The 144,179-nt window shown below is 42.5% G+C and overlaps 1 non-coding gene across 1 annotated transcript; it reads right to left on the reverse strand.

The window, feature by feature from the left end:
* Window positions 1-38,116: 38,116 nt before the first annotated feature.
* LOC145409703 (5S ribosomal RNA) lies at window positions 38,117-38,235 on the reverse strand. Its single transcript, XR_013899151.1, has one exon. It is a non-coding gene; the product is annotated as a 5S ribosomal RNA (ribosomal RNA).
* Window positions 38,236-144,179: the final 105,944 nt, after the last annotated feature.

Consider the following 144,179-nt stretch of genomic DNA (forward strand, 5'->3'; position numbering starts at 1 on the left):
CCGTGATTTATGAATTTGTGATTTATGAACACGCGATTTACGAGGATTGAGTGTAGTTGTACTAGTAATAGCAGTAGCAGTATTTGCACTAGTTGTTGTAATACCCAGACTACTAGCGGCAAAGCAGTGCTAGAATCGAGTGACAGTGCAAGCCAAGCATACATTATCATGTCTGTGTTTTACCTAACTGTTTTTTTAGACAAATAAGTCAAGCTTTTGACACATACAGCATTCACTGTGTGTGTGTGTGTATTTATCTAGTTGTGATACACAGGAAATGAGCTATGCTCGTGGGGTCCCGTCTCTCTTTCTTAACCCCTTAACCGCGGGGCGTCACTTTTGTGATGCTTGGGAGCAAGGGATCATACCGCGGGGCGTCGCTTTTGTGATTCTGTGTTATTTTGAATTCACCCGGGCTTCCAAGTGGGGGCTTGTATCATCTATCAGTACTGCCAATGTCCAACACTAGTCAGCACTCCTAATCTCATCTGTACTCCCATCCATTGTTGACAATTTAGCCATTTCTCCCCGTTCTTGACTCCCCTCCCTACCCCCCCTCCATTACACTATCCTCTCGCCTGCCCGGCCGTGCTGCGCTAAGTAAATCTTCCCTGGAATTTTTCACTGATTTCATCCATTGAAATAAGCCCTATGCCCTATTCTTATACCAAATAATATATACAAGAAAGAAATAAGGTAAGTGAGAGTGCCATACACCTGGAATTGGCTAATTATCACCTGACAACACCTCACGTGCACTCGTTCGCTAATTTTCGCTGTTTTTTTCCCCTTGAAATATGCCATATAATCTATTTTCGTAATAAATATACATATAAGGAGGGAAGGGAGAAGCCTAAGTGATATTTACATTCACCTGGAACTACCTAATTTATAATGTATTGTCTAGATTTCCTGCCAATCATTTCAGTGAAATACATAGCTGTTTCAAGAGCTACGTTGGTAGTGCTGAATAACCCTCAAGTAGGCCTCAACCCGGGCCGGCCCTCCTATCAGTTCTCTCTCAGATTCCGAAGAGGAGGTACGGCTCATCCTCTTGCTGACTTCAGGGCCTTTTTTCACCCCCATGCAAGGGCCCTGTGACCTTTACCCCCTACTAAACCTCGTGTGGAAAGAGGTAAAGGGCTGACAATTGATAAAAGAGTGATTACGATCTTTCTATTGAGTAAAACAGTGCAAGTGGAATTGTAAATAATGTGTAAATAATGTGTAAACAGCAAGTGAAAGTAATGAATGTAAATATACGTGAACAATGGAAAATAGTTTTATAAGTTACTTCAAGTGACAGTGCATAACACAGTGTAAATAAAATAGAAATGTAAATAACGTAAATAAAATAGAGAACGTAAATAGAAATGTAAATGAGTAGTATTATAAGAATATGAGTATATACCCTAGGAGTAATGAAAGTGAAAGTTTCACTATAGCATGTCTGAATACTATGAGTTATGAGAGTGAAGATGAAAGTGACATTCACTCTCAATGCCAGTATATAGGACGAGAAAGTGAATGCTACGTATTTTACTGAAAGAAATTGCATCCCTACAGTGGCAATAAACTAATACTACTGAAGGAAACTTATGGATAAAGACTGTAGATGTATATAAGTGTTATGTAGTTATAGAAATATAAAGTGTGAGGGGTTTTATGAATAATAAATGACAAGTACCAAGAACGAACTAGCGGAAGTGCGGCGGTCAGACGCGCTCATAATTTTCATTGCTTTCACAGTGGTTTATTTTTTGGAGTATGGATCCCAAACTACTTGAAAATCATAGAGTAGTATTTATAGTGTTAATATCTGGCTGTGGTAATCATATTACGGGTTGTCGGGAACTGTAAAGTGGAGACTTCGTTACCCAACTTCAGAGGTCTCCACAAGTCCTACGGTCACTGACGAAGGCTCAACAAACATTCCAGGAGAAAGCTGAAGGTATGTGCCATAAGCATATATAATTTTAATATTCTAGGACTAATAACTGATTTTTGGCAAATATTTTTTGAGAGTCTGTCGGAGCCCGAATAACCCCGCGGCACACGCAAAACATCGGTAAACATGCCCGCGGTGTAGGGGTTAATAAGTCAAATTTTGCTTAGAACTTGTTTAAGTTTTTAGACTGGACGATCTCTTCGTCCAGGAAATTCCACAGGTCTATGAATCTATATGGAAAACTATATTTCTTGATATCCTTCAAGCAACATTCCATGTCCTCTTGTTACTCTCCCATCCCATACAAACAGATCTTCTCTGTCAATTATTTCTACTCCCATCATGGCCATGAACACTGCAATCATGTCACCCCTCTCTCTCCTTTCTTCTAAGGAGGGCAGATCCAGCTTTTCCAGCCCCTCTCTGTACAACAGATCTGCAAGGCTAGGAACCATCTTGGCTGTTGTTCTTTGTATTCTCGCGATCTTGCTTATATCTTTCTTTTTGTGTGGGGACCACAATCCTGCCACATATTCCAATCTGAGGTGAGTCATGGCAACTATCAATTTTTTCATCGTCCCCTCATCCATGCAATGAAATGCAACTCTTATGTTAGTCAAGAGATAATATGTCTCTATATTGTTAGTGTGTTTTTCAGGTGACAAACTACCCGGGACCAGCACTCCCAAATCTCTCTTCTCTCGCTTTTGTGACTGGTTCATTACCCATCAAATAGTTCAGTGATGGCCTCTTGGTACTTTTACTCATTTCCAATATATTATATTTTTTTTCATTGAATTTCATTTACCACATCCGGTTCCAATCATGATTCTTATCCAGGTCCTCCTGCAGCACTTTACAGACTTCCTCAACTTCTACTCTCCTTAAGATCTTTACATCATCAGGAAACAGACTTGCATAACAGTTCATTCCATCTACCATATCATTTACGTAAACCAGGAACATCACTGGTGCTAACACTAAGCCCTGTGAGACTCCACTTGTTACATCCCTCCAACCAGACATCCTGTCCTTTATTACAGTCCTCATTTGTCTATCTCTCAAAAAGTCTCTCATTCACTCCAGGAGGTTTCCCCTCAGACCTTTTATGTGTTCTAATTTCTACATTAGTCACTTGCGGAGTACCTTGTCAAAGGCGTTCTCCAAATCTAAATACACAAAATCCACCCAACTCTCTCTCTCCTGTAGCACGTCAATTACTCAAGCAAAAGCGCAACAAGTTGGAAACATACAACCTTCCACTTCTGCATCCAAACTGACTCTCAGCCAAAATGTTCTCTTCCTGATATTTTATCCATCTGTCTTTCAGGATTCTCTCGCACAATTTTGCGACTATGCTGTTCTGGGAAACTGGTCTATAATTCAAGGGTTTATCCTTTCCACTCTTATAAATTGTTATCCCACTGGACCTTTTCCTTTCCCGAGGTACTTTCCCTTCATCCAGAAAACACACAATTAAACCATGAATCTTATCCACCTGTTGTTTTCTGCATTCCTTCAGTACCCAATAAAAGATTCCGTTCGGTCCTGGGGCTTTCCTTACATTTCCAGTCATTTATACACTTCCTGCACTTCCACTTTTATATCTTTTATCACTGCATTTCTAGTCACTCCCTTCCCCTCCACAAAATCTCATTCATTAGTGAAAACTGATTGGAAACATTTGTTCATTATTTTATCTTCCATTGCGTCATCTTTATAGACCTCTCCTTCTACTTTCAGTTTGGTGATTCCTTCCTTTTGTTTCAATCTGCCATTAACGAATCTATCTATCTATCTACTGCCGGACACATTAATCCCGTAAAGGGTGGCCACAAACAAATCGCCTCCATGTCGCCCTGCACCCGCCATTTCACTGCCCTGCTCCCAGCTCACAACCCCTCCTCTCATATACCTCTCCACTCCATCCCTCCATCTAACCTTGGCCACAACCTCCCTTTCTCCCCCTCCATGTCACTCACATACACTCTCCTTGTCAGTCTCTCACTCTCCATCCTCCCCACATGGCCAATACACCTCAGTGTGTTTCTCCCAATGCTTCCTATCACATCCACATCCGTACCACAATGCTCCTTCATTTCCTTATTTGTCAGTCTGTCTCTCCATGTGACTCTACATGCTCCTCTCACATAACTCATTTCTACTGCTCTCACTCTTGACTTCTGTCCCTCCAACAGGGTGCGAGCTTCACCTTCATACTTTACAGTTAGTATCACAATACTGTCATGCAGTAACATTTTCATTTCCATGCTCACTTCCCTGTTTCTTATTACTGCTTTCAAGGAGCCAGCAACCTTTCTTCCTTGTTGTACCCTTTCAAGCATATCACCCTCTAAACTTCCATCCTTACTCATCACACTACCCAAATACTTAAATTTACTCACATTTTCTATTTCCTCCTCATCCAACCTTACTGTACATTCACCGACTTTACTTCTCTCGAAGACAACAACTTTATTTTTCCCTACATTCACCTTTAGATTCCGTTTCTTACACACACACCCAAACTCACCCACTAAGCCTTGCAGCTCCCCTTCATCTTCACTTAATAATACAATATCATCTGCAAACAACAGTATAGGGAGTTTCCAAATACTGCCCTCTCCTGAGGGCTGCTCCAACATCCACTGCCCTACCTTGTATCTCTTTTATAACCCCATCCATATAGATTTTGAACAACCATGGAGACATGACACATCCCTGTTTCAATCCAACCTTCAAACAGAAAAATTCACTAAGTTCACTATCCACACGCACTGCAGCCTTAGCACCCTCATTCATACTCTTCATGGCATTCAGCAACTTCCCATCTACTCCATATATTCTTAATACTTTCCACAAACTTTGTCTATCCACCCTGTCATATGCTTTCCCCAAATCCACGAAGGCCGCATACAACTTCTTTCCCTTCTCGATAAACTTTTCCACTAAAGATCTAGGAATGAATATCAGATGTACACAACCTCTTCCCTTCCTAAAACCTCCCTGTTCTTCTCCAACTAATTCCTCTGTTATTTCCCTAACTCTATCAATATGTATCCTACCATACACTTTTATTACATTAAGAAGACAAATGCCCTGTGATTACCATATACTTCTTTCTCCCCTTTTCCTTTGTACAGGGGAATAATTACACCTGACTTCCAATCCTCTAGGCTCTACCTTCCTCCCAGGCCAATCTGGACATCTTGCACATCCATTCTACCACTATTTCTGCCCTATACCTCAGCATTTCACCACACCCTCCATCAGTTCCTGGGGCTTTTCCCATTTTAACTTTCTTTATTGATTCCACAACTTCCATCCTACTGATTTCTTCCTCTCTTCTCACATCCCTCTGTCTCCCAGCCATTCCCCAGCCACTTACACTCACATTACTTTCATTCTCTAAGTACAGCAATTCCTTAAAGTGTTCTCTCCATCTGCTCACTTTTCTCCCTTCTCCACAAGTAATCTACCATTTTTATCTTTCAGTCACTGATTAACTTTACTGCCACCCTGTCTAACTCTCTTTACCTCTTTCCAGAACATTTTCTTACAGTCCCTCCAGTTTACACTCAAATTCCTTTGTAATTCTTCATCCACCCTCTTCTTAGTCTTTTCTTACTAATCTTTTCATCACTCTCTTCCTCTCCGAATATAACTCTCTTCTGTCTTTCAACTTCTTCCAATCCCCCATTTCTCATCCACTCACTATATGCTTTCTTATTTTGTGCCACAGCCTGTCTCACCTCTTCAATCCACCATGCTGCTCCCTGCACCCCCTTTTGTCTTCTCTTCACCACACACACCACGTTACATGCTGGACACAGATTCTTCTGTGAATATCTCGCACACACCTTTCACATTCCCCATCTGCTCCAATCCATATTTACCCAATCGCTCCTCCACTTCGTTCTTATATTAACGAATCTATAAAATAATTTCGGTTCTTCCTTGCCTATGTCAATTATACCTTTTTCAAAGTTCCTCTCTTCCTCTCTATGTATTCTTGTACATTCATTTCTAGTTCTATATTCTTGCTCTGTTCTATTATTACCTCTCTTACTCCTGTTGTTCCATGCCATGTCCCTCTCTTTTTTGGTTATCATACATCTTCTGTTAAACCAATCTTTTTCCTCTTCTCTTTCCCACTTACTCTTGGCACATATTTTTCCACTCCCAAATTACAGAGGTCTAGAAAGATATCCCACTTCCTCCGCATCTCCCTTGTTCCTCTGAATTAACTCCAATCTGCCTTTTCAAAAAATTTCCTGAATCCTGTAAAGTTTGCTTTGCCAAAGTTGTATCTTCCCTGCTTATAAAGCTTATCTCATAGCAATCTGGAACTCTATGACATGATCCCTTTTTCCTATAGGACACATATTTCAAAGAGTCAGTTATGTCAGGTTCTTTGGTGAGCAGTAAATCTAGTCTTGCTGGTGTGTAATAACCTCTGAATCTTGACTCTTCTTTGACCCACCGAGTCATTACGTTATTTCATTGCTACATTTAACAATATAGTGTCCCTAGAATCTTCATTGCCTCTTGAGTCCCATTCCTCCCAGTTCACCTCTTTACAATTAAAATCACCCATCAAAATTATGTCGCTGCTTTTCTCAATCACTTTCTGTAGATATCTAACCATGTCTGACAACATCTGGTATTCATCGTCATTCCATGCCCATGTCTTGGAGGAACATGTACTACTGCAATGTCTCTCTTGCCATTTCTAATTTCATACTTATCACTTCAGCAGTAACCTCTCCCAGTTCCACATTTATGCTGTTCTTAACTCCTATCATCACTCCTCCTCCCATTTTTGTCTTTTCTGTCTCTTCTCCACAGTTTGTATTTACCATCTACCATATGGATATTAATATCCTCTCTTAACTTGGTCTCTACAAAGCACATAATGTCTGGTTCATGTACCCTCATGAATTCGCTGATTTCTGACCTTAAGTGAGTTTTACGCCAGGTACCCCTTTTTGGATAAGAGCTAAGGCGTTGCCCCTGGGTAGAGGACTTTGGTTTGGAGCGTGTAGCATTTTATGACCGGATGCCCTTCCTGATGTCTACCAGTGACCCTTGGGTGGAATTGATCTTCCGACCCTTCGGTCAGAGCGGAGCGCTCTAACCCACTGAGCAACGGCTGCTACCATCAATATTAGTATATGCCACTTTCCAACTTTTTTTGTTGTTCTTTATTCCCCCTTCTCTCCCTCTCTCCATCGGTACCACTTCCTCAATTTCTGATCCATAACTCTCCAATAGAACACAGTCTTCTCTTCCTCCGTTCTCTGTTCGTTTTCTGCCTTCGCTTCCTTTACTAGCTCCTTTACTTTAGCTCTTTCTTCCTCATTTGCATCTCTCCTTATCCAAACATTCTTGAACTCTTCTTTGTCTGATAATTTCCACGTTCTGTTAATGATTTCGTTTACTATTACCTGAGACTTGAACTTAAAGTGGCCTCGCCCCTCCTTCTTCATACTTTCCTAGCCTAAGCACTTCTTCAATTTCTTCTTGTGCTTCATTGTTATCCTCGATAACTGCTGATACTATCTCTTTAGCCTTACTCAGTTCTTCTCATTTCCCATCATATGTTTTTCTTTTACTCCTGAGATTATCACGCATTTTCTCTTGTCTGCTACATCCCTGACTAAAGATTCTCTACTTCTTCGTACCCTAACCACTTCCATCTCCACCTTTTCCTTGCTTTGTTGTTCTATAATCTCTTTCAAATTTATATTCCCTTCCTCTTGAACTTTCTTCCACCCCTTGTGTTGTTCCATGATTTCCTTAACCCAACAGCTGCTACGTACATCATATGAAGAATAACGTGTGACTGCTACGTACATCATATGATCATGCTCTCCCCCTCCCCCCCAAAAAAAGGTACGGTACATTTTTCACCCAAATGTCCATAAATAGCGTACCACGGCCAAATGAAGGTAAATAATGAACTCATATTTGGTTATCCCATTCTTTTCCATGCACTCTTTCATTTAGCCTGTAAGAGCAAAAATTATTTTGAGGAAAAAAAATCCTGTTTTTTTGTGCATGGGGGAATCGACCACAAAACCTAATGCCACAGTTAACAGGTTAACGTATTCATCTTGCATCCTTGATTTTGATTCATGCTTATCTAGCTTACTTTTCATCCTGTCCATTTCTTCTTCCAACCTCTTATATTCCTTCTTGAGCTGTTTTATTTCATTTGAGGCAGGTTCGTTACTCACTTTTATTTCTGTAACTTGTCATTCTTGTTCAGCACTGCATGTGCATATGCTTTGCAAGTTGCTCTGCATTATCTTAATCTCTTTCTCCTGTTCTAAGGTCTGTTCCTGCAACTCTCTAATTACAGACCATACCTTTATTGACTCCTGGACATTCCTCTCCGCCATTTTCTGCACTCCTGCTACTCTTGTTTGGTTAAGTTTAGTACTTCCTTTACCCATATCTTCATCGGAGAAGCCTGCAAATTCACCGCCACTAGATGTAAACAATGAACTATCCCTTTCTGCCATAATGCAACCTACAAAAACTTTAATATTCCACTGTGTCTTGTGCTCTTGTATGACTGACACCTGCATTTTTTTCACTAATATCAGACGGGACCACAACTCACATATTCATTCATATAACCACAACAGGCTGGTCTCCGTTTTGCCACTGATTTGGCGATTATTTCCACTCAATCCACAAAGAGCTCCGTATCTGTCGGCAACTTGTGTGTATTTACCTAATTTACCTAATTGTAATATACAGGAAATGAGCTACGCTCGTGGGGTCCCGTCTCTGTTTCTCAATAAGTCAAATCTAGCTATAAACTCATTTAAGTTTTTAGACTGGACGATCTCTTTGTCCAAGCTATTCCACAGGTCTATACATCTATAAAGAAAACTATATTTCTTGATATCCCTCAAGCAGCTTGGCTTCTTCAATTTCATTCTGTGTCCTCTTGTTACTCTCTTATCCCATAAAAACAGATCTTCTTTGTCAATTTTATCTACTCCCATCATGGTCGTGAACACTGCAATCATGTCGCCTCCCTTTCTCCTTTCTTCTAAGGAAGGCAAATCCAGCTTTTCCAACCTCTCTCTGTACGACAGATCTGCCAGACTTGGGACCATTTTGGCTGCTGTTCTTTGTACTCTCTCAATCTTGTTTATAACTTTCTCTTTGTGTGGGGAACACACTACTGCCACATATTCTAAACTGGGGCAAATCATGGCCACTATCAATTTTTTCATCATCTCCTCATCCATATAATGAAAAGCTACTCTTACATTAGTCAGGAGTTTATCCGTCTATCTGTCTTAATGTGTTTTTCAGGTGACAAACTGTCCAGGACCAGCACTCCCAAATCTTTCTCTTCTCTTGCTTTTTTGATAGGTTCATTACCCATCCAATAATTCAGTGATGGTCTCCTGGTACTTTTACCCATTTCCAATATTTTACATTTTTTTACATTGAATTTCATTTCCCACATCTGGCTCCATTTGTGTATCCTATCCAGATCCTCCTGCAGCATTTTACAAGCCTCCTCAACCTCTACCTTCCTCAAGATCTTTGCATCATCAGCAAACAGACTTGCATAACCGTTCACTCGATCTACCATATCATTTATGTAAATTAAGAACATTACTGGCACCAACACCAAGCCCTGTGGGACTCCACTTGTTACTTTCCTCCATCCAGACATCCTATCCTTTATTACTGTTCTCATTTGTCTGTCTCTCAAAAAGTCTCTCATTCATTCCAGGAGGTTCCCCTTCAGTCCTTCTATATGCTCTAGTTTCCACATTAGTTTCTTATGGGTACTTTGTTGAAGGCCTTCTCCAAATCTAAATACACACAATCCACCCAACCACCTCTCTCCTGAAGCACGTCAATCACTCTTGAGTAAAAACTCAACAAATTGGAAACACACGACCTTCCACTTCTGAATCCAAACTGACTATCAGTCAAAATATTCATCTCTTCCAGATATTTTATCCATCTATCTTTCAGAATTCTCTCGCACAATTTTGTGACAATGCTGGTTAGCGACACTGATCTATAATTCAGGGGTTCTTCCCTGTTTCCTCCCTTATAAATTGGTACCACATTTCCCCTCTTCCATTCTTGAGGCCCTTTCCCCTCTTCCAGAGAACACACAATTAAACTGTGAATCTTATCCGCCAATTGTTCTCTGCATTCCTTCAGTACCCAGTTAGAGATTGCATCTGGTCCTGGGGCTTTCCTTACATCTTGAGTTTCCAGTAATTTATATACTTCCTGTACTTCCACTTTTATATCTTTTATCACTTCATTTCTAGTCACTCCCTCTCCTTCCACAAACTCCTTTTCATTAGTGAAAACTAATTGGAAACTTTTGTTCATTATTTCTGCTTGCATTGCTGCATCTTTATAGACTTCTCCTTCTACTTTCAGCTTGGTGATTCCTTCCTTTTGTTTCAATTTGCCATTCACAAATCTATAAAACGGTTTGGGTTCATCCTTACATTTGTGTATTATACCTTTTTCAAAATTCCTTTCTTCCTCTCTATGTATTCTTGTGTATTCATTTCTAGTTCTTTTATATTCTTCCTTTGTTTTGTTGTTGCCTCTCTTTCTCCAATTGTTCCACGCTGTGTCTCTCTCTTTTTTTTGCTATGATACACCTTCTATTAAACCACTCCTTTTTCCTGTTTTCTTTCCCCCTTACTCTTGGCACAAATTTTTCCACTCCCGAATTATACAGGCCTAGAAAAAAAATCCCAGTTCCTGTGTGTGTGTGTGTGTGTGTGTGTGTGTGTAAGGCGGTAGTGGTGAAGTGGTGGTGAGGCGAGGAAGCAAACGTGCCTGTGCCTGAGGCAGCCCGCCTCAATAACGTTGCTATGGTTACCAGACTCACAGCAGCACTCACACTACATTTTTGAAAAATGTACATGGAAAAGGTGTTTGTGGTGGATTGAGGTCTTTTGGAAGTGTTATCATTGTGAAGGCCTAGTATAAGCCTTAGTTGTGTCACTGCATATCTACCACGTAAAAGGACATGGGCAAAAAACGAAAAAAAAGTGCCCCCTTTCCCCACTCACTCTCTCTGACTACACACCCTTCACGGACAATTTGGGGCCATTAGCTTGAAGTTGAAGGATTGTTGAGTATTACGACACATAGTTTATTATTTTTGGTTTAGTATTTGCTGAGGTATGGAGGTTTAAAAGTACAGTACCCTCTCATCCATGACAGTAATATTGTCACCCAAGGGTCCCATCTAGGAAGAAAAATGTCTTGGGCCAACACAAGACCTTAGGGAAAAAATATTGTCACAAAATCTTTGAAAAGTGCACCTAAAAACATCAACTTGACCTATTTTGGCACCAAACAAATTTCCTCACCTTGAAAGTGTGTGTTTCTGAGCTTACTGCCAGCTTAGTAGCTCAATTATCTCCAGCTTAGTATCCTGAGGTACATGGCGGCGCTTCAAGGGGTCAGCAGACGGTTTCCTAGGCATGGTTACATAAGGAAAGACAGTAACCTAGGAGCAAAAGCTGAGTGCAACACGCGGTAAGTGTGTCCACGATGCTCTGGTGAGATACAAAAACATGCCCTGCTTGTTCATCACGAAACCAGATGCCAATATTATATTGGACAACATCTCAACCACATCACTCTCCCAGGCGCGGGAACCATGATGGACTGGGTGAGACCGTCATAGCTGTATTCTCCTCAGATCTGGGGCGTTATGAATCGTTGGTTCCATATTGGACATATGCAACTGTATTACAGCAATATAATGAATTATTATTTATTATCTTCGTCTTGGACACGAAATGTCTTGGATAAACCCGTCTTGGACGCGAGGGTACTGTAGATGATTTTCTTGGGAATGCAAAGTTGGGAGAAGGGTTGGTGGGAATATATGCCGAATGTGATGGGTTAAACATAGTCGGGTTTCATTCTCTCACGATTTATCTTGGAAAGAACAGTTACCTCGCTTGTAAAATCTGCTTCCAAGAGATTGGGTGCACTAGGCCAACTCCGTACCTTCTTTATCCCTGCACAGTTGCTGACTTTACACACGGGTTTTATTCGCCCCTGTATAGAGTACAGCTCTCATGTGTGAGGAGGCTCCCCACACACAGCTCTTCTCAACAGGGCGGAATAAAAGGCTTTTCATCTCATTAACTCTCCTCCTCTTACTGGCTTCCTTCATCCTCTGTCTCTTTGTCACACTGTTACATCTTTAGCTCTTTTCTATCGCAACTTCAATGGTCACTACTCCTCTGAACTGTCTGCTTGCATCCCTCCATCACTACGGCAGGCGACTAGCACCCGTCTAGCAACAAACTCTCATCCCTTTTCTGTCCAACTCTCATATGCATGAGTTAACTGTTACCCACCAGTCCTTCATGTATGCAAAAGGCCAACTCTGCAACTGTCTCTCTCTGTCTAATTATCCTGCTATGTATAATCTCCAGTCTTTCAAACGCAGTGTGGCCAGGCATCTGGAAATGAATGGATCTTGAATTTGGCTCTCTGTTATCTTGTTTTTGTTTTTTCTTGGAGAGAGGAATTTGCCAGCCCCTGGCCTCTGGTTCCTTCTTCCTTGCATTAAAAAAGATAAATAATAAAAAACTAAAAATAAAAAATAAGGTACTGAGTGGGTAGGTAATATTCCATACCATATTGGCAGTCCCAGAAGTGTTATCTGTGACTTGTAGACTTACTGTGTTATTACACTTGTATAGTTTCACTAACTTTTATATTTTTCAGATTCATGTATAGTGTTGTATTGATTACAGTATTACACAGTATCATACAGTACACAGTACTCTCTCCAAACACATTTGTAATAATATAAGTAGTGATGACAGTGTTCACTAATACATATAAGGTATTGAGCGGGTAGGTTTTTTGATTACTCAGCAAATCCGATTACACTCAATCCTCGTAAATCGCACGTTCATAAATCACGGATTCGTAAATCACAGGTATGTGGCCGTCAGACTGCCGCCAACCTTAAATCACTGTTAAGTCACGAAAATCACGGACCTAGGCACCGAAGTTGGCCTGTTCCGAGGAGAACCGTAAACCGCGGCATTCAAACTGAAAATCGCAACCCAACAACCAATCACTGCACGTCCCTTGTGGCAAGTATGCATACTAATGCCGTCATGTTGTTGTTTTTGTCCTGCCAGTCCGCACACTACCGACCGTTACCGTGGAGTACGAGAGCTACCTGCCTTTTTTGTGCAACTTCCCCCCACCTCCTACCTGCCATGGCCCCTCCCGACACCCCGATGAACTGTTCTAAGCAGCATGGCACCAAGAAGCTGCCGTCGTTGTTGTACAGTCAACATTTGGAGCTCATTCGTCGTGCTGAGAAGGGGAGAGAAGTTTTCAAAGCTGGCGAAAGAGTTTTGAAAGAACGAGTGCTGAGAGGTTCTAAGTTCTCCCCAACATCATCCCACTCCACTTAAGCAATTTGGTCATAGGATTAAGGTGAGATCCCTTAACATTGCTTATTTCTATTTAATACATGCACTGAATATTCCTAAATTTGTATGTTTGTGTTTGATGGTGCCTAGATACGTGTAGGTAGGGTGCTGTGGGGGGTGGTTGGCCAAAGTCCAGACCCAAATTAATTTTTCACATAAGAGTTATTATTCATACATCACGGATTTCGCAAATCACAGCAGTGGTCCAGACCCAAATTGCCGCGATTTACGAGGATTGAGTGTACTTGGCATTGGCCCAGTCTCGCAGATGACGAATAATTGGACTTTTACTGTAAGTATGCTATCTTTTGAAACAAACTGGTAGCTAAGAGGTGCTGGGGGGCCTCCTTAGCAGACAAGAAAACAACCTGAAGATAAATTAGCCAACCTTCAAGTATGGTGACAAAGATGTGCGTGTTTGCAGTGAGGTGAAGCACTCTGAGCGCAGCCACTGCTAAATCCTGACTCCCAGATCTGCTATCAATTCCCACCTGTGGGAGAGTTAGGTTATCTGTCAAGTATAGATATACTTACTATCATCCTGGCCAGAAACAAGAAAGGAGAAAGCATAAAAATGAGAGAACTATCAAAAGCATGCTACATGAAGTGCATCACATAATTAATCAAACATCAATAAGGCTTAGGAATCCTGGTTCTACCACACAAGCTGAATCATCTGCACATACTGTACATTACAGTAAGACCTGACTTTAACCTTATCAAATTTCTGGGCCGGGCAAATTATGTCTGTGCTTGAGTCTGCCGCTCTTGCGCTGAACCACATCTTTGCGCCGGAGTAGTAGTAGTAGTTGTTCCCTAGTCAGTCTAGCCGAAAGGCCCAGAGTCCCTAAAGAAGGCCATGGACGAGACCGGACTGTCCCACAGAGGTCTCAAGGAGTGTATGTTGTGTTGTTGGCACAGGCGATTGCGTGCAATGTAGTCTTCCATAATGTGCTTAATAGTATGGGGTGCTGTGTTGCATCCTGGACAGGCATCAGCCATGGAGTCATCCTGCCTCTTTTGGTAACTTATGAGGGCTGGATGATGCCCACATCTCAGCCTGGCCAGGTGAACCCTGTCTTCACGAGAGAGATAGGAGTCAGAAGGGTGGATACCTGGAGGTCGTGCATGCAGCTGTGTATTGTCTTTGAGTGACTGAATGGAGCTGCAAGTGATCTGAGCATGGATATGCTTCTGGAAGCTGATTTGAGGTGGGCAAGGGGGGACAGATGGAAAAATTTGTTCTTACCTAATTGTATCTTTACAGGAATGAGTCAAGCTCGTACTGTCCCGTGTCTTAAACCATATTTATCGTACATATCCTTAAATTTGTGAATTGTTTTGGCACACACTATTTCATTCGGTAGTGCATTCCATTGATCAATTGCTCTGTTTGGGAAACTTAATTTCCTTACGTCTTTATCACCTCTCTTCTTATGCAGTTTTTTGCAGTGTCCTCTTGCTGATGCTTCTCCATATGTTAAGTAATCATTAATGTCTATTTTCTCCTTTCCTGATATGCACTTATATAGCATTATCATGTCACCTCTTTTCCTTCTCTCCTGTAGTGTTGGTAGATTCAGTTTATTTAGTCTTTCTTCGCAGCTTGGGTCCCTTAAGCTTGGTATCCATCTTGTAGCAGCCCTTTGAACTTTTTCAATCTTGTCTATATGCTTTTTGAGATGAGGACTCCAGACTACTGATGCATATTCCAGGGTTGGTCTAATGAATGATGTTATTATCCTTCTTAGCATGTCTTCATTTATGTATGTGAATGCTGTTCTCATATTTGCAAGCAGTGTATACATGTTACGTACCTTCTCGCTGATGTGGTCAGCCGGAGATAGTCCGTTATTGATAATCACACCTAGGTCTTTCTCTCTTTCTGATGTGTATAGGGTTTTATTTCCTAACTTATAATCCCAATCAGGTCTTTTTCCACTTTTACCAAACTTGATTACATGACACTTGTCCACATTGAATTACATTTGCCATGTACTACTCCATTCATCAAGTTTATTTAATTCTTCTTGTAGCTCTTTACAAGAGTCTGTTAGTAATTCTCCTTTGTATTTTTGCATCATCTGCAAACATATTCAGATAGCTCTCATTTCCAGTGTGACTGTTTATATCATTTATATACACTAAAAACATGATTGGTGCCAGCACTGAACCCTGTGGTACTCCACTTGTCACTTCTTTCCATGATGAGTAGTTTCCTCTTAGTACTGTCCTCATTTCTATTTTTATGAGAAAGTCTTGCATCCAACAAAACAGTTTGCCTCGAATTCCTCCTTGATGGTACAGTTTCCATAAAAGTCTTTGGTGTGGTACTGTGTCAAAAGCTTTCTTGAAATCTAAATAGATACTGTCCACCCATCCTTCCCTTTCCTGTATTGTGTTTGTTACTCTGTGATAGTAGCTCAACAGATTAGTAACACATGATTTTCCTTTTCTGAAACCAAACTGTCTTTCTGTTATCATACTGTGTTCTAGATGATTTACCCAAGCTTTTCTTATAAGTTTTTCTAATACCTTGCTTACAACACTGGTCAGTGATACTGGTCAGTAGTTGAGTGGATTTTGTCTATTTCCTTTCTTGAATAAGGGGACAATATTTGCTTTTTTCCAAATATCAGGTAGTTTACCTTGACTGAAGGATTTCTTGAAAATTAAAAATAATGGTTTACTTAACTCCTTTGCACATTCTCGTAATACTCAACATGAAATTCCATCAGGACCACTTGCTTTTCCTCTGTCTAATCTACTTAACTCCTCCTGTATTACTTTTTCTGCTATTTGTATATCTGGTAGTATGTGTGGACATGCGTGTTCCACATAGTCCCTCTCAAAATTTTTTTCTTTTGTAAAAACTAATTGGAAATTCCTATTTAGTGCTTCACAGATATCTTTCTCTTGTGTATAAGTGATTCCCTTGTCCGTAATGGATTGTATTATATCTTTTACTTTGGTTTTGCTTCTGATATAGCTGTAAAACAGCTTTGGTTGATCACTATTTTTATTTATTATATCCTCCTCAAACTGTTTTTGGGCTTCCCTCCTTATTCTTGTATAGTCGTTTCTTGCCTGTTTGTAATTATTATACGCCCTTTCACTATTGAGTCTTCTGTATCTATTCCACAACAAATCTCTTCTTTCTTTTGATTTTTTACATTCTGTATTGAACCATTTCTGTATTTTCTTATCTGCTTCTTTGTGCTGTGAGATGTACTTCTAGACTCCTATTTCATAAAATTCCCAAAAATTTTTATATACAGCATTTAAATCTTGTCCTCTAAGCTCATTTTCCCAATCAACTTCTAAGAAATACTTCTTTAGGTCTTGATAATTTCCCTTTTTATAGTTTAGGCTCTTTTTGTAACTGTCACTGCTGTTTACTATGTCATATGCTATCCTGAAGTTATAATTTAGTACTACATGATCGCTTTTGCCGAGTGGAGGGTGATATATTAAACTGTCAATATCATTTTCTTGCCCAGTAAATATTAGATCTAGCACTGAAAGTACATCAAGTCCTCTTTTTCTGGTGGTTTCCCTCACATGTTGCGTTATGAAAAACTCTTGTACGAGATCCAGGAGCTTTTGGTCCCAACAGCTTTCTTGGCTATTTATATCTAGAGTATTCCAATTTATATTTGTATTGAAGTTCCCAGTTAGTATAATTCTTTCCGATTTCTCTTCCATTTTATGTAGCAATGATCTTATACTCTCAATTGCACTCTCTGCCAGGTCCTCATATTCGTCTCTTTCCCATGTGTTTGATCTGGGTGGCATGTACAAATTGGCTACAATTACTTTACCTTCAGATGTGTCGATCTCTACTGCAATCAGTTCTACTTGTGATGGTATATCTAGCTTTATTTCCTTGACTTTTAGATTTTTCTTAGTTACTATTATAATTCCTCCTCCTTTTTTTAAATTTCTGTCTCTTCTCCATATATTGTATTCCTTTAAGTTTAGTATGTCATTGGATATCCTTGGTGTTAATTTTGTTTCAGTTAGGCATATTATTTGTGTTTCATTTTCTCTGACATAATCATTCATCTCTAGTAATTTAGATACCATTCCATCCACATTTGAGTACATCAACTTTATCTATCTATCTATCTACTGCCAGACGCCTCAATCCCGTTTGGGGTGGCCACAAACAAATTGCCTCCAAGTCGCCCTGTCCCCCGCCATTTCACAGCCCTGCTCCCAACTCACACCCCCCTCCCTCATATACCTCTCCACCCCATCCCTCCATCTCATCCTTGGCCTCCCCCTCCCTCTTCCCCCTTCCACCTCACTCACATACACTCTCTTCGTCAGTCTTTCACCCTCCATCCTCTCCACATGGCCAAACCACCTCAGTGTGTTCCTCATAACGCTTCCTATCACATCCACATCCACACCACAACGCTCCTTTATATCCTCATTCGTCAGCCTGTCTCTCCATGTGACTCCACAGGCTCCTCTTTAATAACTCATTTCCACTGCTCTCACTCTTGACTTGTGTCCTTCCAACAATGTCCAAGCTTCACTTCCGTACGTTAGAGTTGGTATCACAATACTGTCATGTAGTAACTTTTTCACTTCTATGCTCACTTCCCTGTTTCTTATCACTGCTTTCAAAGAACCAGCAACCTTTCTTCCCTGCTGTACCCTTTCAAGCACTTCACCCTCCAAACCTCCATCCTTACTCATCACACTACCCAAGTACTTAAACGTACTCACATTTTCCAATTCCTCACCATCCAACCTCGCTGTACATTCACTAACTTCACCCCTCTCAAAGACCATCACTTTACTCTTCCCTACATTCACCTTTAGATTCCGTTTCTTACACACTCTCTCAAACTCGTCACCAAGCCTTGCAGCTCCCCTTCGTCTTCACTTAACAACACAGTATCATCTGCAAACAACAGTACAGGGAGTTTCCAAACACTATCCTCTCTCACCAGGGCCACTCCAACATCCACTACCCTACCTTGTACCTCTTTTATTACCCCATCCATGTACAGATTGAACAACCATGGAGACATGACACATCCCTGTTTCAAACCAACTTTCAAAGAGAAAAATTCACTTAGTTCACCATCCACACGCGCTGCAGCCTTTGCACCATCGTACATACTCTTCACAGCATTCAACAACTTCCCATCTACTCCATATATTCTTAACACTTTCCACAATCCTTGTCTATCCACCCTGTCATATGCTTTCTCCAAATCCATGAAAGCCGCATACAACTTCTTTCCCTTCTCTAGAAACTTTTCCACTAAAGATCTAAGAATGAATATCTGATCTACACAATCTCTTCCCTTCCTAAAGCCTCCCTGTTCTTCTCCAACTAATTTCTCTAACTCTGTCTATAAGTATCCTACCATACACTTTTCCTATTATACTAAGAAGACAAATGCCCCTGTGATTACCAAACACTTCTTTTTCCCCCTTTTCCTTTGTACAAGGGAATAATTATACCTGACTTCCAATCATCCGGGACTCTACCTTCCTCCCAGGCCAATCTGCACATCTTCCACATCCATTCTACTACTATCTCTCCCCCATGCTTCAGCATTTCACGACACACTCCATCAATTCCTGGGGGTTTCCCCGATTTAATTTTCTTCATTGCTTCCACAACTTCTATCCTACTGATTTCTTCCTGTTTTCTCACCTCCCTCCTTCTCCCAGCCATTCCCCAGCCACTTATACTCGCATTACTTCCATCCTGTTTGTTCAACAATTCCTTAAAGTGTTCTCTCCATCTGTTCACTTTTTCTCCCTTCTCCACTAGTAATCTACCATTTTTATATTTCACTCCCCTGCTAACTTCACTTCCACCCTGTCTTACTTTTTTCACTTCTCTCCAGAACATTTTTTTACAGTCCCTCCACTTTACACTCAAATTCCTTCCAAATTCCTCATCCACTCTCTTCTTACTCTCTCTTACTAATCTTTTCACCTCTTTCTTTCTACATATAACTCTCTCTTCCGCCTCTCAACTTCTTCCACGCCCCTATTTCTCATCCATTCATTGTATGCTTTCTTCTTTTGTGCCACAGCCTGTTTCACCTCTTCAGTCCACCACGCTGTTCCTTGCACCCCCCTCCTTCTTCTCTTCCTTCCACACACCACATCACATGCTGCACATATTTCTTCTGTAAATATCTTACACACACCTTCCACGTCTCCCATCTGCTCCAATTCATATTTGCCCAATCGTTCCTCCACTTCTCTCTTATACTCTGCCTCTTTCTCATCCTCTTGTAACCTTTCCACTCTCCTTGCAACTACTCCTTCCTCTCATCTTTCCCTTCTTCTATTCCTCCATCTTACTTGCATTCTAATTCCGGCCACCACCAAGTAGTGGTCAGAAAGTCCACTTCCCCAACCTCTATACTCTTGCATCCTTTACACATCTTCGCATCCTTTATCATCTTGTTTATATACTTGTCATGACATGGTTCTACTACCTTCCTCCTTTTTCTTCCATCCTGTTTGTGTACCACTTTCGTACCTGCAATCCTATTACTTTGTAAAAAAATTTCTTCTTCTCCTCTTCTGATCTTCCCTCATTTTTTGTTTTTGCTTCCTCCCTTTTCTCTTTCAGTAATTCCTGTTCCTCTTGTGTTAGGCATCTTTTTATCCATACATTTTTTAACTCTTTTTTCCATAAGATTCTTTGCATTTTTTAGTATCTCTTCCACAGTGTTTACACTCTGGAAAGTCACCCATGGGGGTAGGGTTTTTTTTCAAGAATACTCCCCCAGTATCCCTGCTTGTCGTAAAAGGCGACTAAAAGGGTTGGCGGAGGGTTAGTGCCCCTCCCCGGAAAACAACTAACTAAAAAAACAAACAATAAGCCTCGGACAAGGACTGACCAAACGTTGACAACCAAGGACCGGACAAAGGACATTGCAATTGGAACGTGGAATGTAAGGGGAGCGAATGATGAGGTGAAAGAGAGAGAGATTGTCCAGGTGCTTGAGGATGCGAAAGTGGATGTATGTGGAATAACTGAAACAAAATGGAGAGGAGAAAGTGTGAGAGAATGGGAGTATGGATGGGGTATATGTGCAGGAGTAGGTGAGAATAAGAGGGCAAAGGAAGGAGTTTGTATAGTTGTGAGTAAAAGATGGAAGAGGAGCATAAGACAGTATGGATCAGTTGGATCAAGGATTGTGTGGGTAAAGTTGAAAGTTGGAATACAAATGTGGGCGATTGTGTGTGTGTATCCACCAACGCAAGATCGTGCTAGAAGAGTGAGAGAAGAGTTCTGGACAAATGTAGAAGTGTGCATGGAAAAGTTTGGAAGGAATGAGAGAGTGTTTTTGATTGGTGATATGAATGGTAAAGTTGGGAATGTGAAGGTGGATGGAATAGTTGGTGAGTTGGGTGTGCCTGCTGAGATAGATGAGAATGGCAGTGCGTTAGTGGACATTTGTGCTGGGAGGGGGTTGGTGATAGCCAATACCCTCTTCAGGCATAAAATGATCCACAGGTATACATGGCGAGTGATGAGAAGGGTGGGTGGCGAACTGAATGAAAGGAAGGCAATGATTGATTATGTGTGTGTGGATGAAAGGATGCGAAGATGTATATTGGATGCAAGAGTTTATAGAGGTTGGGGGAGTGGACTTTCTGACCACTACTTGGTGGTGGCCAGAATTAAAGTCCAAGTAAGATGGTGGAACAGAAGAAGGGAAAGACGAGAGGAAGGAGTAGTTGCAAGGAGAGTGGAAAGGTTACAAGAGGATGAGAAAAAGGCAGAGTATAAGAGAGAAGTGAAGGAACGATTGGGCAAATATGAATTGGAGCAGATGGGGGACGTGGAAGGTGTGTGTAGAATATTTACAGAAGAAATATGTGCAGCATGTGATGTGGTGTGTGGAAGGAAGAGAAGACGGAGGGGGGTGCAAGGAACAGCGTGGTGGACTGAAGAGGTGAAACAGGCTGTGGCACAAAAGAGGAAAGCATACAATGAATGGATGAGAAATAGGGGCGTGGAAGAGGTTGAGAGGCGGAAGAGAGAGTTATATGTAGAAAGAAAGAGAGAGGTGAAAAGATTAGTAAGAGAGAGTAAGAAGAGAGTGGATGAGGAATTTGGAAGGAATTTGAGTGTAAAGTGGAGGGACTGTAAGAAAATGTTCTGGAGAGAGGTGAAAAGAGTAAGACAGGGTGGAAGTGAAGTTAGCAGGGGAGTGAAAGATAAAAATGGTAGATTACTAGTGGAAAAGGGAGAAAAAGTGAGCAGATGGAGAGAACACTTTAAGGAATTGTTGAACGTGGAGGATGGAAGTAATGCGAGTATAAGTGGCTGGGGAATGGCTGGGAGAAGGAGGGAGGTGAGAAGACAGGAAGAAATCAGTAGGATAGAACTTGTGGAAGCAATGAAGAAAGTTAAATCAGGGAAAGCCCCAGGAATTGATGGAGTGTGTGGTGAAATGCTGAAGCATGGGGGAGAGATAGTAGTAGAATGGATGTGGAAGATGTGCAGACTGGCCTGGGAGGAAGGTAGAGTCCCGGAGGATTGGAAGTCAGGTATAATTATTCCCTTGTACAAAGGAAAAGGGGAAAAAGAAGTGTGTGGTAATCATAGGGGCATTTGTCTTCTTAGTATAATAGGAAAAGTGTATGGTAGGATACTTATTGACAGAGTTAGAGAAAGAACAGAGAAATTAGTTGGAGAAGAACAGGGAGGCTTTAGGAAGGGAAGAGGTTGTGTAGATCAGATATTCATTCTCAGATCTTTAGTGGAAAAGTTTCTAGAGAAGGGAAAGAAGTTGTATGCGGCTTTCATGGATTTGGAGAAAGCATATGACAGGGTGGATAGACTAGGATTGTGGAAAGTGTTAAGAATATATGGAGTAGATGGGATGTAGTTGAATGCTGTGAAGAGTATGTACGATGGTGTGAAGGCTGCAGCGCATGTGGATGGTGAACTAAGTGAATTTTTCTCTTTGAAAGTTGGGTTGAAACAGGGATGTGTCATGTCTCCATGGTTGTTCAATCTGTACATGGATGGGGTAATAAAAGAGGTACAAGGTAGGGTAGTGGATGTTGGAGTGGCCCTGGTGAGAGAGGATAGTGTTTGGAAACTCCCTGTGCTGTTGTTTGCAGATGATACTGTGTTGTTGAGTGAAGACGAAGGGGAGCTGCAAGGCTTGGTGGATGAGTTTGGGAGTGTGTGTAAGAAACGGAATCTAAAGGTGAATGTAGGGAAGAGTAAAGTGATGGTCTTTGAGAGAGGTGAAGTCAGTGAATGTACAGCGAGGTTGGATGGTGAGGAATTGGAAAATGTGAGTACGTTTAAGTACTTGGGTAGTGTGATGAGTAAGGATGGAGGTTTGGAGGGTGAAGTGCTTGAAAGGGTACAGCAGGGAAGAAAGGTTGCTGGTTCTTTGAAAGCAGTGATAAGAAACAGGGAAGTGAGCATGGAAGTGAAAAAGTTACTACATGACAGTATTGTGATACCAACTCTAACGTACGGAAGTGAAGCTTGGACGTTGTTGGAAGGACACAAGTCAAGAGTCAGAGCAGTGGAAATGAGTTATTTAAGAGGAGCCTGTGGAGTCACATGGAGAGACAGGCTGACGAATGAGGATATAAAGGAGCGTTATGGTGTTGATGTGGATGTGATAGGAAGCGTTATGAGGAACATACTGAGGTGGTTTGGCCATGTGGAGAGGATGGAGGGTGAAAGACTGACGAAGAGAGTGTATGTGAGTGAGGTGGAGGGGGAAAGAGGGAGGGGGAGGCCGAGGATGAGATGGAGGGATGGGGTGGAGAGGTATATGAGAGAGGGGGGTGTGAGTTTGGAGCAGGGCAGTGAAATGGCGGGGGACAGGGCGACTTGGAGGCGATTTGTTTGTGGCCACCCCAAACGGGACTGAGGCGTCTGGCAATAGATAGATAGATAGATAGTCTTGCTTTTCTCGTATTTCCCTAACCTTTTGTGTTCCTCTATGTCTTTACTACAGATTTCCTCTGATACTTCTTTCAGTAAGCTCATTACATTTGCCATCTCCTTTTTGTCTCTTGTGATCTTGTTTTTAACTTCTTCCTCTTCTATACCAGTGATTACTATTGATCTGTTTATCTCTACTGAATCTCTGACTAACTTTGGATTGTTTTGGATTATTCTTTTCACTCCTTTTTAATGCTTTTTTCCTCCACCCTTGTTTCTAAGTCTTTCTTTACTTTCACCATTTCAGCATACATGGTTTCTACATCATTTTTGTAGCTCTGCACAGCTTCATTCACCTGTGTTATCTTCTCCTCAATATCACTGCTCTGGTCCGTAAGACTGCTTGCTTGCCTAATTGTCTCTGTGTCATTTTTGAACTTTTCCATAACACTCTCGTGATTGACTACTGTACTTGCCATTTCACTCACTTTCTTCCTAAGCGTACTCAATTCCACTGTTAGTTCACTGATGGTTGTGTCTTTCTTATTGGCCTCCCTTCCTAGTTTTTCTATCTCTTCCTTTGCAAGTGTATTTGCTTCTTTATTTCATCAATTTCATTTTTGAAAGCCATTTCTAGTTTGTGTACACGTTCAACCAGTCTATTGTGAGTCTCCACTTCAACCAGTTCTTGGTAGAAATCATTATTTTGCTTTTTACTTTTATCCCTTTTCTTTTCCAAATTTGTTTTACTGAAGTATGTATCCATTTTGTAATACTAAATGAACAGAGTATGTACACTTTCCCTGTGTTGCTGTAGTCTAAACAAACCCAGCTGACTCAGCGCATTTTTTCCCTCGTGGTTCTTTGTTCTGTTTGAACCAGTCTTGTTTAAACTTATTTTTTTTTTTCCTTTTAATAATGAAAAATCATTTAGTCTAACCTGGTACAGAGCTTGACTCATTCAAAGATACTAATTTAGGTAATGCCACTGGCCGTGTTGGTTTGGTACGGAGCGCCGATGTCGGACGTCCACCTGTGATGACCCCCTCTGTGTGTGTATGATATCATGTGTTGGGTGTTGTTTTGATGTTCCCTGGTGTGTGTGGATGTGCTCCCATGTAATGTAGTAGATGGTGTGGGTTTGTGGAGGCTGCAGCAAGAATTTGTGTGTCTCTCATGTCTAGATGATTCTTGACTTTGAGGACTTTGATTTCATGGTGTACATGGTCTGTAGGTGTACTGACTTTTACTTGATAACCTAAATCGTGTGGAAGGGAAAAATATGATTTTTAAGATGGCAAATCAGATGAAGAATAGTTGAGCAGTGTGTGAAGAATGATGAAGGATGGGTAGTGATGAACAGTAGGGATATTAAAGATGCACGGAGAGAGCATTACAGACAGTTGTTGATGAGGAGTTTGACTGGGACAGGGAAGGTTTGGAGCCAGCAGATCCATTGTTTGGCCCTTGGGCTTTGATGAACGCTGCTACAGTGAGCGGGGCAATTGGCAGGATGCAGGTGTGGATGGCAGCAGGTGTGTCTGGGTTGACTGCTGAAATGTTGAAAGCCTCAGGAGATACGAGAGTGAGGTTAGTCTCTGACCTGATAAATACGATTATACAGAAGTGTGTTGTCCCACATGACTGGCAGAAGAGTGTAACTGTAAATGTGTTCAAGGGGAAGGGTGATGACCTAGAAAGAGGAAATTATAGAGGCATAAAGCTTTTAAACCAGATAATGAAGGTAATGGAGAGTTCTAGAAGGTACGATTAAAGAAAGAGTGAATATTGATGAGATGCACTTTGGGTTTATGCCAGGCAAAGGGACCACTGATGCCACAGTCAACATTCGACAGCTTCAACAAAAATATATAGGAAAGAAAAAAGAACTGTACTTTGTTTTGTTGATTTGACAGAGTCCCTAGAGAGGTGGTACATGGACAATGAGAAAGCTTGGGATCGAGAAGTGGCTGGTTAGGGTCGTTGTGGCCACATATGTGGGTGCTCACACCCAGGTAAGAGTGAATGGAGATTTGAGTGATGAGTTTTCTGTGAATGTTGGTGTGCATTAGAGGTCAGTCTTGAGCCCCTTGTTGTTTATCATGGTACCTGAAGGCCTCTCACATGACTTCAAAATTGGACCCCCCTGGGAAATGTTGTATGCAGATGATTTGGTGTTGACTGCAGAAAATGAAAGGGAGGCGGAGGAAACATTTAGGAAGTGGAAATATGGTATGGGGAACAAGGCTCTAAGGGTAAATGCAGATAAAACGAAAGTGATGGTATCTAGGGATGGGAGTGATACTGTCAATGAAGAGGGAGACTGGCCATGTGTGATTTGTCACAAAGGTGTGGGAAGTCATTCCATCTCGTGCACTATTTGAGATAAGTGAGTGCAAAAGAGATGTAGTGGTATTAGAGGTGGACTAGGAGATAATACAGATTTAATGTGTGTGGTGTGTTGGGGAGAGCATATGGATATTGCCAGATGTGAAAAGACTGAACTTGTTGCTGGTGAGTCTCTTGAGTAGGTGGAACAGTTTTGTTATTTGGGAGACATGTTATGTGCTGAAGGTGGGGCTGGAGCTACAGTGAGGAGTGGCTGGAAAAAGTTCAGGGAACTGTTGCCTCCCCTGACACTGAGAGGGCTCTCCATCCATGCTAAGAGTGTAATGCTGTATGATAATGTGTCCTGGGCAGTAATGGAAGACGATATATGCAGGCTCAAATATACAGAAATGGCAATGATTAGGTGGATGTTCAGTGCGTCCTTGAGTGTATGGCATGGGGAGGTTAGGTATACGATGGAAGAGCTGAGAGGTAGGATGGGACTGGAGTGTATTGATGTTGTGATGAGGAAAAGTAGATTGAGATGGTTTGGGCATGTGGGGAGGTTGGGGAATGATACTTGGGTGCAGAAAGTGAGCAGTGTTAATGCTGGGGGTAGGGCAGCAAGAGGCAGACCAAAAAAGGCCTGGGAGGAGGCCATTGAGTGTGACCTCAGGGATAAAGGACTAAATAGGGAAGCTACCAGGGACTGAGCAGCATAGAGAACCGCCATTAGGTGATCAAGGCCGACGCATGCAAGCATGTTGGAGCCTTCAAAAACAAAAATGAAAACGAACTGTAGTGGTAGTTTCTTTGTTGTGTCCAAATGTTGTATGGGCCAGTGACCTTAGGGCATTAAGTCTTGGTGTTAATTTATTTCTGATGTTTGTGATTTATAAGAGTACTCCATTTTTGGGTACTTGTACACTGACTGGTTAGCCAAATGATTTCCTGTAAACAAGGAAATAATTTACAACACTGGGTGGTAACCTTTTAACTAACCAACACATGTTCCCTATGTGACAACAAGTGGTGGAGGGTTAGTGCCCTTCCCCGGATAACAATTAACCAAAAATACAAACAAGCAGCCTCGGACCAGGACTGACCAAAAGGTGACAACTAAGGACCGAATAAAGGACATGGCACGGACTGTGACATGGAATGTAAGGGGTGCAAATGATGAGGTGAATGTGAGAGAGATTGTCCTGGTGCTTATGGGTGCAAATGTGGATGTATGTGGATTGACTGAAACAAAATGAAGAAGTGAGAGTGTGAGAGAATGGGAGTATGGATTGGGTATATGTGCAGGAGTGGGTGAGAATGTGAGGGCAAAAGAAGGAGTCAGTATTGTTGTGTGCAAGAGATGGAAGGAATATATAAAAGAGTATGGATCAGTTGGCTCTAGGATTGTGTGGGTAAGACTGAAAGTTGGACTACAAATGTGGCCAATTGTGTCTGTGTTTGCACCAATGCAAGATTGTGCAAGCAGAGCGAAAGAAGAGTTCTGGGCAAATGTGAAAGCGTGCATGGTAAATTCTGAAAAGAATGAGAGAGTTTTTGATTGGAGATATGAATGGAAAAGTAGGGAATGTAAAGACTGATGGAGTAGTTGGTGAGTGGAGTGTGCCTGCAGAAGTGGATGAGAATGGCAGTGCTCTAGTGGACATCTGTGCCAGGAGGGGGTTGGTGATAGCCTATACCCTCTTCAGACACAAAATGATCCACACGTATACGTGGCGAGTGATGAACAGGGTGGGTGGTGAACTGAATAAATGGAAGGCAATGACTGACTATGTGAGTATGGATGATAGAATGAGAAGGTGGGCAATATTTGCAAGGGCATATAGAGGTTGGGGAGTGGACTTTCTGATCACCACTTCGTGGTGGTGAGAGTTAAGGTTCAAATGAAATGGAGGAATAGAAGAAGGGAGGGAAATGAGGAAGTAGTTCATACAAGGAGAGTGGAAAGGTTACAAGAGGATGAGAAAAAGGCAGAATGTAAGAGAGAAGTGGAGAAGCAATTGGGTAAATATGATTTGGAGCACAAGGGGGATCTGGAAGGTGTGCAAGATATTCACAGAAGAAATCTGTGCAGCATGTAAGGTGGTGTGCAGGGTGAAGAGAAGACGAAAAGGGGTGAAAGGAAAAGCATGGTGGAATGAAGAGGTGAGACAGGCTATGGCACAAAAAAAGAAAGCATATAATGAGTGGACGAGAAACAGGGGTAAGGAGGAAGCTGAGAGACAGAAAAGAGAGTTATATTTGGGGAGGAAGACAGAAGTGAAAAGATTAAAAAGAGAAGGAAGAGAGTGGATGAGGAATTTAGAAGGAATGTGAGTGTCCTGTATAGTGGAGGGAATGTAATGTTCTGGAAAGAGGTAAAGAGTGTTAGAGGAGTTAGTCAGGGACTGAAAGATAAAAATGGTAGATTACTAGTGGAGAAGGGAGAAAAAGTGAGCAGATGGAGAGAGCAGTTTAAGGAATTTTGAACACAGCGAATGAAAGCAGTAAGTGGCTGGGGAATGGCTGGAAGAAGGAGGGATGTGAGAAGAGGGGAAGAAATCAGTAGGATTGAAGTTGTGGAAGCAATGAAAAAAGTCAAAATGGGGAAACCCCCAGGAATTGATGGAGTGTGTGGTGAAATGCTGAAAAATAGGGAAGAGATGGTAGTAGAATGGATGTGGAAGACATGCAGATTGGCCTGGGAGGGAGGTATAGTCCTGGAGGATTGGAAGTCAGGTATAATTAGTTCCCTGTACAAAGGAAAAGGGGAAAAAGAAGTGTGCAGTAATCACAAGAGCATTTGCTTTCTTACTATAATAGGAAATGTATATGACAGGATACTTACTGACAGAGTTGGGAAATAACAAAGGAATTAGCAGGAGAAGAACAGGGAGCTTTAAGGAAGGGAAGAGGTTGTGTATATCAGATATTCATTTTTAGGTCTTTAATGGAAAAGTTTCTAGGGAAGGGAAGGAAGATGTATCTGGCCAATGTGGATTTGGAGAAACCATGTGATCGGGTGAAAAGACAAGGATTGTGGAAAGTATTAAGAATATATGGGGAAGTTGCTGAATGTCGTGAAGAGTATGTACAAGGCTCCTAAGGCTGCTGTGCAGGTAAAAAGTGAACTGAGTGAGTTTCTCTATTTGAAAGTTGGATTAAAACAGTGATGTGTCACGTCTCCATGGTTATTCAAAATCTATATGGATGGGGTTATAAAAGAAATGCAAGGTAGGGCAGTGGATGTTGGAGCGGCCCTAATGAGAGAGGGCAGTGTTTGGAAACTACCTGTACTGTTGTTTGCAAATGATACTGTGTTGTTAAGTGAAGACGAAGGGGAGCTGCGAGCTGCAAGACATGGTGAATGAGTCTGGCAGAGTGTGTAAGAAATGGAATCTAAAGGTGAATGTACAGAAGAATAAAGTTATAGTCTTCAAGAGAAATGAAGTCACTGAATATACAGTGAGGCTGGATGAGGAGGAAATGGAAAATGTGAATGTGTTTAAGTACTTGGGTATTGTGATGAGTAAGGACAGAAGTTTAAAGGGTGAAATGCTTAAAAGGGTACAACAAGGAAGAAAGGTTGCTGGTTCCTTGCAAGCAGTGATAAGAAACAGGGAAGTGAGCATGTAAGTGAAAAAGTTACTGCATGACAGTACTGTGATACCAACTCTAATGTATGGAAGTGAAGCTTGGACCTTGTTGGAGGGACACAAGTCATGAGTAAGAGCAATGGAAACGAGTTATTTGAGAGGGGCACGTGGAGTCAATGGAGAGAGAGAGACTGACAAATGAGAAAGTGAAGGAGCGTTGTGGTGCGGATGTGGATGTGATAGAAAGCATTAGGAGAAACACACTGAGGTGGTTTGGCCATGAGGAGAGGATGGAGAGTGAGAGACTGATGAGGAGAGTGTATGTGTGAGGTGGAGGGGGGGAGAGGGAGGGGGAGGCCAAGGATGAGATGGGGGGATGGAGTGGAGAGGTATATGAGAGAGGGGGGTGTGAGCTGGAAGGAGGGCTGTGAAATGGAGGGGGACAGGGCGACACGAAGGCACTTTGTTTGTGGCCACCCCTTACTGGATTAAGGTGCTTGGCAATGGATAGATTGATAGTTTGCGATGTGTAGCTTAAATGATATTGACATATTGTATGTGACACCAAGGATTTTATATGTGTGTGTGTGTGTGTGTGTGTATTCTTAAATTTGTGAATTGTTTTGGCACACACTATTTCATTCGGCAGTGCATTCCATTGATCAATTGCTCTGTTTGTGAAACTGAATTTCCTTCCGTCTTTATCACCTCTCTTCTTATGCAATTTTTTGCAGTGTCCTCTTGCTATCGTTTTGTTTTGTTTTGTTTTTAAAGGCTCCAACATGCTTGCATGTGTCGGCCTTGGTCACCTAATGGCAGCTCTCCACACTGCACGATCCATTGCAGCCTCCCTGTTCAGTCCCTTAACCCTAAGGTCACACTTAATGACCGCGTCCCATGTCTTTCTCGGTCTACCCCTCATAACCCCACCCCCAATATTAACACTTCTCACCTTCCTCACCCAATTATCATCCCCCATCCTCTCCACATGTCCAAACCACCTCAATCTACCTCTCCTCATCACAACACCAATACACTCCAGTCCCATCCTACCTCTCAACTCTTCCATTGTAAACCCAGCCCCTCCAGGCCTTGGATGCAGGGACGCACTGCACATCCACCTAATCATTGTCATTTCTGTATGCCTGAGCCGGCGAATATCTTCCTCCTTCACTGCCCAGGTCTCACTGCCATACAGCATTGCTATATGTTAAGTAATCATTTATGTCTATTTTCTCCTTCCCTGATATGCATTTATATAGCATTATCATGTCACCTCTTTTCCTTCTCTCCTGTAGTGTTGGTAGATTCAGTTTATTTAGTCTTTCTTCGTAGCTTAGGTCCCTTAAGCTTGGTATCCATCTTGTAGCGGCCCTTTGAACTTTTTCAATCTTGTCTACGTGTTTTTTGAGATGAGGACTCCAGACTACTGATGCATACTCCAGGGTTGGTCTAATGTATGATGTTGTTATCCTTCTTAGCATGTCTTCATTTATGTATGTGAATGCTATTCTCATATTTGCAAGCATATTTGGAAGGAATTTGAGTGTAAAGTGGAGGGACTGTAAGAAAATGTTCTGGAGAGAAGTGAAAAGAGTAAGACAGGGTGGAAGTGAAGTTAGCAGGGGAGTGAAAGATAAACATGGTAGATTACTAGTGGAGAAGGGAGAAAAAGTGAGCAGATGGAGAGAACACTTTAAGGAATTGTTGAACGTAGAGGATGGAAGTAATGCGAGTATAAGTGGCTGGGGAATGGCTGGGAGAAGGAGGGAGGTGAGAAGACAGGTAGAAATCAGTAGGATAGAGGTTGTGGAAGCAATGAAGAAAGTTAAATCGGGGAAAGCCCCAGGAATTGATGGAGTGTGTGGTGAGATGCTGAAGCATGGGGGAGAGATAGTAGTAGAATGGATGTGGAAGATGTGCAGATTGGCCTGGGAGGAAGGTAGAGTCCCGGAGGATTGGAAGTCAGGTATAATTATTCCCTTGTACAAAGGAAAAGGGAAAAAGAAGTGTGTGGTAATCATAGGGGCATTTGTCTTCTTAGTATAATAGGAAAAGTGTATGGTAGGATACTTATAGACAGAGTTAGAGAAAGAACAGAGAAATTAGTTGGAGAAGAACAGGGAGGCTTTAGGAAGGGAAGAGGTTGTGTAGATCAGATATTCATTCTTAGATCTTTAGTGGAAAAGTTTCTAGAGAAGGGAAAGAAGTTGTATGCGGCTTTCATGGATTTGGAGAAAGCATATGACAGGGTGGATAGACAAGGATTGTGGAAAGTGTTAAGAATATATGGAGTAGATGGGAAGTTGTTGAATGCTGTGAAGAGTATGTATGATGGTGCTAAGGCTGCAGTGCGTGTGGATGGTGAACTAAGTGAATTTTTCTCTTTGAAAGTTGGTTTGAAACAGGGATGTGTCATGTCTCCATGGTTGTTCAATCTGTACATGGATGGGGTAATAAAAGAGGTACAAGGTAGGGTAGTGGATGTTGGAGTGGCCCTGGTGAGAGAGGATAGTGTTTGGAAACTCCCTGTACTGTTGTTTGCAGATGATACTGTGTTGTTGAGTGAAGATGAAGGGGAGCTGCAAGGCTTGGTGGATGAGTTTGAGAGAGTGTGTAAGAAACGGAACCTAAAGGTGAATGTAGGGAAGAGTAAAGTGATGGTCTTTGAGAGAGGTGAAGTCAGTGAATGTATAGCGAGGTTGGATGGTGAGGAATTGGAAAATGTGAGTACGTTTAAGTATTTGGGTAGTGTGATGAGTAAGGATGGAGGTTTGGAGGGTGAAGTGCTTGAAAGGGTACAGCAGGGAAGAAAGGTTGCTGGTTCCTTGAAAGCAGTGATAAGAAACAGGGAAGTGAGCATGGAAGTAAAAAAGTTACTACATGACAGTATTGTGATACCAACTCTAACGTACGGAAGTGAAGCTTGGACGTTGTTGGAAGGACACAAGTCAAGAGTGAGAGCAGTGGAAATGAGTTATTTAAGAGGAGCTTGTGGAGTTACGTGGAGAGACAGGCTGACGAATGAGGATATAAAGGAGCGTTGTGGTGTTGATGTGGATGTGATAGGAAGCGTTGTGAGGAACACACTGAGGTGGTTTGGCCATGTGGAGAGGATGGAGGGTGAAAGACTGACGAAGAGAGTGTATGTGAGCGAGGTGGAGGGTGGAAGAGGGAGGGGGAGACCGAGGATGAGATGGAGGGATGGGGTGGAGAGGTATATGAGAGAGGGGGGTGTGAGTTGGGAGCAGGGTAGTGAAATGGCGGGGGACAGGGCGACTTGGAGGCGATTTGTTTGTGGCCACCCCAAACGGGATTGAGGCGTCTGGCAATAGATAGATAGTATACATGTTCCGTACCTTCTCACTGATGTGGTCAGCCAGAGATAGTCTGTTACTGATAATCACACCTAGGTCCTTCTCTCTTTTTTATGTGTGTGGGTTTTATTTCCTAACGTATAATCCCAATCAGGTCTTTTTCCACTTTTACCAAACTTGATTACATGACACTTGTCCACATTGAATTCCATTTGCCAAGTATTACTCCATTCATGGAGTTTATTTAATTCTTCTTGTAGCTCTTTACAAGAGTCTGTGTTAGTAATTCTCCTTTGTATTTTTGCATCATCTGCAAACATATTCAGATAGCTCTCATTTCCAGTATTACTGTTTATATCATTTATATACACTAAATACATGATTGGTGCCAGCACTGAACCCTGTGGTACTCCACTAATGTGTGTGTGTGTGTTCATACCTAATTTTTTACCTTACCTAATTGTATCTTTACAGGAATGAGTCAAGCTCGTACTGTCCCGAGTCTTAAACCATATTTATCGTACATATCCTTAAATTTGTGAATTGTTTTGGCACACACTATTTCATTCGGTAGTGTATTCCATTGATCAATTGCTCTGTTTGGGAAACTGAATTTCCTTACGTCTTTATCACCTCTCTTCTTATGCAGTTTTTTGCAGTGTCCTCTTGCTGATGCTTCTCCATATGTTATGTAATCATTTATGTCTATTTTCTCCTTTCCTGATATGCACTTATATAGCATTATCATGTCACCTCTTTTCCTTCTCTCCTGTAGTGTTGGTAGATTCAGTTTATTTAGTCTTTCTTCGTAGCTTAGGTCCCTTAAGCTTGGTATCCATCTTGTAGCGGCCCTTTGAACTTTTTCTATCTTGTCTATATGCTTTTTGAGATGAGGACTCCAGACTACTGATGCATATTCCAGGGTTGGTCTAATGAATGATGTTATTATCCTTCTTAGCATGTCTTCATTTATGTATGTGAATGCTATTCTCATATTTGCAAGCAGTGTATACATGTTCCGTACCTTCTCGCTGATGTGGTCAGCCGGAGATAGTCTGTTATTGATAATCACACCTAGGTCTTTCTCTCTTTCTGATATGTATAGGGTTTTATTTCCTAACTTATAATCCCAACCAGGTCTTTTTCCACTTTTACCAAACTTGATTACATGAAACTTGTCCACATTGAATTCCATTTGCCATGTACTACTTCATTCATGAAGTTTATTTAATTCTTCTTGTGTGTGTGTGTGTGTGTGTGTGTGTGTGTGTGTGTGTTTGTGGTGGGGGAGTGTTGTTTATGGTGTGGTATGGAATGTGAGTATGTACTGGTGTCCAGTATGTGTGAAGGGTCACTGACTGGGACTACTGTGAGTCTGTTTGTGGTGAATCACTCGTGTAGTGTTGAGGTAGGGTTGGAAGACGCTTGTGGCTGTGTTTATATTTTGGTGTGCACATGTGTTATGTTGTCTGCAAAGGAAGCCATGTGTATTTGTGGTGTCTACAGTGTGGGTATGTCATGCATGTATGGGTGAAAGAGAGTAGAGGACAAAACAGATTCTTGGGGGATGTCGTTTGTGACGTTTCTAATGTTCCATGACTGACCGGCAAATGTTACATGTGCACAGCTGCCTGCTAAATAGTTAGCCAACCATCTTTTTCTGTTATTGAGCATGTTTGTATTGAGTATTATGTTTGTGAGGATCTGGAGGGGGATGGCATCAAAAGCTTTGCTAATGTCTAATGTGACTAGGAGTGTTCTGTGTGGTTGAGTAGCTGAATTGATGCCATCAAAAACTCACTGTGTCAGGTCTGTAAGAAGAGTGTTTGTGGACTGTAGCAGCCTAAAACCATGCTCAGATGGGATTAGCATTATGTAAGGTGTAACTAATTGGAGACCAGTCATTCAGTGACTTTGGAGGGGGTGCAGAGGAGTGTGAGGAATGTAATGTAGGGTCATTGTTAGTTATCTTTCTTTGTATCTTTCTTTGATGGCTCTGTATACATTCTTTTTTCATGATAGAATGTTGGTTTGGTGTCATTTTAGAGCTGAATAGTTGTAATTTATTGTAGTATGTTCAAAAATGGAAAACAGAGATAACAAAATGTCACAATGACGAGTTGAACTTAGGCGAACACCAAAACATTTCATATCTTACCTTAGAAATATATTTGGAGAAAAAAAAAATGATATATAAATCTGGTTTAAACCATACTTTTACAATGACATACAGATTATGGTTATTTCAGCATTTTATTGTGCAATAAAGCAAAAGGAAAAAGGAGCACAATTTTCTTTATGATTCTCGGCCACATATTCGCTTCACAATTTTTTTCTTTGATTGGTCACCATAAATACACTTTTTACAACAGGATACTGGTTGTGGTGTTATTCTGAAGCTGAATAGTTGTATTTTATTGCAGTACAGTAATCCCTCCAAGATCCGACGTGATAGAACCAAAGGCATGTCCAGGACTTGAGAAAATGCCCCCTGGACAGGTATTTATGGACCCTAGCCCAACCTAACTTTGAAAACCACCTAACTCACTCCCTACTGGACCTAAACAGCACCTATTTAAGACCCTACTCACATAAATAAGGGACAGAAACCATGAAGTAAATGAAAAGGAACCAGAGAATGAGAAATTAGAAGTATGGAAAATATTTAGTAGTGTACAGGGTACTTACGACACATCCGTGGCTGTCGCGAAGATTAACCTGCCTCCTCTATGGCACTGACAGTGGTGAGGGTGCACCTCAAGCACATACAGTAATCCAGTGTTGCACTGCACTTAATTCTTCGCACTGTCAATTATAATTGTTTAACACTGCACATTCTGTTCTTACTTGTGCCACACCAGTTGCAACATGCCAGTATTGCATTCTGCACTTAATCCTTTGCAGTCTAAAGTCTGATTTCTTAACACTGCACAACACTGTAAATTCCCATGTGGTCTAGTGGCGAGGTATTGCAGTTTATTCACAAATATGTGCCATGGGCAGCCGTGACGATGAGCGTGCAGTCACGACGGTAAGTAGGCGGGAACTGGGGAGGAATGCAGTGCCGCTCTAATGGTCGTCAGAGTAACTACACGCCAAAACACTGCTATTTGTCACCACCCGGCAAATTTAAAGTAAGAATGAACACATCGTTTTTTTTTTTTTTTTTTTTTTTTTTTTTTTTGGCGTCCAAAGACCTGAGCCAAAAATGTTCGGGACTTGGGCATCCAGGTCTGAAAGGGATTACTGTATGTTCAAAAAAGGAAAACAAAGAAAATAAAAAATGAATATGACAGGTTGAAGTTAGACAAAAACCAAAAATTTGTATACCTTGCCACTGAAAAATATTTGGCAAAAAAAAAAAAAAAAAAAAAAAAAAAAAAAAACTACTATAGATATATAAAACTGGTTTAAACCATGCAAAATTACAATGAATTACCTTAATAATAATGTACATTTTATAGCAATTAATGGATGTTCTTGCACAGTAAAGAGAAAGAAAAGCAACGCACAATTCTGTATGATTCTCGGCCACATGTTCGCTTAGCAATCTTTTTCTTTGACCAGTCTGTGTTAATACACTTTTCAAGATACAATGCTGGTTTTCATGTCATTTTAAAGCTGAATAGTTGTACTTTACCACAGTACATTCAAAAATGGAAAACAAAGACAATAAAAAGTCAAAATGATGAAGTAAATTAGTCAAAAACCAAATATTTCATAAACTGCTGTACAAAAATATTTGCCAAGAATAAAGTAATAAAGAGATAAAGCCACAAGTCAGACAAGCTGTGCAGTACCCGCCACGCATAGAGCAACTATTCCATGACGTCACGTGCAAGTCTCTTTGTTCTGACGCATAAACATGATTTATGGTGAATATTTTACAAAAGTACAGTATCTTAAAATGATGCATAAACGTGTCATCGGAATCTCTGAAGTTGAATTTCAAATTTTTCACGCCATCAGAATCTCAAAGGGTTAATAGACCCATTTATACCAAACTCTGGATATAAAAGACCATCTGACCTTACTGGAGAACTTTTGTTTAATATCGAACGAAGGTCTGGTATAGGGAGAGCATCTGGTGACCTAACGAACAAATTTATTAAATACCAGACCCTGGTCAGGTATTTCCTCTTGTTTTCATTATTATTTATTTAAATGAGGGCCAACATTAGTTCTGTAATGCTTATTGATTGCGTATATATTGATGGAATACAGGTCAAACTCATACAATATTAATTTATTGATATAACTTGTTCACCTTAAATGTCAGGACCAACTTGCCTAGCCCCGGGCTCCTACACTCCTCATGGGGCGGCATAGGATTGGATGATGGATGGACTTAGAACCTGTCTTATATGGGGTACCTACCAGACCACTTTTCATATATACTGAGCCTATGTCCAGTATAGCAGATCCCTATCGAATGTCATGCACAACAAACCATCAGATATGCTGTCCATCCTTCCTCCCCATTAGTCCATTATAATGAGGTCTCCCTGTATTTGGGAAAAAAAAATGACCAGTAGTCAAACCTATTAGGTCATGCCAAGATTCTGGGAGCTTGAATTGTGAGTGGATGAGTGTCTGGATCATTTAATTGCCCATGCTCTTGGTAGTTCTCTTTCTATCATGTTTTCTCCATTCTTCTCTCCAGACACTACCTCACCCTATCCTTTGGTGGGTAAAGGATGATTTTTCCCTATGGATGCACTTGATGTATACTTGCCGCTGGACATACTAAAAATGGAAAAGAAAATATATCAAAATAAACGTGAAGCTGTGCTGCTGAAAAGGCAACATTATAGATGTAATTGACATACATCTGCCACTCGATACCTTAAGTAAAAATTAACTAAACAAAAAAAATAAAAGTAAACCTGTGCCACTAGGAAGGGGACATCATGTTGGTGCAGTGTGGATATTACTAATGCAGCCTGATCCAGTACCCCTCTGTCCATACATCCCAGCATCACTCTGGCTCCCACCTCAGCTATTACTTCCTTCACATCCTGGATATCTCTGCTGGTCTTCTGGTCTGAGAGAGATGAGTGACCAAATTTAACCCTTTAGTCCAAAGGATGTCCTATTTACTTGATTCTTACTGCCATCTGACATTTTTATTAAGTTTATGAAAGACCTACTGTATTGACGGAGTTCATAAATGTTATATTTAACCCCTCCAGTTCAAAAAATCTATCATAAGCTGAATAAAGTCATTGGGATATGGGATGTTTATAATGAAAAGACATCCCTGGCCTCAATGGGTTAATAATGTGTCTGAGAGAATGACAACAAAGGGCTGAATAACTACAGAAAATGCCTATCACAGGAAGGCCTTTTTAGCCCTTTTTTGCTACAAAATAAAGTACAAAAAATAAACAAATGAATACAGTAAATAAATTCATCATTCATTGCCAGACGCCATGTATCCCAAACGGGGTGGCCAAGGGCTTAGAGTTAATTGTTTTACAGGGAGGGGCACTAATCCTCCACCAACCCCACTTGACACGTAGGGATGCCAACAGCATCTGGTGTTCCCAGGCGGTCACCCATCCAAGTACTAACCAGACCCAACGTTGCTTAACTTCGCTGATCGGACGGGAAGCGGTGTACTCAACGTGGTATGGCCGTTGGCAGTAAATAAATAAATAAATAAATATATACAGTACTACCCATGGCAAAATTCCAACACTAACTTAAAAACCAATGTCAGTTTCCACAATAAAAGTATCAATTGTAAGGAAAAAGTGATATTTTACAACACATTATGACCTACAATGATAAGTGTTTGCATATAATAAAAACCCAAATACAGAAGAATACCATTTAACCAGCATTCAAACATCCAGCAATCCCAAACAAGTGGCACGTTCAGAGAGGGCATTAGACAGGAAAAAATACATAAAAGAACAGCAAATAAAAAAGAAAAATGCATCTAATCACAGGTTTGAATCTCGTATGCCATCTTCCTACACATTCTGGTTCATATTTCAGCTGAGGCAAGGGGTTGCATTTATGAAGAATTTTAACATGAATAAAAGAAATTTTCATGGTACTTCACTGTTGCAAAAACTGTTGTGTTCAGGAAGCATTTTAATTTTACATTTAACAGTAGTTGCTGTTTGATCAACTTGGTTCTGTCTGGCCAAGTAGACCATCAACTGCAAGCAAGCAAGCACCACTGCAGGGTTGTTGCAAGCAGAGAATCGATGTTCCCTTGCAGCTGACAGTGCCTTACCACAGTTAGGCAAGGGGAATAGTCTCACTGTGAAGTAAATTGCAGCTGTATAAATGATGGCAAAACAAGAAACAAGCAATCCCACTGCACCAAAAAAAATTAAGATTTGTTAATAGCTGTCATGAATTCGCCACATTATGTTTTAATACACATTCATGACACTGTACTGTTCTGGGAACTCAAGATGCATTAGTGAAAAACCCAGAAATATTCACTCAGCTAAACATCCTGACAGTGTTCCAATTGGGACTATTCTCAAAACGCTTGTTATTGTTTCACTAGTGAATGTTTTTATGCACGCCCTTGGTACATTACTGAGTGATACTTTTGTGTATTTATCGCTCCTCTGCCCTGCCTCTTTAGCCGTTAAGCTAAGTCATACCTAGTTCCAGTGATCATGTATTGCTCACTGGATGGTGTGAGAACATTAGTCAGTTGGTGTAGTGCTGCCACAAAAGAAGGATCTCAAGAACAGTGCAGAGCTGTGATGACCTCCTTCTAGTTGCTTATCACCCAGTCTCTAGCAGTTCTTTGAACCCCCCATTTGCCCATCGAATTGGTGACTGGCAACAATGGCGTTGCATGCAGTGTGCAACACAGTGGCCTGAGTAGCAGTGCCGCCCAGTCTCTTTGCAACCATGACTCCATATTCTCCACTAACCAGTATTTTTTTTTCTGTGTTTTTCTAGGCTTAAAAGTGTTAGCTAGTATGTCTGATCTCAGTGAGTGATTAATCGTTTCAGTTATCTTGTAACATAAGAATTCATTTTGTCTGGAATCAACAATTCACAGTTCTTCTCTCTGAACTTGATTAAATGTAAGAACTGTGTTTCATTTCTCCATATTGTGCCTACTTTAGTTTGCTACTCCCAGTTTGCACAAACTTCTTATATTAATCCCGACTGGTAGTTAAGCCAGTTCTTTCATATTAATATGTAAATCCATTTGCACCAGCCAGGAGTTAGCACCAGCAAGAATCTGTCTTTACTAGCATTAATTATCGACTGTCAGGGGTAAAGAGACTTTTTCACAGGCCAAGAGTATCTACAATTCGGCATTCATGAGGGAGTAGTCTCCAGTGTGTACTGTTGAGAAAGTTTATGAAATTTTTGTCTTTAGGGAATTGGCAAAATAAGCCAGAAAAAGTAAAACTTACTACTATATTTCATACGTTGATAGCCCTTGTGTCAGTGGTGACTTTCCTTTTTCCTCCCATAAGTACTGGAGATATATTCAGTATATTTCTTTTCCCACCGTGACAACTGACAACTTATTTGCAATTTATTCATACAGTAATCCCTGTAATGTCCAGACGCCCAATACCAGGACATTTTGGGCCCAGGCCTCCCCCCCCCACCACCACAAAAAAAAAAAAAAAAAAAAAAAAAAAGACTTTTTTCCAACCATAGTCTGAACCTGGCGTGCGGCACCGACCAGCTGTGTTTCGCTGTGTAGTTCTGCCAACGTCCGGCGGGGCGATGCTGCTTCCTCCCCATTTCCCGCTTACTCATTGTCGTGAGTGCATTCTCGTCACCATGGCTGCCCACATGCTCGCTTTTGTGGTGGTGCCCTATCTGCTGCAGGCCCTGTTGTTCCTCTGCTGCCTCTTACTCGTGTGTGTGACGATGGCCCCACCGCCCAAGAAGAGGAAACGAGTGGTTCTGACTCTAGAGAAAAAGAGGGAGATGTTGGACAAGGTGGACATGGGATGGTCGACGTCTTGCATCCTCCGAGAATTCAACTTGGCCCGCTCTACCTTGTTTGATATCAAGAAATCCCGGGACAAACTCACTCAGTACATGGCTGACTTAGCAATGAAGACCAAACGCAACATGCAGAGGAAGGTTATGTACCCTCCCAGGTTTGCAGAAATCAACTGCACCATGCTGATTTGGTATTGACAACAATGTGCTGCTGGTGTGCTGGTGCGTGGTACGGAGTTAAAGGCTGCTGCCAAGAAGTTTGCAAGGTTACACGACACCCCAGACTTCAAGGCATCCGAGGGCTGGCTCTTCGCTTTCAAGTTACGTCATAGACTTACCAACCGTAAGGCCCACGGAGAAGCTCTGGATGCCAATGAGGAGGGAGTACAGGAGTTTCAGCAGATGGTGAAGGGCTTAATCAACAGGGAGGGCCTCACTCTCAATCAAGTCTACAATGATGATGAAAATGGTCTATTCTATTGCTCGCTGCCAACGAACACTCTAGCAGAGGAAACGGAGAAGCGAGTGCCTGGCTGCAAGCTCTTGAAGCAACAGATATCTGCTTTGTGTTGCGCCAATGCTAAAGGCATGCACCGGCTAAAGCCCATTACTGTTGGCCGTGCAAAGCAGCTTTGGTGCCTACGTGAGGTGATGGATGTCCTTCCTGTCATGTGGTTACCATACTGTGAAGGCTTGGTTCACAGCCAAGATCTTCAAAGGCTGGTTTCACTAGTACTTCGTCAAGGAGGTCATCCATTACGAGATGAACATGCTGGGAATCCCATGCGACCAAGTAAAGGCTCTCCTTCTCTTGGACAATGCATCTGCACATTCGTCCGACACGAGTTGGTGGCTGAGAATGGCCGCATTAGGTGCTTGTTTGTGCCACCTAATATGACTGCTCTCATCCAACCAATGGACCAAGAAGTGATCGTGGCAATGAAGAGGCTGTGCCGTTGGAAGTTCCTGGACGAGGTGATGGTTATTCTCGAGGACAAGGATGAGCATAGGGAGGGAAGGGACACGCGAGACCAGCAGACTTGTGGAAAAACTTCGCCACTACAACATCAAGTCAGCCATCTATAACTGGGCCAGTGCATGGAGGGAAGTCTCTGTCAAGACTCTGGAAAGTGGTTAGTCTCATCTTGGTCTTCTTGGAGCCAATGTGGTGCACGACTTTCTAGGTTTTGACGTGGATGACTTCTGTGCACGTCTTCATGTGGCTGGTGATGATGTTGATGTGGACGAAATGCGTGAGTGGCTGGATGACAACGAGGGTGATCAGGGGTATCAGATCATGTCTGATACTGAAAGCGCATCTTCAGTTGCTGGTACAAGTACCTAGCTTGAAGATTCTGATGAGGACAGCGAGGATGATGAGGACTCCTCTCAGCGTGCCACTACTCCAGCCATCTCTAAGCTGAGTGCACTCCGGAGTACATCGAGTTCATTCTTGACTACCAAGAACACCCGTATTGCGACAGGGAGATGGGGCCCCTGGGACTTGCGGAGGAAATCATCACTTGCCAGAATTGCCGTTCCTTAGGTCAATCAACCATTGACAGTTTCTTCAGACCCATGACCCCAGCCGTGCCCAGCCCTGGCTCCACACCACTGCCTCCCCAAGACGCCTTCCACCTCTGAGCCCCAGCCCAGCACATCGACCACAGTGGAGTCGCCACTGGACGTGAGTTTGAGGCCATCTTCAGAGTTGTCTGCAGTGGGTAGTCCATCACCATGTCCCAGCGACACGTCCCTTGGCCACCTGCAACACCTACTCTCAGACTCTGACAATGAATAAACAACAAAAACTCGCCACTAGACCACACGGGTATTTACAGTGCTATGCAGTGTAAAGAACAGAATGTGCAGTGTTAATAAATTAGAATTCAGAGTGCAAAGGCTTAAGTGGAGAGTGCAACATTGGTGAGTTTCAAGTGCAGCACAAGTAGGAAAAGAAGGTACAGTATTAAGAAATTAGAATTCAGAGTGCAAAGGATTAAGTGCAGTGCAACACTGGATTACTGTAGGTGCTTCAGGTGTACGTTCTTACTGTCAGAGTCTGAGAGGAGGCGGGTTATTCTTCGCAACAGCCACAGACGTGTTGTAAGTACCGGTACCCTGCATACTGCTAAATATTTTCCATACTCTCCTCTAAATCCTCATTCTCTGGTTCCTTTTCATTTATTTCATGCTTTCTGTCCCTCATTTGTGTGAATAGGGTCATAAATAGGTGCTATGCATGTCCAGTAGGGAGTTACGGAGCTGGTTTTCTGAGTTAGGCTGGGATAGGGTCTAGAAGTACCTGTCCAGGAGGCATTTTCCCAATTTCCGGATATGCTTTTGGCTCTATTACATCAGATATTGGAGAGATTACTGTATTTCATTTTCCCCCTTGACATCTGGTGACCTCATTCCAGGATATTAACTCCTAGCATTAAAGTTATTAATGTAATAGTATGGGTATACCCTGGTTTATCAATGCAATTGGTCAAGAAAAAAACCATCGTTAGGCGAGGTATTGTATATTGGGGTAGATATAACATGTAGAGTATAGGGATGCATTTTTGAGCCTTGGGTTTCCCCCCAAACCAAGTCCTAAACCCCCCAAATGAGTCCAAAAACACGATTAAAGTCAATCTAAATGGCCTAACAGCTGTAAAAGAAGCTAACCTAAGCCTAACACCTGTAAATAACTCACTAAAACCAACAAATATAATCTGAAAATCATCAATTACAAGTCGGGAAAAAAATCATGCTTGGTAAATTGTACCCCAAAACGACAATGTTTACCCCACCTATAGCTAAAACACATTAATATGTCTAAAACAGTTTCTAAATCAACCTAAACACACAATTTTATTAAAAAATATCATCAAAACTGGTAAGAAGAAAAATCAAAATCCATTGTTAAACCAGGGTTTGACCATTGTTAGGCAGGGTATGGTGGTATTTCTACTCCCATCGCTAAGCTGGGGTACTTCATCTAGGGGCACTGTATATCAAGGTATACCTATAATAAACTCACTCATAGCTTGTTATTAGTTATAATCATTAAAGTTTATGGGCACTAACTTACTGATGGTTACTATTTATGCTTTAATAATATTGTAGAAGTCTTTTCCTTGCCGCTTGTATTTTTTTTCTTTCCTTACCAGTTTAACTATATAAAACTGGTCAGCACCAGCCTATGCCTATATTCTTATTTTTCAATTATTAGTGAAACAGCAGTCAGTACATCAGTCTTCAGTTCACTCAGGCCCAATTTGAGTTATCACCATAGCTACTAATTCATAAATACAGGAAGCCAAAGATATGGGGCTTACCGATCCCCAGGAAATTAAACACTGTGTGCTCTCACAGTATACTTATGAACAGCAACGTGAGAGTGACGCCCATGAAGAGTGTAAAATGCAGTGCGAGCATGAGCAAGAACAATACAAGGAACATGAGAGAGAACGCAAATAAGAGTGAGAACAGGGCGAGGAACATGAAAGAGAACATGAACACAAGCATGCCAAGAACGAGGCACGTGAGAAACACGAGCTTGAGGTTTTGAAGCTCAAGCGAGACTCCCTGGCTTCCGGCACATCAGGTTCCACTGACCCTAGCTCCATGAGTGCTCTCCCAGCACCTGTTTTTGTAACCCCGTGCCTCAAGCTCCCTTCATACAATGAAGGTCAGTGCATAGAGCCATTCATCTCATTTCAAGGACATGGCGCAGCTGTACCAGCTGGATGAGGCAACTAAGCGGCTCCAATTTGTCAGCTTGTTTGAGGGCCCTGCCCTCGATATTCTCCACAAAATTCGTGGAGACAATCTCACGTACGGGATGATAAGAACTACACTCATCAAAGCGTATGGTCTCACAGTTGACAACGTCAGGAATCAGTTCACGAGAGTGCTTCTCCTAGAAAAGGAGACTGCTGTCCAGTTCCTCAACTGTCTCACCGCTTACTTAGACGAGTGGACAGAAAAAGACGAGACCCCTTACACTCAAGAGGGGATAACTGACCTTATGCTGCATGCGCAGTTAGAAAAGTCGTGGCCCACTGAGCTCAATGTTCAGCTGAAGGTTTGTCAAGTATAAGATGCCAGCCAAACAGTGGAAAAGGCTGACGCATTCTTCACTGCGTGCGGGTATCAAACTTGTAAGCAACAGTCCTGGAACAAGAAAGATACTACCAAGTCTGGGAAGCCATTTCAGAGCAAACTCCAGCATCAAGGCCATTCTCAGAATAATGGCCACGGTCCAGACAAATCGCAGAAAAAGGACCAAGGGCAGAATGTTCAGCAACTCAACTGGAAAGGCACAACAAGTACCCTAACCAGCATCAGTATCAGCCATGCAATCAACAGTCAGCAAAATCTTTTTCAACACCAGCCCCAGTGTACTGCAGGTAGAAGGCAAATGCAGCCTTCATTCCCCAACAAACACACGGTGGTGTCGTCCCTAGCAGCGCAGGTCCTCCCTCACAAGTAACTTGTCCCCCTTAGACAGTGGGCCATCCTCCACAGGTGGTCAACGCTCCAACTCCCCAGATGGTGAGCACGACCCCTCAGGCATCTAGTCCTCAGGGTATCACATTCACAGATTTATGTGTTATGCAGCCTTATCAAAGGCTGGCCACTTCCTCCACAGGCCTTCCCACAGGTAACAGTGCCTTCCTCATTCCGGCAGGGTTTGTGGGAGATGTTTCTGAAAATGTCCTGAGAGACAATGGTTCCTCAGGTTCCTCTGTCAGGCAGTCTAATTGGCCTGAGGCGTAAACAAGTAGACAGATCCAAGCTCAGTTTATTGATGGATCAGTGAGACTGTTTCCTGAGGCATGTATCCAGGTAGCATCTCCTTTTTTACACTGGCTTGACAGTTGCAGCTGTCAGGCCAGAACCTTTGTTCGACCTTATTATTGGTAACATACCAGGTGCCACATATAGTTGCACCGTAGATGTCCCAGATGTCGGCTGCAGTAACATGTAACACAACTGTGGCCAAGGCTCCAAACTGTGTCACCTCGCTGACCATTGCATTGCTGCAAGATCTGATTTGTAGTCAGGATATTGTCTTGGAACAACAACCTGACCCGACACCTGCCATAGTGCAAAAGAAACTAAAGGGTAATGTGATTAACCATTCACGGGGAGGTCAAGCCAGGTTCTTTTGTAAACAAGGACAGCTGTACTGTGAGTCACAAACACCCCAGGGCAAGGTTCGACTGCAGTTTGTTGTTCCCGCAAAGTATCGCCAAGCAGTGTTCGAATTGGGTCATTGTTCAGCTACAGGAGGTCACACGAGCAAAAAGAAAACCCTTGGCCGTATCCGTGCTGACTTTTTCTGGCCAGGAATGGGACAGGAAATAGATGGGTTTGTGCATTCCTGCAATGTGTATCGATGTACCACTAATTGGGGATGTGTCCTTCCTGTGCAGTTGGAATCCACACCTATAATCTCTATGCCATTTGAGAGACAGGGTAGCGGCAATGTGAGTGCAGACCTGACATCTTACTCATTGGCCCCACAGGACGCATTACGTCCAGGGCCTGTAAATACATATGTACTGTAGGTTAAGGGGGACATTTGAGACCCTCGCAGAGGCAATCCAAGGCTGTGTCTGAGTTACCGAATTGTGCATCTCGAACTGTGGGCCTTTCTAAGGATTCCAATAAAATACACACTTAATCCACATGAGTGTTCACACCCACACTGGATTCTCAGCTTACCGATATTAGTATTAATTGTAGAGTTACAAGGGTAAGTACGCTCTTATGATGTCTGAGTGTGAAGAAACAAATAATGCCGGACAGCACTTAGACTAGGAGCACATGTGTGGAGCCCTGAGTTAACAGTCACTACTCTTACTTTTGACCCGTGACGGGCTGTGGAACACTGAGGGCCCTGTTAGTTAACCCCTTCTTTACCGGAAATGTGTTTTGATGTACCCTTGTACATCACCTGTAATCACCTGTAAGACACCGGAATCGCTACCGTGGTACACTGGTACACCCTCTAATGAATGGCAGCTTATGGGCCTCAGGGTAGTCCGGTCCGGTAAGGCTGTTTCTGAGGACCTCGTGATAGCAACAGCTCTGTGTTTTGACAACCATGACTGTATTTACCTAATTGTGATATAAAGGAAATGAGCTACACTCATAGGGTCCCGTCTCTGTTTCTCAATAAGTCAAAAATTTAGCTTTAAACTCATTTAAGTTTTTAGACTGGACAATCTCTTTGTTAACGCTATTCCACAGGTCTATACATCTATCAGGAAAACTATATTTCTTGATATCCTTCAAGCAGCTTGGTTTCTTCAGTTCCATTTCGTGTCCTCTTGTTGCTCTCTTATCCCATAAAAATACATCTTCTTTGTCAATTTTATCTACTCCCACCATGGTCCTGAACACTGCAATCATGTCGCCTCTCTTTCTCCAGTCTTCTAAGGAAGGCAAATCCAGCTTTTCCAGCCTCTCTCTGTATGACAGATCTCCCAGACTGGGGATCATTTTGGTTGTTGATCTTCTCTCAATCTTGTTTATATCTTTCTATTTGTGTGGGGACCACACTACTGCTGCATATTCTAACCTGGGGCGAGTCATGGCCACTATCAATTTTTTCATCATCTCCTCATCCATATAATCAAAAGCTACTCATATATTAGTCAGGAGTTTATACGTCTCCCTAACTACTTTGTTAATGTGTTTTTCAGATGACAAACTGTCCTGAACCAGCACTCCCAAGTCTTTCTCTTCTCTCGTTTTTGTGATTGGTTCATTACCCATCAAATAATTCAATGATGGCCTCTTGGTACTTTTACCCATTTCCAATATTTTACATTTCTTTGCATTAAATTTCATTTCCCACATCCGGCTCCAATCGTGTATCCTATCCAGATCCTCCTGCAGCATTTTACAATCCTCCTCAACCTCTACCTTCCTCAAGATCTTTGCATCATCAGCAAACAGACTTGCATAACCGTTCACTCCATCTACCATATCATTTACATAAATCAGGAACATTACTGGCGCCAACACTGAGTCCTGTGGGACTCCACTTGTTACTTCCCTCCATCCAGACATCCTATCCTTTATTACTGTCCTCATTTGTCTGTCTCTCAAAAAGTCTCTCATGCATTCCAGGAGGTTCCCCTTCAGTCCTCCTATATGCTCTCATTTCCACATTAGTCTCTTATGGGGTACCTTGTCGAAGGCCTTCTCCAAATCTAAATACACACAATCCACCCAACCATCTCTCCTGTAGCCCGTCAATCGGTCTTGAGTAAAAACTCAACAAGTTGGAAACACATGACCTTCGACTTCTAAATCCAAACTGGCTATCAGCCATAATATTCATCTCTTCCAGATATTTTATCCATCTATCTTTCAGAATTCTTTCTCACAATTTTATGACCATGCTGGTTAGGGACACTGGTCAATAATTCAGGGGTTCTTCCCTGTTTCCTCCCTTATAAATTGGTACCACATTTCCCCTCTTCCATTCTTGAGGCACTTTCCCCTCTTCCAGAAAGCACACAATAATACTGTGAATCTTCCGCCAGTTGTTTTCTGCATTCCTTCAGTACCGAATTAGAGATTGCATCTGGTCCAGGGGCTTTCCTTACATCTTGAGTTTCCAGTAATTTATACACTTCCTGTACTTCCACTTTTATATCTTTTATCATTACATTTCTAGTCACTCCCTCCCCTTCCACAAACTCCTTTTCATTAGTGAAAACTGATCGGAAACATTTGTTCATAATTTCTGCTTACATTGCTGCATCTTTATAGACCCCTCCTTCTACTTTCAGTTTGGTGATTCCTTCCTTTTATTTCAGTTTGCCATTGACAAATCTATAAATCTGTGACAAAGTTCTGATGAATTCTGACATCATAAGATACAGCATGACTGAGTTGCTGTGGCACCAGTAGCTTGCTTACTCATCTGTGATGTAACCTCTTTTAGACCAATCATTATCTTATTTATAATTTCTACTACAGATATTGCACTATATTTTCTGCTGACATACGGCAAAATTTACATCCCTTGGCCTGCCTTAGAGAGTCAGTTACCATGCACTTGACCACGAGAGAGGGTGTGCAGGATATTTTTCTCTCATGGCGTCTCTGGCGGATTCCGATAGTGAAGAGTTTATTCCTCATGAGGATACTTATTTAGATGTATCAGATGATGCAGTTGTGTCTGATATGTCAGTAGATGACTGTGATCCTGAAACTGATAGCGGGGTTAATGTGAGTGAGGAGGAGGAGGAAATTAGTAGCGAGCTTATTCACGCCACACTCTCAGCAACAAGTGGGTCACGGTCGCCATCACCATCACGTGTGTCCACACACTTTATGCTCAGCTTACAAGGTAAATAAATATGCCATCCATCTGTGCAGGACATTTTTTTCATGCCAGTTTGTACAGTAGTTACCTGGGTAACAGTACTTCGCATTAGATATGTAAACTTATATAATGATTTATTTTAAATTTTTTTTTTATTACCAACATCATGCTGGGTTTATGTGATCATCAGTATACCGACAAATCACAAAGAGTGAATAGTTTCGACGTGGCAAAAAATATACACTACCCCTCACACTACGGGAGGGGGAGCTGACAGGTCGGTATGGGAGGTAAATGTAGTGTTTACATTGGGGAGAGGGGTCGGTAAAGAAGGGGTAGTAGTACTAGTAGTTGTTCCCTAGGCAGTCTGGCCAAACAGCCTTAAGTCCCTTAGGAAGGCCATGGTCAAGACCGGGCTTTCCCACAGAGCTCTCAAAGAGTGTATGGTATGTTGCTGGGGTAGGTGATTGTCTGCAATGCAGTCTTCCATAATGTGCTTAATAGTATGGGGTGCTGTGTTGCATCCTGGACAGGCATCAGCGACGGAGTCATCCAACCTCTTCTGGTAGCTTTAGAGGGCTGGATGGTGCCCACATCTCCCATGGCCAGGTGGACCTTGTCCTCCCAAGGGAGATAGGATTCAGAAGGGTGGATGTCAGGAGGCCGTGCATGCAGCTGTGTGTTTACTTTAAGTGAATGAATGGAGCGGGGAGTGATCTGAGTGTCGATATGCTTCTAGAAGCTGGTCTGAGGTGGGCGAGGGGGGAGAGATGACAGTATCTGTATTTACCTAATTGTGATATACAGGAAATGAGCTATGCTCGTGGGGTCCCTTCTCTGTTTCTCAATAAGTCAAAAATTTAGCTTTAACCTCGTTTAAGTTTTTAGACTAGACAATCTCTTTGTCCAGGCTATTCCACAGGTCTATACATATATAAGGAAAACTATATTTCTTGATATCCTTCAGGCAGCTTGGTTTCTTCAGTTTCATTCCGTGTCCTCTTGTTACTCACTTATCCCATAAAAACAAATCTTCTTTGTCAATTTTATCTACTCCCACCATGGTCCTAACACTGCAATCATGTCGCCTCTCTTTCTCCTTTCTTCTAAGGAAGGCAAATCCAGCTTTTCCAGCCTCTCTCTGTATGACAGATCTGCCAGACTGGGGACCATTTTGGTTGCTGTTCTTTGTATTCTCTCAATCTTGTTTACATCTTTCTTTTTGTGTGGGGACCACACTACTGCTGCATATTCTAACCTGAGTTGAATCATGGCCACTATCAATTTTTTCATCATCTCCTCATCCATATAATGAAAAGCTACTCTTATATTAGTCAAGTATTTATACGTCTCTCTAACTGCTTTGTTAACCCGCGGCATCCCATCGACGTCAATTAACGTCCACACGTTCTGTCACTGCCAATCCCGTTGACATTCATTAACGAGAATCAATTGCAAGGTCCCTAATTTGCACAATTTTCAATGTTTGCGAGTGATTTCTGGTACATATACACGGGACACCTTCCTTTACAAGATGTCAGGCAGGGACAATGCCTTACCCAGCATGACCTCCCCCCCCAGCATGCCATTGTCTCAGCAATTCACCTGTTACCAGTGACCTGGCCAGTAAAGCCATGTCATGCCACAGTACGAAATTCAGGGCCAGAGTGATTCCCCAATCGATGACAATGTGGAGGACAAACTTTACATAGCATGAGAGGAGGAAACTGTCAGAAATGATGATCAGGTAATTCGCCAAAAAAAGTCAGGTATGTTGATGTGCTAGTGAGTGAAACAATGCTTATATTGCCTATATTACTGAGTGAAAACCAATATTCTCTCGTACTACATATAAATTCATACCAAATAAATAAATAAATACCGTTTATGAGTGGTGTGGAATGGTTTCACTCCCATAGAACTCGTTTTCTTTGGAGCCAGCCTGATAGAAAACCAGGTAAGGTGAGGAGGTACTGCTACCTGTTTCGAGTATTTTAAACCTCAGGTGAGCGATTTCTTTATGATTTTTTTATGTTTCTCACCAAAAGCGGAGGTTTGAGCAAAAATTTTTTTTTCCAAAAATGGTCGGGATGGGGAGGGTTAATGTGTTTTTCAGGTGACAAACTGTCCTGGACTGGCACTCACAAATCTTTCTCTTTTCTTGCTTTTGTGATTGGTTCATTACCCACCAAATAATTCAATGATGGCCTCTTGGTACTTTTACCCATTTCCAATATTTTACATTTCTTTGCATTAAATATCATTTCCCACAACCGGCTCAAATCGTGTATCCAATCCAGAACCTCCTGGAGAATTTTACAATCCTCCTCAACCTCTACCTTCCTCAAGATCTTTGCATCATCAGCAAATAAACTTGCATAACTGTTCACTCCATCTACCATATCATTTAAATAAATCAGGAACATTATTGGCACCAACACTGAGCCCTGTGGGACTCCACTTGTTACTTCCCTCCATCCAGACATCCTATCCTTTATTCATTCATTCATTCATTGCCAGACGCCATGTATCCCAACCGGGGTGGCCAAGGGCTTAGAGTTAATTTGTTTTACAGGGAGGGGCACTAATCCTCCATCAACCCCACTTGACACGTAGGGATGCCAACAGCATCTGGTGTTCCCAGGCGGTCACCCATCCAAGTACTAACCAGACCCAACGTTGCCCTTATTTGTCTGTCTCTCAAAAAGTCTCTCATCCATTCCAGAAGGTTCCCCTTCAGTCCTCCTATATCTAGTTTCCACATTAGTCTCTTGTGGGGTACCTTGTCAAATGCCTTCTCCAAATCTAAATACACACAATCCACCCAACCATCTCTCTCCTGTAGCACATCAATCGCTCTTGAGTAAAAACTCAGCAAGTTGGAAACACATGACCTTCCACTTCTAAATCCAAACTGGCTATCAGCCAAAATATTCATCTCTTCCAGATATTTTATCCATCTATCTTTCAGAATTCTTTCTCACAATTTTGTGACCATGCTGGTTAGGGACACTGGTCTATAATTCAGGGGTTCTTCCCTGTTTCCTCCCTTATAAGTTGGTACCACATTTCCCCTCTTCCATTCTTGAGGCACTTTCCCCTCTTCCAGTGAGCATACGATTAAACTGTGAATCTTATCCGCCAGTTGTTTTCTGCATTCCTTCAGTACCCAATTAGAGATTCCATCTGGTTCTCGGGCTTTCCTTACATTCTGAGTTTCCAGTAATTCATACACTTCCTGTACTTCTACTTTTATATCTTTTATCACTATATTTCTAGTCACTCCATCCCCTTCCACAAACTCATTTTCATTAGTGAAAAGGAGTCAAAGATAGGAATAATAGATTGTTGGTGGAGAAGAGAGAGAAATTGAGGAAATGGAAGGAGCACTTTGAGGATTTGTTGAATGTAGAGAGTGAGAGCAGTGTGAGTATAAGTGGTTGGGGAATGGCTGGGAGAAGAAGAGATGAGAGGAGGGAGGAAGAGATCAGTAGGTTGGAAGTAGTGGAAGCGATGAAGAAGATTAAGCTGGGAAAGGCCCCAGGAATTGATGGAGTGTGTGGTGAAATGCTTAGGTATGGGGGTGAGATTGTTGTGGAGTAGATATGGAAGTTGTGTAGATTGGCTTGGGAAGAGGGAAGGGTTCCAGAGGACTGGAAATCAGGTATAATTGTTCCTCTGTACAAAGGAAAAGGGGAGAGAGAAGTATGTGGTAACCATAGGGGTATTTGCCTTCTTAGTGTGACTGGTAAAATATATGGTAGAATACTCATTGATAGGGTTAGGCATATGACAGAGGAGCTAGTTGGAGAAGAACAAGGGGGATTTAGGAAGGGAAAAGGGTGTGTAGATCAGATATTTGTTCTAAGATGTTTAGTGGAGAAGTATCTAGAGAAGGGAAGGAAAGTGTATGCTGCCTTCATGGACTTGGAGAAAGCTTATGACAGAATAGAGAGGCAAGGTATGTGGAAGGTATTAAGAATATATGGAGTGGAGGGGAAATTGTTAAGTGCTGTGAAGAGTATGTACGAGGGAGCGAGGGCTACGGTGCGAGTGGATGGTGAGCTGAGTGAGTTCATTGATCTCAATGTGGGACTGAAACAGGGGTGTGTAATGTCTCCATGGCTGTTTAATATATATATGGATGGGGTTGTAAAGGAGGTAAAAGGTAGGGCAGCGGATGTGTGGGTGGCCCTAATGAATGAGGGTGAGATTTGGAAGCTTCCGGTGTTGCTGTTTGCTGATGATACAGTATTGTTGAGTGAAGATGAATGGGAGTTGCAAGGTTTGGTGAATGAATTTGGGACAGTGTGTAGGAGGAGGAAGCTGAAAGTTAATGTAAACAAAAGTAAAGTTATGGTGTTTGAGAGGAATGAAGTCACAGTGTGTGCAGTGAGGTTGGATGGTGAGGATATGGAGAATGTGAGTGGATTCAAGTACTTGGGTAGTGTGATGAGTAAGGATGGAACTTTGGGGGATGAAGTACGTGAAAGGGTACAGCAGGGAAGAAAGATTGTTGGTACACTGAAAGCAGTGATGAGAAATAGGGAGGTGAGTATGGAAGTTAAGAAGTCACTGCATGATGGTATTGTGATCCCTACCCTGACGTATGGAAGCGAGGCGTGGACATTGCAAGAGGGGAACAAGTCAAGAGTGAGAGCAGTGGAAATGAGTTACTTGAGAGGAGCATGTGGAGTGACGTGGAGGGACAGGTTGACGAATGAAGAAGTGAAGGAACGTTGTGGGGTAGATGTGGATGTGGTTGAAAAGATTAGGAGAAATACACTGAGGTGGTTTGGACATGTGGAGAGAATGGAGAATGAAAGACTGACTAAGAGGGTGTATGTAGGTGAGGTGGAGGGACGGAGAGGGAGGGGTAGACCGAGGATGAGGTGAAGGGATGGAGTTGAGAGGTATATGAGGGAGGGGGGGGGTGAGTTGGGGGGAGGGGAGTCAAATGGTGGGTGACAGAGTGACTTGGAGGCGTTTTGTCTGCAACCACCCTTTGCGGGATTAGGACGTCGGGCTATAGATAGATAGAAAACTGATTGGAAACATTTGTTTATTATTTCTGCTTGCATTGCCACATCTTTATAGACCTCTCCATCTACTTTCAGTTTGGTGATTCCTTCCTTTTGTTTCAGTTTGCCATTGACAAATCTATAAAACAGTTTGGGTTCATCCTTATATTTCTCTATTATACCTTTATCAAAATTCCTTTCTTCCTCTCTACGCATTCTTGTGTATTCATTTCTAGCTTTTATATTTTTCTTTTGTTCTGTTGTTACCTTTCTCCAATTGTTCCACGCATTGTTTCTCTCTTTTTTTTGTTAGCATACACCTTCTATTAAACCACTCTTTTTTCCTGTTTTCTTTCCCCCTTACTCTTGGCACAAATTTTTCCACTCCCAAATTATAGAGGCCTAGAAAAATATCCCATTTCCTCTGTATCTCTCTTGTTTCTCTGAAAAACTCCCATTTGCATTTTCGAAAAATTTTCTCAATCCTGTAAAGGTTGCATTCTCAAAGTTGCATCTTCCCTGCCTATAAAGGTCATCTCTTGGCTCCACGTTCCCTGTTATCATCTGGAACTCAATGACCACAAGATCACTTTTTCCAAAAGGACATAGATATTGGAAGGTTTCTATTACATTGGGCTCTTTGGTAAACAGTAAGTCTAGTCTTGCTGGTGTGTCCTCACCTCGGAACCGTGTCTCTTCTTTGACCCATTGCGTCATCACATTGTTCATTGTTATATTTAGTAGTATAGTGCCCCATGAATCTTCGCTGCCTCCTGAGTCCCATTCCTCCCATTTCACCTCTTTACAACTGAAGTCACTCATTAGTGTATATTGTTGCTTTTCTCAACAATTTCCTGTAAATAACTAGCCATGTCTGACAACATTTCCTGGTATTCATCACTCCATGCTCTTGTCTTAGGGGGAACATACACTACTGCCATATCTCTCTTGCCATTCTCTCCACAGTCTAATTTCATATTTAACACTTCGACCCTGCCTTCTCCTATTTCCACTATATCTACACATATGTTGTTCTTCACTGCTATCATCACTCCTCCTCTCATTTTTTCTTTTCTGTCTCTTCTCCACAGTTTGTATTTACCATCTCCTATATGGACATCAATATCTTCTCTTAATTTGGTCTCTACAAAGCACATAACATCAGGTTCATGTACCCTCAAAAAATCGTTGATTTCTAGCCTTGCTGATATTAAACCATCAACATTAGTATATGCCACCTTCTAATCATTTTTGATGTTTTTTATACTCTCTTTTCTCCTTCTCTCCGCCGGTACCACTTCCTTAATTTGTGATCCATGACTCTCCAATGTGTTTGGTATCGTGTGCTGGGTTTTGTTTTGATGTTTCTTGGTGTGGGTGGATGTGCTGCCATGTAATATAGTGGGTGTTGTGGGTTTGTGGAGGCTGCAGCAAGAAACTGGGTGCCTCTCATGTCTAAGTGATCCTTGACTTTGAGGACTTTGGTTTCTTGATGTAGGTGGTCTGTGGGTGTAGTGACTGTGCAGCCTGTGATTATTTTTAAGGCCTTGTTCTGTATGGTCTGTAGAGTGTTGTAGTGTGTTTTGGTGAGGTTAGGAGCCCAGGCAGGGCTTGCATAATTCATCACTGAACGTATGTATTGTTTGTATACTGTGGTGGTGGTTTCTTTCTTGTGTCCGAATGTTGTATGGGCAAGTGACCTCAAAGCACTGAGTCTTTGTGTTATTTTATTTTTAATGTTTGTGATGTGTTGTTTAAATGACATTGATGTATTGTATGTTACACCAACGATTTTGTGTCTGTGTGTGGTAGGGGAGTGTTGTTTATGGTGAGGTGTGGGATGTGACTGTGTTCTGCTGTCCAGTTTGTGAGAAGGGTCACTGTAGATTTGGCTGGGACTTTTTTGAGCCTGTTTGTGGTGAACCATTCGTGTAGTGTGTTGAGGTAAGATTGAATGATGTGTGCAGCTGTGTTTGAATTTTGGTGCGTACATGTAAGTGTTATATCATCTGCATAGGAAGCTATGTATGTCTGTGGTGTATGGGGTGTGGGTATGTCATGCATGTATAGGTTAAAGAGTGTAGGGGATAAAACAGATCCTTGGGGGATGCCGTTTGTGAAGTTTCTGATGTTAGAAGACTGACTGGCAAATGTTACGTGTGGACATCTGCCTGCTAAGTAGTTTGCCAGCCATCTTTTTGTGTTATTGTGCATGTCTGTGTTGAGGATTTTGTTTGTGAGGTTCTGGCGGGGGATGGGATCAAAAGGGGTTAATCGGCACCTGTTGGGATCTTTTTAACATACCAGGGGTTGATGCTGCAGGGGGTGGATCAGCTGAAGTGAAGCATGGTCCCGCAGACGAGAGAAGGAGTTGACGCCTGACTGACTGCTGTCTTCCTTAAAAGTGAAAGGCAAGGCTCTGGGTTGGGACGCATAAAACTCCGTCGGATGGCAGCCTTAAGACTGGTCTTATACAAAATATCAAAGGCGGCCCTCCGGCTGCCTCCAAGGCCCATGCACAACGACCCCTTGCCTAATCTTAAGGCTGACTTAAGTTTTGTGCATTGGCCTTAGCTAAGGCTAGCCTTAACTGTTGGGAATGTCCGGGGGGAAATCTAGTGCGTCAGCTGAGACCCTGCCAACCAATTAGACGGCAGAATACAGAAACACTGGGATAATCATAAACCTTCATGAATCAGCTGGGGGTGAGGCAAGAGCGATTGTTTATGTTACTGGCAAAGTGGGAAATCCGTCATTGTACAAAATGCCTAGGTAAACTATGTGATGCCTAAAACTTAAGACAAGGTATAAGATAAAAATAATCATCTGTACATATTTCCTTGGAATTCTGTACATTACTGTGTTTGTTTTAGGAAATGTGAGAAACAACTAAACTACAACAAACCAGGAAACTGTGAAATCAGTCATTTTAGTGTGTTAGGTTAATTTAGGCTGCAGTTAGGTTACGCTGGGATACTCTATGCTACGCCTAAGTTTGATTAAGGTAGGTTAGGTCAGGTTAATTTACATACAGTAAATGCTTAACATAGTGTTCTTCTAAATTAACCTAACCTAACCTAACCTGACCTAACTTAGCCTAATCTAAATTAAACTTAACCCAGATTACCCCAGCCTTCCCGTGTGCTACACGGGCATCTGGCAGCGTTCATGACTGGAATGTCACTCAGCCATATTGCAGAACTTCTGCCTATCAGAATTCTTTCATTCCCCAAACTGCAACTCTCTGGAACTCGCTTCCACAGAGTTGTTTCCCCCCAAATTTCAACCCACAGCTGTTCAAGTCTAACTGTTACAGATATTTTATGAACAGAGGACACCAGTAATCTAGTGTATGGATTACTTTTTTTTTTCTATTCATTTGTTTTTCCTTCCTCTGTTCTGTTAAAAAAAAAAAAAAAAAAAAAGCCTAACCCCCCGTTGTTTATTATATGTATGATACTTTGCCATAAAAATGCTAAACATTCTACAGAATACCTAGGCATTCTATTAAAATCCCTAAGTAAAATATATTAAGTCAGAATGAAATAAGCTTACTGTATTTCATACTTTGCCAAATAATGCTAGACATTCTACACAATACCTTATTTTCACTCAATGCTGGTAACATTTACAGAAGTTGAGGATGAGCAGGTGAAGTACCAGTAATTAATTGAAAACAATATTGGGTGCAATGAAAAGATGCCCCAATATTAGTGATGAAGAGCCTTACACCCACACAACCTTTAAAACATTAGTAAGATGAGAGGGTTTAGGAGTACAGAAACAAAATAGCAATATGAAAGGGAATTTATTATGTTTGCCATGTTTTACCTAACCACTGTCTAACACAAAGTAATCTGCAACCACAATTACCTAGCAGGCACCTTAATTCAGATCTCTGGTGAGGGATAGAATTAGCCCAGATATAGGCAGAGTGAATACTGCCAGGATATCTGTAATTACAGCTCATTATCATTTTGTTGCTGTCACAAACACTTGCACATCCAGTGACTGGAACCCTTTGCAACTGACAAATACATTTTCTGTGTGATCTGGGGCCTTAATTAGTAAGAGGGTTCAATCCATGGCTCCAAGCACTTTAGGAAGTTAGGAATAATGAAGAATTATCACCAGTCCATAACATGGCTGCAGGGCAAAGTAGAAGTAAAGGGAAAAGAAAGACCATAGGAAGCACACAAACACCAAGAAAAGGGCATAGGACAGAAGACAGAACAGGACAGTAGGGAAAGAAAGGCTGGGGACAGAAAGGTCCCTTTCAGTTGCCCCTTACAAGCAGGGATACTGGGGATGTATTCTTTCCCTCCCTCCCCATGGGGACCCATGCACTTAGGTAATTTACTTATTCTGTCCTTCTCAGCAAACCACTTGGCATCTTAATTTTTCTCAGTTATTTGGCCACCCCGTTTGGGATAATGGCGTCTGGCAATGGATGGATGGATGGATTTCCTGTATAAAGCATCTGTCACATGTGATATCACTTTGGATACATTTGACTGATGAATATCACTCTTCAACAACACTCTGATAAATCCCACTAGGACAGAAACTCTGGGTTGCCAAAAATTGTTGTGTAGGCAAGAATGGTGCAGGAGTGTAGCGTGACACTCCCAGTATGAGGATCAAGTTCCGTTAAATGAAGGAATTTGCTCCTGGGGAGGTGATATTGTCTCAATGCATGTTCATCATTTATGTTAAGGGGGTTCAGTGGATCCAAGAAACCTCTATTCCCTTAGCAAAGGATGATCTAGTTCACAGGCAACCATCAACTCCATACCAAGATAAACAATAAAAAGTCTGGTCCAGTTTGTGCTACAGACAATATCAAATTGGAGTTACATTATTTATGGGTCTTAATACGGTAAGGCTGCTCCGACCCAGCCTCAGCGGCTGAGGCAGCCTTACCGAGGCTTATCCTCCTCTAGGTGCTTCATGCATGGGTGTTAGTGACCTACGGCCTTAAACTACCAGACTTAAGGTCGTGTGTAGCCTTAAGGCTGTTTGTGCATCCGGGCCCTGGACATCACCCCTTATATCCACATTGTGTCTATGCGTTAACCAGAGAACACCTTGTTCTCCGGTTAACAGAGATAAAGGTTTAACCAGTAAACTACTGCTTGTTCTAAGTGATTTATGCAATCCATGGACTAGCACGTTTCCTGGTTAATAATCTAACCAATAAGAAATTAATGGCGATCTCAAATGTGCGAAGCTCTGGCTGGTGTCTGAATTTCTCTGCTAGGGCATACTTTTCATAGCATATGTGATGAGTACTAAGCAGAGGGCAATTGCAGTATAATACTAATTGTTTGTCACATCGACACTATTGATGCTCTACCCTGATTGATTTCATAGGTACAGCTGGCGAGTGAAGTAGTTTTGCCATGCGGGTCAGCTGACTGTCTTTACCGCATGCTGCTGCCTCTTCTCCACTGCCCTCAGCATCTCCATCTCTTATTAATTCGTATTATATCATTTTACATGTAGGTACAGTTATATTATAACTGTCACACCTACACCATATATCACATATACCACGCTACATAACAATTAGTTGTTAAAGTAAATGTAGCAAACTTTCACTCAGTTTGACCTAACTACAGGACTTTTCTTCGCCATCACGCAGTTTTCTCCCTCAAGCTTGCTTCTAATAATGTAAATGAGAGTTTTTTATGCTCACTGACAACAGCAATCTGTAGCAGGATAGTATACACACTACAGTGTGAACCTTGTGTGACTGAGTTAGGATGTGTGCTTATACATATATACATACATACACATACAGCATATATATATATATATATATATATATATATATATACACTCAACCCTCGGCTATCACTCCCAATTGGTCCCGTTATGGCTGCCCTATAGCTGAAACCGTGATAGCTGAATTGAAGAACTTATGGTAATAATTCTAATTGGTGCCATGACCTCAATATTTACCCCTAACATACCTTTTTTGTACCACATATTAATATATAATAGTCTAAAAATGAGCATGTTTTATGATGTGATCACGATTCTTATAAATACCCCTCACAGTTGATTCAATGATGTTATGTTTCTTCCCCACACTTCGCTTGGTCTCACCCTTCTCTATAAGTTTCACATTTCCAGTTTATCTGCATAACTTAGGTTCTTCCTCTTCTTTATTTCCTTACCAGGTGCCACAGCATTATGTTGAATGATGGTAGGGGGACAGGGAGGGGGTACGTTGGCCATGGTCATATAACAAAAAAAGGTTATTGTTCTCGCTATCACTGTTCACGGTCTGAAGGCGCTCACTTGAATGGTTTGGCGGACAGGAGACTCAGTCGGGCAGCCAATCAGTGTTCGGCTGGCACTGACGTCACACGACCAATCACGGAGTGAAGCTTTTGTTGGCTGGGCGGAGCACTGAAGCCTGGTCTTTTTGATATTTTCGAACATTTGTGGTGCGTGATAGCAGGCATTTAGTGCATGATAAAGGTATTTGGATAGTTTTTATATAGGCGTGATAGTGAGATACGCTATAGCGGATCCCGTGATAGCCGAGGGTTGAGTGTATATATATAAGTAATCCCTCTAATATCCGAACGCCCAATATCCGAACATCCCCACTAACCGGACATAATCGTCCTGTGATCCAATATTCCCAAAAAGGCCAAAAACCGCAAAAAGTAAAAAAAAAATCTGACTTTATTCCCTCCTGTAATTTGAAATTGCCATGTGGTGCCGAACAGCTGTTACACTATGGTCCCCTCCCCCCCTCCTTCCTTCCTCCCCCTCCCCCCTCCCCTGTCAGAGTTGCAATTTGGTATTTTTCATTACCAAGTGTGGGCCAATTTGGTAATGAAAAATTCGTTTGGTAATGAATCAGAATACAGTACACCCTCATTATCGACGTTTTTTTTATTGACGGATTTGATTATCAACGTTTTTTTTTCTCCTGGGAGTTAAATTATTATTATTAAAAAAAAAAATAAAAATAAAGAATTGTATTGGCACCTCCTAGCAAGTTTGCGCGCCATCCCGCCAGGTGTCTCTGGCTGCTCGCGACATGTTCCCGCCGACCCAACAAACAATAGCATCAGTACACGTTTGTCTGTCGTTCTCATATCGTGTTCGGCCACATCTATCGTGCTTTCACGATCATCATGGCTCCGAAGTGCCCTTGTAACACTCCAACTGGAAATAAGGCAACTAAGAGAGCAAGGAAAGTACTTACCTTGGAAGTAAAAAACGAAATATTACAAAAACTTAGAAGTGGAATGAGCTATGCAGCGGTTGGTCACGAGTATGGCATGAATGAGTCCAGTGTTCATGGCATAAAAAGGAGAGAAAAAGACATTAAAGATGCTCTGGCTTCATGCACACCAGGATCGGCTAAAGTAACGATGCATGTGAGAGATGAAGCCTTAGTGAAAATGGAAAAGGCACTGAATATTTGGATTGAGGACTTAAACCGTCGACACGTGCCGCTAGACTCCCAGTTCATCACAAACAAAGCAAAACAACTCTATGCTCGGTTTGCTGGTGACAGCAGTGGTGTTGGTGAAGATAATGGTGATGAAAGTGAGGCAGGTGAAAATAGTGATGATGATGATGAAAGTAATGACGATGGTGATAGGCCTAGTAATGTTGGTGCTTCTAGGCAAAAGAAATTTGCAGCCAGCAAGGGCTGGTTCGAGAATTTTAAGAAAAGGTATGGCCTACATAACATTAGGATGACTGGTGAAGCAGCTTCAGCAGATCAGATAGCAGGAGAATCGTACCCACGTGACTTTGCTGAACTTATAAGGGAGAAAGGGTACAGGCCTGAACAAGTGTTTAATGCTGACGAAACAGGCCTGTGGTGGAAGAAAATGCCTAAAAGAACGTACATTTCGAAGGAGGAGAAAAGTGCGTCAGGCTTTAAAGCAGCAAAAGATTGTGTGTCTGTGCTGTTGTGTGGTAATGCAGCAGGACATATGATAAAACCCATGCTCCTGTATCATTTGTTATAATGTTAAAGACGAGTTGGATTTTTTGTCAATAAAGGATATTTCTTGCAAAAGTTAAGCAGAGATTAAATATGAAATAAACGAGCATAAGGAGAGTTGAATTTTCCTAAAAGAAGATCCTAGCAAAAGCTAGGCTAAGATTCATCTTTGATAGCATAAACTGCCATACAGTTGTGAAAATTTAGGTCTGGGAGAAATGGAATATCAAGAATGAAAGGAAGCTCTTGAGAATGAAAATAAATAGGAGAGCATGGTCTCTCAGGTATGAGCTAGCAGCACCACGCGTGTGTTGTGAAGATCGGTGCGAACAGCTGATCTAACGTAACACTTGCCTCACACTCAGTTATTAGAACGTATGAATGACCACCACTGCTGCTGTGTGTTTTTTTTTTTTTTTTTTTTAACACACTCGGTGATGTAAACGTATGGACAGCTACAACTGCTGGTTTCGCCTTTTATTTTTAGATGGAGTGAGGTGCAAGTGGAGAAAGAAGTGATGATACAGCAGCCATTACATGCTGAGGTCCAGTGTACGACCACTATGCATCAACATCAGAGATTATGCTATTTTTTCCATAATTCTTTACTTAATATAAGTAGTTTTATTATGATATTCAGTTTTTCAATTGCCTAACTAATTTATTTCTAAGAAACACTAAAACTAAACTGCATATTACATACGAGTGATTGAAGGGATACTAAAATATATAAACAAAGGGTACCTGACCAGACGAAAATCGGTATCGACAGTTTTAGGCATCGACGGGTATCCTAGGTACCTAACCCCCGTCGATAATGAGGGTGTACTGTAATGCATTACCAAATGGATTTTTCACATGTATGAGGATACACAGGATGGAGATGGTGGATTGTTTGCTCTACATAGCGTGAAAATAATCAACATGGTGTTAGTTATAAGGAAAGTGATTACATATATTTCCACTTGTATATATAATTAGTGAAGAATAAATGCTAGCTTTACAAATTTGATAATGAAAAGTTAAATTAGGTAGTGAAAGTTGAGGAGATTGGTAATGTGGCCGTTGCGATCTGGCAACTCTGTTACCCCGCCATCAGCAACAGTCACAGCCAAACTCCGATTGAGAGCAGATGCTTATAGCAGTGCAAGCCACAGGTGCTTGTTTTTTTGTGAATAAACAGTGAATAAACTCCAATACCTCGCCAATAGAACACACAGGAATTTACAGTGTTGTGCAGTGTTAAGAAATTAGAATTTAGAATGCAAAGGATTAACTGTGGACTGCAAACTGGCGGTTCAAACCAGTCCAGGAGCCAGGGACTTGTAAGTACCCAGAATGTTTAATACAGTACAATCCCTGCTATCCGGTATCCAGACAAACGGAATACTCAGAAAAACGGGAAAATTCAAGGGCTGGTAAAAACGTCAGTAAGTTTTAACCGTGCGCCATTTTGAATGGACCGCAAAACCGCCATTTTATTGTGTCACGCAAGGCTGGGTGAAGTCGGACTAAGCAAGGTGAAGGCATTTCTGGCTAATGTAAATCCCTAGTAAATCCTCTTAACCAGCCCTCCTCTTCCCTCTTTCCCCTACTTGAATTCAGTCATCCTCCACACCCTCCACAATTTCCACAAATCACCAGTCTGCTTTTTACCACCAGACAGTAAACAAGCTCTCTTGCTGTTGTGTTGCTCTGATGGACGGTAATTTCAACACTCCAAAATGCCTAAAGAGCAAACTAAACGTAAGCGTGTCGTGCTTACCTTGAAACAGAAGCTGGACATATGCAATAGACTTGAAAAAGGCAAACATTATAAAGCACTGATGACTGAATATAATGTAGGAAATCCAATGATTTATGATATCAAGGCCCAAGCATCCAAGCTTAATGAATTTTTCATGAAACGTGAGACAAGTAAATCCATCGAAAAAAGGCATACTCTTCATCGTTCGAGTGGTTTTGCTTAGAAAGATCTAGGAGAGCACCTATTTCTGGTCCTCGTATACAAGAAAAAGCAAGAGTGTTTCACAGTAAAATGAATACAGAAGTCGAATGTGATTTCAGTGTTGGATGGTTAAATCGTTTCAAAGCCAGGCATGGAATTTGTAAACCAGACATCTCGGGAGAGAGCAAATCAGCAAACGCCGGTGTTTTCTTCCTAACGGACCGACTCTAACTTGCACCACATAAATTCATCATAGAACGCATGTGTGCTGGCAGAGATGAAAAAAAAATGTTAACAGGAATGAAGGGTTACTTTGTTGGAAGAAAAAAAAATATATGCTTGCACTTCATATGTACATCATGTATTTTATTTTGTGCAAAACAGCTGATTGGTGGCGGATGAAGGGTGGAATAGTGGTCAGTCAGGGCCGGGACTGTAAACAAAGCTGATGTGGGGGCACAGGTGTTGTGATAATTTACCAATAAATATTCAGGATTTTATTTCTTTAGTTCTCCACATTTATGAGTACAGTACATACAAGAAATTATTCAGTAGTTAACAGAATGAACTCGTGCATTTTGCAGTACTGCAAGGCGTTGCATGCCCGTGCATTATGACCATGGTGTGTGTTTACGAGGCAATATTTCAGGTGGAATCTCTTAGTGTGCCCCCTGATGTGAGTGGTGAGCACCTGAATTGTATTTACTGCTGTGATAATTATCGCCTTTGTATAGATTTGAATATCAGAACTACAGGAAAAATCTGTAACCGGGAAGGTAAATTCCCCAAGCCGCCCGGTTAACTGGGATTGTACTATATTGTATAAACTCACCTCTAAAACCTCATTTTATGGTTCTTTTGAATTTATTTCAGTCTTTTATGTCCCTCATTGGTGTGATTTGGGTCTTAAATAAGTGCAATGCATGTCCAGAGGGAGTTGTATAGGTGTTTTTCTGAGTTAGGGTCCATAAGTACAAGTCCAGGAGGATGTTGCCCACTATCTGGACGGGATCACTATCCGGACATGCCTTTGGCTCTATTACGTCGGATATTGGAGAGATTACTGTATATATATATATATATATATATATATATATATATACACTCAACCCTTGGTTATCACTCCCAATGGGTCCTGCTATGGCTGCGCTATAGCCGAAACCGTGATAGCCGAATTGAAGAACCTACATAATAATTCTAATTGGTGCCATGACCTCAATCTTTACCCCTAAGATACCCATTTTGTACCACATATTAACATACAATAGTCCAAAAATGAGCATTTTTTATGATGTGATCATGATTCTTATAAATACCCCTCACAGTTGATTCACTGATGTTATATTTCTTCCCCACACGTCGCTTGGTCTCTCCATTGTCTATAAGTTTCACATTTCCAGTTTATCTGCATAACTTAGGTTCTTCCTTTTCTTTTATTTCCCTGCCAGGTGCCGCAGCATTATGTTGGGTGATGGTAGTGGGACAGGAAGGGGGTACGTTGGCCATGGTCATATCATTAAAAACGTTATTGTTCTCGCTGTCACTGTTCACGGTCTGAGGGTGCGCACTTGAATGGTTTGGCGGGCAGGAGATTCGGTCAGGCAGCCTATCAGCGCTTGGCTGGCGCTGACGTCACACGACCTATCGCGGAGAGAAGCTTTTGTTGGCTGGGCGGAGCACTGAAGCCTGGCCTTCTTGAAAATTTCGAGCATTTCCGTTACGTGATAGCGGGCATTTAGTGCGTGATAAAGGTATTTGGGTATTTTTTTATATAGGCGTGATAGCGAGATACGCTATAGCGGAACCCGTGATAGCCGAGGGTTGAGTGTATATATATATATATATATATATATATATATATAATGTGGATAGATAGATATATATATTATCTATATATATATCTATATCTCTCTCTCTCTCTCTCCTGTCAAATTTTTCAGAAAAAATTTAGTTTTGATGGGGTGTAATATCATAAATTCGCCACATTGTGTTTTTATACAAATTCATTACATTGTATTTTCATGGACACTCAAGATGCATTGGTGAAAAACTCAGATAAATTCACTCAGCTAACCATCCCAACAGTGTTCCAATCGGGATTGTTCTCAAAATGATTGTTATACGACTTTTTATATATGCCCTTGGTACATTACTGAGTGATAATTTTGTGTATTTATCGTTCCCCTGCCCTGCCCCTTTAGCCTTTAAGCTAAGTCACACCTAGTTCCAGTGATCATGTATTGCTTTGTGGGTGAAGTGAGAACACAAGTCAGTTGGTGTAGTGCTGCCACGGGAGGATGATCTCATGAACAGTGCAGAGCAGAGAAGACCCCATCTTGCGGCTTATCACCCAGTCTCTAGCAGTTCTATGACCCCCACATCTACCCACCGACTTGGTGACTGGCAACAGTGGACGTCACATGCAGTGTGCAACACTGTGACCTGAGTAGCAGTGCTGCCCAGTCTCTTCGCAGCCATGGCTCCATTTTCTCCACTGACCAGCATTTTCTTTCTGTGTTTTTCTAGGCTTAGGAGTATCAGCTAGTTTGTTTGATCTGAGTGAGTGATTACTCATTTAAGTTATCTTGTAACATATGAATTCATTTTGTTTGGAATTAACAAATTTACAGTTCTTCTCTTTGAACCTGATTAAATGTAAGAGTTGTGTTTCATTTCTCCGTATTTTGCTTACAGAACTTTAGTTTGCTACTCTCAGTTTGCACAAACTTCCTATATTAATCCCGACTGGTAGTTAAGCCAGTTCTTTCGTATTAATTTGTAAATCCGTTTGCACCAGCCAGGAGTTAGCACCAGCAAGAATCTGTCTTTACTAGCATTAATTATCGTCTGTCAGGGGTATAGACACTTTCTCAGAGGCCAACAGCATCAACAATTCAGCACCTTACCTCAACACACTACATGAATGGTTCACCACAAACAGGCTCAAAATAGCCCCAGCCAAATCTACAGTGACCCTTCTCACAAACTGGACAGCAGAACACAGTCACATCCTTACACCTCACCATAAACAACACTCCCCTACCACACACACACATACAAAATCGTTGGTGTAACATACAATACATCAATGTCATTTAAACAACACATCACAAACATTAAAAATAAAATAACACCAAGACTCAATGCTTTGAGGTCACTTGCCCATACAACATTCGGACACAAGAATGAAACCACCACCACAGTATACAAACAATACATACGTTCAGTGATGAATTATGCAAGCCCTGTCTGGGCTTCTAACCTCACCAAAACACACTACAACACTCTACAGACCATACAGAACAAGGCCCTAAAATTAATCACAGGCTGCACAGCTACTACACCCACAGACCACCTACATCAAGAAACCAAAGTCCTCAAAGTCAAGGATCACCTAGACATGAGAGGCACCCAGTTTCTTGCTGCAACCTCCACAAACCCACAACATCCACTATATTACATGGCAGCACATCCCAAAACAAGGAACATCAAAATACCCAGCACACGATACCATACACAAATACTGTCATCTCTCCCCCCTCGCCCACCTCAGACCAGCTTCGAGAAGCATTGTCTCATTATAATATAAAATCTCGAGTGGATGGGAATATGTGCCTTGGTCATGTAATCTAGCATCATGTATGCATGCGCCAAGCGGTGTGAAGCACAAGGATTTTCATTACTTTTTCGAAGCAAGTGCAAAGAGAGAGATCATTGTAAAGCAATTATTGTAACTAGAGCATGTCATTTTTTTCAAGTAATCGATTGTAAGGGGAAAGACATCACACTGAGTCTATCATGAGTCTGTAATAATGAAAATTTTAAATTGCGTAAGCCGTCATCCTCCCTCCCCCCTCCCTTTCCACCACGCAAGACCTGCGTGTTTCACTCACTCACTGGCCGTGAAATGTGGCAGATGGTCAGTACTGTCAACATCCCCCCCCAAGGAATTCTGTAAGTAATATGATGATACTTATGCCTGATGTGTTGAAGTGCAAACAGTGATATCCCACGAGTGATAATAGTGAAGAAAATAGAGAAATAGATTCAGGGTACTATCGGTGATGTCGTTCCTCAGGAAGTGCGTAAAGGTCATGCGAGGTGACGCCATTAGCCATTGGAGGAGCGAGTCCCGAGTTTCCTGCTCACCAGTCTGGTATTATGTGAGCTGGATAGTGAGGTATATATTTGTGTACTGTACTTTATATTATTATTTAGTAACTAGAGTACGAGAATGCTGGCTACAGAGTTCTGTCTGAGCCTCAGATAAGTGTGTGATTTTTGTGGGCCAAATATCATGTGCCCTGGAACTGTAAATTATTAATATGTGTTGAGATGACTTTGCAATTCAGTACTTATTAGGGCTGCGTTGTGAGTTAATGTTCACGTAGTTACTTTGTGAGGCACAATGATATTGATGCAATGATGATTTTCATGGTTAGCATTAAAGTTATTCATGCTTACTTTATTGGTTATGGTACTTTGTCTTCTATGTTATCCCTAAAATAAGTAGTATTTTGCACAAACCTATGTATCTGTAATGCCATGTGTTATTCTGTTATTAATTGAGATGCCGAGTGTTGTAACTCACGTTTCTTTATTATGAGTCTTTCTTGATCATGTGAAGGGATTACTTGCATTAGGGAGATTAGTTATTCATTGTACCTATTAACTTCTTGTGGGTCCAAGTGTGGAGGTCGAAGTGCCAGTGAGTGAGTCAAAGTCGAAGTGCCAGTGAGTGAGTCAAAGTCGAAGTGCCAGTGAGTGAGTCAAAGTCGAAGTGCCAGTGAGTGAGTCAAAGTCGAAGTGTGGAGGTCAGACCCAGGGAGTGAGTCAAGGTCCCAGTACGTTAGTCAAGGTCCCATTGTGGAAGTCAATGTCTGGAGTGGCAGAGGACTGGACCAGTGAACTATGTGCTCAGAGGTATGATTATGAAGAAACACATTGGACTGGGACAAAAGAGCTAAGTTTTGTGGAATTTGACATTAGGATCATTTATATATATATATATATAGAGAGAGAGAGAGAGAGAGAGAGAGGTATACAGTAGGCTCGCACAGTGCACGTCATCAGAGTGCGCGATTCGCATTGTGCGCGAGTGACCAAAAATCATAACCAAAAACCCTTGAATGCGCGAATTTACCGCACAGAATGCAAGGCAGAGGCAAGGAGTGGCTCAAAAATGCCATTTTCTATTAGTGCGCGACCACCCCTCACACAGCTGTCACATGTCGTCATGTTGATGCGCAGAAATTCCCGGGCATTGTACTGTGCAGCTTGGGGTACAAGGAAGCGGGCGCGCCATAACAGTCCTGGCTCGTGCACTGTGCGGATCCGCTCTCTACAGCTAACACGTCGTGTACAACGTGTGGTGTTTTTTGTGCTGCTCCATCCTTGCCTGTACTTCACCACACCATGGCTCCAACCCCAAGAGTTAAGAAACTTCTGACGCACGCCACCAAGTTAAAGATCATTAACTCCTAAAACGCGGCCATGGACAGCTGACCCCCCCCATGTGGCGGGGTTATCGCGGTCTGAGTACCTGTAGGAAAATATTAGCCAAAAATCAGAGATTAACCCTAGAACATTATACTTGGTATGGCAGATAGTACTTACATTCAGCTTTCTCCAGAGACAGGTGTTGAGCCTTCGTGGACTACCCAAGGACTTGTGGAGCCTTGCAAAGTTGGGTAACAAAATCTTCACGTTCACACCTCCAGCACCCCGGTTTCCCCTCTACCACAGCCTCATTCTGTCACAGTAAACTTTATAGTACAACGTACAGGTAGTTTGGAATCCGTACTTGTACAATAAGCACTGAAAATAAGGCTAAAATCAACGGAACGTACGGCTGACATGCAGCGCAGTGGCGGTCTTTCTGTCACTCAACAAACATTTCCATTTTCACAGCTAAAAACATGTACACTACATTATTTTCAATCACAGTACTTCCCAAAAGACCACCGCGGCGCACTTTTATTCTGCCTTACGCCCGTCACTTTATTCTCGTTCCTGTCGGCCGCTCGCACTGACTCGGAAAAGCTAGAACTCGCCATAATGTCACTCTGAAAGCCTGCAGTAAACTGACGCTAAACAGGGGAAAACCACGCGAAAAAAAGCTAGTGTGACAACTGGGGAAACAAGCGTTTCCTATTAGCATAAACTGCTTGTGAGAGGAGAGCGCAGATTTACAGTTCTGAGCAGTCAGCGCACTGCCATATATCACAGCCAGGCTGGCCGGGCCGTGGTGGGGGGGGAGGGGGGAAAAACGCAATACTTGGCAACAACAGAGGTCAGTAGTACAAAGGTCAAGTATGCTACTTGTAGCTAAAGGGTGGCGGTACTGATAGATAATACCAGCTGGAACATCCTTGCCCGCGTTTATTCAAAAATAACTCAAATCGCAAACGCGATGATCCGCCGTTATGTCCTTTTTGGCGATCATCGCAAAAGCAACGCTCCGCGTTTAACCCCTTAACCGCGGGGCGTCACTTTCGTGACGCTTGGGAGCAAGGGATCATACCGCGGGGCGTCGCTTTTGTGATTCTGTGTTATTTTGAATTCACCCGGGCTTCCAAGTGGGGGCTTGTATCATCTATCGGTACTGCCAATGTCCAACACTAGTCAGCACTCCTAATCTCATCCGTACTCCCATCCATTGTTGACAATTTAGCCATTTCTCCCCGTTCTTGACTCCCCTCCCTACCCCCCCTCCATTACCCTATCCTCTCGCCTGCCCGGCCGTGCTACGCTAAGTAAATCTTCCCTGGAATTTTTCACTGATTTCATCCATTGAAATATGCCCTATGTCCTATTCTTATACCAAATAATATATACAAGAAAGAAATAAGGTAAGTGAGAGTGCCAAACACCTGGAATTGGCTAATTATCACCTGACAACACCTCACGTGAACTCGTTCGCTAATTTTCGCTGTTTTTTTCCCCTTGAAATATGCCCTATAATCTATTTTCGTAATAAATATACATGTAAGGAGGGAAGGGAGAAGCCTAAGTGATATTTACATTCACCTGGAACTACCTAATTTATAATGTATTGTCTAGATTTCCTGCCAATCATATCAGTGCTAAACAAAGATGTTTCAAGATCTAACATTTGTAGCTCTGAAAATATATCTCCTAAGTAGGCCTCTAATCTATTTTCGAAATAAATATACATGTAAGGAGGGAAGGGAGAAGCCTAAGTGATATTTACATTCACCTGGAACTACCAAATTTATAATGTATTGTCTAGATTTCCTGCCAATCATATCAATGCTAGACTTAGCTGTTTCAAGAAGTAATATTGGTAACCCTGAATAACCCCTTAGCAGGCCTCCACGCTAGCCCTCCGTTATCAGGTTACTCTCAACTTCCAAAGTGAGAGTACGTATGTTTCTTCTTGCTGACTTCAAGGCCTTTTTTCACCCCCATGCAAATGGCCCTGTGACCTTTACCCCCTACTAAACCTCGTGTGGAAAGAGGTAAAGGGCTGACAATTGATAAAAGAGTGACTACGATCTTTCTATTGAGTAAAACAGTGCAAGTGGAATTGTAAATAATGTGTAAATAATGTATAAACAGCAAGTGAAAGTAATGAATGTAAATATACGTGAACAATGGAAAACAGTTTTATAAGTTATTTCAAGTGATAGTACACAACACAGTGTAAATAAAATAGAAATGTAAATAACGTAAATAAAATAGAGAACGTAAATAGAAATGTAAATGAGTAGTATTATAAGAATACGAGTATATACCCTAGGAGTAATGAAAGTGAAAGTTTCACTCTAGCATGTCTGAATGCTATGAGTTATGAGAGTGAAGATGAAAGTGACATTCACTCTCAATGCCAGTATACAGGACGAGAAAGTGAATGCTACGTATTTTACTGAAAGAAATTGAATCCCTACAGTGACAATAAACTAATACTACTGAAGGAAACTTATGAATAAAGACTGTAGATATATATAAGTGTTATATAGTAATAGAAATATAAAGTGTGAGGGGTTTTATGAATAATAAATGACAGACTACTAAGAGCGAACTAGTGCCAGTGCGACGATCAGACGCGCTCGTAATTTCCATTGCTTTCACAGTGTTTTTTTTTCTTAGTATGGATCCCAAACTACTTGAAAATTGTAGAATAGTGTTTATACTGTAGTGTTTGTATCTGGCTGTGGTAATCATATTACGGGTTGTCGGGAAGTGTAAAGTGGAGACTTCGTTCCCCTACTTCAGAGGTCTCCACAAGTCCTACGGTAACTGACGAAGGCTCAACAATCATTCCAGGAGAAAGCTGAAGGTATGTGCCATAAGCATATGTAATTTTATTATTCTAGGACTAATAACTGATTTTTGGCAAATATTTTTTGAGAGTCTGTCGGAGCCCAAATAACCCCGCAGCACACGCAAGTCATTGGTAAACAAGCCTGCGGTGTAGGGGTTAAAGGGTTAAGATGAAGGAGGAAGGTCAAGGAAACACTGCCATCGGGAGAGCCCTGGGACTGGCTGAATCTACAGTGAGAACTGTGTGGAAGAACCGTGAAGCCATAAAGGCTGTAGTGAAGACGTACGATGCCTCTGACCCAGACGGCCGTTCGTCGGTGGGAAATCTTGCTGTGATACTAATGGAGCGCTATCTTGCCACCTTCATAATGCGGAAGGAAAAGGAAGATGTTCCACTCAATGGAAGATTTATTCGGAACCAAGCCCAGCTCTTTTACAAGGCTGCATCTCGAAGGTTAAAAGTGGAAAAACCGTTCAGGGCATCGGTTGGATGGCTGGACCGTTTTCTCAAGCGCAAGGAACTCCGTTACGTGAAATTGTCTGGTGAATGTGCCTCTGCCGATGAGCTGGCCGCAAGAGACTATCCTGCAATATTTAAAGCGATTATTGAAGAGGGACAGTACACCAAAGACCAGATCTACAACATCGATGAAAAGTCGTTATATTACAAGGCCATGCCCAAATCAACTTACATCGCTAAAAGACAGAAACAAGCCCCTGGTCGCAAGCTCCAGAAGTGTAAGATGACGGTAATATTCGCTGTAAACCTGTCTGGGAGCCACAAGATGAGGCCAGTTGTTGTACACACGGCTTCAAACCCAAGGTGCTACAAAAACCTCACGAACATGGATGCAAGTGGCATGTACTGGTACAAGTCCGCAAATAGTTGGATGACCGGGAACATTATGGCAGACTGGTTAACGAGGCAATGTGTCCCTGATGCCAGGGCATTCCATTTAAGATGCTCCTTGTGCCTGATAATGCACCAAGTCACCCTCCATACCTTGAAGATCTGCATAAGGATTGTCGCGTTGTGTTTCTGCCGCCCTGCACGACGTCACTAGTGCAGCCACTGGATCAAGAACTAATCGCCACTGTGAAGCACTTCTACTATAAGCGAGTGTACGACTACCTACGCAGGAAGACCGACACACAAGAGATCATGCCGTACAAGAAGATCACGACGAAGACCTCGATGAGGCATCTGCTCCCGTTCCATCTCCACTAGCACCAGTATCCCGACCAGCCACAGATGCCATGACTGTTGAGGAATTATGGCATAATTTTACGGTGAAGGACACAGTTGAATTTCTCCTACAAGCCTGGCCCCAGATTACACCTGCAACAGTGAACCAAGCGTGGCCAATGCTCGTGCCTCACTTATGCACGACCCAGGAGACGGCCATTCAACCACTGGCCGAGGCTGAGGCAGCAACACCACTGACAGCAGCACAAGCTGTACCAGGTTTCGAGGACGTTACATTGGTGGACATACAAGAAGTGCACACTGCTACTGAGGAACAGCCTCCCGAGGAAGTGTTGCAACGGATAGACGAGGCTGATGCAGAGCCCGAGGCCAGGCAGAGTCAAGTTGAGCAGCCTAGCGTGATAGAAGGCAGGACTGAGTTGTGTATGTCAAACATTAGCAAGATCCTTGCTGCCATGGATAAGCTCAAGGAAGAGGTGAAGGAACAGGAAGTGAGCAACCTAAGAACGGAGGAACTTCTGGTTGGTATCGACAAACTCTTCCGTTTTTACACAGATAGGCACAGGGAAGAAATAAACAGGAGAAGACAGACGCTCATAACAAGCTACACACAGAGGGCTCAAGTTGGTGAAATTGCCGAACCAGCGACATTGTCTGCTCCTGTTCCTGTTGAGGATGAAGAGGATGCAATGTCAGAAGTGTCAGCATTGGACTTTGAAGAGTTTATGGCCAATGTGAGTGACTTTGATGCTCCTGGGGAAGGTGATCAAGAGGAGTCTGTGGAGGGAAGTGTTGGTGCGGTGGGGAGTGCGGCGCTGTAAGTGTTGCCGCGCCTCGGAACCCCTGTTATTTAAGGTCATCAGGCCTGTTGTCTACTGTTGTTAAGGTGACTACCCATATTTTTGTTACTGTAGCTATAGCTTTCGTACAATGTCTGAAAAATATGACCTTCATTATGTCTCTAAGGGCCAAAAAATGTCCAGGTATGAGGGGGTACCGCCCATATGTAATTATTCCCATAAGATTATGCATTCCCAGTACGCAAATTCCCAGTGCGCGAGGTCGTGGACTGCCTAATCTCTCGCGCACTGTGCGAGCCTACTGTATAAATATATATATATATCTATCTATCTATCTAAGCAACGTTGGGTCTGGTTAGTACTTGGATGGGTGACCGTCTGGGAACACCAGATGCTGTTGGCATCCCTACGTGTCAAGTGGGGTTGGTGGAGGATTAGTGCCCCTCCCTGTAAAACAATTAACTCTAAGCCGTTGGCCACCCCGTTTGGGATATATGGCGTCTGGCAATGAATGAATGAATGAAAATGAATATATATATATATATATATATATATATATATATATATATATATATATATATATATATATTTATATATATATATATATATATATATATCTACATATATATATATCTATAAATCTATATATATCTATATATATATCTATATACATATATATATATCTATATATATATATATATATATATATATATATATATATATATCTATATATATATCTATATATATATATATATATATATATATAAATATATATATATATATATATATATATATATATATATATATATACACACACACACACTCAACCCCCTGCTATCGTGCCTAATTGGACACAGGAAACGCCCGTGATAGCTGAATGCATGATAGCTGAACTGAACAATCAAGGGGAAAATTACTAATTGGTTTTTCGGTGGCCAATTTTTCTAACTTTTGACCACTTTATGCCTACGATTTCCTGCCAATCTCTCCTCTAACATGAAATAAAGCATTATTATATTCATAATAACAGTATAATGAATAAATAAACAACATAAAAGGCCATCAAACTTTTATAAGGATTACGGCCTGGGTGGTTTGATGGGTTCCGAGGCTTGGGAGTGGCTTAATTGCCGCCAGATCTCTTTGGCTGTCTCCATTTCTTTAGTGACCACAGCTAAAGGGGGTATCACATGGTACCTTATATCAGGAATGGCTGAGGTACATTTACGTGAAACAAAACTTGGACGCTGTCACACACGTTCCTCACACTGTCGTCAGAGCCCCGTCTCAGTTGTAAACACGTGATTACTTTATCGACATCACAGTTTTTTCGGCATAAGAAATATTAACTCTTTATAAGGGTTTCAAAACGATTGATATTTATTCTAAAATGCAATATTAATAAGTATTCATTGTTAGGCTAAATTTCAATGCTGTAGTACGATATATTCTTTCGAGCCGAATGGGTTTTGGTTACTGTTTTGCCCGTCATGTCCTCGGCAGGAATCCGTTCAGATGCATTCCAAATGCCTGTGCTACAATCAGGAATTTTACCACGTTACCGTTCCGATTAACCCTTAAACCGCAGGCTTGTTTAGCTTTGACTTGCGGCTCCCGCGGGCATATTCGCGCTCCGACAGACTCTAAAAATATTTGCCAAAAATCAGTTATTAGTCCTAGAATATTAAAAGCACATATTCTTATGGCACATACCTTCAGCTTTCTCCTTGGGTGTTTGTTGAGCCTTCGTCAAGTACCGTAGGACTTGTGGAGACCTCTGAAGTTGGGTAACGAAGTCTCCACTTTACACTTTCCGACAACTCGTAATATGATTACCACAGCCTGATATTATCACTAGAAACACTAATCTATGATTCTCAAATAGTTTGGAATCCATACTCTCAAAAAAAAAAACACTGTGAAGCAATGAAAATTACAAGGGCGTATGACCATCCCACTTCCGATCTTCGCCGCAAGTGTTGTCTATTATTCAAAAAAACACTCACAGTTTATATTTCTGTTACTATATAACACTTATATATATCTACAGTCTCTATCCATAAGTTTCCTTCAGTAATAGTAGTTTATTGTCACTGTAGGGATTCAATTTCTTTCAGTAAAATACGTAGCATTCACTTTCTCGTCCTGTATACTAGCACTGAGAGTGAATGTCACTTTCACCTTCACTCTCATAACTCATAGCATTCAGACATGCTAGAGTGAAACTTTTGCTTTCATTACTCCTAGTATATATACTCGTATTCTTATAATACTACTCATTTACATTTCTATTTATGTTCTCTAATTTATTTACTTTATTTACATTTCTATTTTATTTACACTGTGTTATGCACTGTCACTTGAAGTAACTTATAAAACTATTTTCCACTGTTCACTTATATTTATATTCATTGCTTTCACTTGCTGTTTACACATTATTTACAATTCCACTTGCACTGTTTTACTCAATAAAAAGATCATAGTCACTCTCTATCAATTGTCAGCCCTTTACCTCTTTCCACACGAGGTTTAGTAGGGGGTAAAGGTCACAGGCCCCTTTGTATGGGGCTAGAAGGCGGCGGAAGTTAGCAGGAGCAAATCAGACATACTCCTACTTTCAAAGACGACAGTGAACTGATAGTAGTGGCCTCTTGCCGCCTGGCTAGGGTGAGTGCAATACTACCAACTTCAGCCCTGTGAGACCTGCTAATATATAGAATGAAATGATTGTCAGGAAACCAAGACAATACATAATAAATTAGGTAGTTCCAGGTGAATGTAAATATCACTTAGGCTTCTCCCTTCCTTTCTTATATATATTTTTATTACGAAAATAGATTATACGGCATATTTCAAGGGTAAATAAACAAGGAAAATTAGCGAACGAGTGCACGTGAGGTGTTGTCAGGCGATAATTAGCCAATTCTAGGTGTATGGCACTCTCATTTACCTTACTTCTTTCTTGTATATATTATTTGGTATAAGAATAGGGCATAGGGCTTATTTCAATTGGTGAAATCAGTGAAAAAATTCCAGGGAAGATTTACTTAGCGTAGCACGGCCGGGCAGGCGAGAGGATAGGGTAAAGGAGGGGAGGTAGGGAGGGGAGTCAAGAACGGGGAGAAATGGCTAAATTGTCAACAATGGATGGGAGTACAGATGAGATTAGGAGTGCTGACTAGTGTTGGACATTGGCAGTACTGATAGATAATACAAGCCACCGCTCCAAAGCCCGGGCGAATTCAAAATAACACAGAATCACAAAAGTGTCGCCCTGCGGTATGATCCCTTGCTCCCAAGCGTCACGAAAGTGACGCCCCCTGGTTAAGGGGTTAACCATCGTATCCTCTGCAAACCTCACATGAAGTGTCGTGTGAATAAGTTTCGCTTAGCCTGTCTTCAAACTCGACGCGTCATAGTGGTCTTGGGGTGCGTGAATAGCATGTATGGTTGTGCATTTGATGTGTGCGTGATAGCAGATAAGCGTGATATCTGAACGCGTGATAGCAGGGGGTTGAGTGTATATATATATATATATATATATATATAAAATAAACATATATATATATATATATATATATATATATATATATAAATATATATATATATATAAATATAAATATATATATAAAATATACATATATATATATACTGTATATATAATATATATATAATATATATATATATATATATATATATATAAGTATATATACATATGTATATATATATTCCTTAAACTGTTCCCTGCCCCAGCCGGGATTTGAACCTGGGTCCGTTAGAACGGCTGGCCACCTCTCTATCGATTAAGCCATGCCTTTCCTGCTACTCAATCTCCAGCAGCCTCCCTATGCAGTCTCTTATAGTGGCTGTCCCTGCTGCTCAATCTCTAGCAGCCTCCCTATTCAGTCCCTTATGGTGGCTTTCCCTGCTGCTCAATCTCTAACAGCCTCCCTGTTCAGTCCCTTATGGTGGCTTTCCCTGCTGCTCAGTCTCTAGCAGCCTCCCTATTCAGTCCCTTATGGTGGCTTTCCCTGCTGCTCAATCTCTAGCAGCCTCCCTGTTCAGTCCCTTATGGTGGCTTTCCCTGCTGCTCAATCTCTAGCAGCCTCCCTATTCAGTCCCTTATCCCTGAGGTCATAGCAATTACCTTGTCCCAGGTCTTTTTCAGTCTGCCTCTCACAACCCTACCCCTGACATTCACACATCTCACTTTCATACATTACAATATCACAATACAGACAATTCTTCAGCATCACACACTGTACCCACACTGTAATGCATCCCAAACACACCACAGCACACTCACCCCCTGCATCACACAACACACGCAGCACATTCACCTCGCATCACACAACACACTCTGCACACTAACCTCATACATCACACAACACAAGCAGCACACACACCTCACGCATCACACAACACACGCAGCACACTCACCTCACGCATCACACAACACAGGCAGCACACACACCTGATGCATCACACAACACATGCAGCACACTCACCTCGCATCACACAACACATGCAGCACACTCACCTCAAGCATCACATAACACACACAGCACACTCACCTCACGCATCACACAACACATGCAACACACTCACCTCATGCATCACACAACACATGCAGCACACACACCACATGCATCTCACAACACACACAGCACACTCACCTCACACATCACACAACACACGCAGCACACACACCACATGCATCTCACAACACACACAGCAGACTTACCTCACACATCACACAACACACGCAGAACACTCACCTCACGCATCACGACATCACAACACAAACAGTCCTTCACCATAACCTCATCAAAATACCCATGGGAGCAGGTGGGAGGAGTGGCCAGGTCCTTGCAGTCCGTTGAATTCAAATTCAAATGTTCCTGGGATTACAAAGAGTGTTCCATATATACGATGATAGAATGCATATGAGTTTTTTTATAACATTGCTGTGTCTATAATGTGATGATAGAATGCATATGATTTTTTTTATATCATTACTGAGTCTATAATGTGATTATAGAATGAGTATTATTCGTTTTATATTACTGAGTCTATAAGGTGATGATAGAATGCATATGATTTTTTTTATAACATTGCTGTGTCTATAATGTGATGATAGAATGTGTATTATTAATCTTCTATCATTGCTGACTCTACAGTGTGATGATAGAATGCATATGATTTGTTTTATAACACTGCTGTGTCTATAATGTGATGATAAAATGCATATGATTTTTTTTTGTATATCACTGCTGACTGTTCTCTATAATGTGATGATAGAATGTGTATTATTTTTTTTATATCATTACCGACTCAATGATGTGATGATAGAATGTTCATTTTATATCACTGCTGTGTCTCTAATGTGATGATAGAATGCGTATTATTAATTTTTTATCATTGCTGTGTCTGTAAGGTGATGATAGAATGCGTATTATTTTTTTATAACATTTCTGAGTCTATAATGTGATGATAGAATGCATATGATTTTTTTTATAAAATTGCTGAGTCTGTAACGTGATGATAGAATGTGTATTTTTCTTTTTATATCATGGCTCTGCATTGAGTGACAAGCCAAATGGTTTCCTGTAAGCCAAGAAACCATTCACGGCGCTGGGTGGTAACCATATAACCAACCCATACGTGCTCCCTACGTGTCAACAAGTGGGTTGGTGGAGGGTTAGTGCCCCTCCCCGTAAAACAAATAACTCAAAAGTCAAATGGCCACCCCTCAAGGGATTATGGCGTCTGGCAATTGATTGATTGATTGATTGATATATATATATAAGTATATATATATATATATATACAGTATATATATATATATATATATATATATATATATATCTACCTATTGCCAGACGCCTCAATCCCGTTTGGGGTGGCCACAAACAAATCGCCTCCAAGTCGCCCTGTCCCCCGCCATTTCACTGCCTTGCTCCCAACTCACACCCCCCTCTCTCATATACCTCTCCACCCCATCCCTCCATCTCATCCTCGGCCTCCCTCTCCCTCTTACCCCCTCCACCTCATTCACATACACTCTTTTCGTCAGTCTTTCACCCTCCATCCTCTCCACATATATATATATATATATACAGTAGAAGTTCTATTTTTCGGCATCTATGGGACCAGGCAAGTGCCAAAAAATCAAAATTGCCGAATTATCAAAACCCTACCCACTCAGTACCTTATATGTTTCGGTGAACACTATCATCACTACTCATATCATTACAAATGTGTTTGGAGAGAGTACTGTATACTGTTTGATACTGTACAACACTGTAATGAATACAGTACTATATATGAACATGAAAAATAAAGAAATTAGTGAAGATACTTCATGGCAGTTGTAGACTCGTTCCATCACTTCCACTATCTCACTCACTAAGGTGGGTAAAGGCGGGTAGCTAGCTGGCGAGCCTCATGGAGAATTTCAAGACTGACGAAAAAAATCGGAAAATCTGCCGAACGATCAGAGATTTTCGTAAATGAGACTATTTCTCAAAACTGACGAAATGTCAGATTTGCCGGGGAATGGGATGCCAAAGAATTGGACTTTTACTGCATATATATATATATATCTTTTTTTTTTAAATAACACACCAACTGATTCAGGATTAATCTGTGAGGTTAAAAGATGGGAAGATTTTTACTCATTTTTTTGGTCTTGTTAATACATATTTCCTCCCACTCCAACTTTATTGTTTGTGTAACCCTTGAGAACTGGTGGTATAGAGCTTACCTATTAGTTTGTTAATGTGTAACCTCAGAAGCATTTTTGGGGAAACTGCAAACGTTGGGCTTGGGTTTGCCAAGTTGGAGACTGGCCCCATCATTTTGGCATGCTACCATTCTTAACCTGACCACTTGAAATGTAATAAACGCAATCGAAGAGGCCGCTAGTGGGAGAGAGTCTCCGTCAATCTGAGTTCCCGACCACTCCAGCAAACAGTGGTCATCAATAGTGACTTGATTTCTGCCCCTTTTGACCAAGTAAAAATCTGGATCGCAGAGGTGACAGTACAGTAGTTGGTGAACTGAATGAACGAAAGGCAATGATTGATTATGTGTGTGTGGATGAAAGGATGAGAAGGTGTGTAATGGATGCAAGAGTATAAAGAGGTTGGGGGAGTGGACTTTCTGACCACCACTAAGTGATGGTCAGAATCAAGGTCCAAAGGAAATGAAGAAATAGAAGAAGCGAGGGACAGGAGGAAGCAGTTCATGCAAGGAGAATGCAAGGGTTGCAAGAGGACCGAAAAAAGGCAGCATATAAGAGGGAAGTGGAGGAGTAATTGGGTAAATATGGACTGGAGCAGATGGGGGATATCGAAGGTGTGTGCAAGATATTCACAGAGGAAATATGTGCAGCATGTGAGGTGGTGTGTGGAGTGAAGAGAAGACAAAAGGGGGTGCAAGGAACAGCATGGCAGAATGAAGAGGTGAGAGAGGCTGTGGCACAAAAGAAGAAAGCATATAGTGAGTGGATGAGAAACAGCGGTGTGGAAGAAGCTGAGAGACAGAAGAGAAAGTTATATGTTGAGAGGAAGAAAGAGGTGAAAAGATTAGTAAGAGAGAGTAAGAAGAGAGTGGATGAGGAATTTGGAAGGAATTTGAGTGTAAAGTAGAAGGAATGTAAGAAAATGTTCTGGAATGAGATAAAGAGAGACAGGGTGCCAAAGAAGTTAGAAGGAGAGTGAAAAGATAAAAATGGCAGATTACTAATAGAGAAGGGAGAAAAAGTGAGCAGATGCAGGGAACACCTTAAAGAATTGCTGAACATAGAGAATGAAAGTAATGCGAATATAAGTGGCTGGGGAATGGCTGGGAGACAGAGGGAGATGAGAAGAGAGGAAGAAATCAGTAGGTTGGAAGTTGTGGAAGCAATGAAGAAAGTTAAAATGAGGAAAGCCCCTGGAATTGATGGAGTTTGTGGTGAAATGCTGATGCATGGGGGAGAGATAGTAGTGGAATGGATGTGGAAGATGTGCAGATTGGCCTGGAAGGAAGGTACAGTCCCAGAGGATTGAAAGTCAAGTATAATTTTTCCCCTATACAAAGGAAAAGGGGACAAAGAAGAATGTGGTAACCATAGTGGCATTTGCCTTCTTAGTGAAACAGGAAAAGTATATAGAACGATACTTACTGACATAGTTAGGGATAAAACAGAGGAATTAGTTGGTGAAGAACAGGCAGGCTTTAGGAAGGGAAGAAGTTGTGTAGATCAGATATTCATTCATAGATCTTTAGTGGAAAAGTTTCTTGAAAAGGGAAAGAAGTATGCGGCCTTCATGGATTTGGAGAAAGCATATGACAGGGTGGATAGACAAGGACTGTGGAAGGTATTAAGAATATATGGAGTAGATGGGAAGTTGTTGAATGCCATGAAGAGTATCTATGAGGGGGCTAAGGCTGCAGTGCGTGTGGACAGTGAACTGAGTGAATTCTTCTATTTGAAGGTTGGACTGAAACAGGGATGTGTCATGCCTCCATGGCTGTTCAATCTGTATATGGATGGAGATATAAAAGAGATACAAGGCAGGGCAGTGGATGTTGGAGCAGCCCTAGTGAGAGAAGGCAGTGTTTGGAAACTCCCTGTACTGTTGTTTGCAGATGATACTGTGTTGTTAAATGAAAACGAAGGGGAGCTGCAAGGCTTGATGGATGAGTCTGGGAGAGTTTGCAAGAAATGGAATCTAACAATGAATGTAAGGAAGAGTAAAGTTATGGTTCTTGAGTGAAGTGAAGTCAGTGAATGTACAGTGACGCTGGATGAGGAGGAAATGGAAAATTTAAGTGCGTATAAGTACTTGGGTAGTGTGATAAATGGTGGATACCTTTAGGCACATGGACTTTTTTTTTTTTTTCCTTTGTTTTTCCTTCCGCCATTCATTTTAAAAAAAAAAAAAAAAAAAAAAAAAAAAAAAAGGATGGAAGTTTAGAGGGTGATGTGCTTGAAGGAGTACAACAAGAAAGAAAGGTTGCTGGTTCCTTGAAAGCAGTGATAAGAAACAGGGACGTGAGCATGGAAGTGAAGTTACTACATGACAGTATTGTGATACCAACTCTAACGTATGGAAGTTAAGTTTGGATCTTGTTGGTGGGACAGAAGTCAAGAGTGAGAGCAGTGAAAAAGAGTTATTTGAAAGGAGCCTGTGGAGTCACATGGAGAGACAGGCTGACGAATGAGGAAGTGAAGAAGCGTTGTGGTGCAGTTGTGGATGTGACAGGAAACGTCAGGAGAAACACACTGAGGTGGTTTGGCCATGTGGAGAAGATGGACAGTGAGAGATTGATGAGGAGTGTGTATGTGAGTGAGGTGGAGGGAGGGGGAGGGAGGGGAAGGCCAAGGATGAGATGGAGGGATGGAGAGGAAAGGTATATGAGATAAGGGTGTGTGAGCTGGAAGCAGGGCAGTGAAATGGCGGGGGACAGGGCGACATGGAGGTGATTTGTTTGTGGTCAACCCTTGTGGATTTAAGGCATCTGGCAATAACAGATAGATAGACAGATAAACCAACTTGCCTAGCCCCAGGCTCCTACGCTCCTCATATGGCAACAAATGATGACATGAATGAATGAATGAAAAACACATAAATAAAGAAAAAAAGAATAATACTGATACACCACATAGCTAATTACACATGACCTACCCAAAACAGCATCCAGCAGAGCATCCAATCTAACTCCAGCGATGTTCACATTGTTGCCCGTAGTCATGGTTGTCACTAAAACTTTTACCACTGCTGGTATGTGCTCCCTCTTTCCCCCAGCTGCTGCCAGTACCCTGTGTGCCCACTCTTGTTCCTGTTGCTGCCTTAGCTTGGTTGGTTTTGTCTTCCTGCTTCCATGTGGCAAGCATTTTCTAACAACATCCTGTACGGAATAAGTGGTGCAACAGTTCTGTCAATCCATACAACATGGAGAAAATCTTTCCTAAGCTATATGCTGCACAAATGTCTGGCATTAGCAGGGATAAACTATAAAAGACATCTCCAGGTTGAAAATGGTTCTGGACTATTTCTAAACCCTACAGACCTTGGAGGTCTTACATAAGATGAATAAAATTATCTGAAACTAGCTTGCATAAAATTCTAAAATATGGTCTTCAGGGTACAGTGCATCATCTTAGTATGCTACACAATGGGGGATCAACAGTATTTGTCTAACCTAGAGTATGTTTTTGTTTCGTTTTTTTTGTTTTCATTTTTGAAGGTTCCAACATCCTTGCATGCATCGGCCTTGGTCACCTAATGGCAGCTCTCCATGCTCCTCGATCAATAGCAGCCTCCCTGTTCAGTCCCTTAACTCTGAGGTCACACTCAATGACCTCATCCCACGTCTTTTTCAGTCTACTCCTCACAACCCCACCCCCAATATTAATGCTTCTCACTTTCTGCACCCAATTATCATCCCCCATCCTCTCCACATGTCCAAACCACCTGAATCTACCTTTCCTCATCACAACACCAATACACTCCAGTCTCATCATACTTCACAACTCTTCCATCGCAAACCCAGCCCCTCCAGGCCTTGCATGCAGGGACGCACTGCACATCCACCTAACCTTTGTCATTTCTGTACGCTAAGCCTGCAAATATCCTCTTCCTTTACTGCCCAGGTCTCACTAACATACAGTATTACACTCTTAACACAAGCTGCATACAAAGACCCCTTAGCATATAGGAGGAGCCCTATCAATGTCAGGAGAGGCAACAGCTCCCTGAACTTCTTCCAACCACTTCTCACCCTAGCCACAGAGCTAGCTCCAGCCCCACCTCCAGCACATAACATGTCTCCCAAATGACCAAACTCGTCCACACACTCGAGAGACTCACCAGCAAATTAAATCCTTTCATGCCTGACAATATCCACCTGCTCTCTCCGACACGCCACTCATATAAAATCAGCATTATCTCGCAGTCTACCTTTAATACCACTACATCTCTTATGCACCCACTTATCACAAACACTGAACAAGATGGAATAACTTCCCACACCCTTGTGGCAAATTGCACATGGCCACTCTCCCTCTTCTTTGACAGTACTGCCATCAACCCTAGATATCATCACTTTTGTTTTATTTGCATTTACTCTTAAGCCCTTGTGCCCCATACCATCTCTCTTCTCAAATCTTTCCTCCACCTTCCTTTCATTCTCTGCAATCAACACCAAATCATCAGCACAAAACATCTCTCATGGGAGTCCATTTCTGAAGTCACATGAGAGGGCTTCAACTACTAAGATAAACAACAAGGGACTCAAAACTGACCTCATGCACACCAACGTTCATGGAACACTCGTCATTCAAATCCCCATTCACTCTTACCTGGGTACGAGCACCCACATACATGGCCATAACCACCCTGACCAGCCACTCCTCCATCCCTAGCTTTCTCATTGCCCACTTCATCATCTCTCTAGGGACTCTCAAAAGCCATCTCCAAATCAACAAAGTACAGTTCCCTTTTCTTTCCAATATAATTTCCCTGAAGCTGTTGAACAATGAATATGGCATCAGTGGTCCCCCTGCCTGGCATGAACCCAAACTGTATCTCATAAATATTCACTCTTTCTCTAAGCATACCTTCTGGTACTCTCTCCATTACCTTCATTATCTGATCTAAAACCTTTATACCTCTATAAATTCCTGTTTCCAGGGCATCACCCTTCCCCTTGTAGACATTTACAATTACACTCTTCTGAAAGTCATCTGGAACAACACATTCATACATAGCCATATTCATCAGGTCAGTGACTAACATCACTCCTATATCTCCTAAGGCCTTCAACATTTCAGCAGTCAAACCAGACACACCTGCTGCCTTCCCCACCTGCATCCTGCCTATTGCTTCACTCACAGTAGAGGCGTCAATCAAAGGCCAAGGGCCAAACACTGGATCTGTTGGCTCCAAACCTTCCCTGTCCCAGTCAAACTCCTCATTCAGCAACCAGCTGTAATGCTCTCTCCATGCAATATCCCCACTGTTCACCACTACCCTTCCTTCATCATTCTTAACACACTGCTCACCTGTAATATCCCAATTATCCCTGTTCACCTGACCTGCCACCTTAATTATTCTTCCTTTCTGCACAATTTAGGTTACCAAGTAAAAGTCTCTGTGACTCAGACTTCGCCCTGTATACCTGCCTTCTAGCCCTACGTTTGGCAGTCAAGTATACCTCCTTGTTACTACCTTTCTTCAATTCCTGGAAAAGCCTTCTTTTCTCCTTAACTGCAGTTTCTACACCCTCATCCCACCACCAAGTTACTTTATGTCTTGGTGGGTTTCTTATTCAACTGCATGCTGCATCAGTAACTCTCAAGAGGTTGTTCTTGAGGGCTCTGTGCTCTTATGAATGCCTCTAACAATGGCTCCTTATTCAACTACCACTCTCCTCAGCTCACTGTAGAATGCATCCCTTCCTGCTTGGATTTCTAGCTTCCATATTTTCCTCCTTGGTACATAAGTCCTCTTTTTCATCATTCATTTTTTAAGCACCATGACACATATCAATAATCTGTGCTGCTGCACACACTCCACAGTTCCTATCATTTTAACATCGTTCACTAACCTCCTATCAAACCTCCTGACTAGAAATAAATCTATCTGATCTACTCTCTCTTTTCCTAAAATGTGTGTTGCACACAATCATCTCCATTGCCTCCCCAAACTCAAGTATCCTTTCCCCTTCCACATTTCTTGTACCGTAAAACACCATAACTTTGTACAGCGCCAAACTTAGGACAATTTGCGAAAAAATGGAATAATTCAAGTTTATTGGAAGAGAGTGCGATATTTGTAAAAGATAATCATATGGGTAGGAAGAGTAATCTTCAAAGATTATTATGTATAAGTCCTATTAAACTAGCTTGAACATGTGTGGGTGAAAAAAAATTTATAAATCAAATGAAAAAGGAATGGGCATTTTTTAATCCTGCAAAACTTTGTTCAAACAGAACAGTTTCAATTGTAATAACGTGACTAATACGATTATATGTGGAAAAGTGTTGTAAGTACTGGGCAGTAAACTATTTTAAAATATATACAGCCATAATCTTGCTATCACTGTTTTAATGAATATTTCTTTATTTTACAGAATAAATTCCTAAATTCGGACAGACGAATTACTGGAAAAATACGGACAATATTTGTGTCTGTGTGTGTGTGTGTGTCTGTGTGCGTGTGTGTGTGTGTTTTACAGGCACAGGCCTATTAGGGGAGTGTGTGTGAGTGTGTGCGTGTGTGTATTTACCTATTTGTAGTATACAGGAATTCAGCAATGCTCGTGTTGTCCTGTCTCCATATCCACATTTCTCAAGTCTACCTTTACACACATGAATGTTTTTCTCATGCACCACCTCTTTCTCTAAGTCGTTCCAAATATTTAAGTATTTACCTAATATACCTAATTGTGATATACAGTGGGGCACCAATTTTCGCGCCTAATTGGGTCCAAAAATAATGCGCGAAAGTAGAATTAGTGAAAATTGGGGCATTGTCTTTATGGCAAAAAGGCTAATTGGTTCCCGGTTATCCTAAAGTAACATCAGATTTTCATTTTCACTTGCAATACAGTACATCAAATCACCATTGTACATTGCATTGTGAGATACAAACAATAAAAACTGTACAGTACACATTATATGAGGAGAAACATACCACAGAGACCAGGTTGAGGTGTTTAATGGATGTTGGGGGTAAGTATCCGAGGCGCGTGGCGGGCTTACTTAGCCACGCCAGACGTATTGGCGCCACCTCTTGCTGCCTCGCTACCACCATGCTGTTTCCTCATACTACGCACTGTCGATTCTGGGATGTTAAATATACGGCAGATTTCACTGTTTTTTGCGCCCTTGTCCATGTGCTCAACTATCTTCCTTTTCATTTCATTATTATACTGCCGTTTCTTCACTCCAACACGATACTCTCTTTTAGCCTTGGCCTTTCCTCCCGACTTTGAATGTCCTGGCCACTTTTTATCACCACCACTGCCTCCCGGCCCTCCCCCCACACCACCAAGCTCTCCCCCCACACCACCAGGCCCTTTCCCCACACTACCAGGTATAGTAGAGGCCATTGAACCGTGAGAATCCAACACAATGGAGCTAGCACGCTCGTACACAATTACGGGAATGGGTGGACAGAGTGTTGACATGACGTCATTCAAGATGGCGGTGGGTTGCGTGCGGGCGGTGCAGGAAATTCAAAGTTCAAAATATTGTCCCAAACCCAAAATTTGTGCGCGAAAATCGATTTTTTTTCAAGCGAAAGTGGAAGTTAGGGAATATTTGGTGCATGCCGCGAAAGTGGATTCCGCGAAACCTGCTGTAGCGAAAGTTGATGCACTACTGTACACGGAATGTACTTTGCTCGTGGGTTTCCATCGCTGTTTCTCAATAAGTCAAATTTGGCTTTCAACTCGATTAACCCTTTAAACGCGGCCGTGAACAGTCGACCTCCCTTGAGTGGTGGGGTTGTATCGCAGCCTGAGTACCTGTAGGAAAATATTAGCCAAAAATTAGAGATTAACCCTAGAACATTATACTTGGTATGGCAGATAGTACTTACATTCAGCTTTCTCCAAAGACAGGTGCTGAGCCTTCGTGGACTACCCAAGGACTTGTGGAGACTTGCAAAGTTGGGTAACAAAATCTTCACTTTCTCACCTCCAGCAACCCGGTTTCCCCTCTACCACAGCCTCATTCTGTCACAGTAAACTTTATACTACAACGTAAAGGTAGTTTGGAATCCGTATTTGTACAATAAGCACTGAAAATAAGGCTAAAATCAACGAAGCGTACAGTCGACATGCACAGCGGCAGCAGTCTTCCCGTCACTCAACAAACATTTCCATTTTCACAGCTAAAAACATGTACATACTAAATTATTTTCAATCATATTACTTCCCAAAAGATCACCACGGCGCGCTTTTTATTCTGCCTTACGCCCGCCACTTTATTCTCGTTCCTGTCGGCCGCTTGCACTGACTCGGAAGAGCTAGAACTCGCCATAATGTCACTTTGAAAGACTGCGGTAAACTAACGCACCGTGAGAAAAAAAGGTAGTGTTACAACTGGGGAAACAAGCGTTTCCTATTAGCATAAACTGCTTGTGAGAGGAGAGCGCAGATTTACAGTTCTGAGCACTCAGAGCGCTGCCATGTATAACAACCAGGCTGGCCGGGCCGTGGGGGGGGGGGTGGAACGCGATACTTGGCAACAACTGAGGTCAGTAGTACAAAGGTAAAGTATGCTAATTGTAGCTAAAGGGTGGTGGTACTGATAGACAATACCAGCTGGAGCCTGCTTGCCCGCGGTTATTCAAAATTTACTAGAATCGCAAATGCAACGATCCGCTGTTATGTCCTTTTTGCCGAACGTCGCAAACGAGACGATCCGCATTTAAGGGGTTAAGTTTTTAGACTCGAGAATCTCTTTGTCCAGGCTATTCCATAAGTCTATACTTCTGTAAGAAAAGCTATATTTCTTGATATCCTTCAAGCAGCTTGACTTTTTCAATTTCGTTCCGTGTCTTCTTGTTGCTCTCTTATCCCATACAAACAGATCTTCTTTGTCAATTTATCTACTCCCACCATGGTCTTGAACACTGCAATCATGTCTCCCCTCTTTCTCCTTTCCTCTAACGAACGCAAATCCAGTTTTTCCAGCCGCTCTCTGTATGAGAGGTCTGTCAGACTGAGGACCATCTTGGTTGCTGTTCTTTGTATTCTCTCAATCTTGTTTATATCTTTTTTTTTGTGTGGGGACCACACTACCGCTGCATATTCTAACCTGGGGCGGATCATTGCCACTATCAATTTTTTCATCATATCCTCATCCATAAAATGAAATGCTACTCTTATGTTAGTCAAGAGTTTATAAGTCTCTCCAACTATCTTGTTAATGTGCTTTTCTGGTGACAAACTACCTTGGACCAGCACTCCCAAATCTTTCTCTTCCCTCACTTTTGTGATTAATTCATTACCCAACGAAATTCAGTGATGGTCTCCTGGTACTCTAACCCATTTCCAATATTTTACATTTCTTTACATTAAATTTCATTTCCCACATCCGGCTCCAATTGTGTATCCTATCCAGATCCTCCTGCAGTATTTTACAATCCTCCTCAACCTCTACCTTCCTCAAGATCTTTACATCATCAGCAAACAGACTTGAATAACTGTTCACTCTATCTACCATATCATTTACGTAAATCAGGAACATTACTGGCGCCAACACCGAATCTTGAGGGACTCCACTTGTTACTTTCCTCCATTCAGACATCCTATCCTTTTTTACTGTCCTCATTTGTCTGTCTCTCAAAAAGTCTCTCATCCATTCCAGGAGTTTCCCCTTCAGTCCTCCTATATATTCTAGTTTCCACATTAGTCTCTTATGAGGTACCTTGTCAAAGGCTTTCTCTAAGTCTAAGTACACACAATCCACCCAACCATCTCTTTCCTGTACCACGTCAATCGCTCTTGAGTAAAAGCTCAATAAGTTGGAAACAGATGATCTTCCACATCTAATTCCAAACAGACACTCAGCCAAAATATTCATCACTTTCAGATATTTTATCCATCTGTCTTTCAGGATTCTCTCACACAATTTTGCAACCATGCTGGTTAGAGACACTGGTCTATAATTCAGGGGTTCTTCCCTGTTTCCTCCCTTAAATTGGTACCACATTTGCCCTCTTCCATTCTTGTGGTACTTTCCCCTCTTCCAGAGAACACACGATTAAACTGTGAATTTTATCCGCCAGTTGTTCTCTGCATTCCTTCAGTACCCAATCAGAAATTCCATCAGGTCCTGGGGCTTTCCTTACATCTTGAGTTTCCAGTAATTTACACACTTCCTGTACCTCCACCTTTATATCTTCTATCACTGGTACGTTTCTAATCACTCCCTCCCTTTCCACAAACTCTTTTTCATTAGTGAAAACCGATTGGAAACATTTGTTCATTATTTAAGCTTGCCCTGCTGCATCTTTATAGACCTCTCCTTTTACTTTCAGTTTGGTGATTCCTTCCTTTTGTTTCAGTTTCCCATTGACAAATCTATAAAACAGTTTGGATTCATCCTTGCATTTGTATATTATACCTTTTTCAAAATTCCTTTCTTCTTCTCTACGTATCGTTCTGTACTCATTTCTAGTTCCTTTATATTCTTCCTTTGTTCTGTTGTTACCTCTCTTTCTCCAGTTGGTCCATGCCTTATCTCTCACTATTTTTGCTATCATACACCTTCTATTAAACCACTCCTTTTTCCTGTTTTCTTTCCCTCTTACTCTTGGTACAAATTTCTCCAATCCCAAATTACAGAGGGAAGTTGGATCTTCCCTGCCTATGAAGTTTATCTCTTGGCTTGACGTTCCCTATTATCACCTGGAACTCAATGACCACATAATCACTTTTTCCTATAGGACAGAAATATTTCAATAATTCTATTACATCGGGTTCTTTGGTAAACAATAAGTCTAATCTTGCTGGTGTGTCCTCACCTCGGAACCGAGTCTCTTCTTTGACCCACTGTGTCACCACATAGTTCATTATCATATTTAATAATATGGTGACCCACGACTCTTCGCTGCCTCCTAAATCCAATTCCTCCCAGTTCAGTTCCTTACAGTTGTGTGTGTATTTACCTATTTGTATTTACCTCTTTGTAGTATACAGGAACTGAGCAATGCTCGTGTTGTCCTGTCTCCATATCCACATTTATCAAGTCTACCTTTACACACATGAATGTTTTTCTCATGCACCACCTCTTTGTCTGAGTCGTTCTAAATATTTAAGAATATACCTAATTGTGATATACACGGAATGTACTATGCTCGTGGATTTCCGTTGCTGTTTCTCAATAAGTCGAATTTAACTTTAAACTCGTTTAAGTTTTTAGACTGGACGATCTCTTTGTCCAGGCTATTCCATAAGTCTATACTTCTGTAAGGAAAACTATATTTCTTGATATCCTTCAAGCAGCTTGACTTTTTCAATTTCATTCCATGTCCTCTTGTTGCTCTCTTATCCCATACAAACAGATCTTCTTTGTCAATTTTATCTACTACCACCATGGTCCTGAACACCGCAATCATGTCTCCCCTCTTTCTCCTTTCCTCTAACAAAGGCAAATCCAGTTTTTCCAGCCTCTCTCTGTATGACAGGTCTGTCAGACTGAGGACCATCTTGGTTGCTGTTCTTTGTATTCTCTCAATCTTGTTTATATCTTTCTTTTTGTGTGGGGACCACACTACCGCTGCATATTCTAACCTGGGGCGGATCATGGCCACTATCAATTTTTTCATCATCTCCTCATTCATATAATGAAATGCTACTCTTTTGTTAGTCAAGAGTTTATAAGTCTCTCCAACTATCTTGTTAATGTGCTTTTCTGGTGACAAACTATCTTGGACCAGCACTCCCAAATCTTTCTCTTCTCTCCTTTTTGTGATTAATTCATTACCCAAAAAATAATTCAGTGATGGTCTCCTGGTACTTTTACCCATTTCCAATATTTTACATTTCTTTACATTAAATTTCATTTCCCACGTCCGACTCCAATTGTGTATCCTATCCAAATCCTCCTGCAGTATTTTACAATCCTCCTCAACCTCTATCTTCCTCAAGATCTTTACATCATCAGCAAACAAACTTGCATAACTGTTCACTCCATCTACCATATCATTTACGTAAATCAGGAACATTACTGGCGCCAACACTAAGCCTTGAGGGACTCCACTTGTTACTTCCCTCCATCCAAACATCTTATCCTTTATTACTGTTCTCATTTGTCTGTCTCTCAAAATGTCTCTCATCCATTCCAGAAGTTTCCCCTTCAGTCCTCCTATATATTCTACTTTCCACATTAGTCTCTTATGAGGTACCTTGTCAAAGGTCTTCTCTAAGTACACACAATCCACTAAACCATCTCTCTCCTATACAACGTCAATCGCTCTTGAGTAAAAGCTCAACAAGTTAGAAACACATGACCTTCCACTTCTGAATCCAAACTGACATTCAGCCAAAATATTCATCACTTTCAGATATTTTATCCATCTGTCTTTCAGGATTCTCTCACACAATTTTGCGACCATGCTGGTTAGAGACACTGGTCTATAATTCAGGGGTTCTTCCCTGTTTCCTCCCTTGTAAATTGCTACCACATTTGCCCTCTTCCATTCTTGTGGCACTTTCCCCTCTTCCAGTAAGCACACGATAAAACTGTGAATTTTATCCGCCAGTTGTTCTCTGCATTCCTTCAGTACCCAATTAGAAATTCCATCAGGTCCTGGGGCTTTCCTTACATCTTGAGTTTCCAGTAATTTATACACTTCCTGTACCTCCACTTTTATATCTTTTATCACCGGAACATTTCTAATCACTCCCTCCCCTTCCACAAGCCCCTTTTCTTTAGTGAAAACTGACTGGAAACATTGGTTCATTATTTCTGCTTGCACTGCTGCCTCCTTAAAGACCTCTCCTTCTACTTTCAGTTTGGTGATTCCTTCCTTTTGTTTCAGTTTGCCATTAACAAATCTATAAAACAGTTTGGGTTCATCCTTGCATTTGTCTATTATACCTTTTTCAAAATTCCATTCTTCCTCTCTAAGTATTCTTGTGTATTCGTTTCTTGTTCTTTTATATTCTTCCTTTGTTCTGTTGTTACCTCTCTTTTTCCAATTGTTCCACGCCTTATCTCTCTCTTTTTTTGTTATCATACACCTTCTATTAAACCACTCCTTTTTCGTGTTTTCTTTCCCTCTTACTCTTGGTACAAATTTTTCCACTCCCAAATTATAGAGGTCTAGAAAGATATCCCACTTCCTCTGTATCTCTCTTGTTTCTCTGAATTTTCTCCAATGTGCATTTTCAAAAAATTTTCTCAATCCTGTAAAAGTTGCTTTCCCAAAGTTGTATCTTCCCTGTCTATGAAGCTCGCCTCTTGGCTCGAAGTTCCCTATTAACATCTGGAACTCAATAACCACATGATCACTTTTCCCTAAAGGACAGAGATATTTCAATGATTCTATTACATCGGGTTCTTTGGTGAACAATAAATCTAACCTTGATGGTGTGTCCTCACCTCGAAACCGTGTCTCTTCTTTGACCCACTGCGTCATCACATTATTCATTATTATATTTAATAACATAGTGCCCCACGAATCCTCACTGCCTTCCGAGTACCATTCCTCCCAGTTCACCTCTTTACAGTTAAAGTCACCCACCAAAATCATATTATTGCTTTTCTCAATTATTTTCCGCAAATAGCTAGCCATATCTGACAACATCTCCTGGTATTCGTCATTCTTCCATGCTCTCATCTTTGGGGGAACATACACTACCGCCATATCTCTCTTAACATTCTCTCCAGTTTCTAATTTCATATATATCACTTCAGCCCTGTCTTCTTCCATTTTCACAGTATCTATATTTATGTTGTTCTTCACTGCTATCATCACTCGTCTTCCCTTTTTTTCTTTTCTGTCTTTTCTCCACAGTTTGTATTTACCATCTCCCAAATGAACATCAATATCTTCTCTTAATATGGTCTCTACAAAGCACATGACAGATTCATGTTCTCTCAAGAAATCATTAATTTCAATCCTTGTCAATGTTGGAGTGGCCCTGGTGAGAGAGGATAGTGTTTGGAAACTCCCTGTACTGTTGTTTGCAGATGATATTGTGTTGTTGAGTGAAGACGAAGGGGAGCTGCAAGGCTTGGTGGATGAGTTTGAGAGAGTGTGTAAGAAACGGAACCTAAAGGTGAATGTAGGGAAGAGTAAAGTGATGGTCTTTGAGAGAGGTGAAGTTAGTGAATGTACAGCGAGGTTAGATGGTGAGGAATTGGAAAATGTGAGTATGTTTAAGCACTTGGGTAGTGTGATGAGTAAGGATGGAGGTTTGGAGGGTGAAGTGCTTGAAAGGGTACAGCAGGGTAGAAAGGTTGCTGGTTCCTTGAAAGCAGTGATAAGAAACAGGGAAGTGAGCATGGAAGTGAAAAAGTTACTACATGACAGTATTGTGATACCAACTTTAACGTACGGAAGTGAAGCTTGGACATTGTTGGAAGGACACAAGTCAAGAGTGAGAGCAGTGGAAATGAGTTATTTAAGAGGAGCCTATGGAGTCACGTGGAGAGACAGGCTGACGAATGAGGATATAAAGGAGCATTGTGGTGTGGATGTGGATGTGATAGGAAGAGTTATGAGGAACACACTGAGGTGGTTTGGCCATGTGGAGAGGATGGAGGGTGAAAGACTGAAGAAGAGAGTGTATGTGAGTGAGGTGGAGGGGGGAAGAGGGAGGGGGAGGCCGAGGATGAGATGGAGGGATGGGGTGGAGAGGTATATGAGTGAGGGGGGTGTGAGTTGGGAGCAGGGCAGTGAAATGGCGGGGGACAGGGCGACTTGGAGGCGATTTGTTTGTGGCCACCCCAAACGGGATTGAGGCGTCTGGCAATAGATAGATAGATAGATAATCAATATGAAACCATCAACATTAGTATATATCACATTCAAATTATTTTTGACGTTTTTAATACCCTCTTCTCTCCTACTCTCTGTCCGTACCACTTCCTCAACTTCTGATCTTTCAACCCTTAGTTTCCTTCACTTTTATTTCCTTAAATATCACTTCCTTACTTTCATATCCAATACTCTCCAAAAAAAAGTAATACATTCTTCCTCTGTTCTCTTATCATTTTTTTCCTTTACTTCTTCCTTTAATGATTTTAAAACTTCTCTTTCCTCTTCATTCAGATCTTTTCTTATTATAATATTTTTCATCCCCGCCTCTTTGCTTAATTTCCAGGTCACTTTAAGTATGTCATTTATTACACTTTCTGATGTAAACTTGACTCTCATTGGTCTTGTTTCCCCTTTCTTATAAGGCCCTAGCCTCCTTACTTCCTCAATTTCTCTTACCCACTTGTCTCCTTCGGGGTCAATCTTGCCTAATATTCCTCTCAACAGGTTCGTGTCTCTCTCGAGTCTTACGAACCTAACCTTTTCTTCCTCTTCCCTGTTTCCAAATACAGTAATCACTCTAATATCCGGACGCCCAATAACCGAACATCCCCACTACCCGGACCTTATCGTCCTGAAATCCAACATTCCTAAAATGGTCCGAAAACCCAAAAAAATAAAAAAATAAACGATTTTTTCCCGTCCGTAATTTGAACTTGCCACGCGCCGCGGGAGATCATTGTTTTGGTGCGTCATTCCTCCAACGTCAGATAGAGTGCCGCTGCATCCTCCCCACTTCCCGCCTGTCTCTCACCACGACTGGACCTACGCTCTTCGCAATGGCTTCCCACGTGCTCGCTTTTGTGGCAGTGCCATACCTGCTGGTCTCGGGCCTCCTCTTAGTGTGTGTGATGATGGCCCCACCACCTGAGAAAAGGAAGAGAGTGGTGTTGACTCTGGAAAAGAAGAGGGAGATATTGGAGAAAGTTGATGCGGGTTGGTCTTCTTCCCGCATTCTCCGCGAGTACAACCTGGCCCGGTCGACTTTGTTCGATATCAAACGTTCCCGAGACAAACTCATGCAGTAAACGGCTGACTTCTCGTCGAGAAGCAAACGCAACATGGAAAGGAAGGTTATGTTTACCCCCAAGTTTGCAGAAATCGACCGATCCACGTTGATTTGGTACCGACAGCAATGTGCAGCTGATGTGATAGTACATAGAACGGAGCTGAAGGCTGCTGCTGAGAAGTTCGCAAGGCTTCACGACGCCCTAGACTTCAAGGCATCCGAGGGTTGGCTCTTCGCATTCAAGTTGCGACATGGCCTTACTAACCGTAAAGCACATGGCGAAGCATTGCACGCTAACGAGGATGGAGTTGACGAGTTTCGGCACAAGGCGAAAGGCTTGATCGACAGGGAGGGCCTAACTCTTGGTCAAGTCTACAATGCTGATGAAACTGGCCTATTCTATAGCTCGCTGCCAACGAACACTCTAGCCGAGGAGACGGAGAAGCGTGTACCTGGCCGCAAGCTTTCCAAGGAACGGATATCTGCTTTGTGTTGTGCCAGTGCTAACGGCATGCACCGGCTTAGGCCCGTTGTTGTTGGCCGTGCAAAGCAGCCTCGGTGCCTTCGTGGGGTGATGGATGTCCTTCCTGTCGTCTGGTACCATTCTTTGAAAGCATGGTTCACAGCTGTGATTTTCAAAGACTGGTTTCACCGTCACTTCGTCAAGGAGGTCATCCATTACCAGACGAAGACACTGGGAATCCCTCGCGACCAGGTAAAGGCTCTTCTTCTGCTCGACAATGCACCTGCCCACCAGTGCGGCAAGGACTTGGTTGCTGAGAATGGCCGTATTAGGTTCATGTTTCTGCCACCTAATACGACTGCTCTCATTCAACCCATGGACCAAGGAGTGATCGTAGCAACAAAGCGCCTGTACCGTCGGAAGTTCCTGGATGAGGTGATGGTTGTTTTCGAGGACGAGGACGAGCAAAGGGAAGGACGTGACACTCGAGGGAAGCGGACTTTGGAAAACCTTCGCCGCTACAACATCAAGTCTGCGCTGTACAACTGGGCTAGTGCATGGAAGGAAGTCCCTGTGAAAACTCTTGAAAATGGTTGGTCTCCTCTGCTTCTCGAAACGGATGTGGAGTACGATTTTCTAGGGTTTGACGTGGATGACTTCCATGCACGGCTACGTACGCATGGCAACGATGTTGATGTGGATGATGTTCGTGAGTGGTTGGACGACGACGAGGGCGATCCTGGGTATCAGCCATTGTCTGATATCGAGATCGCGTCTTCGGTTGCTGGTGTCAGTACCGAACTTGAAGATTCCGACGACGAAGGCGACGATGATGCGGACTCCTCTCAGCAGGACACTACTCCAGCCATCCCCAAGCTGAGCGCACTCCGGGAACATCTAGAGTTCGTCCTAGACTACCTGGAACACCAGGACTGCGACAGGGAGATGGGGCCCCTGGGACTCGTGGAGGAAGTGCGTGCTTTCAGGAAGCGCATCATCAATCGCCAGAATCGTCGGTCCTTGCGTCAGTCAACGATTGACAGTTTTTTCAGGCCCGTGACCCCCGCTGTGCCCAGCCCTGGCTCCACTCCGTTGCCTCCCCAAGACAGGCCCTCATGCTCCGAGCCACAGCCCAGCACATCAGCCACGGTGGAGTCACAGCTCGACGTGAGTTTGCGGCTTTCCTCAGAGTCCTCTGCAGTGGGTACGCCATCACCACAACCCAGCGATGCACCCCTAGGTCGCCTGCTAGTGATACTCTCGGACTCTGACAGTGAATAAACAGCAAGAACTTCTCCACTAGACCACACGGGAATTTTGAGTGTTGTGCAGTGAAAAAAACGGTGTGTTGTGTTAAGGTTTTCGAGTTGAGAGAAATGACTCAGTGGAAACTAAATTTAATGTAAATAGACTTCTTTGTTTTGGCTTTGGAAATTTTGAAAAGATTGGGAAAAGTTAATGTGCAACACTAAATTGAAATGGAGCATTATTTGGACTAAAGTGAACACTGTGAAGAGAACGGACTTCTGTGTGTTATTGACTAAGTTCAGTGCAAGACTTCAGGAACAGTGTACTGCAAGTGCTTCAGGAAATCGTTCTTACTGTCAGAGTCCGAGAGGAGGCGGTTATTCATCGAGGTGGCCAGGGACTTGCTGTAAGTAGCCAGAATGTTTCATACTGTACTTTTTTCCATACTATACTTACCAGAATGTTTCATACTGTACTTTTTTCCATACTATACTTACCTCATACATGTGCAGTAGGAATGTGTTTTTCTGAGTTAGGCTAGGTTAGGGTCCATAAGTAACAGAATGTTTATTAATGTATGAACATACTTCTAAACCCTCATTTTATGTTTCTTTTGCATTTATTTCAGTCATTTATGTGCCTTATTGATGTGATTTGGGTGTTAAATAAGTGCTATGCATGTCCAAAGGGAGTTGTATAGGCGTTTCTCTGAGTTAGGGTCCATAAGTACAAGTCCATAAGCTGGGGCCCAATATCCGGACAAAACCAATAACCGGACCTACCAATGGCTCTATTACGTCGGATATTAGAGTGATTACTGTACTACCACACATCTGCTCCTTTCTACAGTTTCTCTCACTATTTTCTCTTTTTTCTTCAGTATTTTCACTACATTTTCTTCCATTTTTTTCTTGTTCATTTCCCTTTCTTCCTGGATGATCTCTCTTAAGCTGACCACTTCTTTCTGTTCTTCTTCTACGTGTGCCCACTTTGCCTTATGTTCTTCCAATACATTACTCACCTTCTCCATTTTATTAGTACTCTCTTCTACTTTCCTCTTCAATTCAAAATTTTCCCGCTTCAAATTTCTAATCTCTTCATTCGCTGTTTCACTGGATTGGATCAGACTCTGTATGGTAGTTTCCGTATTTTCAGACACATCCTTTATCAATAGATTCTCTACTTTCTTTTCAAGTTCACTAATCCTCATAATTAATGTTTTAACCAGGTCCATGACATTGGTATTTGTATCAAATCCTTGAAATTCTAGTCCCTCATTGTTTACATTTTCAGCCATGTTTGATGTTGGTTAAATACCAAAACAGCTGTTACTGAAAAAAACTACAAACATTCATGTACAGTCTAGCCAATAAATCTTTACATTTTTGGTAGTCTATTAACTTTCATTATTTTGAATTTAAAACAATACCTTAGGAGACAGGACAGACAAAATTCCTGAAACTACTACAGACAAAATTCCTGAAACTACTTAAGGTTAGCAACGATGGCTGGGACGTCTGCTCTCTTCGGCTGTTTCTCCGTGTGTGTGTGTGTGTGTGTGTGTGTGTGTGTGTGTGTATTCATCTATTTGTAGTATACAGGAATTGAGTAATGCTTGTGTTGTTCTGTCTCCATATCCCCATTTATCTAGTCTACTTTTACACACATGAATGTTTTTCGCCTGTACCACCTCTTCGTGCAGTTGTTCCAAATATTTATGTATTTACCTAATGTACCTACTTGTGATATACAGGAAATGTGCTATGCTTGTGGGTTCCCGTCGCTGTTTCTCAGGAAGTCAAATTTAGTTTTAAACTCATTTAAGTTTTTAGACTGGACGATCTCTTTGTCCAGGCTATTCCACAGGTCTATACTTCTATAAGGAAAGCTATATTTCTTGATATTCTACAAGCAGCTTGACTTCCTCAATTTCATTCCGTGTTCTCTTGTTGCTCTCTAATCACATATAAACAGATCTCGGTCAATATTATCTACTCCTATCGTGGTCCTGAACACCGCAATCATGTCTCCCCTCTTTCTCCTTTCCTCTAAGGAAGGCAAATCCAGCTTTTCCAGCCTCTCTCTGTATGACAGATCTGCCAGACTGGGGACCATTTTGGTTGCTGTTCTTTGTATTCTCTCAATCTTGTTAATATCTTTCTTTTTGTGTGGAGACCACACTACCGCTGCATATTCTAACCTGAGGCAAATCATGGCCATTATCAACTTTTTCATCATCTCCTCATCCATATAATGAAATGCTACTCTTACGTTAGTCAAGGGTATATATGTCTCTCTAACTATCTTGTTAATATGTTTTTCAGGTGACAAACTATCTTGGACCAGCACTCGTAAATCTTTCTCTTCCCTCATTTTTGTGATTATTTCATTACTCAACAAATAATTCAGTGATGGCCTCCTGGTACTTTTACCCATTTCCAATATTTAAAATTTTTTTACATTAAATTTCATTTCCTACATCCGGCTCCAATCATGAATCCTATCGAAATCCTCCTGCAGCATTTTACAATCCTCCTCAATCTCTACCTTCCTGAAGATCTTTACATCATCAGCAAACTGACTTGCATAACTGTTCACTCCGTCGACATTATGATTTATGTGAATCAGGAACATTACTGGTGCCAACACCGAGCTTTGGGGGACTCCACTTGTTACTTCCCTCCATCCAGACATCCTATCCTTTATTACTGTCCTCATTTGTCTGTCTCTCAAAAAGTCTCTCATCCATTCCAGAAGTTTCCCCTTCAGTCCTCCGATATACTCTAGTTTCCACATTAGTCTCTTATGAGGTACCTTGTCAAAGGCCTTCTCTAAGTACACACAATCCACCCAACCATCTCTCTCCTGTACCACGTCAATCGCTCTTGAGTAAAAGCTGAACAAGTTGGAAACACATGACCTTCCACTTCTGAATCCAAACTGACACTTAGCCAAAATATTCATCTCTTCCAGATATTTTATCCATCTGTCTTTCAGGATTCTCTCACACAATTTTGCGACCATGCTGGTTAGAAACACTGGTCTATAATTCAGGGGTTCTTCCCTGTTTCCTCCCTTGTAAATTGGTACCACATTTGCCCTCTTTCATTCTTGTGGCACTTTCCCCTCTTCCAGTGAGCATACAATTAAGCTGTGAATTTTATCCGCCAGTTGTTCTCTGCATTCCTTCAGTACCCAATTAGAAATTCCATCAGGTCATGGGGCTTTCCTTACATCTTGAGTTTCCAGTAATTTATACACTTCCTGTACCTCCACTTTTATATCTTTCATCACCGGAACATTTCTAATCACTCCCTCCCCTTCCACAAGCTCCTTTTCTTTAGTGAAAACTGACTGGAAACGTTTGTTCATTATTTCTGCTTGCATTGCCGCATCCTTAAAGACCTCTCCTTCTACTTTCAGCTTGGTGATTCCTTCCTTTTGTTTCAGTTTGCCATTAACAAATCTATAAAACAGTTTGGGTTCATCCTTGCATTTGTCAATTATACCTTTTTCAAAATTCATTTCTTCTTCTCTACGTATTCTTGTGTATTCATTTCTTGTTCTTTTATATTCTTCCTTTGTTCTGTTGTTACCTCTGTTTCTCCAATCGTTCCGCGCCTTATCTCTCTCTATTTTTGCTATCATACACCTTCTATCCTTTTTCCTGTTTTCTTTCCCTCTTACTCTTGGTACAAATTTTTCCAATCCCAAATTATAGAGGTCTAGAAAGATATCCCACTTCCTCTGTATCTCTCTTGTTTCTCTGAATTTTCTCCAATCTGCATTTTCAAAAAAGTTTCTCAATCCTGTAAAATTTGCTTTCCCAAAGTTGTATCTTCCCTGTCTATGAAGCTCGTCTCTTGGCTCGACGTTTCCTATTAACATCTGGAACTCAATGACCACGTGATCACTTTTTCCCAAAGGACAGAGATATTCCAATGATTCTATTACATCGGGTTCTTTGGTGAACAGTAAATCTAACCTTGCTGGTGTGTCCTCACCTCGAAACCGTGTCTCTTCTTTGACCCATTGCGTCATCACATTATTCATTATTATACATATTTAATAACATAGTGCCCCACGAGTCCTCGCTGCCTCCCGAGTACCATTCTTCCCAGTTCACCTCTTTACAATTAAAGTCACCCACCAAAATTATATTATTGCGTTTCTCAATTATTTTTTGCAAGTAGCTAGCCATATCTGACAACATCTCATGGTATTTGTCATCCTTCCATGCTCTCGTCTTTGGGGGAACATACAATACCGCTATATCTCTCTTAACATTCTCTCCAGTTTCTAATTTCATATATAATACTTCAGCCCTGCTTTCTCCCATTTCCACAGTATCTACATTTATGTTGTTCTTCACTGCTATCATCACTCCTCCTCCCTTTTTTTCTTTTCTGTCTTTTCTCCACAGTTTGTATTTACCATCTCCCAAATGAACATCAATATCTTCTCTTAATTTGGTCTCTACAAAGCACATGACATCAGGTTCATGTTCTCTCAAGAAATCATTAATTTCGATCCTTGTCGATATGAAACCATCAACATTAGTATATATCACCTTCAAATTATTTTAGACATTGTTAATACCCTCTTCTCTCCTATTCTCTGTCCGTACCACTTCTTCAATTTCTGATCTTTCACAACCATCTCCCTTAGTTTCTTTCACTTCTATTTCCTTAAATACCATTTCCTTACTTTCATATCCAATACTCTCCAAAAAAAAGTATTATATTCTTCCTCTGTCCTCTTATCATTTTTTTCCTTTACTTCTTCCTTTAATGATTTTAAAACTTCTCTTTCTTCTTCATTCAGATCTTTTCTTATTATAATATTTTCCATCCCTGCCTCTTTGCTTAATTTCCAGGTCACTTTAAGTATCTCATTTATTACACTTTCTGATGTAAACTTGACTCTCATTGGTCTTGTTTCCCCTTTCTTGTAAGGCCCTATCCTCCTTACTTCCTCAATTTCTTTTACCCACTTGTCTCCTTCGGGGTCAATCTTGCCTAATATTCCTCTCACCATGTTCGTGTCTCTCTCGAGTCTTACGAACCTAACCTTTTCTTCCTCTTCCCTGTTTCCAAATACTACCACACATCTGTTCCTTTCTACAGTTTCTCTCACTATTTTCTCTTTTTTCTTCAGTATTTTCACTACATTTTCTTCCATTTCTTTCTTGTTCATTTCCCTTTCTTCCTGGATGATCTCTCTTAAGCTGGCCACTTCTTTCTGTTCTTCTTCTACGTGTGCCCACTTTGCCTTATGTTCTTCTAATACATTACTCACCTTCTCCGTTTTATTAGTACTCTCTTCTAGTTTCCTCCTCAGTTCAACATTTTCCTGCTTCAAATTCCTAATTTCTTCATTGGCTGTTTCATTGGACTGGATCAGACTCTGTATGGTGGTTTCCGTATTTACTGACACATCCTTTATCACTAGATTCTCTACTTTCTTTTCGAGTTCACTAATCCTCATAATTAATGTTTTAACCAGGTCCATGACATTGGTATTAGCATCAAATCCTTGAAATTCCAGTCCCTCATTGTTTATATTTTCGGCCATGTTTGATGTTGGTTAAATACCAAAACAGCTGTTACTGAAAAAAAACTACAAACATTCATGTACAATCTAGTCAATAAATCTTTACATTTTTGGTAGTCTATTAACTTTCATTATTTTGAATTTAAAGCAAGACCTTAGGAGACAGGACAGACAAAATTCCTGAAACTACTTAAGGTTAGCAGCGATGGCTGGGACGTCTGCTCTCTCCGGCTGTGTGTGTGTGTGTGTGTGTGTGTGTGTGTGTGTGTGTGTGTGTGTGTGTGTGTGTGTGTGTGTGTGTGTGAGTGCGTGTGTCTGTTGATTTGTGTTCGTGTTAGTGGGTGTCATTAGAACCAGCAAGAAGTGTTTAACATGATATTATGTTATTTCAGTATGTATTTATTGAGTCAATGAGGTAGCTACTTGATAATTAAGTGAAGTTCTGTTTAGGAATAAGAGGTCAGTTCCCCTTACAGTTTGTAATATATGCAATGCATTATTATATAATTTTTTCATCTGAAAAAGTTTGTGAATAGTTCTTAGTTATATTTATGGCCAGAATACCTCACTACAAAGTGATATGATGCATCTTAATGTGATCTCAATTTATAAGTTCAAAAAAGAAAATATTTTTGGATATTTCTCTTTATATATGTATAACTTGGGCCATGAATGCCCAATATTTTTTTTTACATTTTTTAAAAACTTCTAAAGTGTCCGATGTTTGGACAGTGTGTCCAGAGATAGGTGCTATTAACCAGTCTCATGCTTAAAGGGCAAATACATGGATGTCCAAAGTTTGGAAGAGCTGTCCGAGGTTAGGAACAAATTTTCTAACTTCGGACACTTGAAAATGAAAAAAAAAAACACACGAGTTTAGCGTGGCTAATTTTTTTTATTATATGGATTCAGCAAGTACCGGTACTGTCCCTGGCTACCACTTGACACCAACAGGGATAAAACTGCACCATTTTACACAAAGTTTTTCATTAAAACATATAAAAAATGTCCGAAGTTAGGGTGTTTTACAGTACCATATGTACATCCCACATGTACTCCTTCATACCCTTGAGCTGCTTCACCTACTTGACCATTTAATTCCCCTCCCAAAACCACTAGCTCATCAACCCCATACCACCTACCACATGTATTAAGTCAATCCAAAATCTATCTTTGCTTACCTCATCCAAGCCTGCCTGTGGAGCATATGCCAATATAATTATTATCTACTAATAAAACACAGTCTGGTGGTTGAATACTGGCCAAATTTATTTTCACTGTGTCAATGGTGCTACCCTGTATGACATACTTCCAAGATTTTTTTTTTTTTTTTTTTTTTTAATCCTTCTTGATGGCATTTCTGACATCCCTGAAGGTTTTAATACTATCTAGGTGTTCCAAATTGCTGTAAATGAGCTAAAAAAACAAGAAATATGTTTACTCCTGAGGCAAAAGTAAAAAGACATGTTACAATGAAAATCTATCGTTCTATTGCCAGATGCCTAACTGTAAGGGGTGGCCACACACAAATCGCCTCCATGTCACCCTGTCCCCCATCATTTCACTGCCCTCATCCCAGCTCACGCCCTCCTCCCTCATATACCTCTCCCCCGCTGCAGGGGGTCACCTTGACGTGGTGGCGGGGCTTGAAGCGTGGTTGGCGGTGCCACCTACTTTGGAGGCATGCCTACCTTTGCAGGGTTCAGTATTTGTCAGCCACGTGGACCAAGCGCCCCCTGCATCACTGGTGGAGGAGGCCTGCTAGTGATGTTAGTCCCTGCCCATTTGCCATCTAGGGCAGGACTGTTGCCTCCCCACGTGTTTGCCGTGCGTGGCGTCCCGTAATGCTGGGAGACGGGAGTCCTGGAGGTTGAGCGACGGGAGTCCTGGAGGTTGAGCGACGCTGTGTACGCTGCGCCCTGCAGCTAGCAATACACCTCTTTGGTCCCTTATTCTGGCTAGACGGGTGGCCTGGTTGGGCCCGACCAGGTCAATCGGCTGGTCACTGGCTAGCCACCTAGGCTAGTCGCCTAGTGGCTTTAGGGTCAAGCGGGCACTGGGGGACCTGGTGGCTCCTATCGTCCTGGAGTCACCCTTGTCAGGGTCCCTTGGTGGTTACCTGCGTATACTCTCCTGCTACCTCTGGGGTCGCCAGTGGTGTTTATCCCTGGCATATGACCTCTCGTTGTTGGACTCCGTGGTGGGTGGAGGGATGGGGGAATGAAGTTCATGCTAAATAATATGGGTGACAAAAAAAAAAAATGTTGATGACACTGCCACTGTCCCAGGAAGTTCTCCAGACTGCTCCACCCTCATAGCCACTCTACAGCCTTTCCAGGCCACTGGTGACTTTCCTCTTTTGCCCCAGCATTCAACTGGGACTAGCAGGAGGCCACGTCTGGTTGGTTCGGCTGTTGAATTCGGCTCAGATGATACTATGCCTGAGCATTTTGCCAAGTATCTGGTGCTCAGATCCTCCACAGGTGGATCTGTGCTGGATACTGATATATTTGAGCTACACCGTAACATTATTTCAGCATGTGGCAGAGAACCCCGAATAACCTCACAGGGCGATGGAAGCATCCTTATAGAAGTATCGTCTCCTGAAGAGAGCTTAAGATTATTGAATTTGACCTCAGCTTCTGGATCAGAGGTTTCCTGCACTCCACACAGTACATTTAATCAAAGTAAAGGAGTGATTTTTTCGCGTGATCTCCTTCGATTCTCGGAGGCCAGGTTGTTGGAGGAACTGCAGGCTTCAGGCGTGGTGAAAGTTGAACGCCTTCAGAAGAAGATCGACGGTATTTTAACCCCGACTCCAACATTGTTCCTAACATTTGACAGATTGACACTGCCTACATCTGTGAAGCTCGCTTGGCTGTCACTTCCTGTGAAGCCATATGTGCCTACCCCAAGGCGGTGTTTCCACTGTCAGGGATATGGCCATGTCAGCAAATTTTGCCGCCGTGCACAGGCTGGACTTCCTGGTATTTGTGTTTCTTGTGGTGGATCAAGCCATTCCAACGACTGTACAGGACCTATTAAATGCTATCACTGTGGAGGTCCTCATGCTGTCTCATCAAAAAATTGTCCAAGATTCTGCCTTGAAAAGGAGATCCTATCCATTCGTACACGTGAGAAGGTTTCATTTCCTGAAGCCAAAAGGAGAGCCCACACACTCTTCTTTCAGCCGGGAATTACCTATGCTTCTGCTCTTTCTAGAACACCAATGCAACTCCCTGTATCTCAGAGGCAGCCTCGACCCACTCCAGCACCTACAACTTCCACTCACGATATGCAGAATGTTGTCCCCAAGGTTAGTACTGCAGGTAAGAATGATGTTTTCCCAACTGCTACTCTGACTGTTTCCGCTCCCACTTCGGTGACTGACGACTTACACACTTTTGTGGTGGTGGCAGATGTCCACGTTGATCGGACTTCTCCCATCGTAGCCACTATGCCCAAGATTCCATCTGCACCTGGTAAACGTCACTGTTGCTCGTCAGAGTCCTCTGATTCTGAAGACCGGCCACCTAAGGTCTCTGTTGTTGACCCTTCTGTTAATACCTCTCCTGTTCCCTCTCTTCCTAAGGTTACAGTTAGGGAGCCCACTCCTCCACCTGCTTCGAAGCCTATGGCTTCGGCAGAGGTGAGTTCTGGGGCGGGCTCCTCGTCGGCTGTCCGGCCCTCACTGAGTGGGGAGGGCAGGAAGCCATCACCCTCTCGGTCTTCAGAGTCTTTAGATCCTGAGAGAGCTCGGTCGCTTGCTACTGAGAGGTCTGACAAGGCAGAAACTGCAGCTCATGGTCCGCCTGTGAACCAGTCCCAGCCCGAAGAGGATGTTGGGCGGACCCTTAGTGCTTCGGATCCAACACTCACGATGTCACCTTCACAGGGTTCTGACCCTGTACAGTCCACTTCCACATCTGGAACTTCTAGTGGTGCCACTGGCCGCCCTACACTACCAAGGGCTCCATCCAGGCCACCTTCCAAGCAGGCTGGTATGCCCACTCCAAGAAGGAGTGTGGTAAAACATCCTTCCTCGTCCTCTCGTTTGCCCACAGATGTTCGACAGAGGGTGCGGGTTTCTGGTGCTGGGCAGGCCCCTGCGAAGGGCCTTCATAAGCATCAATCCAAACCCTCTCACTTGTCAGGTGTACAGTCCCGCACTTAGTCATCATTCCTCCATTATGGGTTCTATCATCCAGTGGAACTGTCGAGGTTTACGTGCTAACTATGAGGAACTTTGTCATCTTGTTTCTCAATTTACTCCTCTGTGCATGTGCATCCAGGAGACCATGGTAGGTGATGCTGTTCCTTCTAGTCCCTCTGGTTACCATGCCTTTTATTCAGATCCTGTGCCGGGTCAAGGTCATCATGGAGGTGCTGCTATCTTCCTTCGCGAGGATATTCCATACAGTCATATGGACATCTCTACTCCCCTGCAGGCTGTTGCTGTCCGGATGTTTTTACATCGGCAGTATACAGTTTGCAGCCTTTATCTACCTCCCAGTGCTGTTGTTGAAAGGGCGGATCTGGAACGCCTTATTCGTGGCCTTCCTTCTCCCTTTTTGTTATTAGGAGATATGAATGGACACCATCCACTGTGGGGAAACAGTGAGGCCAACCCTCGGGGTGTCATGCTGGCCTCTTTAGTGGAAGATGAGGGGTTGGGCATTTTCAATGCTGATAAAATGACTTATTTCCACAGCCAGACTGGAACTTTTACTGCCATTGATTTATCTTTATGCTCAGCTGATGCAGTTTTAGATTTTACCTGGGATGTGCTGCCAGACCTTTATGGCAGTGACCATTTTCCCTTACTTTTAACTGCTAGTGCAGGTGGACCTCAGCCACGTCTTCCTCGATGGCTTCTGGGTAAGACTGACTGGCCACGTTTCAGGGAATTAAGTTCCACTTCCCTTTCTGTCAATGAGTTTGGCTGTCTTACTGAGGCAGTGTCATATTTCACTGACCTGTTGCACTCAGCAGCCCTTTTAACTATTCCAAGAACTAAAGGTCAGTTTCCTAAACGTCCGGTTCCTTGGTGGAACTCTGAGTGCAGTTCCGTAGTGAGAGCTAAACGAGCCGCCTTCTCTCGACTTCGTCATCACCGTGGGGATCCTCAGTATTTGGTGGCGTATCAGAGGGCACGAGCTCATATGAGGCGGGTTTTAAAGGAGGCCAGGCGATCATCCTGGAAGGGTTATGTTTCCTCCATCAATTCGAGGACTTCCATCACCCAGGTGTGGAACCGGGTAAGGAAAATTTCAGGGAAATTTACTGTCCCCTTGCCTCCCGTTTTATCTGCAGCAGGTGGAACTGTGGCTGATCCTTTTGCTGTTGCAGAGATGCTTGCTGATCATTTTGCCAGTGTGTCACAGAAGGATGCGGATACGCCTTCAGCTTGCCACCGTCGGCGCCTAGAGTCTCGTGATCTCAGTTTTACCTCTCCTGGGGGAGAGCCTTACAATGTTCCATTTTCAATTTCTGAACTCGAGGCAGCTCTGTCGCAGTGCCATGACTCTTCTCCTGGTTATGATGATATTCCTTATGCCTTTTTAAGTCACCTATCTGATGAGTCCCTTATGTTTTTGCTTTCTCTGTTTAATAAGATTTGGTGTTCCGGGGAGTTTCCGGCTAGTTGGGGTGTTGCTGTGGTTATCCCCATCCCCAAACCAGATAAGGACCACCTACAGGCAACGAATTATCGGCCTATTTCTCTAACATCATGTATATGTAAAGTTCTGGAAAAGATGGTCAATGTTAGGCTTGTGTGGTTTTTGGAGAAAGGTGACTTCTTATCCCCTGCCCAGTTTAGTTTTCAAACAATGCGATCTACCTCTGATGCACTGCTGTCCTTGGAATCTTCTGTCTGTGAGGCTTTCTCCACTAACCAACACCAGGTCACGGTCTTCTTTGACCTGGAGAAGGCATATGACACTGCCTGGCGTCATGGTATTTTACTCTCTCTTCATGAGTTTGGTCTTCGAGGACGCTTGCCTATTTTTATTCAACATTTTTTATCTAACCGAATTTTAAGGGTGCGAGTGGGAGGATTGCTTTCTAATGCCCGACCACTAGAAGATGGAGTACCACAGGGGAGTATCCTTAGTGTTACTCTGTTCGCTGTAGCCATTAACAGCGTCATCAGTGTACTTCCTGATGGTGTACGAGGATCACTGTATGTCAATGACCTCTCAATTTCCTTCACCGCGTCTAGAATGTCTCTGATAGAGAGGAAGTTGCAGCTGGCTCTCAATAGAATTTCTGACGCGGTTTCCATTTTTCTTCAGCAAAGACAGTGGCTATACATTTTTGTCGTCTTTGAGGGTTTCACCCAGACCCTGCCTTGTATCTCTATGGTAGGAGAATATCCTGTGTGGAAGAGACACGGTTTCTGGGTCTTCTGTTTGATAGAAGATTAACCTGGGTTCCCCACATTCGTTCTGTTAAGGTGGCTTGTCTTAAAGCTTTGAGTCTTTTGAGGGTTTTAGCTCATACCTCTTGGGGTGCTGACCGTCAGACCCTCCTCCTCTTGTATAGGTCTCTTATTCTTCCTAAACTTGAATATGGGTGTGAGGTCTACTCCTCTGCAACAGATGCCCGCCTCCAGTTGTTAAATTCTGTGCACCATGCTGGTGTACGTCTGGCAACCAGGGCATTCTGATCATCCCCAATTCCAAGTTTGTTGGTAGATGCTGGTGTACTCCCCTTGGACTTGCGACGCCAGTTGCTAATGATGAGGTGTTGGTATCGTCTTCACCGCATTCCAGACTCAATTTCATGTACCATTGTCTCCCAGGATTCCCGATCTTCTGTTTTTGAGACCCGTCCTAATTTCCCAAAGCCATTTGGTTACAGGGTCCAGTCTGTTATGCTAGCCCTCTCTGTCCCAAGACTGGCAATTTGTCCACATCGGATCCCAAGGGTTGGTTCTTGGCTACTCCCTCGCGTGACATTCTGTAGGTCCGTTGTTGGAAAAAAGGGCTCACTTCCCTCTCAGGTGTCCCTCTCTCTCTTTTTAGAACATGCCTCCATTCATGAGGGTTCTGTCCCCGTCTACACTGATGGGTCTAAGACTGATACTGGAGTAGGATTTGGTGTTGTCTTCCCTTCATTTAGTAGGGGTGGTAGCCTTCCTGGCATTACTTCAGTGTATACGGCAGAACTGACTGCAATTTAATATGCTGTTAAAATCATTTTTACTCTCCCCCAATCCGTTTTTGTGATTTTTAGTGACTTGCGTAGTGCTTTGTCTGCACTGGAGTCTTTTAATGCATCCCATCCATTGGTTTTATCAATTTTAGAATGGCTTTTTCTTCTTGGCCGTCGTGGCCGCCGTGTAGACTTCTGTTGGGTTCCTGCACATGTTGGTGTGGTGGGCAATGAGAGGGCAGATATTTTAGCTAAAGCCGCATCTTCTCAACAGCCCCCAACCGACTACCCACTTCCTGTTTCTGATGTAACACCTTACTTGCGGTACGCAATTCGTTCGTGTTGGCAGAGACACTGGGATGGTGTTTCTCATAATAAACTAAAAGAAATTTTTCAGAGAGTGGTTGTGCCAAGGGTTCTTCCCTCTATGTCTCGGCGACTGGAGGTGGCTCTTGCTAGGCTTCGCATTGGGCATTCACGGCTTACACATGGGTTCCTCATGTGTGGTGAGACTCAACTGTACTGTGATGACTGCCTTGTTCCCCTTACTGTTCGTCACTTGCTGGTCGAGTGTCCGAGTCTGGGGGACCTGCATCAGAGGTTCCTTCATAGGCATGGAGTGGCAGATGGAGCCTACTGTTTGTCCTCGATGCTTGGTGAGGCTTTTAATGATTTTACTGATGTTTTTAGTTTTCTTCAGGAGGCGGGCCTCCTTTCACTTTTATAAATAATTGTTATTTTATAAACTATTTTTATTATTTTTAGTGTTTTATTCCTACTAACAGATATTAACTTTATTTTGAATAGGCACTTTTTATTTTGCTGTGTCTTTTACTTTGTCATCCGGCGACATATGACCCCGGTAGTTGCGCCGCCAGATTTTTATTATTTTCAATCAATCAATCAATCATATACCTCTCTACTCCATCCCACCATCTCATCCTCAGCCTCCCCTTATCTCCCCCCCCCCCTCCACCTTTCTCACATACACTTTCCTCGTTGGTCTCTTACTCTCCAGTCTCTCTACATGGCCAAACCACCTCACTGTATTTCTCCTAATGCTTTCTATCACAACCACACTGAAAATATTCAGGCCGAAACCACCGAGATAAAAACAAAATTGTATCAGTTATTACAGTGTTTACTAGTTCTAGAGGAAAAATTTTGTTAGATGGTTTTTACTACAGCACAAAGTGCTGCACTTGCTGGGTATCCAAAGAGTATGCATTTTTCTTGCTTTCTTTTAAACATTTTCACTGTGAAGTGGAGCATTTACTGAGTGCTCAGTCCTCATTAATCCCTTCACTTATGTTGGTACTGGTGGTGGCAACCATCGTCCACTCATGACACAGTTCTGCCTACTTCTTCCTTCACCTTTATCATTCTTTCTTTGTCAGCTTTTCTCTTTTCCTGCTTATGCCATTCCTTCTGGTCACTTTTTATTGTTCTTCTTTCCACATCAGGTAGCTCTATACTAAGTGACATGTCTATTGATTTCCTTTAACTCGGAAAACCATCTACAACATTAGGTGGTACCCATATTGCCAGATCACAGGGGTAAGGGAAGTCTACTATGGTGTCCATTACTTGAATGGAGAGATGTAAATGCAACATCCACCCAGGAACCAAATCTCTACACTTTCCCCTGCACCTTGCTGTGGCAAGAGGCTGTTAACAACAAGGGAACACCTGCCCACTGCATGAGATGGCCCTGCAGGGACAGTTGCATGCCTGTGGTTGATGGGTCTGCTCAGCCATACAAACTGAAGTTGACCAACAACAACTAATATCAGAAATACTTTCAAATGGGGGAGAGGGAGATCATGAGGGAAATGCCACCTACAAGAATAGTAAGTGCAACATAGGATCTTAGATACATATGTTTTAAAGGACATGGTGGTGATAGGTGGTGGGAACCATCAACCATTCACTTGCTGTAGTGCTCCCTACTTCTTCCTTCCCCTTATCTCATTACCCCCTCGTAGGGGGTCACCTTGACGTGGTGGAGGGGCTTGAAGCAAGGCTGGCAGTGCCACCTACTCTGGAGGCATACCTACCTTTGTAGGGTTCGGCATCTGATGGCCTTGTGGACCAAGCACCCCCTGCATCACTGGTGGAGGAGGTCTGCTGGTGATGTTACTCCCTGCCCATTTGCCATCTAGGGTGGGACTGTTGCCTCCCCACGTGTTTGCTGTGCGTGGCGTCCAGTAATGCTGGGAGACAGGAGTCCTGGGGGTTAAGTGATGCTGCACGATGCGCCCTGCAGCCAGCAATACATCTCTTTGGGCTAGACAGGAGGCCTGGTTGGGCCCAACCAGGTCAATCGGCTGGTCATGCTTTGGTTAGGGTCAAGTGGGCACTGGGGGGGCCTGGTGGCTTCTATCATCCTGAAGTCTCCCTTGCCCAGGTCCCCTGGTGGTTACCTGCGTATACTCTCCTGCTACCTCTGGGGTCGCCAGTGGTGTTGTCCCTGGCATACAACCTCCCCTTGTTGGGCTCCATGGGTGTGGAGGGGTGGGGGAATGAAATTATTTCTCGTCTAATTATGGCTGAATCTCCCCCTAATTTTGGTACAGTAACCTCTCAAATAACGCAAGGGTTAGGTTCCTGGAGAGGTCGTGTTAGTTAAAAACGCATTTTTTTAACATAATTTTCCTATAAGAAACAATGGTATTACTGGGGGTTACATTCCTGGACTCTGAGAAAGTCTATCCATTTGGAGAGTCCTGCTACTCTAAACTTAAAAGCAACACTATTAATTTGAAGGAAAATCCACGGAAAAAACAAAAACAGTATATTTGGGGAGAAATAAAGAACATTTGAGCCCTAGTTGGGCCGAAGCATTGTTTACTTCTCCCCAAATACATACTGTTTTTGTTTTTTACGTGGATCTTCTTTCAATTCTGCTTCATTCACGGCATTGTGAAAGTTCCTCAACATTATTTGTGCATTAGTAGGTCATAAAAACACTACAGTAAAAGCAACATTTTCATTGCAGTAAGTAGGTCACAAACAATAACAACACACAGCCTCACTTCATCTATGCATCACTTGTCGTCTGCTGCTGTCCCTCCTCACCTCGTTAACCCACCTCCCGCTGCTCCCCACCCTAAATTTGTTGTCCCTCCTCACTCTGCTGTCCTTCCTCTTCCTCTGACTCCCGTGCTACTGGTGATGAAGATAACTCCATTAGGTTTTCTGTCTTCTTCATAAAGAACTGCTCCATCTTGGTCTGAGTGGTTTTCTGCTTTCTGTTCTGCAGCATCAAGGTGTAACAATTTAGATCTGCCATCACTTTCCTGGTCAAATTTTGTCCGAAAATGAGCGAAATTGTTCAGAATGGGGTCAAACTTCATTTTCAAATATCATAGTTAGAATAAAACCAGTTTAAGCAAGACAAATAAAAAATTGGATTTATGGATAAACTGCCAAACACGGTCTATCAGCTCGGGACTGTCCAAGGCGTGCGCGGCTAATTTGAAATCATTACGTACGTGTAAAGTCGCGTTAAATCAAGAAAACCTTGTTAGTTAAACATATCTCCTTAAATATTTGCTCATGTTAAAAAGAAAAAGTGTTTTTTAAACTTGTGTTAGTTGAGAGGTTACTGTACTTGTGCAGCAGGTGGCTAGGCCCACGAGTCCCCCAAAACTGGCCAAGTCTTTGCTCCTGCTGACCCTGATCCACATAAGGGCAATAAGGGTAAGGAGCGCTTTCAAGGAAGTGGCACACAGCCCTCCAAGAAAGTTCTCTCACCCTTCACTGAGACGATGCCTGGCTTCTTTGTGCCTGACCAATGTATGAAATTCCTAGTTTTGAAGTTGGGTGAAGGTTCTTCTTTCAGGAACCAAAATGCATTTAAAGTTCAGGACCTGGTCAAGGTTTGTGGGTCATCCCCAAAGGTTGTTCCACAGGCAGATGGGTCACTCCTTATAGAAACCAGTGATGCTGACCAAAGCGCTCGCATCCATGCCACCAAATGTTTAGCCTCCTGTGATGTCACAGTCACCAGTCATTCCACCCTGAACCAGACTCAGGGTGTCGTCTTCTCTAAAGAGTTACTTAGGTACTTGGAGGAGGACCTCCGGGATGGGCTGAAAGACCAGGGAGTAGTGAAGGTGGACAGGATAATGAAAAAGGTAAATGGGATATTGACAGGCACACCATCACTGATTGTCACCTTTGGTCAGTTGACATTGCCTGATGTCTTACAGGCAGCATACTACTGCCTTCGGGTTAAGGCACCTGTGCCAAGACCTAGGTGGTGCTTCCATTTCCAGAGACCTGGGCATGTCAGAAGGGCTTGTTGTAGGAATATGCAAGGTCTCCCACAGGTGTGTGTGTTAACTGTGGTGATAATTCACATCGTGAGAAGGACTCCATGAATCCCCCCTCGTGTATCAACTGCCGTGGTGCTCACCCAGCTTTATCAACATAGTGTGAACACTCTAAGTTTGAGAATGAAGTCATGTCAGTTTGAACCCGTGAGAAGATTTCTTTTGCAGAGGCAATGGAAAGGGTCAGAGAGATGTTTATCCACCCGGCAGTCACCTTAGCTTCAGCTCTCTCACTTCGTAAGGAGATCCCACACTACAACGAGACAACACTTCATGCTGCCCCACCTGCTTCTCGGGGCAATCAGTCGTCACAGACGTCCCAGTTGGGGGACGCTACAGTGACGGCAATACATGGAAGAGGTCCCATTCCAGTACCCACTCCTTCAAATCGCGATATGCAGAATGCCGTCCCCAATTCTGTGGTGGTGGCAGATGTCTATGCTGATCGGACTCCTTCTCCCGTCTTACCCAGTAAGCCCAAGGCTCTACCCGTGTCTGGCAAACGTCACTGTTATTCATCAGAGTCCTCTGAGCATGAAGACTGGCCACTCAAGGTCTCTGCTGTTGACCCGTCTGTCGACATCTCCCCTGCTCCCTCTGCCCAACAGGCTGAGGGATCTAGCCAGATGACAGCTGAAGCTGATGGTTCATCTCTGGTCCCATCCCCACCTGGGGATGTTGTTGGACAGCTCACTGATGCTTCAGATCTGAACCATGGGATGATTCGAGTTCAGTGGACTCTACTTCCACTTCTGGGGCTTCTGGTGGGGGCACTGGCCATCCTACATGTCCAAAGGTGGCCCCCAAGCTGCCTTCCAAACTGGTATGCCACTCCAAGAAGCAGTGTTGTAAAACTTACTTCCTCGTCCTCACGTTTGCCTTCAGATGTTAGACAGATGGTCCGGGTTTCTGGTGCTGGGCAGGCTCCTCAGAAGGGCTTTCATAAACATCAATCCTAACCCGCTCATTTGTCAGGTGTACAGTCCCTCACTTAATCATCAACACTCCACTATAGGTTCTATCATCAAGTGGAATTGTCGGGGTTTATGTGATAACTATGAGGAATTGTGCCATCTTGTTTCTCAATTTACTCCTTTGTGCATGGGTATCCAGACCATGGTAGGTGATGCTGTTCCTCCCAGTCCTCCTAGTTATCATGCAATTTATTCTGATCCTCTACCTGGCCAAGGACATCATGGTGGTGCTGCTTTCCTAGTTCACTGTGATGTCCCATTCACTTGTCTGAGTCTTTCGACTCCACCGCAGGCAGTTGCTATTCATATTTTCCTTTGCCGCCAATATACAGTGTGTAGTCTTTATCTCCCTCCAAATGCTTCTGTTGAGAGGGCAGATCTTGCCCAGCTTATTCGTGACCCTCCATCCCCCTTTCTTTTACTGGGTGAACTGAATGGCCGTCACCCCCTGTGGGGTGATGGTATAACCAACCCTGGAGGTGCTATGTTGGCTTCTTTGGTAGAGGATGAGGAGTTGGGGGTGTTGAATTCAGGTGAGATGACATACTTTCATGGTCAGACTGGTGTTTTCATGGCCATTGATTTGTCTCTGCGTTAAGCTACTGCTATTTTGGATTTTAAGTTGGGTGTGTTGCCAGATTTGCATGGTACTGACCACTTCCCGATTATTTTAACCTCTGCTGAGTGTGAGCCACAATGTCGTCTTCCTTGCTGGCGCCTGGACAAGTGAACTGGCCACTCTTTAGAGAGTTATGTTCCATTGACCACACTGTGGATGATTTTGCTAGTGCTGATGAGGCGGTGACATATATAATTGATGTAATGCGTTCACCAGCCCTTTTATCAATTCTCAAGACTTCTGGTCAATTTCCTAAACATCCAGTTCCCTAGTGGACCCCTGAATGCATCTCTGCAGTGAGAGCTAAACGGGTCACCTTTTCTCAGCTTTGCTGCCATCGTAAGGTCACCCAATATTTGGTGGCTTTTCGGAGGGCGCGAGCTCATGTATGCTTCGTAATGAAGGAGACCAGACATACTTCATGGCGAGAGTACGTTTCCTCCTTCACTCTAGGACTTCTCTAATCCACGTATGGAACTGGGTCAGAAAGATCTCTGGCAAGTTTCCTGTTCCTTCCCCTCCTGTTTTATCTGATGTGGGTGGGACCATGATCCCTTTGCTGTTGCTGGAATGTTCGCCAAGCATTTTGCTGGTGTTTCTAATAAGAACACTGAATCGCCTTCAGCATGCCAACGTCAGCGCCTGGAATCCTGTAGGCTCAGCTTCACATCTTCTGGGTCAGAGTCTTATAATGTCCCCTTTTCTATTTTTGAGCTTCAGGCTGGTTTGTCACAGTGTCATGATTTGTCTCCAGGCTGTAATGATACACCGTATGCCTTTTTACATCATATGTCTGGTGAATCCCTTTTCTTTTTGCTGGCACTGTAAAACAGAATTTGGTGTACTGGTGAGTTTCCATCTTCTTGGCGAGTTGCTGTGGTAATCCCCATCCCAAAGCCTGGAAAGGATCATCTACATGCAACAAATTATCATCCCATCTCTCTGACCTCTTGTGTCTGCAGGGTGTTGGAGAAGATAGTTAATGGCTGGCTCATGTGGTATTTGGAGAAGGGCAATTACTTATCACCAGTCCAGTATGGTTTTCGTAAAATGCGATATACCACTGATGCCCTACTGTCTATGGAATCTTCAGTCTGTGAGGCTTTCTCAACTAACCAACACCAGGTCATGATCTTCTTCAATTTGGAGAAGGCATACAACACTGCCTGGCGTCACGGCATTTTACTTCCTCTATATGAGTTTGGCCTTCGTGGGCGCTTTCCTATTTTTTTTCAACATTTTTTATCTAACCAATTTTTAAGGGTTCGAGTGGGAGGAGTGCTTTCCAATGCCCAAGCACTTGAAGATGGGGTACCACAGAGAAGTATCCTTAGTGTTACCCTCTTTGCTGTGGCCATCAACATGGTAATCAGTGTACTTCCTGATGATGTGAGAGGTTCATTGTATGTAGATGACCTCTCAATGTCCTTCACTGCATCTAGGATGTCTCTGATAGAGAGGAAGTTGCAGCTTGCTCTTAATACAATTTCTGAGTGGGCTGAGTCTCACAGCTTCTGTTTTTCTTTGCAAAAGACAGTGGTTATGCATTTTTGTTGTATTCGGGGGATTCACCCAGACCTTGAATTGTATCTTTATGGTCGGAGGGTATCCTGTGTGGAAGAGACTTCGTTGCGGGTCTTATGTTTGATAGATGACTAACCTGGGTTCCTCTCATTCATTCTGTGAAGGCAACCTGTATGAGTCTTCTGATGATATTGGGACATACTTCTTAGGGTGCTGATCATCAGACCATCCTCCTCTTACACAGATCTCTTATCCTTACTAGACCTGAATATGGGTGTGAGGTCTACTCCTATGCAACAGATGCCTGACCCTGGATATTAGATTCCATGCATCATGCTGGTGTACATTTGGCAAATGGAGCATTCAGGTCATCCCTGATTTTGGGTCTGCTGGTGGATGCTGACGCCTTCCCTTTGGCTTTGCGTAACCAGTCATTGATGATGAGGTGATGGCATCGTCTTCACCACTTTCCGGACTCTGTTTCTTGTGCCATGGTCTTCCAGGATTCCCAATCATTTGTTTATGACTCCTGTCCTAGTTTCACAAAGCCCTTTGGTTACAGGGTCTGGTCAGTTATGTTACCCCTCTCTGTTCCAAGACTGGCAATCTCTCTACATCAGATCCCGAGAATGGGTTTCTGGCTACTCTCTCGTATGACGTTCTGTAGGTCTGTTGTTCAAAAAAAAAAAAAGGGCTTACTTCCCTCTCGGGTGTCCCTCTCACTCTTTTTAGAATATGTCTCCACTCATGAGAGTTCTGTCTCTGTCTATACTGATGGATCTAAGACTGATACTGGAGTAGGCTTTGGTGTTGTCTCCTTCCTTTACTAGGTGGGGTAGTCTCCCTGGTGTTGCTTCAGTGTACACAGCGGAACTGACTACAATTTTATTTGCTTTCCAAATCATTTTTACTCTTCCCTAATCTGCTTTTGTGATTTTTAGTGACTCCCATAGTGCTCTCTCTGCACTAGAGTCTCTTAATGCATCCCATCCTCTGATTTTATCGATTTTAGAGTGACTTTTTTCTTACTGGCTGTTGTGACCATTGTGTGGATTTCTGTTAGGTTTCCACGCATGTTGGTGTGGTAGGCAATGAAAGGGCAGATACTATAGCTAAAGCTGTGTCTTCTCGACGGCCACCTACCAATTTCCCAGTTCCCACTTCCAATGTGACACCTTACCTGCACTATGTGATTCATATATGGTGGCAGAAGACAGTGGGATGGTGTTGCTCATAACAAGCTAAATTTTTTAGAGTGGCTGTGTCGACAGTTCTCCCCTCCCTGCCTCGGTGACTGGAGGAGACTCTTACCAGGCTTCGCATTGGGCACTCTTGGCTTACGCATGGGTTCTTGATGAATGGTTGGACTCAACCCAACTGTGAAGATTGCCTTGTTCCTTTTACTGTCCGACACTTGCTGGTCGAGTGTCCAAGCCTGGGGGACCTACGTCAGAGATTCCTTACTGTAGTAGGCATACGGGGCAGATGGTGTCTTCCATCTGTCCTCGATGCTTGGGGAATCTTCCAGCAATTTTACTGATGTTTTTAGTTTTCTCCAGAAGGTGGACCTTCACTTTTATAAGTAACTGGTATTTTATGAACTATTCTTTTGTTATTTTCAACGATCCATTTCTAATAATAAGTTAACTTCATTTTGAATAAGCAGTTTTTATATAAACTACTCTTTTGTTATTTTCAACATTCTATTTCTAATAATAAGTTAACAACATTTTGAATAAGCAATTTTTATTTCCTGCTTCCTTTACCTTGTTGTTCGGTGGCATATAACCCTGGCAGTTGCGCTGCCAGTTTTTAATTATAATCAAAACCCTTATCTCATTCTATCTCTGTGTCAGCCCTCCTCTCTTCCTACTTCTCTCTTCTCTTTCTGTCACTTCTAATTACTCCTCTTTTCACTTAAGGTGCCTTTACACTGAGTGACAAGCCTAATGGTATACTGCCTAGTGGTAATCATATAACCAAATTACTTCCCCACCCCCCTCTCATTCTCCACAATCAACATCAAGTCATCAGCATACAACATTTCCCAAGGGAGTCCATTTCTGAAATGGTCACATGAGAGGGCTTGAAGCATCATGACAAACAATACGGGACTCAAAACTGACCCCTGATGCACTCCAACATCCACAGAAAATTTGTTACTCTCACCTGGGTGCAAGCATCCATATACATAGCCATGATCACTCTAACTAGCCACTCCTAGATCCCAGGCTTTCTCACTGCCTACTTCACCACCTCACTAGGGACTGTCAAAGGCCTTCTCCAAGTCAACAAAAACAAAGCACAGCTCCCTTATGTCTCCTTTATATTTTTCCTGAAGCTGCCAACAATGAACATGGTATCAGTGGTCCTCCTGCCTAGCACAAACCAAAACTACATCTTATCCATATTCACTCCTTCCCCAATCATACTCCTATTACTTTCATTATCTAGTCCGAAAGTTTTATCAATCAATTGCCAAATGCATTAATCCCATACAGGGTGGCCACAAACAAATCACCTCCACGTTGCCCTGTCCCCCGCCATTTCACTGCCCTGCCACCAACTCACATCCTCCTCTCTCATATACCTCTCCACTCCATCCCTCCATCTCATCCTTGGCCTCCCCCACCCTCTCTCCCCCTCCACCTCATTCACATACACTCTCCTCATCAGTCTCTCACTCTCCATCCTCTCCACATGGCCAAACCACCTCAGTGTGTTTCTCCTAATGCTTCCTATCACATCCACATTCACACCACAACGCTCCTTTATATCCTCATTTGTCAGACTGTCTCTCCAAGTGACTCCACACACTCCTCTCAAATAACTCATTTCCACTGCTCCCACTCTTGACTCGTGTCCCTCTAACAACATCCACGCTTCACTTCCATACGTTAAAGTTGGTATCACAATACTGTCACGCAGTAACTTTTTCACTTCCATGCTCAATTCCCTGTTTCTTATCACTGCTTTCAAAAAACCAGCAACCTTTCTTCCTTGTTGTACCCTTTCAAGCACTTCACCCTTCAAACCTCCATCCTTACTCATCACACTACCCAAGTACTTAAATAGACTCACATCTTCCGTTTCCTCATCATCCAACCACACTGTACATTCACTGACTTCACTTCTCTTGAAGACCATAACTATACTCTTCCCTACTGTACATTCACCTTTAGATTCCGTTTCTTACACACTCTCTCAAACTCATCCACCAAGCCTTGCAGCTCCCCTTTGCCTTCATTTAACAACACAGTATCATCTGCAAACAACGGTACACAGAGTTTCCAAACACTGCCCTCTCTCACTAAGGCCACTCCAACATCCACTGCCCTACCTTGTATCTCTATAACCCCATCCATGTACAGACTGAACAACCATGAAGACATGACATATCTCAACCCAACCTTCAAACAGAAAAATTCACTCAGTTCACTATCCACACGCACTGCATACATACTCTTCACAGCATTCAATACTTTCCTCCCTCCAGGACACCACCCATTCCCTTGTACACATCTACAATCACACTCTTCAGCCAGTCATCTGGAACAAAACACTCATATAATTGCATATATCAAATAAGTAACACCCATTTCTATATCTCCTAAAGCATTCAGCATTTCTGCAAAGCATATCAGCTTTAAAAGGTAGCAACAGAACTATAAGAGCTATCTTTGTGTGTGTAACTTAATGTGGACTAAAAAAAAGGGGAGGGGGGGCAACATATAACAAGTATTTCTTGAACAGTAAAACAATTAAATAACGAACAACTCACCCTCTCAGTCTCACTGGAGGAGGATGGTGTGCCAAGGTTGCCTTCAGTGTCCAAAATGAGGGCATCCAAAACTTCACTGGGATTGCTGTTAGGAGACTCAACCATACTTGACAAGGAAGTGGGGCAACCCACTGTTTCTTTGTGGGGAGCATCTGCATAACTGACATCAGACAGCACAAGTGATTTAATGGAGGAGTCCAACTCTTCTAAAATTGGTTCAGTGAATGATGATGAGCTAGTTGTGCCTGTAATGTGCTTGGAGACTCTTGATGTTGAAGCTGCAGACACCAATGGAGTTTCTGTGTCTGTTGGATGAGATGGTTGTGGGGAACTGAAGTAGCCACTGCTAATGGGCATATCCAGTGAACTACTGTCTTGTGAGATGCTGCCTGCTCTACTTGCATGGGGGCTGGCTATGTCTGGTCTCCTTACCTGTTGGTCAATCTTTGTTCTAGGTGGGAGTGTTTCTATCTGTGGAAAAGAAACTCTTTGCAAAATGGAAAAAGTTTGACACACTGCCTTCCCTTGGACAGTGGTATTTGATGAGATTTTATCTATTTGTGTTTTATTTTGTGGGTTTGATAGTCTTCTCTCATTAACACTTAACTTTTGTCTTCTCCCTCGATCTGAACTAGTTACAGGTTTTTCAAATGACTGTAAGGCCTTCCCAAACTCTGGTGATGGAAGAAGTGTTTTCTTCTTGCTAGTGGTCACTTGTACTTGGTTCTTTCTCTCTGGTTTAGTTTTCATTATGCACAACTGAGAGGGATTCTTTCTCAATGCCTGGTGGGATGCACTGACTGTCTCTGTATGAGAAAATAAAGTAATACTGTCTTCATTTTCACTTGGAAGGTTTGGTGGCTGGGTACAATCTTTTAGAGATGGTTTAGCAGATTTTAAATTGAATGAAATGAAGTCTTCATTATGCTGGCTGTCTTCAAGACAGTGTTTCTCCTGTAAATTTTTTTGTAACTCACTGCAGACTATTGGGATCAAGTTTGAGTTATGAACATCTGGCATATACTTATCTACAACACCAACACACAAGCTTTTGCAGTCTGCATAATTTTCACTTCCAACATTATAAACCTCTGAGGTATGGCTACGTGAACCACATTTATGCTGAGGTGAGGGTATAGAATTTTCATGCAAAAAATTCTTCAAGCATGGCTGGGTTGATGTTATTTCCTTAAGTTCTTCTGACTGAAAAGAATCATGGGATTTTGGTGTCACATAACTACTCTCCTCCTGGGAATGACTATTTTGTTGCTGCTGAGGATTCTTTGATGAACTGGTGTGAACCTTTGAGCCTTTGTGATTCTCTGGGCTTTGTCCATTTAATCCACAAGTACTTTGGAGGGCAGAGGAGCCACTTATGTTAAGAATATCCTGTACTTTCTTGCATAAACTCTGCGGTATGGCCATTGATCCCTCATTCAACTTTTCCTTGCTCACCACCCTGAACTGGGGTATTTGTGAATTCTTTCTCATCACATTGTGAAAGACTGGAGGATCGGAAGTATCTATTCCTCCTTCAGCAAAGTAATTTGTCTTGTGGCTGTGCTGCCACTGTGATGGTGATATGCAATTCTTGGGTCCATCATCTCTTGAGTGGTACATTTCAGCTCTGTCTTGCACAACATAATCTGAAACCCCAGCATGAGATTTGAGGCTGATACCATAGGTCTGGCAGCGTCGGGTAATGTTGTACAGAACCTGCTGTGCCGGTGGGGAGGCATGGGTGAGAAATTCAACTAGGTTGTCAAGAGTCTGGTGCAGTTTTGATAGGAGGGATGAGGGGAGGGTGCAGACAAAGGCAGACAGCTGGCGAAGGAGCGAGGGGCTGCAATCTCGTACACATTCTTGTAGTAGCTGGTCTGCCTGTTCTGCCTCCGGTACATAGAAACTCACCTGCAGAGAAATAAGTAAACATGTGTGAAATGGACTTCATGAATACATATTACAATGAAAATATTTCATGATATTATTGCCATTACATTATCCTTGTCATATAAAAAGATACAAAAACACCTCCTGACAATAATACTTTTCTACTTCTTGGCTGAGTAGGTGAGCATTAAATTCTAACATAATCTCCCCCCCCACCCCACTACTTAGTGGCAGACTTTGGGGGGGTGACGGGGGTTCCACCGGCATAGATCATGGGTCCAGGGCGAGACGGGGCTCAAACCTGTGATAGAGGGTACAGGGCATTGCGGTTCCCTGGCTGCCGCTTCCGCCCAATAGAGAGGGGCCCGAACCTGGCAGAAGCATCCCAGGAGGCTGCCCTATCAGTGGGTGTATAATGGTGGGACAGCTCCAATGCCAAGGTGCACTTGGAGGGTGTCCTGCAGCTGTCCTGGCAGGGTGCCCCGAGGCCACTAACACAGCCAATGGTAAGCTGGTGGGTCCCAGATCCTTTGCCTGGACCTGGGACTGTGCAATGGGTGGGGCCTGTGGTATGTCTACCCCCTTTATTATTACCTGACTATGACTAAATAAGAATAAGCTTCAAAGCAAGCCTGAGAACAATATATCACCCAGGGGGGATGAGAGTGGGTTCTTGGAATGTGGGAAGTTTGAGGGGAAGAGCAGGGGAAGTTGTTGAGGCATTCAGTAGGAGGTGGGTGGATGCAGCATGTTTGCAGGAAGTCCAGTAAATGGGTGGTTCAGCCAGAAAGATTGTTGGGAAGGATTGCTACTATAAGTTGTTTTGGCGGCGGGGGGGTGGGGTGGGGGTTAGGACAGACAGATATTGTGGTGTGGATGTGCTGGTTGCGGAGAAATGGGTGGAATATGTTATGAATGTTATGAGGGTAAATGATAGGATACTGGTAGTGAAAATTTTGTTCGGTGGAATGATGACTGCAATTACATCGGCATATGATCCACAGGCAGGCTTGGATGAGGCAGAGAAGGATAGATTTTGGGATGACTTAATACGTGTAGTAGGTGTTATGGGGGATGATGAGATAGTGGTTTTGGGAGGGGACTTAAATGGTCATGTAGGTGAAGCAGCTCAAGATTATGAAGGAGTACATGGGGGATGTGAGTAGGGGATAAGATGCTGAAGGGGAAAGCATACTCAAGTTTGGGGAGGCAACGGACATGATTGCGTGCAGCACACATTTTAGGAAAAGAGTGCGTAGGTTAATTACATACGAGTCTGGAGGAAACAGCAGTCAGATAGATTACTTTCTGGTCAGGAGGGCTGATAGGAGGTTAGTGAGGGATGATAAAGTTATACGAAGCAAGGGGTGTGTGCAGCAACACAAACTATTGATCTGTGATATGGTGCTTAAAGAACGAATGATGAAAAAGAGGACTTATGTACCTAGGAGGAAAATATGTGAGGAGTAGACTGTAGCACCAGTCGAGCAGGGCAGTACTCCCGAGGTGGATGGAAAGCTGATGACAGGGAGTGCTGGAGCTCCCGTTTCATCAGCCCTCAGGACTAGTTCCTGACCATCCCCCTTTGCTGAACTTTTTCAGTGTCTCAGTTACACAGAGAGTAGGCCAGCATGCTCTCCAGTACAAATTTCTCTAACTATCTACACCAAACTACATGCACAGTACACACTACACTTCCTATTCAAAATTTACCAAAATGGTGTCGTCTTATCAAGCCTCGGAGTCCCCAGGGGGGGGACCATAAATGCCCCCACCATCTGCCCGTCTCCCGGTGACGACTCAAGGTGCCTGGAACCACGCTCTGACTCTCTTCTTCTTCATTTCTGCAACATTCGCGGCCTTTCCTCTAACTTTCGCTCTGTTGAGCACCACCTCTCCTCCTCTAAACCTCACCTTCTTTTTCTAACGGAGACTCAGCTGTCTGAGGCAACTGACAGCAAACCCTTTTCTGTATCCTCCTACTTTCTCTATACTCATTTCAAAGCCATAGGTGGCTGTTGTGTATATACGAGAATACGCAACGACTTATCTTGCTCTCGTGCTCCTGAACTTGATTCTTCTGAATTCTCCACACTCTGGCTTCGGCTTTCCTGTCATTCTCTGACTAGATATATCTGTGCTGTTTACTTATCCCCTAATTCTACTGACTATCAAAAATTCTTCGACTATCTTACTTCTACGATGGAACACATTCTATCCATTTCTCCCTTCTCTGAAATCTCCATTCTTGGAGATTTCAATGTTCACCACCACCTTTGGCTCTCCTCTCCTTTCACGGATCCACCCGGTGAACAAGCCTACATCTTTTCTATCCTTAATGACCTAGAGCAGCTTGTACAGCACCCTACCCGTATCCCTGACCGCCTTGGAGAGAGCTCCAACATACTTGACCTCTTCCTCACAACTAATCCTTCTGCTTACTCTGTTAATCTTTTCTCTCCGTTGGGCTCCTCCGATCACAACCTTATTACCTTAACCTGTCCTATCACTCCGGTACGGCCTGTGGACCCTCCAGTGAAACGTCGTCTGTGGCATTTTGGAGCCGCGGACTGGGAGGCCCTCAGGCAGTACTTCTTTGATTTTCCCTGGAATGATTATTGCTTCCATGGCCGTGAGCCATCTGAGTGTGCCTTGCGCATTACGGAGGTTATTCTCTCGGGCATGGAAGCATACATTCCTTTCTCATATCCTTTGACTAATGCAAGAAAGCCTTGGTTTAATCACGCTTGTTCTAATGCTGTCCGCAACAAGGAGAGGGCCTACAAAAGGTACCGGAGCCAACCCACCCCTGAATCACATCATCTTTACGTTTCTGCCCGGAATCGTGCTAAGTCTGTTCTTCGCTCTACTAAAAATAATTTCATCCATACTAAATGCTCTCAACTCTCCGACTCGAATTCTTCCCGCTCCTTCTGGCATCTTCCCAAAAATCTCTCTAACAACTTTACCTCATCATCCTTCCCTCCTCTTTTCTACTCTGATGGTTCTGTAGCTATTTCTTCTACTGCTAAAGCAGATCTCTTCGCACAGACTTTCTCCTCCAATTCTACCTTAGACAATTCCAATGCTGTTCCTCCATCACTTCCCCCCTCTGACTTCCTCATGGCTGACATTAAAATTTCTTCGGTTGATGTATTTTCTGCCATCACTGGCCTCAGTACTAACAAGGCATATGGGCCTGATGGGGTCCCTCCTGTTGTTCTCAAGAACTGTGCTTCTGTGCTTACACCCTGCCTAGGCAAACTCTTTCGCCTTTGTCTGTCAACTTGTACCTTTCCTTCTTGCTGGAAGTTTGCTCTCATTCAGCCAGTCCCAAAGAAGGGTGACCACTCCCAACCCTCCAACTATCGTCCAATTGCTTTAACGTCCTGTATTTCAAAAGTTTTCGAGTCAATTCTTAATAGAAAAATTTTAAGGCATCTTTCCTATCACAACCTTCTTTCCGATCGTCAGTATGGGTTCCGTCAGGGACGCTCCACTGGCGATCTTCTCACCTACCTTTCAGACTCCTGGTCATCCTCCTTTCGGGACTTTGGCGAAAGCTTTGCCATTGCACTTGACATCTCAAAGGCTTTCGATCGAGTCTGGCATAAATCTTTAATTTCCAAACTGCCCTCCTACGGTTTCTATCCTTCTATCTGTGCCTTCATCGCTAGCTTCCTTTCTGGTCTTTCTATAGCCGCTGTTGTAGACGGCCATCGTTCTTCTCCTAGATCTATCAACAGTGGTGTTCCTCAGGGCTCTGTCCTATCACCAACTCTCTTCCTTTTATTCATCAATGATCTTCTAAGCTGTACATCTAACCCTATCCACTCATACGCTGACGACTCCACAATTCACCTTTCCATTCGGTTCCCGCAACGCCCATCTCAACAGTTACTTCAACAAGCAAGGGATGAGGCTGTGGCACACCTAATGTCTGATTTGGCTCGTATCTCTGATTGGGGTAAAAATAATATGGTGGTCTTTAATGCATCTAAGACTCAGTTCTTACACCTATCAACCCGACAAAATCTTCCACAGGTATACCCACTAATGTTTAATAATATTCAGCTTAATCCTGCATCATCCTTGAACATGCTTGGGGTTTCATTTACTCAGGACTTATCTTGGAAAGATCATATTACATCTCTTGTAAAATCTGCTTCCAAGAGATTGGGTGTGCTAAGTCGACTCCGCTCTTTCTTTACCCCTGCACAATTGTTAACTCTATACAGAGGTTTTATCCGCCCCTGTGTGGAGTACAACTCTCATGTGTGGGGAGGCTCCCCACATACAACTCTTCTCAATAGGGTGGAGTCAAAGGCTTTTCGTCTCATTAACTCTCCTCCTCTTACTGACTCCCTTCAACCTCTGTCTCTTCGCCGCACTGTTGCATCTTTATCTCTTTTCTATCGCTACTTTAATGGTCACTGCTCCTCTGAACTGTCTGCTTGCATTCCTCCACCTCTACGACGGGCGCGTAGCACCCGTCTGGCAGCAAACTCTCATCCTTTTTCTGTCCAACTCTCTAATGCAAGAGTTAACCGTTACTCCCAGTCTTTCATTTATGCAACAGGTCAGCTCTGGAACTGTCTCCCTCTGTCTGTATTTCCTGCTGCCTATGATCTCCAGTCTTTCAAACGCAGTGTGTCCAGGCATCTCAAAATGATCGGGTCTTGAATTTGGCTCTATATTGTATTTTGTTTTTCTCTTGGAGGGAACTGTTACTGCGGGCTCGTGGCCTTTGGTTCCTTCTTCCTCGCATTAAAAAAAAAAAAAAAAAAAAAAAAAAAAAAAAAAAGAGAGAGAGAGCAGTAAGGGATGTCTTCTATAGCGAGATGAGGAAAGAGGTGGCTGAATAGGGAACCGTAGACAGAGGCGTTAATGAACAGTAGAGAGACTTCAAGAAGAACCTCTTGAGAGTTACTGATGCAATATGCAGTTGGACAAGAGGCCCACCAAAACATAAAGTATGCTGGTGGTGGGATGAGGGTGCAGAAGCTGCAGTTAGGGAGAAAAGAAGGCCTTTCCGGAAATGGAAGAAGGGTGGTAACAAGGAGGAATACTTGGTTGCCAAGCGTAGGGCTAGAAGAGAGGTATACAGGGCGAAGTCTGAGTCCCAGTGACTTTTGCTTGATAACCTAAATCATGGGGAAAGGAAAAATATGATATTCAAGGTAGCAAATGAGATGGAAAGGGATAATCAGGATATTATAGGTGAGCAGTGTGTGAAGAACGATGAAGGACGGGTAGTGGTGAACAGTGGGGATATTAGAGATGCGTGGAGAAAGCATTATAGCTGGTTGTTGAATGAGGAGTTTGACTGGGACAGAGAGGGTTTGGAGTCAGCAGATCCAGTGTTTGGCCCTTGGCCTTTGATTGATGCTGCTACTGTGAGTGAAGCAATAGGCAGGATGAAGGTGGGGAAGGCAGCAGGTGTGTCTGGGTTGACTGCCGAAATGTTGATGGCCTCAGGAGATATAGGGGTGAGGTTAGTCACTGACCTGATAAATATGATTATATATGAGTGTTTTGTCCCAGATGATTGGCTAAAGAGCTTAATTGTAAATGTGTACAAAAGGAAGGGTGATGCCCCAGTAGGAGGAAATTATAGAGGTATAAAGCTTTTAGATCAGATAATGAAGGTAATGGAGAGAGTTCTAGTAGGTATGATTAGAGAAAGAGTGAATATTGATGAGATGCAGTTTGGGTTTATGCCAGGTAGGGGGACCACTGATGCCATTTTCATTGTTCGATAGCTCCAGGAAAAATATATTGGGAAGAAAAGGGATCTGTATTTTGTTTTTGTTGATTTGGAAAAGGCCTTTGCCAAAGTCCCTAGAGAGGTGGTGAAGTAAGCAATGAGAAAGCTTGGCTTGGAGGAGTGGCTGGTTAGGGTGGTTATGGCCATGTATGTGGGTGCTCGCACCCATGTAGGAGTGAATGGAGATTTGAGTGATGAGTTTTTAATGAATGTTGGTGTGCATCAGGGGTCAGTTCTGAGTCCCATGTTCTTTATCATGATACCTGAAGCCCTCTCAACGTGACTTCAGAAACGGACTCCCATGGGAGATGTATGCTGATGATTCGGTGTTGATTGCAGAAAATGAAAGGGAGGTGGAGGAAAGATTTAGGAAGTGGAGAGATGGTATTGGGCAAAAGGGTTTAACCCACCGCATGCAAGCTATTTTTGGCCCTATCGGTCACTGCAGTGCTGGCCATTTTTCAACCTTTTTTGGGAGAGCTAAAATGATAGATTTTGATGTGGAAACAACGAATTTCACCATTAAAATGCTCACCGAGGTTCGGAAATGAGTTTTATTGAGTCCTGCATACTCGTATACAGGTATAGCCGCTCTCTCACTCTCTCCACATAGGTAAGAAAGCCGTTTTCTATGTAAGGTATACTCAAGTATTTATGCTGGGAAGGTAAAGCAATGTTCAGTATACTTTTCTGATTACTTATTACTTCAACATCTATCACAATTTGCGTGTCTTTCTCACTGTGAATGCATTATCTTACATTTACTTGAAGACAGGTACAACCTTGCTTCATTACGTACAATCCTGGCACTTACAAGAAGGTATTTAGAACTTGACTTCATTATATAGTCCTTACACTTACAAGAAAATATTTACAACTTACACTTACATGAAAATATTTACAAAATGCCTTCACTATGTACAGCATTGGGTGAGCCACACAGGCAGAGTGAGGCAGATTGTGTGTGAGGGGGGGAGCAAGTGAGTGTATGGCCTTGACAGCCTGGGAGATGGTAGAGGAACAGTTACTATACATGCCTGCCAATTTTTAACCGTGAATCTTGAAAAATGTGGTCAAAGTGAATGTTTTTATTTTAGACCATTTTAAAACAGCACTGGCATTGGCCGCGGAATTATGTCAGACCGTTTTAAAACGGCACTGACACGCGGCGGGTTAAGGGTAAATGCAAATAAAATAAAAGTGATAATATCTAGGGTTGGTGGCAGTACAGTCAAAGAAGAGGGAGAGTGGTCATGTGCAGTTTGCCACAAGGGCATGGGAAGTAATTCCATCTTGTGTAGTGTTTGTGATAAATGGGTGCACAACAGATGTAGTGGTATTAGAGAAAGACTGTGAGATAATGTCTGATTTTATGTGTATGGCGTGTCGGGGAGAGCAGGTAGAGATTATCATGCGTGAAAGGATTAAAGTTGATGGTGAGTCTCTTGGGTGTGTGGAAGAGTTTTGTTATTTGGGAGACATGTTGTGTGCTGGAGGTGGGGCTGGAGCTAGCTCTGTGGCTAGGGTGAGAGGTGGTTGGAAGAAGTTCAGGGAGCTCTTGTCTCTCCTGACAATGTGAGGACTCTTCCTATGTGCTAAGGGGTCTTTGTATGCAGGATGTGTTACGAGTGTGACGCTGTATGGTAGTGAGACCTGAGCAGTAAAGGAAGAGGATATTCGCAGGCTCAAACGTACAGAAATGACAATGATTAGGTGGACGTGCAATGCGTCCCTGCATGCAAGGCCTGGGGGGGGGGCTGGGTTTACGATGGAAGAGTTGAGAGGTAGGATGGGACTGGAGTGTATTGGTGTTGTGATGAGGAACAGTAGATTGATATGGTTTGGGCATGTGGAGAGGATGGGGGATGATAACTGGGTGCAGAAGGTGAGAAGTGTTAATACTGTATTGGGGGTGGGGTTGCGAGGGGTAGACCAAGAAAGACGTGGGACGAGGTCATTAAGTGTGACCTCAGGGTTAAGGGAATGAACAAGGAGGTTGCTATGGATCGTGCGGCATGAAGAGCCGCCATTAGGTGACCAAGGCAATGCATACAAGCATGTTGGAGCCTTCAAAAATGAAACGAAAGTTTGTTGGACTTCCTAGGTATCAACTGCTAATATGTTCTGTAATATATCATTAGGATAAGAATCCACATGAATAGCCTCAGGATCCTGTAACTAAATCTCAGCTGAATAAAATCACCTGGCATTAGCTGGAACAGAGTTGTCCTGACCATGATAAAGTGTATGTCTGTGGCTGTACATCCCTCTACAACCAAGACAGTTCAATGAGAATATCTATGAACAATTTTTTGTCCATTGCTCTCCCACATTATCAAGTCATGATATCACCAGCTTCTCTATATCCTGACCAGTCCATACTCAATATTCCCATCCACAACTGACCCATGCCATCTACCAGTCTTCCTATCCAATTCACCTCCAACCATCCATTACCCAATCCTTTACTGCCTCATCAGGAGTGTGGGGGTTTAGCCATCTAAGGAAAGACTGATCATTCACTCATCCATGAGTGGTATGATATAATGATAAACCCAAACCATCCTTGGATGTGAACCCTTGTAAGTAATATCTGACTGGGGTGCCTTAACTAGACATCCGTCAGGTTACTGGTTACCATCCAACTAATTAAAGGTAAATGGTTTCCTGGACTAACACTGAAACAAAACCTACAACTAATTCCTTGTCATAAAACAGGCTTGCTTTTACATGAAGAATAAAATACCTATGAAATGAAGATTCTGCAATTTCTCTTCCTTGTCCTTCCTGCAAAATCAAGAAGCTTGTAACTCACAACCACCTTTCTCTCGCAGCTAAGATTTATTTTGGAAAGAAGAATAAGACACATATGATTCTATACTCTCCCTGTCCTTCCTGTGAAAACAAATCATGGTTACAACAGAAAAATGATTATAAGTTTGCCTGTGAATCCGAGTACTAGGTTACAAGAAACCATATGGCTTGACATAACATACAGCAGGTTCACATATGTCTCCTTCTCTAACATTGTTTTTAAATTAACCCCATCAGTTTGATAAAGTTTAATTATATTAGTTTGTTTTTGAAGACCTTGGCTGCGTTTGCTATCTATCTATCTATTGCCAGACGCCTTAATCCCATAAGGGGTGGCCACAAACAAATCCCCTCTATGTTGCCCTGTCCTCTACCATTTCACTGCCTTGCTCCCAGCTCACACACCCCTCTCTCATATACCTCTCCACTCCATCCCTCCATCTCATCCTTGGCCTCCCCATCCCTCTGCCCCACCACCACCTCACTCACATACACTCTCCTCATCAGTCTCTCACTCTCCATCCACTCCACATGACCAAACCACCTCAGTGTGTCTCTCCTAACGCCTCCTATCACATCCACATCCACACCACAATGCTCCTTCACTTCCCCATTTGTCAGTCTGTCTCTCCATGTGACTCCACATGCTCATCCCAAATAACTCATTTCCACTGCTCTCATTCCTGACTTCTGTCCTTCCAGCAAGGTCCATGCTTCACTTCCATATGTTAGAGTTGGTATCACAATACTGTCATGTAGTAGCTTTTTCACTTCCAAGCTCACTTCCCTGTTTTTTATCACTGCTTTCAAGGAACCAGCAACCTTTCTTCCTTGTTGTACCCTTTCAAGCACTTCACCCTCTAATCTTCCATCCTTTTTCATCACACAACCCAAGTACTTAAATGCACTCACATTTTCCATTTCCTCCTCATCAACCTCACTGTATATTCACTGGCTTCACTTCTCTTTACAACCATAACTTTACTCTTCCCTACATTCACCTTTAGATTCTGTTTCTTACACACTCTCCCATACTCATCCACCAAGCCTTGCAGCTCCCCTTTGTCTTCACTTAACAACACAGTGTCATCTGCAAACAACAGTACAGGAACACTGCCCTCTCTCACTAGGGCCACTCCAACATCCAATGCCCTACCTTGTATCTCTTTTATAATCCCATCCATATACAGATTGAACAACCACAGAGACACGACACATCCCTGTTTCACTCCAACCTTCAAACAGAAAAATGCACTCAGTCCACTATCCACATGCACTGCAGCCTTAGCCCTTTCATACATACTCTTTCTTCATGGCATTCAACAACTTCCCATCTACTCCACATATCCTTAATACTTTCCACAATCATATGCCAGGGACAACACCAGTGGCGACCCCAGAGATAGCAGAAGAGTATATGCAGGTAACCACTGCGGGACCTGGGCAAGGGTGACTCCAGGACGATAGGAGCCACCAGGCCCCCCAGTACCCACTTGACCCTAGCCAACGCATGACTAGCCGACTGAGCCCACAGGTGGGAATTCAGAGACATGATGACTACATTATCACATTCTAGTGCTGTAAATGAAAATCATACCAATTTTATACTAACTTGGCCCATAAGTCTGCCTTTTTCCAGCTCAATTATTTCACATCCTTGCCACAGCATGTCTTCATGACTAATACCCTGTACTAGTCATGAAGTACCCAGTACTAGTACTGTACAGTATAATCTGTTACTACAACTCAGCAATCATGATAGGGAGAGGGGAAATTCAGAAAAGGTTGGAATAAAAAAGGAAGGAAACACACACATTGTACACTGTACCACCGCATTTATCGACCCTAGTTCGGTATAGCCAACAAGCGTTTGGTGGGCTCAGAGGTGTTCGTTAAATCCTACATCGGTTACTGAGGTTCAATATAGCGTGGATCTACTGCAGAAATGTGAAGGGTGGACTCATCAGCATATGAATGGATAAGGCTAGATGTGCAATTCACAAGATCAATGATGAACAGAAAGAAGAGTTGGAGACAGGGGAGAATCTTGAGGAACACCCAACTGAGAGCTTTAGGAGTGGCACAATGGCTACCTACAACAGAAGCTATAGATCAACCAGAAAGGAAATACGAGATGATGGAACCCACAGATGCCGTAAGAGGGCAGTTAAATAGCCATATGTCCTTACTTGTCAACCCTTACCTAAGGCTTTGGATTTGAATTATGAATTCTACTTCTCTTGGGCCAGCTGCTATTAAGGCTACAGTCTCATTAACCCTTTCGATCTGATGGATTATGTTTTACATTTTTCTTATTATATACAGCCAGATGATTTTATTTATCTTAAGGAGAACTTTTTGAACTGGATGGGACACATATTCCCTTACTTAACCCATTCAGTAATAGGCATCCTTCCTGTCTGGTGGTTAAAGGAAATAAAAACATCATTATCAGACTGAGGAGGTTAATGTGGACTTTACACCAATGATCCAGTAATGTCTATATACATTTTAGTTTTGCTATACAGCATCTGGCAAGTGGTAGGTGGTGGCAACCACTATCCACTCACTTGATGTAGTACCGCCTTTTTCCTTCAACTTTATCATTCTACTTCTGTGTCAGCCCTCCTCTCTTCCTACTTCTCCCTTTCCTTCCAGTGACTTTCTTACTCTTCTTTCCATTTCAGATAGCTCAACACTGAGTGACATGCCTAACAGTTTCCTGTAGCTCAGGAAACCATTTACAATGCTGGGTGGTAACCATATAACTAGATCACAGGACGAAATGAAGCCTACTATGGTGCCCCTAATAAATGGGTGGAGAGATGCAAATGCTGCATCCACCCAGGAATGAGATCTCCACACTCCCCCCCATCCCCCCATGCCTCACTGTGGCAAGGTGCTGTCAACTGAAGAGGAGCATCAGTTCACTGCATGGGATGGACCTGCAGCGGTGGCTGCTTGCCTGTGGTTGATGGGTCTGCTTAACCAGACAGACTGGGGTTGATAAAAAATAACAACAGTAAAAGGCAGTTTACTAAAATTAGGAGAGTTTCCTAGTAAAGCACACCCTAATTTTACAACTGGGAAGCATTTCTGAAAACTGACTGTACTGTCACCTCTGCGATCCAGACTTTTATGTGGTCAAAAGGAACAGAAATCAAGTCACTATTGATGACCACTGTGTGCTGTAACGGTCGGGAACTCAGATTGATGGAGACTCTCCCACTAGCGGCCTCTTCGGTTGCGTTTATTACATTTCAAGTGGTCGTTAAGAATGGTATCATGTCAAAATGACGGGGCCAGCCAGTCTCCAACTAGGCCAACCCAAGCCCGACCTTCACAATTTCCCAAAATCCTTCTAAAGTTTCACATTAACAACTACTAGGTAAGCTCTATACCATCAGCTCTCAAGGGCCATACAAACAAAAAAGTTCAAGTGGGAGGAAATGTGTATTAACAAGACCAAAAGAAAAGTAGAAATCTTCCCCACCTACTTGCTTCACAGTTTAAACCAGAATCAGTTGGCACGTTGTTCCCCCCCAAAAAATATATATATATATATATATATATATATATATATATATATATATACCGTATATATATATATATATATATATATATATATATATATATATATATATATATATATGGTCCTAATATCAAATCCACAAAACTTAGCTCCTTTGTCCCAGTCCAATAGGCTTCTTCATAATCATCCCTCTGAGCACATAGTTCACTGGTCCAATCCTCTGCCACTGCTGACCTTGACCTCCACACTGGGACCTTGACTCACGCACTGGGACTTCGACCTCCAAATTTGAACTTTGACTCACTCACTGGTACTTCGACCTCCACACTTGGACGCGCATAGCTTGCTTTCATCTGACTAACTTGGATCGCTCCCGGGGCTTGAATACGAAGTCATGGTTAAATCATACTCGACGTCTTAGTAACAAGGTAGGAACTGGTTGACACACTTCTAACCACACACACACTAATTCCCATCAACTCGAGATTTTATATTATAAAGAGACTTAATACTAGTAAATTACAGTAGGAAAAAAAATGACTTAGCAACTAGGTAACTTAATTATGTTCTGGTCACATCCGCATGGTAACAACTATGCCCCGGCCACAAACTCTCACTCAATCGAACTTTTGGTCATATAAAATGAAACAGATACACTCATTATCACTTCTGGGCACTACATGACTGTACAGCAGACTCTCATGTATCTGGGGTAAAGCTGGGTGTCATGGGGGTGCTGTTATGTGGAAAAAAAAAACTCAACAGGAAGATAAAATAAGTCTGAAGGAGATTTTAGAACAATAGAAAACAGAAAATCAGGAAAAGGTGAAGAAGGAAGTGGTGAAGGTACTTAAAAATAAAGAATCACTTGTTAGAGATGCCACAGACAAGAAAAAATGCATGATTATCTTAGGTTTGAAAGAAAAACCGATGTCAGTGAGGTCAGAAAGGAAAAGGGAAGAACTAAGAAAGGTGAAAGAAATAGTGTCAATATTTAAGGAAGGAAAGGATGAAGCACAGGAGGAGGTAAAAGAAGTGTTTAGGCTGGGAAAATATGTGGAGGGAGGGGAAAGGGCACTCAAAAGTAAAATTTCAGTCTCAGGTCAGAGTAAATGAAATAATCAACAAGACTTCAAAATTAGCAGAGAAGGAAGGATTAAAAAATATGAGGATAAGGAGAGATGCAAATGAGGAAGAGAGAGCTAATATAAAGGAATTTGTTAAGGAAACGAAGAAAAAAAATGACCAGAGAATAATGGAAGGGAAGACAGAGTTCTATTGGAGAGTTATGGATCAAAAATTGAGGAAATGGTACCAAAGAAGACAGGGAGAGAGATGGATAGATTAAAAAACAACGCAAAAAGACTGAAAGTTACATATGCTAATGTAGATGGACTAATCTCAGCAAGGCTAGAAACAGATGACTTCCTGAGGGTAAATGAGCCAGACATTATGTGCCTCATAGAGACCAAGCTAAGAGAAAATATTGAAATTCATTTGGGAAATGAGAAAAGCAAACTAAGGAGAAGAGATAGAAAAAAAAAATGGGAGGAGTAATGATAGCAGAGAAAAAAAAGCCTAAATGCAGATAGTGTGGAACTGGGAGGAGGTATGACTGAAGTGTTAAACATGGTAATAGAAAGCAAAGAAAAAGGCAGGAGGGACAACGCAGTAGCATATGTCCCCTCCAAGACAGGGGCATGGAATGAGGAGGAATATCAGATGTTGTCGGACATGGTTAGATACCGACAGAAAGTGATTGAGAAAAGTAGCAAAATAATCTTGATGGGGGACTTCAACTGTAAATTGGGGAGAGTGGGTCTGAGGAAATAATGATGATTCGTGAAGCAGTATACGATTAAATGTAGCAATGGGTCAAAGAAGAAACGAGATTTAGGGGGGATGCCACACCAGCACAACTAGATTTAATTCTAACCAAAGAACCTGATACAACTGAATCTCTGAAATATCTGTCCTAGAGGAAATAGAGATCGCATAGTGGATGAGTTCCAAACGACAGAAGGAATAGGGGAGACAAGAGATGAATTATACAGGCATGGAAGATACAACTTTGGGAAATCAAACTTTACAGGATTGCAAAAATTCTTTGAAGAAGCAGATTGTGGAAAACTCTGGGAAACGAGAGATACAGAAGAATAGGAATATCTTTATAGACTTCTAAAATACAGGTGTGGAAAAGTATGTGTCAAGAGGTAGTTGGGAAGAGAACTGGAGAAATGACTGGTTCAACAAAAGGTGAAAAAAAAAAAATAAATAAATAAAAAAAATAAAAATAAGGCATGGAACAAACGGAGAAAGAGAAGTAATGATAAAAGAATATAAAAGAACTAGAAATGAATATACATGAATATGCAGACAGGAAGAGAGAAACTTCAAAAATAGTATAGTCGACAAATGTAAGGTAGAGCCTAAAATGTTTTACAGGTTTGTTAATGGCAAACTGAAACAAAAGTAAGAATAAATAAGCTGTATATAGAAGGAAATGTCTATACAGGTGCAGTTATGCAAGCTGAAATAATGAATAAATGCTTCCAATCAGTCTCCACTAGAGAGAGTAATTTTGTGGAGGAGGAGGGAGTGACAAGAAATGTAGTGTTAAAGGATGTAAAGGTTGAAATGAAAGAAGTACAGTAACCTCTCAACTAACGCGCGTTTAAAAAATGCATTTTCGTTTTAACATGAGCAAATATTTAAGGAGATATGTTTAACTAACACAGGTTTCTCGATTTAACGCGACTTTACACGTACGTGATGGTTTCAAATTAGCTGCTCGCGCCTTGGACAGTCCCGAGCTGATAGACCGTGTGTGGCAGTTTATGCATAAATCCAATTTTTTATTTGCTTGTTGCTTAAACTGGTTTTATTTGAACTATAATATTTGAAAATGAAGTTTGACCCCATTCTCAGCAATTTGGCTCATTTTCAGACAAAATTTGACCAGGAAAGTGATGGTAGATCTAAATTGTTACACCTTGATGCTGCAGAACAGAAAGCAGAAAACCACTCAGACCAAGATGGAGCAGTTCTTTATGAAGAAGACAGACAACTTACGGGAGTTTTCTTCATCACCAGTAGCACGGGAGTCGGAGCAAGAGGAAGAGGAAGGACAGCAGAGCGAGAAGGGACAACAAATTTAGGGTGGGGAGCGGCGGGAGGTGGGGCAGCGGGGTGAGGAGGGACAGCAGCAGACGACGAGCCATGCATAGATGAAGTGAGGCTGTATGTTGTTATTGTTTGTGACCTACTTACTGTAATGAAAATGTTACTTTTACTGTAGTGTTTTTATGACCTACTAATGCATTAATAATGTTGAGGAACTTTCACAATGCCGTGAATGAAGCAGAATTGAAATAAAATCCAAGTAAAAAACGAAAACAGTATGTATTTGGGGAGAAGTAAACAATGCTTCGGCCCAACTAGGGCTCAAATTTCTCCCAAAATATACTGTTTTTGTTTTTATGTGGATTTTCAAATTAATATTGTTGCTTTAAGTTTAGAGTAGCATAACTCTCCAAATGGATAGAATTTCCCAGAGTCCAGGAATGTAACCCCCAATATTACCATTGTTTCTCATGGGAAAATTATGTTTAAATAACACGTTTTTAACCAACACAACCTCTCCAGGAACCTATCCCTTGCGTTATTTGGGAGGTTACTGTATACAAATTACTGGAAACTCAAGATGAGAGGAAGGCCCCAGGCCAAGACGGGATCTCTAACTGTATACTAATGGAATGCAGTGAACAAATGGTCGATACGATTCACGGTTAAATCATGTGTTCTCTGGAAGAAGGGAAAGTGCTTCAGGAGTGGATGAGTACCAATGTTGTACCATTTTATAAGGGAGGGAATAAGGAAGTACCCCTGAATTACAGACCAGTGTCCCTGACCAGCATGGTTGCAAAATTGTGCGAGAATCCTTTAAGTCTATCTATCTATCTATAGCCCGACGCCCAAATCCCGCAAAGGGTGGCCGCAGACAAAACGCCTCCAAGTCACTCTGTCACCCACCATTTGACTCCCCTCCCCCCAACTCACCCCCCCCTCCCTCATATACCTCTCAACTCCATCCCTCCACCTCATCCTCGGTCTACCCCTCCCTCTCCCTCCCTCCACCTCACCTACATTCACCCTCTTAGTCAGTCTTTCATTCTCCATTCTCACCACATGTCCAAACCACCTCAGTGTATTTCTCCTAATCTTTTCAACCACATCCACATCTACCCCACAACGTTCCTTCACTTCTTCATTCGTCAACCTGTCCCTCCACGTCACTCCACATGCTCCTCTCAAGTAACTCATTTCCACTGCTCTCACTCTTGACTTGTTCCCCTCTTGCAAGGTCCATGCCTCGCTTCCATACGTCAGGGTAGGGATCACAATACCATCATGCAGTGACTTCTAAACTTCCATACTCACCTCCCTATTTCTCATCACTGCTTTCAGTGTACCAACAACCTTTCTTCCCTGCTGTACCCTTTCACGTACTTCATCCCCCAAAGTTCCATCCTTACTCATCACACTACCCAAGTACTTGAATCCACTCACATTCTCCATATCCTCACCATCCAACCTCACTGCACACTCTGTGACTTCATTCCTCTCAAACACCATAACTTTACTTTTGTTTACATTAACTTTCAGCTTCCTCCTCCTACACACTGTCCCAAATTCATTCACCAAACCTTGCAACTCCCATTCATCTTCACTCAACAATACTGTATCATCAGCAAACAGCAACACCGGAAGCTTCCAAATCTCACCCTCATTCATTAGGGCCACCCCCACATCCACTGCCCTACCTTGCACCTCCTTTACAACTCCATCCAAATATATATTAAACAGCCATGGAGACATCACACACCCCTGTTTCAGTCCCACATTGAGATCAAAGAACTCACTCAGCTCACCATCCACTCGCACCGTAGCCCTAGCTCCCTCGTACATACTCTTCACAGCACTCAACAATTTCCCCTCCACTCCATATATTCTTAATACCTTCCACATACTTTGCCTATCTATTCTGTCATAAGCTTTCTCCAAGTCCATGAAGGCAGCATACACTTTCCTTCCCTTCTCTAGATACTTCTCCACTAAACATCTTAGAACAAATATCTGATCTACAAACCCTTTTCCCTTCCTAAATCCCCCTTGTTCTTCTTCAACTAGCTCCTCTGTCATATGCCTAACCCTATCAATGAGTATTCTACCATATATTTTACCAGTCACACTAAGAAGGCAAATACCCCTATGGTTACCACATACTTCTCTCTCCCCTTTTCCTTTGTACAGAGGAACAATTATACCTGATTTCCAGTCCTCTGGAACCCTTCCCTCTTCCCAAGCCAATCTACACAACTTCCATATCCACTCCACAACAATCTCACCCCCATACCTAAGCATTTCACCACACACTCCATCAATTCCTGGGGCCTTTCCCAGCTTAATCTTCTTCATCACTTCCACTACTTCCGACCTACTGATCTCTTCCTCCCTCCTCTCATCTCTTCTTCTCCCAGCCATTCCCCAACCACTTATACTCACACTGCTCTCACTCTCTACATTCAACAAATCCTCAAAGTGCTCCTTCCATCTCCTCAATTTCTCTCTCTTCTCCACCAACAATCTATTATTCCTATCTTTCACTCCCCTACTATTTCCCCTTTCACACTGCCTTACTTTCTTTACCTCCTCCCAAAACAATTTCTTACTCTCCCTCCATTTCACACTCAGATTCCTCCCAAACTCTTCATCCACTTTCTTCTTACTCTCCTTCACCAGTCTCTTAACCTCCCTTCTCCTGTTCACATATACCTCTCTCTTCTCTCTCTCATCTTCTCCCCTACCTCTACTCGCCAACCATTCACCATATGCCTTCTTCTTTTCTTCCACAGCTCGTTTCACCTCATCATTCCACCATGCTGTCCCTTGCACACCCTTGCACCTCCTGCTCACTCCACAAACCGCCTCACACGCTGCGCTTATCTCTTCCGTGAATATCTTACATACGTCTTCCACCCCTTCCATCTGCTCTAGCTCATACCTTCCCAATCTTTCTTCCACTATGCTCTTATACTCTGTCCTTTTCTCATTATCTTGCAGTTTCTCCACTCTTCTCACAGGAGCTGCTTCCTCCTGTCTTCCCCTTCGTCTCCTCAACCACTTTCTTTGCAGCTCTACCTTGGCCATCACTAAGTGATGGTCCGAGACTCCATTCCCCCACCCTCTCCACACCCTTGCATCCAACACTTGTCTTCTCATTCGCTCATCCACACACACGTAGTCTATCATTGCCTTTCGTTCAACAAGTTCACCATCCATCCTCCTCATTACTCTCCATGTATACCGGTGGATCATCTTATGACGAAAGTAGGTGTTGGCTATTGCCAACCCCTTTCCAGCACAGATGTCCACCAAAGCACTACCATTCCCATCTACTTCAGCTGGCACACCCCACTGACCAACCACTCCATCCACTCGTACATTCCCAACTTTGCCATTCATGTCTCCAATCAACAGCACTCTCTCGCTCCTCTCAAACTTGTCCATACATGCTTCTACTCTCGCCCAAAACTCATCTTTCACTCTTGCCACTCGATCCTCTGTTGGAGAATACACACATACAATCGCCCATGCTTGTATACCTACTTTCATCCTCACCCATACAATCCTTGCACCCACTGTTCCATACTCTCTTATATTCTCCTTCCACTTCTTGCTTATCATCAGACATACTCCCTCTCTTGCCCTCTCATTCTCACTGACTCCCGCACATATACCTACACCGCATTCCCATTCTCTCATCCTTTCACCTTTCCATTTAGTTTCAGTCAATCCACATATATCCACTTTTGCATCCTCAAGCACCTGGACAATCTCTCTCTCTTTCACTTCATCATTCACTCCTCTCACATTCCACGTTCCTACCCTCAGAATGTCCTTTGTCCGTTCCTTAGTCGTCAACGTATGGTCCGTCCGGGTCCGAGGCGCTTTATTTGCTTTTTTAGTTAGTTCTTTTTACGGGGTGGGGCACTAACCCACCACCAACCCTTTTAGTCGCCTCGTACGACAAGCAGGGATACTGGGGGAGTATTCTTGAAACCCCCCTACCCCCAGGGGTAGACAGATGGATAAAATATCTGGAAGAGGAGGACATTTTGGTAGAAAGTCAGTTTGGATTCAGAAGTAGAAGGTTGTGTGTTTCCAATTTGAGTTTCTACTCAAGGGTAATAGACATGCCACAGGAGAAAGACAGTTGGATGGATTGTGTTTATTTAGACTTAGAGAAAGCCTTTGACAAGGTACCCCACACGTGACTAATGTGGAAATTGGAACACATAGGAGGACTGAAGGGGAACCTCTTAGTGGATGAGAAACTTCTTGAGGGGCAGACAAATGAGGAGGAATAAAAGACAGGTTGTCTCAACAGAGGGAAGTAACAAGTGGAGTTCCACAGGGCTGTGTTAACACCTGAAATGTTCTTGATTTACGAAAACGTAGATGGAATGAACAGTTATGCAAGTCTGTTTGCTGACAATATGAAGATCACGAGGACAGTACAAGTTGAAGAAGACCGTAAAATGCTGCAGGAAGACCTGGATAGGATTCATGAATAAAGCCGGATGTGGGGAATGAAACTCAACGCAAAAAAATGTAAAATATTGGAAATAGGTAAAAGTACCAAGACACCAACACTGAATTATCTGATGGGTAATGAACAACTCACGAAAGCAAAAAGAGAAAGACTTGGGAGTGCTGGTCATGGATAATTTGTCACATGAAAAACAGGGTAACAAGATACTGTAGTTAG

The sequence above is a fragment of the Coenobita brevimanus genome, chromosome 82 (assembly GCF_032717465.1).
Source record: "Coenobita brevimanus isolate Jiangsu-jjx chromosome 82, ASM3271746v2, whole genome shotgun sequence".
Lineage (NCBI taxonomy): Eukaryota > Metazoa > Arthropoda > Malacostraca > Decapoda > Coenobitidae > Coenobita > Coenobita brevimanus.